Here is a 144,179-nt window from a genome sequence, read left to right on the forward strand (position 1 = left end):
TTTCTAGGTACCATTAGCTCTTTCTCAATAGGACATCCATTTTTAACTTCATTACTCCGCCCACATTCATCTACTGAATGTACTAATCTGTTCTCTTGCAAGAAGCTTTCTTCATTAAAGAATGGCTCAGTACTAGAAGTGTGCTTCAATTCCCCAGTAAAAACTTTGCATAAGTTACCTCTGTTTATACATCTTTTCTCTAGGCTTCTTCTCCTCATATTCAACACTATTTTATCTAGAGTTTTCATTCGGTCCAAAATTGAAATAAACAGCTTCCACTTCAGAGTAAAAGCCTTTTCCACTATACCCTCAAAACATTCCCTTTGTTTCAAAGCTTCTCTCCTTCTTTTGTAGGTCTTCTTATTTCTCATTGGATTCTGCACTACTCTACCTGTTATTTCCTTAAACTGGTGCTGTTTTCTAGATAAAGCCTCTGTTTTTTGTGGGATTTTTTTAGTTCTGATATCACATGGTTTTATTCGCTTCTTACTTGATGTAATACTTTTTCTCTCATTCACCTTACTCTTCTGTTTTTCAAATTGTCCACATAATATTTTAAGGAATGTTTTCGTTCTCTTACAAGTACCACCTTCTATATTCAACATTTTTCCAGCATTGTGCCCCTTTTGTTTTTCGGTTCTATGAACAGAGTGGTTCTGTTTTTCTTTCTTTTTTATTGAGTTTTAGATGGCATTGCAAGTCTGTGCAAATAAGTAGATTATCCCACCTGAAATTAATAATAAAAGATAAATTTAATATCAAATTATGAGATTCTATATTAAATATTTTATATAATTAGGTACAATATAATCTAAAGAATGAACAAGGTTCACACGATCTGTGTTACATATCATACAGATGAGTTTACAAACTTGTTTCGGGCATCTGAAAGTCCATAATTTGCTTGGCAAAACTAATAATTAGATTTCATAATCACTTAGGAACATGGCAGGATCCTTGATGGCATACCTACAACATGTCACAGCATTCATACCCTCAAAAATGAATACCAGTCCCTTAATGGCTGGTATAATCTATCCTGAAACTGAAAAGTGTATTCTTTAATCGCTTGAGCACATTGCAGCATAATTGATGGCATACCTACAGCATGTCAGAGAGATGACATATTTACACTAAACAGTGAGTTTGAAACTTCACAAAGCAGTTTTAAAGAGCAATTTTAATAGCCAGTAACAGAGTACACACAGTCTCTGCAGTACTTGGCCTCACCCTTAAAAAAAAGCAATATTTGTCTAGATACATAAAGAGTATCTCTCAGTACTTCCCTATATGCATGTGAGTGAATGTAACTGTGTAGCTCTAGTATGGCCATGAGATCTTATAGTACATCTGCCAGTAAGTGACTGCCTGTTTTAGAACATTTTTGGCCCTCTAAATCTGTACATAGGTGGTTGAACATATACCTCAGTGCCTTTGTTAGTGAATACAAGTATGTGTGAGAAAATCTGCAATTCCCTTTTTTATTGCTAGACATGCAAGTTGTTTCTCAATATATTAGTACATGTATAAGTGTCTCTGTTTGCCTATCACTGCCTGAGACACAGCATCTATAATAAGGACACATGAATATCAGTTCCTTCATAAGTGGTATGCAGTGGTTCGCTGAGGTGTTCCAAACTGTGTTAGTTTCTAAAGCTGAAAACTATGTTTTCTAATCACTTGAGCATATTGCACCATACTTGACGGCATACCTACAGCATGACAGAGAGGTGATACATTTGCACTAACGGTGAGTTTGAGATTTGACAAAGCACTTTTACAGAGCACTTTCAATGGCCAGAAACAGAACACACACAAACTCTGCACTACTAAGCCTCACCCTTAAAAAAACAGTATTTGTCTGGATACATGAAAACATTGGGTCAGTACTTCCCTCCCTATCTGAGTGAATTTACCTGTCTAGTTCTAGTAGCACCATAACATCTTATAGTACATCCACCAGTATGTCACTGCTTGATTTAGAACATGTATAACTTTCTAAAACTATATGTAAGTGGCTCAACAAATACCTCAGTGCCTCTGTGGGGGTATTACTAGGGTATGTGACTGACTCTGCAATTGCATTTTTATTTATAAACATAGAAGTGCTTTCTTACTATATTAGTGGATGTATAAGTGGGATACTCAACTTAGTGCTTGGCTTAGGTGTCTCAAACTGCAATACTAACTTCCCAAAACTGAAAAGCATGTTTCTTCGTTTGAGCACATTGCACTACACTTAAAGGCATACCTACAGCATGACAGAGAGGTGACATATTTCCACCAAATGGTGAGTTTGAGGTTTCATAAAGCACTTTTACAGGACTCTTTCAATCGCCAGAAAAGCAGTGTTTGAAGTCTTGAACAGATTGAGTCAGTACTTGGCTATATATCTGAGTGAGTGCTCATCTTTACAAAGTAAAGTAACTTTCAGAAGCTTAAAACTACATTTCCTAATTACTTTAGTTCATTGCACCATGATAATTACAATATCTACATCATGTCACACAGGTGAAACTTTACCAGTAGAATATCATGTTTAGACTTTATGAAGCACTTTTACAGGTAAAAATCACTGACTACTGAGATATCACATGCACAATTTCTACTACTTGGTGCATTGTTCAGTAAAACAATATTGGAATAGATACATGAAAAGATTCTGTCTGTACTTCTACAATATAGTACAATACTCTATTAAGGAACATAGGAGTATATGAGTATATCTTTATTTCTTATTACAGCATATATAACTGCTTTCTGACTATGTAACTGTATGCAGAATTGTTTCCATTACTCCATTACTAACAAACATACAGTACACATACTTTGTAAGCATGAATGTCAGTTCCTTCTTAAGTGGCATACTCTATACAGTTCTTGCATCAGTAATCTAAACGTGCCGTGGGAGCATGATTCATGGCATTCTTATAGCCTAGTACAATTAGGAAATATTTGAATTAAAATGTTAATTTCTTACTTCAAAAAGCAGTTACATAAACTCAATTTCACTAGTTACAGATTACACAAAGGATCTGAACTACTACACATATATATAAATAGTTAAGCTAAAACTTACACATTATTTCAATTAACTTCAATAGTGCACTACATAGTAAATATTATATTTTAATACTGTAACATAGAAATACATAATTAAATTTTTTGACACATCACTGTAAAATCTAATTAAATTACCTGGAAAAAATTGTTATAGAAGGTTTTCTTTTTCACTCTTTTCAGATAGATAGAATTATTTCATATATTGTCAGAACTATGCAGAAGAATGATTGAGCATTCTAACACAAAGCAACCAGAAATGGCAACCTTCTCAACTTTGCACTGTCTGATACTGCAGAAAGTAGCAAAAACAACCTAGACCTTTCCTTCTTTTCATTGAAAGCCCTCTTCTGAATGGTTAGTAAATGTTAACCGTTTCATGTACTCTTTTACTGATGCCCAGTGTGCATGGCATTTTTTATCAGTTGTTGCGAATTAATTGGGGTTAATTAAAAAAAGGGTATTAAAAAACATATTTAGCTTGGTAATTTTATAAAATGAATAATACACTACACTTCATTACAAATGCCTGTCTTGGAAACTCAAATATCTGTCCACACAAATCAGTACAAACACTTTCCAATTAAAAAAACTGAGTGTCCTTAGCAACCCCCTGCAGTCAATAGGTCACAAGTTCACTGTACATTCTAAAAGTGGCATAGTTGTTACACAATGAGCTACAGCAGATGTGGTAGGCTGTACAAAATGAAAACCCTACCAAACTCTACAGAAGATATTATGTTTTTACCAAACCAAATAAAAGATCTACTTACTTATTCTTTAAGATACCACCTAATTTCAGTCACTTACAAATCCACAGTATTCAATCAAAAGGCAGTTATTTTTCTAACCTGGAGTACCCCGCCATTTTAAATACCACCTATTTGCAAAACTCACTCTCCTACAACCTTCTCCTGATTGCTACTGCTGCTTCACTTAAAAATTATTAGACTATGGATTGTTGGGTACAGCTGCGTGTTTTGGGCTAGGAAGGCTTCTAGAAAGAGTGGCACTGACACAGACCTGAGTTTGGCTAATGTGGACGTGAATTGGTTTGGCCAGAGAGAGTTAAAGTGGAATCAATTGCTGCATTTTGGTTCAAAGCATTAGAGGTTGCCATCTCCCTGACCTCATGATTGTCCACTGTGGTGGCATTGACCTGGACACTTTGACTGGGAAAGGACTGGAAATCCGAATGAAGGATACCTTTGCTCAATTTTCCCTCACACTGTCTTAGCATATTCCAACATATGCCAAAGGCAGAAATGGAAGTGGTCAAATAAATTCTGTCCTCAGATTGACAAAGCCAGGAAACATGTTAAAAAAGCTATTTCTGCACTCCTCAGAGACCACACCATGGGCTTCATTTATAACAAAAACCTACGCTTTGAAATGAATGGAATATATAGAAGTGATGGTGTTCGTTTCATATCTGAAGGCAACAGAGTTTTTCTTTCAAACCTAAAATTCTGCATCCACACTTACATATAGCTATACAATACTTACAATGAACTCAAAGGCTTTTCTCAGGGCCGCCCTATTGCCCATATGTCTTGTTAATTCTCTTAATCTTTATTTTTTTAAAATATTTGCAGAGATATCGGGAGATTCATGAACATATCGCAAAAACGGAAAACAAAAACAAGCACCCAATGCACATTGGCCCATTGAAAAATCATAAAAGTAGATAATAGAAATTTTAAAACTCAGACATCAATTATAACTTTCCAAACAACTGAAAAACACATGCATAACTCCCTTTCTCACTAAATATAACTAAGTTGTAGATCACTGACTCACAGCATAAAAGAATGAGTGTGTCTGAGTGGGTCTCTGAGTGAGTGACTATGGGTGTGAGTGGGTCTCTGACAAGGGTGCATAGATGTCTGAGTGGATCTGTGAATCCATATATAGACATCTCAATGGGTCTGTGGGTGGATCCAAGAGAGTCTGAGTGGACTTTTGAGTGCATGCAGAAGTGTCAGACTGGGTCTGTGAGTGAGTATATAAGCATCTCCATGGGACTGTCAGTGACTCTATAAGAATCTCACTGGTTATTTGAGAGGATGAGTAAGTAGTGAGTGTCTACGTGGGTGAATGAGTGTGTGAGTAGTTCTGTGACATGGTGCATAAATGTCTGAGTGGGTCTGTGAATGAGTGCATAAACGTATGAATGAGTCTGTGAATGGGTCGAAGAGGGTCTAACTGGATTAGGGAATGGATGCGCTAGCGTCTAATTGGGTTTGAGTGACTGAATGAGTGTCTGAGTGGGTCTGTGATTGGGTGCTTAAGTGTCTGAGTGGGTCTATGAATGGGTGCATAAACATCGCAATGGGTCTGTGAGTGGGTCCAAGATGGTCTGAGTGTATTTGTGAGTGCATGCACGAGTGCCAGACTGGGTTTGTGAGTGGGTGTATAAGCATCTCATTAGGTCTGTCAGAATCTCGCTAGGTATTTGAGAGGGTGTGTAAGACTCTAAATGGGTCTCTGAGTGGGTGAATGAGTGTGTGAGCAGTTCTTTGACAGGGTGCATAAAAGTCTGATTATGTCTGTGAATGGGTGCATAAATGTCTGAATCGGTCTATGAATGGGTCCAAGAGGGTCTGAGTGGATATGTGAGTGTGTGCAGGAGTGCCTAACTGGGTCTGTGAGTAGGTGTATAAGCATCTCAATTGGTCTATCAGTGGCTCTATAAGAATCTCACTGGGTATTTGAGAGGGTGCATAAGACTCACAGGGGCATATTTATACTTTGTGCCGGATTTGCGTCATTTTTTTACGCAAATCCAGCACAAACTTAACTCCATATTTATATTTTGAAGCTAGACCCATCTAGCATCACAATATTGGAGTTAATGTCATTTTTTGCCTGCGCAAAACTACCTTGCGTCAATGAGATGCAATGTAGGCGTTCCCGGGTGAAAAATTACTCTAAGGCCTTTGTGATTTATTTATCCTCCCTTGCAAAAATCACGCACAAGTGGAGGAGGGCCTTAAATAATGGCACTAAGCCTGTTTAATGCCATTATTTAACGCCTGGGTCAGGGCAGGCGTTAGGGGACCTGATGGGCCATTTTCCATGGTCAGAGGCCATTGAAACAGCTCACAGATGCCCTTTCCTGCACCCAGGGACACCCCCACCTTCCCCCACACACACATGGAGGACACCTAACGATGGGGGGACCCATCCCAGGTAAGTCCAGGTAATTTGTTTTTCTTCTTTTAAGTGCCCCCCTACATGGCATTTTGTCCAATGGCCATGCCCGGGGGACATAAGTCCTGTGGGAATGGCCATTGGGCAGGGGGGGCATGACTCCTGTCTTTACTAAGTCCATAAGCGACTCAATGGGTCTGTGAGTTTGTCCAAGTGTCTCACTGCTACCATGGTCTAACGAATAACTAAGTGACGCTCAATGTTTTTTTGTTATAGCCAATATTCGTGGATATGCTGCAATGTTACATGGACGGGGCCACGCTGAGCGTCACAATGTATTCACAAATGTTGCGTGGCATTAAAAAAAAATCTAAATCCATTACTTTAGCTAGAAACAATTGTACAAAATTGCCTTAGAGTCAGAGTAACCTCACTCTAACCCTTTTTGCCTTTTTCAATATGAGCTATCCTCCCCGGGCATGTGTCCTGTTATACAAATGGCAGCCACAACTTTCTGCTCAGATTGTGGCCAGCCATCACAGAACCGCTTTTGTCGCATGCATTCATGAATACCTTGTGAACTCCGCAAAATAGTTGCAATGAATCTGCAGCCAGAGATACACAAATTTGTTTCTGCTTAAATATCTCAAAAACTACTGGATGGATTTACTCCGAATGCTAGCTTTCTGACAAATCTAGTGTAATTCTGTGAAGTGGTTTAGGCTGTAAGCATGTCTAATGGTTCTATGGGAATTAACATGGGAAACACAATTCCCCCCTCCCTTTTTCTTGGCTCACTTGACAGATCACTCTGAAACTTTCTGTGTGTAACAAGGATCACAACAACACTTTTTTGGTAAAATTAAGTGAAGATTTGTCAAATGGTGCCAAATATATTGGCAAGTCAAAAAACGCTTTTTCTATGAAATCATGGTCCTAACTACAAGTACATAGTGGCTTCAGCTGAGTTCAAAACATAAGTTAAAAAAAAGAAAAGGGGACAAGATATGTTTACCCCTACCCCCGTAGCCTTGCTCCAGGGGTACCACAGGGCCTTCCCAAGGCTAGAAAGCTTTTTTTTTTAAACAAGGAAAAATCCATGACTGACTCCATGAATGTCTCTGTGATTTTAAAAAGAAAAGTGGTCTCCCCGTTTGAAAAATCCTTTTGCCCTCGGATGGGCAAGGTCCTGGGGGGCATTGTGTGAAAAAACAGGAGGAGAGGGGCCCATGGGGTCCACCCCCTAGGGCTTATAGAAGCCCCAGGGACTACCACCTCCACTGCAACCTAAGGACCTCTACGTCCCTGGGGCTAAATTAATAATAATATAATGGGGAAATCCTGCAGACCCCTCGGGCCCCAAGGACCACTGCTTCCCTGGGGCGACATATAAATTTAAAGGTATAAACACAGGTCCCACCAAGCAAAAGCAAACATAACTCTGCTTTCAGCAAACAGGGGCTATTCGAGATTACTGAAAGCATAGTTTTCATCTCTTTCCCTGCATGCTAACATGCATGCCATGAAAGAGATGAAAACATTGCTCCTACACGCAAGGAGCTGCTATTTAAAGAAGCTCCCTGCTTGCAGGAGCAATGCTGGTTCTAGCAGGAGTCATTAGCCATGGGACCACGGGTGCCCTGAGGCTTCCTTGCGGGCCCCATAAGAAGGGACCAGCAAGCAGTATTGACACAGACCATGCGAATGAGAGCTTGGACAAAGTGGTGAGAAGGAGGGACAGGCAGGCAACAGGCATGTAGAAAACAGGCCTGAGAGGAAGGAGAAAGCAGTGAGAAGGAGGGACAGGCAGGCAGCAGGCACGCAGGCCATGGGGCCGAGAGGAAGCAGAAAGTGGTGAGAAGGAGAGACACATAGGCAGCAGGCATGTAGACCACGAGGCTGAGAGCCTTGAAAAAGACATGAGAAGACAGAACAGGCATGCAGCAAGCATGTAGACTACAGGGCCAAGAGTGAGGAGAAAGCAGTGAGAAGGAGAGCCAGGCAGCGAGCAGGCACACAGACTATAGGGCTGAGAGGGAGGATAAACCAGTGAGAAGGAGGGACAGGCTGGCAGCAGTCATGCAGACCATGGAGCTGAGAGTACGGTGAAAGAGTTGAGAAGGAGGGACAGGCAGGCAACAAGCACACAGACCACAGGGCTGTGAGGAAGGAAAATGTGGTGAGAAGGAGAGACAGGCAAGCATCGGGCATGCAGCCTTCATGGCTGAGACGGAGGAGAAAGAGGTGAGAAGGAGTGACAGGCAGACAGCAGGCAGGCAGACCACTGGGCTGAGATGGAGGAAGAAGCAGTGAAAAATGGGGACATGCAGACAGCAGACATGCACACCACAGTGCAGAGAGGAATGAGAGCATGATGAGAAGGAGGGACATGCAGCGACCAGGCAGGTAGACCATGTGGCAGAGAGGGAGGAGAAAGCAGTCTGAAGGAGAGACAGGCAGGTAGCAGGCATGCAGCCCACAGGGCTGAGTGCAGGGAGAAAGTAGTGGGGAGAGAGAGGCAGGCAGTAGGCAAGCAGGCCATGGGACTGAGAGCAAGGAGAAGGTCAGGAGAAAAAGGGACAGGCAGGCATGCAGACCATGGGACTGAGAGAAAGGGGAAAGTAGAGAGAAGGAGGGACAGGCAGGCAGCAGGCACACAGAAAACAGGGCTTGGAGGATGTAGAAAGCAATGCGAAGGAGAGACATGCAGTCAGTGGGCAGCAAACCAAGGGGCTGAGAGGAAGGAGGAAGTGGTGAGAAGGAGGGGCAAGCAGGTAGCAGTCATTCAGACCACTGTGCTGAGAGCAGGGAGAAAGCGGTGAGTAGGAGGGACATGCAGGCAGCAGACATGCAGAAAACAGGGCTGAGGGGATGAAGAAAGCAGTGAGAAGGAGGGACTGGCAGGCTTGCAAACCAAATGTCTGTAAGCCTGGAGAAAGTGATGAGAAGGGGGCCAGGCAGGGAGCAGGCCTGAAGACCTTAGGGCTGAGATGGAGGAGAAAGTAGTAAGAAGGATGGATAGGCAGGCAGTAGCCATGAAGACAACTGGGCTGAGAGCAGGGAGAAAGCAGTGAGAAGGAGAGACAGGTAGGCAGCAGGTGCACAAACCAAAGGGCTGAGAGCAAGGAAAAAGCGGTAAGAAGGAAGGACAGGCAGGCACCAGACATGCAGACCATGGTCGTTAGAGGGAGAAGACAGTGGTGAGAAGCAGGGGCAGGCAGGCAACAGGCCCACAGGCAACAGGACTGAGAACATGGAGAAAACAGTGAGGAGGAGGGAAAGGCAGGCAGGAGGAACGCAGATCACAGGGCTAAAAGCATGGAGAAAGCAGTGAGGAGGAGGGAAAGGCAGGCAGGAGGCACGCAGATCACAGGGCTAAGAGCATGGAGAAAGCAGTGAGAAGGAGGGAAAGGCAGGCAGCAGGCATGCAGACCATGGGCTGAGAGCAAGGAGAATGTGGTGACAAGGAAGGATAGGCAGGCAGTGGGCACACGGACCACAGGGCCAAGAAGAAGGGGAGAACAGTAACAAGGAGGGAAAGGTAGGCAGCAGGCGTGTAGACCACAGGACCAAAAGGAAGGAGAAAGCAGTGAGAAGGAGGAAAAAGCAGGCAGTAGGCATACAGAAACTATGGCCAGGAGGGAGGAGAAAGGCTGGTAACAGGTAGCACAGAATGAGGGGAGTAAGGAGAAAGCAGTGAGAACAAGAGAAAGGCAAGCAACAAGCAGCACAAAATAGGGCTGAGAGCACAAATAAATCAGTGAGAAGAAGAGAAAGTCAAAAAAACAGGCACCCTCGTTACTGGGCTCTTAGCAAGGAGAAAGCAGTCAGAACAAGGGAAAGACAAGCCACAGGCAGCTCAAAATGGGGAAGAGAGCAAGAAGAAAGCAGTGAGAACAGAGAAAGTCAAGGAGCAGGCACCCACAAAACTGGGCTCTGAGCAAGGAGAAAGCAAGGAGAACAAGGGAAATGCAAGCAACAGACAACACAAAACAGGGCTGAGAGCAAGTAGAAAGCAGTGAGAATGAGGAAAAAGCAAGTAGCAGGCACGCACCAAATCCAGTTTTTGTGTGCTTTTTCCCTCAAAGGCTGTGCACAGCCTGTGGTTGGATGCACACACAAGGGTGATATGTCACCTTTTAGATGAGTACAAATTACGCCTCATCCACATTCATACCCATCAATGTCACAGAACTGGCCTCCCATACAAACTTACATTCTATTCTCTGTAATGTTATTACTCTGTCACTTCCCCTCTGGGCTTTCTACCGTGATATCTTCTCCAGAATACCTAGCTTGTGTCCAGTCCTCATTGTGTTTTTCTTTGTAATGTTTGGCCATACTGTAACTCCGGCCGTTGTTGGGAATAGCTCTCCGGTGCACTAATATCCGTTCTTTACAGGAAATGTGGTAGATCCAATATACCACATATTGCAGAGACATGTTATTACATAAATGACAAAGTCTGTTTTACAAGCAATATGTTCAGAGATTCTTCATAGTTTCTTGATTCTTGGCATAGTTACCGCCCATACAGTCACACTGTGTTTGCGAGCCTTACATTGTCTGCACTGTCTGAAACCCTTCTCCGGTTTTAGCCAATTGGTGTGCTCAGCTGTTAAGTGGCTAAGCACTAGCAAGTCCCACAACAAGGTATTTCTCTGATATGCTATATAGATATCCTAACTTCTCTCTTAAAGTTGGTTCTTGTGTTAAAATGTCCCATCTCCTATGTAGGATGTTCCTCAAACCTTCAGCTTGCAGACAAAATTTAGTGATGAACCAAATGGGTACATCCATGATGGGAGTCTGATTAGAAGTTGTCCTATAAAACCAACTCTTATCTTTTAATTTTATCTGCCCTCTGGGCTGCAAGCTTCAAAGCCTTGCTGGGATAACCCCTCACTGTCATGCTTTCTGTCATCTCTCTCTGTGCCTTTTGATAGCCCTCCTCCAAACTACAATTGTGCTTAGTGTATAAAAAATTGCTGCAAAGGATACTCCTCCTAAAAGTCGACAGGTGACTGCTAGCTGCATGTAAAATGGAATTTCCTGCCGTAACTTTCCTGAAGAGCTCAGTGTTCAACAACCCATCTTTAACAGTTAGTCTGAGAATTTAACACACTGACAGCTGTAATTCATAGTCAACTTGAGAGTCAGAATATTTCCATTCAGAGCATCACTAAACAATTTCAATTCTTCCTCAGGGCCATTCCGAAGGAAAAACACATCATTGATAAACTTATATCAAATACTGATCTTATTTGTTTAATGTGTCATTTAACTGCCCCAAAGCACTTTCTCCTTCCACCAGCCCATGACCAAATTGGCATAGATGGGACGAAGCAGGTGCCCATAGCTGTCCCCTGTATCTGTCTACAGAAATCATTGTCAAACATGAAGATAATTTCCGTTAGACACAAGTCAATCAATTTCAATAACATATGTTTATATTGTAACAGGTTAATGCTATGGGCTTGTAAGAAATATATAAGCTCACAACATCAATATATACTATCATGAAAGTGTGTTCCCAGTGTAGATCTTATACTCTCCTAAGAAAATCCACTGTGTCTTGTATGTATGAGTTCAGATTCCTTACAAAAGAGTTAAGAAAATGATCAACATATATCAAAGTATTCCCAAATAGGCTGTTTTTAGAAGACACAATTGAGAGCCCTTGAGGGAGTCAATCATGCGTTTGTGTACTTTAGGCCATAGATATGACATAGGGACAGTGGGTGTACCATTTTTGAGAAATTGTAAATCATCCCATTTCAATAGTTGTTTTTTATTCCTTTCCTTCAAATAATCACTGTATTTCAATTCCAAGCTAACCCAGTACAATCTGTCCACTCTTTCTAAGAAACTCACATTATTCAACTGTCTGTGTGCCTCTCTCACACAGTTCACCTTGACATTACAGCCACATTTCCTCTTTTGTCAGAAGGCTTTATGACCAATCTCTTCTCTTGCTGTAATGTTATAATTGCATTCCATTGGCCTTTACTCAGATTACACGTATTAGTCCTCTCATTGCACAGTTTCAACAAATCTTTCATGACTAATTCACAAAAGGTATCAATATTATCACTTGGTACCTGTAGAAAGTTTCTACATGGTAGCTTAAACTTTGTTTCAAACTTAAATCAGTATGGATGCCAAATTCCTTGGGTAATGTTTCAATGAACAGAGATCATAAGGATTCTACGCTATGGTAAAGGGATAACCATAACTGATGCACACAAGTAATAAAATGTATGTAAAGGCTCAATATCATCAATCAACAGGTAAGATTTAGCAATCAGAACTCTCTCAGGTCCTGAAAACGTTTTATTCTTCAGCTTCAGTGCATGAACTTTCAATAATTTAAGGTTATGGGCAAACTTACATAGGTCTATTTGTGTCTGTGCATATCATGTCAGCACAAATTGACAAACCAAGTCCCAATACCTCTCTTACAGTGCCTATCAATTCTCTCTCTGAGAGGTTTATTACAGTAAGTAAGTTACTTTGGATCACCTGTATCCATCATTCTTTCCTTCTCCCCAGTCACGTGTTCCCATGCTGGTCTTGTTGTTGTTTCCTGTGTTTCCACCATTTCTGGCTCTGGATTATTTGTATCTGATCCCTTGTACACCCCTGAATGAACGTTGGTTGGTTTGTTTAAAAATTGGTATTCCTCAGAAAAAGAAACCTTTCCTCCCTGACGTGGGTCCAGATCCTCCCTGAGTCAAAGTCAGAGCTTACCTCTGTGCTTGAAGTTGCTGTGTTTCTATCCATTGTCCGGAGCCTACTGTCTCTAGCCAGATTATTCTGTGCCTTGTCAATTTTTTTTACTAAGATCAGAGTCTGACCTGACTCGTAGTCGCTTTCATTTCTTTGTAATTTACATTGATTTTTGCTCATCTCCTCCTTCTCATGAATCTGGATACATTCATCAATCCTTTTCAAAGCATTATTGACCAATTCCTGAGCCGCTTCAGCCTTAATTTCCAGAAATGCCTTGTTGATTTGTTCTTCATTTCTTTATTTTCAGCCCAGGCACATTTAATTAAAATCTGTAATATGACCCTGAAGCAGGCATTGGTATTATCAGACCATTGCTTTAGTAACACATGGTTGGGGTTAGACAGGGTATATATAATGAAAATCCATAGACCCCATGGGATGCGGCTAACTTTCAAATACTTTTGCAGCGAGGTCACCTCCCACCACCAGCTAACTTCCTTATGTCTCAATCTTTCAAGCAAATTGCTCTTTTGTTGCTTATCCAAGGTCACCTGCTGTGTGTTCAGTGAACAATCACTTATACCACCCCTGGTCTGAGGTTTGAATAGTATTAAAGATGAGGCTTCCTGCCCCTTTAAAAAATCTTCTGCCATCATTCAAACAAAGGTGCTGAACTGTTGAGAGGTCCTCTAGTGCTCCATGGCCTCCTCATTTTTCATCGCTGTCTTTTTTCCTGGGTAACTGCCCCCACCCTCCAGCACGGGTCTTACCCTCGTAGATGGCAGTGGTTTCACACTAGCAATCCACAAATCATCAGGATATTAAGGCAGTCAGTAGGTGTCCAAACTGTACAGCTCCCCATGTCTTTTTGGCAGCTCACGAGTCACCTAACCTTGTGGGTTGGGGCTTATTTGCGGATGCCGCTGCACAAAAATTACTGCTGCAAACAGTGATGAACAAGTCACTCCGGAACAGGAAAATCATGTTGAATTTTTATTGCAGGTACAAAACAAAAGGATGATGAGTTTTGACACCAACAGGTCTTGATCACGTAACCAAAGGTTTGGTTATTCACATTTTAAAGACGTCATCAGTTATATGCATAAAAATACATAAAATACCCTACTTTGGGTATGGTTTAAACAAAATTAAACAAACATTAAAAATACAGAAAGTCAGTGTGTTTAAAGAAAAAGGTTTATTTTTTAAAAAGTTTAAGACTTAGCAATGATCCCTGGGACCACTGCCTACGTCCCAACAATATTTTTTCACAAAGTGGATCCCAAGGTATCCCTTTACCTTTACGAATGGGTTACCACCTGAACTCAGGAGCCAATGACATTGTGAGGTTTTGAAACTGGATTACAGTTGCAAAATATTGATACATTGCATTGTGAATTACAATTTGAAAAGGCAGCCTAAATAACCCCCTTCAAAATGGTTATGCATTTCTAAATCCATTTTGCAATTCCGTTCTTTTACTGAATCTAAGTGGGTTTAGTATACAACAAAAACACATTTTGTAGTTGCAGATCCTCTGATTTAGCAAATTACAGATTTTGCGACACACAATGACTATGCACTTGTGGCCCTAGGTTCACTGACTATCATGCTAAATATTCCAGTTGCTACAGAAAAGCAATGGGTACATTGAAACAACATACATGCCTGTCATTCTTTGCTGTTTACAATGTGATTCTAAGATATTTTTTTTAGAGTAACAACACTTGCTCTCAAGTAGAGACCAATAGTTGTCTAAAATGCATTCTTTTTCAATTCACAAAACAATGAAGTACAGAATTAAACAAATCTTCCTACAACCAGAAAAGCAATAAAGGGAGAGATAGAGCAAAACAATAACTTTATTTGAGGCATTTTATAACATCAAGCCGCAATGCAGGAGAAAAAATATACTAGTGTGGAAACAGCTACATTTAATTTCCTTTAGGAGATTTAAGAAATATTTTCATGAATGAGTAAAACAAAAAGTTAGAATAAAAAAGTTGAAACTAATGTATGTACATAACAAGAATTGAAGTGGCTCTAAAGTCTACTGAATACAAATTTAGGTCTATGTTTAGTCTTTGGAATTACTATTTTGTATGGTGTTCACTGACATGAGTGTATTCTGAGCTTTTGAGTTTGTTATAGAACTATTACGAGCTATAAATTACCACTTGACTTAAAATTCTGCTTGCCACATAAAAAGGTGGCCCGATCTTCAAAAAATTAAAAATATATACTTTTACAGTTTTGTGCCAAAGTTAGGGGCAAATTTGCATTTATTTTAGAAATCACAGAAAAATTCTAGAGTAGTCTCCTGAAGATACAATAGTTACTTTATCCTATGAGTAGTTCTGGAAGGAATTTGTGAGTTTTAAGTTCCTCCCATGCAAAGGTATTTCTGCATGCATAAATGTATCAACCAGGTTTGTTAATTCTGCACATTTGTACCTGGGCACTTTACAACTTTTTTTTTCTTCGTGGGGTAAATGTCTTTGGAGAAGCTTGTTACTTTACGCCTCCTCAATTAATGCCATAATTCCCTCACTTTTACTACGGTGGCAAGAGATGTACTCTTTCTCATGAAAGGAATTAACATCGGCCTGTATCTAAGGTGGGAATGTGCCCCACAATGCTTTATACAAGTAAACTCAGGAATGCTCACTCTGTAATGCCCTCTACTCACACATGAGCTTTTTCTCACATGCAATATTACTGCTTGTGGTATGAACTACAATAGAAAATTATTGCTAAATGTAAAAATATGACTTAAGGAAAATATATTTTAATGCTACCTGCTTTATTGTCAGCCACTATATAAATGCCACCTGAAAATGAATTGGTAGTGCTAAAAATATCAGAGGCTTCAATGGATATGTAAATCAAAGCAATGATGACATGATCTCAGCAGTATGACCATTTTTGTGGTCCTATTTGACTGTTTGTTGACCAAATTTATAGGGCACCTGACTAAGTGTCAGCTGGTAATTGTTCACACTTTTTGTTCAGAGCTGATCTGAATTTGGTTGCTAATGCGCAAAATTGATCATCAATTTATTTTTCCACAATGAATATTGTTGGTGGTAATAAAATTACCACCCAAAGGTAACTTAACGATGAACATTGACCTGGTTGATTGGATTTTATTGCTAAGGCCCTAATTCTGAATTTGTCGTAATGCAGGTCCTTTTTATCGCACTTGATAAATAACGATACCCCAGGGTATGTTATTTGTCGGGTGCGATAAATAGCTCCTACAATGGGTTTTGGGAAATAACATGCAGATGTTGGTGCTTACTGCACCAAAATCCTCATGGTACGGTAAATACCAATCATCTTCCCCTTTTAAATTCCATCTGGTTTGGCCTGCTAAATTGTAATAAAAGGTGAGATATTTAACGCTCCTGGTAATTACCAGATACTAAGGCCCATATTTATACTTTTTGACGCAAAACTGCGCTAACGCAGTTTTGCGTCAAAAAAATTAGCACCGGCTAACGCCATTCTGAAGTGCCATGCGGGCGCCGTATTTATTGAATGACGTTAGCCGGCGTTAGCCGCCGGCGCCGTCTGGTGTGCGTTAAAAAAAACGACGTACACCAGGCAGCGCCGGCGTAGGGGGATATGGGGCTTGGGCGTCAAGAAATGGGGCAAGTCAGGTTGAGGCTATTTTTTCGCCTCAACCCGATTTGCGCCATTTTTTTTCACTCCCAACCCCCATAGAAATGACTCCTGTCTTAGCAAAGACAGGAGTCATACCCCCTTGCCCAATGGCCATGCCCAGGGGACTTCTGTCCCCTAGGCATGGTCATTGGGCATAGTGGCATGTAGGGGGGCACAAATCAGGCCCCCCTATGCCACCAAAAAAAAAAAAAAAAACACTTACCTGAACTTACCTTAATGTCCCTGGGATGGGTCCCTCCAGCCTTGGGTGTCCTCCTGGGGTGGGCAAGGGTGACAGGGGGTGTCCCTGGGGGCATGGGAGGGCACCTCTGGGCTCCTTCAGAGCCCACAGGTCCCTTAACGCCTGCCTTTTGCAGGCACTAAAAAACGGCGCAAAAGCGGCCGTAAGTCTTTTTTTTTTACCAGCCCGGGCGTGAATTTTGCCCGGGAGTATAAATCCGACGCACATGCCTCGGAGTCGATTTTTTAGACGGGAACGCCTACCTTGCATATAATTAACGCAAAGTAGGTGTCCACGCTAAAAAATGACGCTAACTCCATGGACTTTGGCGCTAGACGCGTCTAACGCCAAAGTATAAATATGGAGTTAGTTTTGCGTCAAAATTGCGTAAAAAAAAACGACGCAATTCCGTCGCAAACGGAGTATAAATATGCCCCTATGTATCACCCACCGCATAATTCTGACACCCTACATAAACAGAGATTTACATAGGGGTTGTAAAACTCCAACCAACTAGTAATCAGGGTCTAAATGTAATAGGTTATAGTTTAGCAGCGATTTGCAATTAAAAAATACAGTTGACAGTTTATATGCTGAGCTTTTTGTAACAAGCTTGTTTTATTTTCTAAGCCTCAGATTGAGGTAAACGCGGTGGCGTGTTTTTCACGTTTTAGGATCAAACTCAATAATTTACAAAACAATTTATTACACATTTAAAAAGTTAGAAACTCTTCAAAATAACCCCTTCGTTTCTTAATATTTTTTTACTTTGCTATACTTTTTCGTTCATTTTCTTTTAGACTTTGTCCTTAAATCGTTTTTATCAGCGTATGTTTGCTATTATAATAAAAACAGATCATAGTTCCCAAGGCTCAACTCAGCCTGCAGCTTGAAGTATCTGGATTTTGAGATGTTTCAAGCTGAATCACAGCAAAAAGTAGAGAGTGATACCAACCCTGGAGATAAAATCAATGCAGCTTCACTTTTATGGATTAAGGTCAGAAATGCATGTGACATGGGATCTCTTCGTTGGCCTTAATCAATAAATATCAAGTAATGAGAATAAGTTGACTGGATACTTTTGAACTATGTTTTTGTTGACAATGTAAAGGAATGTTAAGAATTAGTCTTTTGGCTAAAAGCCCACAGAAAACTTCCACCGATATCAGTCTTTTGTATTCCTACATCGATCCGAAAGCTGAGCCACATTGCAGCATTTTAATGAGTGTTGCAAAATATTTATATTCTGCATGTAATTCTTTGGAGATTGTTTTTATTTAGATACAAATTTATCATTACACTAAAGAACGCACAGATAAACATCCTCTAACTCAAAGACTCAAATTAATAATATTTTGCGAGCTTTGTACCATTCTGTACGTAAAAACCATAGAGCACATGATCACATCACCCCTTCACTATTTGCGCCCCCGTTGCAGTCAAGCAGGACAAGCTACACGTTGAAAACAGTGTTTGTCCCGTGCAAAGCAACAAAACCTAACACTCCCAAATACCTTACTCAAAAATTAATTGAATCTAAAAAATTAATTGAATCTATCAGATGCTCACACAGGCCCGTATTTATACTTTTTGACGCTAAACTGCGCTAACGCAGTTTAGCGTCAAAATTTTTTGCACTGGCTAACGCCATTCTGAAGCGCCATGCGGGCGCCGTATTTATTGAATGGCGTTAGCCGGCGCAAGCAGACCGGCGCTGCCTGGTGTGCGTGGAAAAAAAACACGTACACCAGGCAGCGCCGGCATTGGGAAAAATGGCGTTAGGGCGTCTTAAAATGGCGCAAGTCAGGTTGACGCTAAAAAATCGTCTTAACCCGATTTGCGCCATTTTAAACGACGCCCAGACGCCATTTACATGACTCCTGTCTTAGTAAAGACAGGAGTCATGCCCCTTTCCCAATGGCCATGCCCAGGGGACTTATGTCCCCTGGGCATGGTCATTGGGCATTGTGGCATGTAGGGGGGCACAAATCAGGCCCCCCTATGCCAAAAAAAATATAAAAAAAAAAAAAAAAATTATACTTACCTGAACTTACCTGAATGTCCCTGGGGTGGGTCCCTCCAGCCTTGGGTGTCCTCCTGGGGTGGGCAAGGGTGGCAGGGGGGGTCCCTGGGGGCATGGGAGGGCACCTGTGGGCTCATTTTGAGCCCACAGGCCCCTTAACGCCTACCCTGACCCAGGCGTTAAGAAGTGGCGCAAATGCGGGTTTTTTTGACCCGACCACTCCCGGGCGTGATTTTTGCCCGGGAGTATAAATACGACGCATTTGCGTCGCCGTCATTTTTTTAGACGGGAACGCCTTCCTTGCATCTCATTAACACAAGGAAGGCGTTCACGCAAAAAAATTACGCTATTTGCCCATACTTTGGCGCTAGACACGTCTAACGCCAAAGTATAAATATGGCGTTAGTTTTGCGCCGAATTTGCGTCGAAAAAAACGACGCTAATTCGGCGCAAACGGAGTATAAATATGCCCCACAGTCTTGAAGGTTTGCAGAGCCTCTTATATTCGCCGAAGCAAGAACAAATGTTCATTGGACAGCCCACTTTCCACAAAATTGAGCATGCTAGTTCTATCCTTCCCAGTTCCCATGCTCATTGAGAAATGCTGGAACCTGCCAGGCAGAAAGATAACGCACAATACGTTGCCGTCTGTAGGCCTCTATGGATCTCTCTCCATTCATATTCCCCAACAGAGACCCTGTGACTGCATTCCTTTCTAACAACTACTTAGGAAACAAGTCTAATTTAACAAATGCAAATCTTATATGCTGTTCAATTGATATCCGCATGAGCTACCATCATATGTTGTACTACTTTAATCTGTTACTACTAATCTTACACTTAAAATATTGTAATATATTTCTGCACCTGTTTAGTACCAGCCCACACATAATGAGACTGATTTACGTTTATCAATGTATTCTATTACACCTAAATGTTTACCTATGTTCTCTTAATGAATATTTTCAGATTTGACCGGGAACTATTACAGTAATGATTTCTTCTCAAGACACCATAATGTACATTTATTATTTAGTCTTGACTGCTACTCATACATTTTAAGAAATTTAATGTTCAACCTATGTAATACATTGCTTCAGATGTTAAGCTATTTAGTTTTTCTCTAATCTTTATAGCACTCAGAAGCCTGGTTTGTTTAGTTGCTTAATATCTGAATCATAATTTTCTGGAACTACATAAATAGAGAAAATGTAGCAGGAGCACCACTGCTCCTTTACAATGATTTACACATACAGTATCTGTGAAAATAAAAAGGCTTAGTTTGGTCACAAGTAAGGTAAGGTAAGTTATGAAAATTGTAACTTGGGTCAGGGTGATAAAACTCCATTGGTAGTAATTCATTTTATAGGAACAGCGTATTGTTCTCCTAACGCTTAATGCAAATCTTTAACAAATTTCCAGACATTCTTCTGAAGATTGGTCTGTATAGCCTATTGTTTTCATTGCAATTATTGTGACAAATCTAACTAGTGCCCTTGTCATACACTATACACTGAACCGGTGAATATCATCCAGAATATCTAAATGGATGGCACACTTTAGTTTTATTTGAACGAATGCAGCAATATTGTTCGGTTCCATAGATATTTCGGAAGGTTAGTTCTAAATTCTATTTTCATCTGACAAAATTTCATAATGAAAATTCCTTGTCACGGGACCATACATGACAATGATAACTACAGCAGGAATTTCCAATACTACTGATGAAAGTTTTGGGGTCTTACAGAAAGCAGCTTTTTTGGTGATGGTTAAGTAGATTTGCATGACAGGCCACAATTTGTTTCTTTGACGTGACCACAACATTCATTGCAATCCACAGCAGTGGCACATATAGAACAACGAAGCACACTCTTATGGATGTTTTTACTGCATGATAAAATGTACACTCCTTTTTTGTATTCGTCTATCAATTAGCCAACTTAAAATATTAGACAAGACTATTATCAACTCAATTCAAATAGCAAAGGCTTTATTCGATTATTTAAAAGCAACACAAAAGCATAACAGTCATTGGATACACCATTATTTAAATAAAATGATAAAATATATTACATGCGGTAAAAACAACAAATCAGATAGTCAAAGACTTTCGTTTAGAAACATCTAATTAAAAAAAAAGTCCATCATCAAAAAGGACACGAATATTAGGCAACATACCAAATACAGAGCAGGCTTCCATTGTCGAAATCCACACACATTAGGAATTGGTTTTAAAAACTTTCTGGTTAGTGGTGCATAATATTTACAAAAAAAACAAAGAACTCAAATGATTAAAAGGCACACTCATCACATGGGCAAACTTGAACAGAGCCGTTGACGTATTGGACCAAGGAAAAACAGAGCAAACATTTTATATTCCCTAAAAGAAATTCAGCCAAAAGTGATCTTTCCAAGGGCTTAAGACCCAACTCAAGTATTGCTCAAGATCGGTCGTAGTTTGTACAGTTAGAAAATCATGCAGGAAGGATTTTCTCGAATACTCCTGTACCCTGGAGGTCAGGCTAGAGCCCATATAAAGATGTTTAACCTTCGAGATATCAGCTTTGGTAAGGGAAGATGAAGGTGAAAACGTCCTCCCAACCAATAGCTTTAGCCGCAGAACTCACAACCATTCTCACATTTCAGGCTATCAACAATAATCTCCCTGTTAAGGGAGGTAAACTCATTTGCCCCGACAGAAACCAAGGGCATCAAAGGGGCCACCCTGATCAGATATGTCACATATCAGATGCCCAGCTGATTCTGGAGAAAGTAATGCGGGTTTGAGGGTGGTAGGCTGAGGATTCATTGGAATAAGCAGTTCTCCTTGGCCTGCATTGATGTGACATCCCTGTCGCCTCAAACCCCCAATCCATACATTAGAACAGGTAAACATTTGCACTGAGCAACCTCCAGGAGTGGCTGGACTGGTTTATTGCCCACTCTTTTAACAAAGGCAAACAGTGCTCCACAGAGTGACTATAAATGAGGCACCTGTTGGCTATACAGGGCAACCATGAGGATTTCTGATCAGACACAACCTCCAAGTACCGGAAGTCTGTAACCCGTTCAATGTGCCCACTTTAAAAAAAAAATGAACCGTCCTTCCTCGCTGTCAGACTAGAAACCTTATATTTGGTTTTAGTTGTATTAATATCAAGATATAATCCATCAATAAAAGTATCAAAACTACTTAATAGGGCCTCAAGCCATTTGGGGTACGATACATTACACAGCAACATCTGTGTAAAGTAGGGCAGGGAGATGTCCTTATCAGTAGCATGTCCTTCCCGGAAATGTTTAAGAAAACATTGAATCCATTAATATAATATATAAGAAAAAAACATGAGCATGAGGACACATCCATGAGGACACCTTGTTGTAACTCAAAAGTGTAAATACCTTCCCCTCTCAGCCTGAATCTAACAGATGCACATACCCCACAATGGAAGGCCTTAAGAAAGGTAACCAGGTCCTCATCAAGCCCTAGGTTTGAAAGGATATCCCAGAGCTGACTGCGATTGACTCTGTCAAATGCACTTTTTAAACACATAAAAGAGAGGAATAACAAAGCCCCTTTAGCAAGTGTATATTTACTGATACCTAGACGGAGGTTAAAGCATTGCTCAATGGTGCCCAGCTGTTCCCTAAACCCATGTGGTACTGGAGAGGTTACATGATTGGATGTGGACCACTCTTCCGTCCTTCAAAGGCCTATGCGCCCAATGACCGTAACCATCGAGTCCAGGAGTGAAATCGGTTTGCAGCATCGTGGGTAATTTCTCCAACCTTTTTTTACAGACTGAGATGATTGTGGCTTTATGCCTTCATTTAGGAAAACTACATAGGGTCACACTAGGAATCACATTTGTAATAACCAGAGCCCAGAACTCAACATTCTCCATTTATAGGTGCATCGGGACCCAATCCGGCCAAGGAGCCTTTCTCGTTGGACTTGCAGTGATCGCCTACCAGACCTCAATTAATTAAAACTTTATAGATAGTGGAAAAAATGAAGGTCAATATACAGATTGCTGTTCCTAGGACTCATATAAGAGTAAATAGCTTTAATATAGGTAATCTATTTGTAGGTGCTAATATTACACCTCAGGCCTGCTGTCGAGACTTCAGTGAGCTTGGGTCAATTAATGATTTTTCAGAAACCTCCTGAGACAAAACTATTATTATTTTTGTCATGTGGTTGTGAGGGGTTAGTCTTTACATTAGTAGATTTTCTGTCAAGCTTCAGTTATATAGTAACTAGTACTATCAACATATAAAGATGTTTATGACTCCGCACATCATGGTGTTCTTATTCTTCCTTATTGTAGTCATCACTCTGACACTGTACACATTGCTTCACAACACAGATCTCTGGCTTTCCAAAGTACTCTCTTATTCTTGTATTGTACACTTAATATCTATTTTGGTTCAGTATCTCCTCTCATATACTGCTCTCCTAGACACCTTAAGCACATGCTCTACCTTTGATATTGAAGTATATAAATACTTTGGGTCACTTAACAGGAAACGAAGCAAATGGAAAGGGACACACTCAACATGCATGTACCTATCCATGTCAGTAGGAGGAGCACACCATGTGAAAACCCTTATTTCACTGTCTCTCTAAGGCTATTCACAAATTGGCATGGATAAAGTGCAAGGAGGGGACTGAAATTAGAGACTGAAATTAGAGATCTGAGCCTCAAGCACAGTCATACCATTTTACTGATAAAACTATCCAGCGTACAAATGATACTTAGTGAAATTCTGCATCATCTAGTGTATTCATTTGTTATGATTCTATTACAATATTTGTTTCCACCACACTTCAGAATTACAAACAATATGCGTCCTGTGTTCTTTCCTGAATTTAATATTTTCTGAAATATGTGTACAGTTCATTTACGGGCATTTACATTTTGTTTTGTGCTAGAAAAACCATAACATCCAACAGCCTTTTCCACAATCAGTACCCAGAAAGATTGTCACATAAATCTGCTCTCTTTGCAGTTGGAGAAAGAAAAGTAAACACCAGCCCCCCTTAGAAGAAAGAGTTTAATATTTGACCTATGTCTCTGAGTAAATGTGGCAAGATAAACAAAACGTTTAAAGGCCTGTTTATTGCTCATCCGCTTCTGAACTTCAACACGGTTATTTTGGGGGGACTTCAGCACCCCCCAGTCTCCATACTTCCAGTGCCTATAGCATGGGCATTGATTTGATGGGGGGTTGCTTACGTTATGTCAGAAAAAAAGAGTACTGACCCAAAAATAAACAAGCTCAGTAGTGTCAATGACAAGTAGAATCAAGCAAGCTGAAACTTAGGAGGCAGGGAACCTCTTCCAAGAAATACAGCATGTTTACTGCTCCTAAATTAACTTTCAAGGGCTACAAATGAAATCAAATGTACTCTCATAGAGTGCCTCATGAAAAAGGAAAAAAGAGTTCCCAGAAAGCACGCACTCTCGTAGGAATGTAAAGAAAGGTTGTAAATATGCAATGCTTTACCGAAAGGACAAAGAAGTGTTGGACAGCCCAATAAAATAAATAAAGTCAGCAAATACAAAGCAAGCAAAAGTGAGTTACAAAACACAATGTGAATGGTACGCAGTGCGCAGAATGGATTCCTAGGGAAGCCTTCAGCAGCATGTTCCCAATATGTCTTTGCAAACAGACAGCTGCACTGTCTGGTTAGCTCCGACCTTAAAGGGTAGTTCACAGAATGTAAGGAGTGGCAAGGATGCAAGTCACTCAGACAAAAAGTTAGTAATACAGTTATACTCCAGAGGAGGGAGAAAGAAAAAAATCTGAATCAACTTAGTCAAATAATATGCAAGCAAAAGAGATCGACAAGAAAGCCAACCAATTATAAGCAAAGAGCTGACCCAAAGCCCACTGTCAGTTTTGATCTTTTGCCACAGACAGCTAAAGGCTGTCTGGGGCGAGACCTAATCAAATGCTGCCAACCTTCACTTCTTCACTGCTCTAACCAACTGAACCTCCAAATTAACTCTAGTACAAGATGCAAAACACGAAGAGGCTGACACTTCTCAGGCACTGGCTCATATGGTTGGAATAATTTGATCTGCGGTACTCCTAAATGTATGTATATTATTGTGCAATAAATAGTTCATTTATCCAGTCTGCAACCGGCATGAGCCCTGAGCCCAGAATATGATCTAGGACATGGCACATGCTATAAAAACTCCGCAGTGATGTACTGCAATATGATGTTATATGATGTGATGTAGCACAACAATGATCACAACTCAAGGTCATGCAGCACAGAACACTTACAAAGAAATATATATTCACCTTACAACAAAGAAACCCTATTCATAGAAGAAATTGAATGCTCCTGTGTGCAATTTATATGTACAAAATAAACTAAAACATAAAGCTAGATGAATTTTATCTATCAACAGTGTTTAGCCTGGACAGAATGCACTGCTCTAATTTAGGTAGAGATATTTTCTTCCTTGACTAAAAGGACAGTCTCAAAATGTCTGGAAGAGGACGGCAGCCTTAATGTACTTAAGAATCTTCTGCTAAGTAGGAGTGAGAAACTTTCATTAAATGAGAAAAGTCTTGCAGAGATCCCAATTACTAGTGATCTCGTAGCTTGCAGAGGTTCCTGCTTTTCCTTGTTTACATCTGAAGTATTGATACTGGGAAAACTGGCAATATTTTCTCATTAAAATGGATGGACCTTTCTTTTTGTACCATTAAAACCATTTCTGGAGCATTTTCATCTTTCACAGAAACCAATCCTCATTGAGGTCAACGGATCTCTGGACCCTGCATAGGATGTGGTAGAACCATACAACAGAATTTCAATACAAACCAATTAAGTTACCAATGTGGTCATACAAGGAAAACCCCAGTGAGGAATAAAGTTTAGGGCTTTATTACAAACTCAAGCTCAGGGTCATGTAGACAATTTGCAATAAAAAGCTATAAAGATACAGAATAACCAAGAGTTGCCCAAGTTGACAAAATAAGTTAATCAAACTAGCATTAGAAGAACTAGACATTTGACAAGGACAATGCAAAACATCAACAGGATAATTTGAGATATAGAAAATAAACGCTGCTCAGGTTTAATAAGCATCAAGTCAGTTTCAGATCATCAAAGTTCAATTTAGCTGGATACCTGGAAAACTCTACAGTTAGCCAAATCAGGGAAATACATGTGTGTGTCGGAACACATTGGGGGAAAGACAAAAAGAACAAAAACGGCAAAAAGTTTTTGAAAAAGGTAATCTCGGGCAACAAGTTACTATCTAAGGTGGCCAAATGTAGGTAAAAAGGGAATGTGTCAGCATGTCAGAAGCTCAGTCAAGAGTCTTCTGTAAGGATTAAGAAGGGGAATCTTTAAGTCTCGGCAAGGCATTTCAAAGGGGTAAAGGCATAGAAGAAGATATTTCTCAAAGGGGCTCAACATTCATGACGCAGGGAAAGGAGCTCAACTTCTCATCTTCGGGAATCTTGAATTCTGATTGGCATCTGAAAAGAATCTTACCAAAGTCCAACTGGTAATCAATATGTCAAAGTTCATACGCAATCTGATTTATTCAGGGCCACAGTTCATATGACGTTAAAGGGGCATCAACTAATAGAAATCGATCGCACAACTCCAAGTTGAAAAAACCTCATCATTTCCCAGGTCTGTCATTAGAACAGCATCTATCCATGTCTCTCCACACGAATTTGAAACAAATGTTTAAATTGCTAGTCCACAGTCCAGGATGTTCCTCATTCAAGGACATTATTTCACTTTCTTTCTATGTGTAAAACAATAGACGTCTATTACCCAACTATTCTTCTCATGGGAACAAAGTCTGAAAGAAAAGTTCATGTTAGCAGACTGACTTGACATTTTCTACATAGTCACAAAATACAGTGCCTAGCAGGCCTCACTTAGGCCAATGCAAGTGAGTTAATAGAACACATGAATGCATCAAATAAAAAGCATTTTAATAAGTAAACTCTAAATTATGCATTAATAATTTTTCATTAGCATTCAGGATACAATAACTAATATGACAGTTAAGGCATTTCAGTCAGGATAAGGTAGAATTACATGTATATATTTTTGCACACATATTTAAATCACAAATTATTACAAATTCAATATTGTTTCAATGAAGAATATTAATTTAGAGCCTTAATTATAGCATGATATTAGTTTAACCCTTCAAATATTTAATCAAACTTCAGTACCACCAGGGTCCCTAACTTTAGTCTAAACTAATGCATGTTTAAAATTGCTTCTCAGTGCATCATTCTACAATAAAACTATTAGTATTTTGGTTCACATGACGCATCAACTTTAATGTGTAGATGATTTTAGTGATATGAGCGACAACACAAAAGATTATGCTACATCAGGCTGAATACAATTATTACATGAAAGCAAAAAATTGAGAGACCCGGTCTGGACAGCAGGCATCAGCTGTCTTGCAGTTCCACAGAGCAACCATGTCTTGAGTACATTACAATGCTAAGGTGACACCCCCAGAGTTAACAGGATGCCTGATATCAGTAATCCAAGGCACGTGGAATTAACACTCCTTCATCAGGACACCTAGCACTGGGGCTCTTAATGGGATGCAGTTTGCAGACTTCTTAAGAACAAGGGGGAATTTGAACTTGTGAAGCATAGTTTGCTGCACGTCTCTGTCATGGATGGCTTCTTCACAATGGCGAAGGAGCGTCGCCCCAGTGGCTGACTTTTTGCATTTGTCGTCCCAAGTGGGAAGGGTATGCCCAGACATGGGTCCCGTGCTTACTATGCCACCAGATTCAAGGTAGCCTGGGTGATGATGGGTGAGACCCTGAAAAAGGTCCCAGGATGCTTGTTTCTGGTCCAGGGAGGACCTGGCCTGGCAGCTTGGGCTGGACTGTTCCCATAGGGAACAGGGTCAAGACTGATTTGCATATGGTTGGGTCCAGACTGGAATGGCATGACAGGCAAAAACACACTGAAGGATTTAACCCAAATCTGTGACTGGGGTGAATGTTTGATTTGCTCTGCATTCCGTCCATCATCTGTTGTTTTTGCATTTGTCGCTCCAAGTGTGAAGGGTATGCCCAGACGTGGGTCCGGTGCTTGCTGTGCGAACAGAATCGAGCTGGATTGGCTGATGAAAAGTGATACCCTGAAACTGGTCCCAGTATGCTTGTTTCTGGTTCAGGGAGGTTCTAGCATAGCAGTTTGGGCTGATTTCCCTTAGGAACAGGGTCAAGACTGGTTTGCAGATGGTTGGGTCCAAACTGTAATGACACGGCAGGCAAAACAACTGCTGAATTAAACCCAGATGTGTGACTGGGGGTGAAAGTTTGATTTGTTCTGCATTCCGTTAATCATCTGTTGTTTTGGCACTTGTTGCCTCAAGTGGGAAGAATATGCTCAGACTTGGGTATCATGCTTGCTATGCCACCAGATTGAAGCTTGCCTGGTTGATGAAGGGTGATACCCTGAAACCGGTCCCAGGATGCTTGTTTCTGGTCCAGGGAGGACCTGGCTTGGAAGTTCGGGCTGGACTGTACTGTACCCATGGGGACAGGGTCAAGACTCATTTGCATATGATTGGGTAAACTGGAATGGCATGGCAGTCAAAAACACATATGGATTAAACCCAGATCTGTGACTCGGGGTGAATGTTTGATCTTTTCTGCATTCCGTCAACCATCTGTTGTTTTTGCATTTGGTGCCCCAAGTGGAAAGGGTATGCCCAGACGTTGGTCCTTTGCCTACTATTCTACCAAATTCAAGCTCGCCTGGCTGATGAAGGCTAATATCCTGAAATCGGTCCCAGGTTGCTTGTTTCTGGTCCAAGGATGGCCTGGCCTGGCTTGGCATTTTGGGCTGGACTGTTCCTATGGGGAACAGGGTCAAGACTGATTTGCATATGGTTGGGTCCAAACTGGAATGGCATGGCAGGCAAAAAATCTGATGGATTAAACCCAGATCTGTGCTTGCTTCCAGATTCAATTTAGCCTGGCTGATGAAGGGTGATACTCTGAAACCGGTCCCAGGATGCTTGTTTCTGGTCCAGGGATGACTTAGTCTGGCAATTTGAGCTGGACTTTTCCCATGCGGGACAGGGTCAAGAGTGATTTGCATACAGTTGGGTCCAAACTGGAATGGCATTGGCAGACAAAGAAAATGATGGATTAAACTCAGATCTGTGACTGGGGTGAATGTTTGATTTGCTCTGCATTCCGTCCATCATCTATTGTTTTTGCATTTGTTGTCCCCAAGTGGGAAGGGTATAACCAGATGTGTGTCCGTGCTTGCTCTGCCACCGGATTCAAGCTGGCTTGGCTGATGAAGGGTGATACCCTGAAACCAGTCCCAGAATGCTTATTTCTGGTCCAAGGAGGACATGGCCTGGCAGTTCAGGCTGGACTGTTCCCATGGGGAAGAGGGTCAAGACTGATTTGCATATGGTTGGATCGAAACTGAAATGGCATGGCAGGCAAAACAAATGATGGATTAAACTCAGATCTGACTGGGAGTAAATGTTTGATTTGTTCTGCATTGCGCCTATCATCTGTTGTTTTTGCGTTTGTTGCCCCAAATGGGAAGGGTATGCCCAGACACAGGTCATGTGCTTGCTAAGCCAACAGATTCAAACTAGCCTGGCTGAGAAACGGTGATACCCTGAAACCAGTCCTAGAATGCTTGTTTCTGGTCCTGGTAGGACCTCGCCTGGCAGTTCGGGCTCGAGTGTTGCCATGGAGCATAGGGCCAAGACTGATTTGTATATGGTTGGGTCCAAACTGGAAAGGCATGGCAGGCCAAAAAAATGATGGATTAAATGCAGATCTGTGACTGGGGTGAATGTTTGATTTGCTCTGCATTCTGTCCATCATCTGTTGTTTTTGCATTTGTTGCCCCAAGTGGGAAGGGTATGCCCAGACGTGGGCCCTGTGCTTGCTTCGCCACCAGATTCAAGCTAGCCTGGCTGATGAAGGGTGATACCATGAAACCGGACCCAGGATGCTTGTGTCTGATCTAGGGAAGACCTGGTCTGGCAGTTCAGGTTGGAATTTTACCACGGGGAACAGGGTCAAGACTGATTTTCATATGGTTGGGTCCAAACTGGAATGGACTGGCATGGCAGGCAAAAAAACTGCTGGAGTAAACCCAGATGTGTGACTGGGGGTGAATGTTTGATGTGCTCTGCATTCCGTCCATCATCTATTTTTTTGCAGTCGCTAAGAGCCAGCAGCTGAAAAATGAAACAATATTTTACTATTGGTTTATTTTTCAACTTCAGGCTCAGCCAGCATGTTCAGGGAAGGGTGGGACTGGGCCACGTGAGGGGGGCGGAGGAGGAGAAGTGAAGTGAGTGCACTAAGGGCTAGATGTACAACCCAGAGTTTAGCGACTCACAATTTGCAACTAATTTGCGAGTTGCAAATTGCTAGTCACAAACCCATATGCACAACAGTGTACCTAACACTGTTTGTGATTCCTAATCAGGTTGCAAATTACCCACCTCATTAATATTCATGAGGTAGGTCGCAATTTGTGACTCCATTGGAATGGCTGCACTCAAAAGGACGGTGGCCTGCTGGGGATATCAGGCCACCATGTCTGTGACTGCTTTTAAATAACGCAGTTTTTTTTTTTAAATGCAGGCTCTTTTCCTTAAAGGAAAATGGGATGCATTTCAAAAATGAAAAGGTTTCTTTTCACTTTTTCAGAGCAGGCAGTGATGCATGGGATCACTGCCTGCTCTGAAAAAATATTTTCGCTACCATTCACAAAGGGGAAGGGGTCCCAAGAGGACTCCTTCCCTTTTGTGAATGGGTTAGGACCAATTCGAAATTGGTGCTAACTGCGATTCTTTTTTGACCGCATTCACGGTTTCAAAACAATCATAAATCGCACTGCGACTCGCAATTCGAAAATTAGGAGTCCTAATTGCGACTCGGAACCCTATTTGCTACTCGGTAAAGAGATTGCCAAATCGCAAAATTGGGTTTGCGATTAGAAAAAAGCTTTGTAATTGTGGCCCTAAGTGCGCATGTCAGTTTGGTCGGCCTTCTTAGGAAGGCCAAACTGACATACACAGTTGGGTCTCTCCAACCTAGCTGTGTTGCACATCAAGGTTGCAGAAACTGCACAGACTCCAGTGTACTGCCTGGGTGGCAGAACAAGCCACTCGGACCAATTCTGACGCTGCTCTCATGCTAAGTATAGCATTAGAGCAGTCACAGGATTGTGTGGGGAGCCTGTGCTGGTGTTCCAGGGACTGCTGGGACACCAACATCATTGGGAGAGGAGTGATGCAGCCGGCTGCCGCGGCAGGAACAGGTACTTTTTTGTTTTACTTCCCTTGTCACCCTTGCCCCGCCCCTCCCCTTGAGATTTCCAGCAGCTGCCGCTAGTCTCTGTACGAGTATTTAGCTTGCTAAGACTTATGCTAAAATACAATTTAACACTGTACCACGTGTACCACTTAAGGGGATTCATAGTCTGAGATGTTTTAAACGCATGGACAATGTGGGCAAATCCTTAGGGCTCCCATCTTCTAAGGGCCCCCCATGTCATTTGATATTTCTCAATTTCTCTCGCTCTAGCTTTTTTGATTTCCCTAGTGTTAGAAATGGGGTCTTTGGTTGACAGTCAGGTTACCCCCTGTTCAAGCAAGGACCCTCACTCTAGTTAGGATAAAAGAGAATCACCCTCAGCTAACCCCTGCTTACCCCCTTGGTAGCTTGGCAGAGCAGTAGGCTTAACCTCAGAGTGCTGGGCGTAAAGTATTTGTACCAACACACACAGTAACTTAATGAAACACTACAAAATGACACAACACCAGTTTAGAAAAATAGGAAATATTTATCTAGACAAAACAAGACCAAAACGACAAAAATCCAACATACACAAGTCAAGTTATGATTTTTTTAAGGTTTAAAATAAAAAGAGTCTTTAGGTAGTTGTAACACCACACTAGCGCTGCTAGCGTGAAAAATGTACCTGGTTTGCGTCAAAAATAACCCCGCACGGGCGGTGTGCGTCGAAAGTAACCCTGCACGGCTGTGTGCGTCGAAAACAACTCGGCACGGCGGTGCGCGTTGAAAAAGCCAGCCACACGACGATCCGAAAGTCCCGCGGCGCAGGGTGCGATCTCTCAGCCTCCGTCAGCGATGCTGCGCGTCGTTTCTCCTGCTCCGGGCGTCGGTTTCTCGGTCGCGTTTCCTGCGGCGTCGTTTCTCAGCTGCGGAACCGGCGTCGCGTCGTTTTCTCAGCCGCGATCGGATTCGCGTCGATCTTTTCTCCGCACGGCGCTCGGTGCGTGTATTTTTGTCCTTAGGCTGCCAGCCTCTCCTTTCAGGGTCCCAGGAACTGGAAGGGCACCACAGAGCAGAGTAGGGGTCTCTCCAGAGACTCCAGGTGCTGGCAGGAAGAAGTCTTTGCTATCCCTGAGACTTCAACAACAGGAGGCAAGCTCTACATCAAGCCCTTGGAGATTTCTTCTTCAAGATGGAAGGCACACAAAGTCCAGTCTTTGCCCTCTTACTCTGGAAGAAGCAGCACTGCAGGAAAGCTCCACAAAGCACAGTCACAGGCAGGGCAGCACTTGTTCCTCAGCGATCAGCTCTTCTCCAGGCAGAGGTTCCTCTTGATTCCAGAAGTGTTTCTAAAGTTTGTAAGTTTGGGTGCCCTTCTTATACCCATTTTAGTCTTTGAAGTCACCTTTCTTCAAAGGGGACTCACACCTTCTTGTGAAATCCTGCCTTGCCCAGGCAAGGCCTCAGACACACACCAGGGGGTTGGAGACAGCATTGTCAGAGGCAGGCACAGTCCTTTCAGATGAGAGTGACCACTCCACCCCTCCCTCCTAGCAGAGATGGCTAATCAGGAAATGCAGATTACACCCCAGCTCCCTTTCTGTCACTGTCTGGTGGGAGGGGAAAAACAACCCAACTGTCAAACTGACCCAGACAGGGAATCCACAAACCAGGCAGAGTCACAGAATGGTTTAAGCAAGAAAATGCTCACTTTCTAAAAGTGGCATTTCCAAACTCACAATCTCAAAATCAACTTTACTAAAAGATGTATTTTTAAATTGTGAGTTCAGGGATCCCAAACTCCACATGTCCATCTACTCTCTAGGGGAATCTACACTTTAATCATATTTAAAGGTAGCCCCCATATTATCCTATGAGAGAGAGACAGACCTTGCAACAGTGAAAACGAAATTGGCAGTATTTCACTGTCAGGACATATAAACCACATTACTATATGTCCTACCTTATCCATACACTGCACCCTGCCCTTGGGGCTACCTAGGGCCTACCTTAGGGGTGCCTTACATGTAAGGAAAGGGAAGGTTTAGGCCTGGCAAGTGGGTACACTTGCCAAGTCGAATTTACAGTGTAAAAATACACATACAGACACTGCAGGGGCAGGTCTGAGACATGATTACAGAGCTACTTATGTGGGTGGCACAACCAGTGCTGCAGGCCCACTAGTAGCATTTGATTTACAGGCCCTGGCACCTCTAGTGCACATTACTAGGGACTTACTAGTAATTCAAATATGCCAATCATGGATGAACCACTTACATACAATTTAAACAGGAGAGCATAGGCACTTTAGCACTGGTTAGCAGTGGTAAAGTGCTCAGAGTTGAAAAGCCAACAGCAACATGTCAGAAAAAAATAGGAGGCAGGAGGCAAAAAAGACTGGGGATGACCCTGCATAAGCAAAAGTCCAACACCTAGCATAACCTCTCTCACTCTTTCTAAACCTCTCTGGTTCTTTATCACTTTCTACCCAGTGTCTTTTCAAAACTTTTTTTGCTCTGGAAATACACATCCTGCTATTGTTTTTACGTTTAGATGTATTTCAATATTGTCCGTCATCACGGAAGCTTGAATTACTCGGAAATACGTGATATAATTTGAAATTGTTCCAAACAGGGGGCCCTAAAATATGCCTTGCCTAGGCCCCCTTACTCCTGAAAAGCACTCTGTTCCTAGTGGACAGCCCCGTGAACACTGATGTAAAAGGAAGATATGTTTAACCTTTCAGGGTTCCTCCACTCTGAATTAAAGGGATTTATTTTAGCTGCAACCTAACAATATTGAAAGTCTGTAATTTAAATTAATTTCACGAGTTCTCTCACAAGGTGACATACAATTTGAAATGAGGATCCTCGGAGGGGTCTAGCCCCATATATATTCCTCTTGTTTAAGGAAGCGCAGTCTATCCTTTATATTCGTTTTATTGAACAGTGCATCAAGCGGTCATAACAATCATTATTGTAATCGCCTTTGCAGTCACATTCATCTTAACCCTCCTGCTTAATATGGAACATCCTCTTTTCCATATGTTACATTTCATTTATGCTAATTCCGAGTGGACGTAGATACCACTTTACTCTGTATGATTTATAGACAGTAACTAATGTTCAGATATAATTCCTCATTTCAGACATGAAAAATTGCCTCTAATGCTCAACACGGGGACCTCTTAACAGTGATATATAATTTGGAAATTAACATGAGGCGGTAGCCGCACATGGAGATTTGAACTGGTGTCGATTGCTTCCAAAGGTTAATGCTCTGCAAGGTTAGTCAGTGGAATACAGTTTGCAATTAAATATATTTTACATTCACCTTTCCTCTACATTGATCGTTACAATACTCAAAGGTTATAGGCAAAGATCAGGTGAGACTGACCAGGTTTCTGATAAGGGTGGCTTGACACAACACCCGTATTATGTATTTCAGGACAGAAGTGGGTTGTGCAGGGAGTCAGTTCCACCCACCGCAAACACACACACACAAAGAACACACCCAGGCTATCATCCGTTAAAGGAATAGACAGCAGACAACACATGGAAGTATATTTATTTCTCGAAGCAATTGCACTTGCTTCCTTAGCACCGCGAGGTCAGTTTGGTTTGAGAAATGCTGTGGGGAGGCTGATGGCGGCTTTTGTCTGGCAAAGGCCTGCAGCAGAGGCATGCGGAACGCGACGTGCTGTAGCAATAACTAACGTATTTACCAATGAAAAACCCACAATTTAATAACTTAATGTCGAAAGAATAAGGCGTGTAAACCAAAGTAAAAAGACAATAAAGCACTGGAAATGCAACTCGTTTATTTGTGTGTGTACAGCTTCAGTATTACACTAAAGAGATGACACACGGGTTGCTCGTCGAGGTTCTTTTCCCACATACAGGGGAATCTTGCATCACTGCTGCACTCCCATCTAGTTTATGAGCGAGGAAGCATGTCTTGCTGTCAGTGGCTCAGCTTGTTTTTTTGTGTTAGGGAAGCTTGCCGCTCCTGCATATTCTGAGTGTGAGAAAGCATACACTGTCGCTGCTGCACTTTTATCCCTCTGTGACTGAGGAAGCATTCATTGCTGTCAGCCTTTCAATACTTTTTACTTTGTGTTAGGGAAGGTTGCTCTGCATAGGCACACACTGTTAATGTTCTGTATGTTGTTAAGCATACACTGCGGCCACTGCACCTACATCTCTTCCATGTGTGAGTAAGCATACATTGCTGTCACATGTCCTGCAGCAGGTGTTTGTGTTAGGGAAGCTTGCACTGCTGCTGCACATGCTGTAAATGTTCTCTGTGTGAGGAAGCCTTCGCTGCTAGTGGTGCACCTACATCTCCTCCATGTGTGAGTAAGCATACATTGCTATCACATGTCCTGTAGCAGTTGTTTGTGTTAGGGAAGCTTGCACGGCTGCTGCACATGCTGTAAATGTGCACTGTGTGAGGAAGCCTTTGCTGCTAGTGGTGCACCTACATCTCTTCCATGTGTGAGTAAGCATACATTGCTGTAACATGTCCTGTAGCAGTTGTTTGTGTTAGGGAAGCTTGCACTGCTGCTGCACATGCTGTAAATGTGCACTGTGTGAGGAAGCCTTCGCTGCTAGTGGTGCACCTACATCTCTTCCATGTGTGAGTAAGCATACATTGCTGTCACATGTCCTGCAGCAGTTGTTTGTGTTAGGGAAGCTTGCACTGCTGCCGCACATGCTGTAAATGTTCTCTGTGTGGGGAAGCCTTCGCTGCTAGTGGTGCACCTACATCTCTTCCATGTGTGAGTAAGCATACATTGCTGTCACATGTCCTGTAGCAGTTGTTTGTGTTAGGGAAGCTTGCACTGCTGCTGCACATGCAGTAGTGCAGAGTGCAATGGTTCTTCAGTGCATGGTGCCAGGATAGGCAGCAGAGCAGACGGCAGGATTAACACATTTTGCTGTCAGTACGAGAAGGGGAGCTCACAATGTGTGAGCAGTGCACACCGATGGGGAGCAGCGTACAATGCTCAGGGGTTAGTTCCTAACTGGACCAATGCAAATTGCTGGCGGATTGGCACATTGTGCCACAGAAGCACCAAAGGGAGCCTGACGTAAAATGCAGGAAGTCATGGGGAAGCAGTGCAGGGTGCCAGCTGGAACAGCATAGGCTGCAAGACGTAATGGCAAACGGTGCCAATGAAGCAGGACAGGACGTTTGATGCTTAAAGCACAAGGAACCTAAAGCAGAGAAAAGTTGAGTTCTGATGGCAGCAGCATGTTATGCTTTGATACCAACAGAAAGTGCCGAGAGGGAATAGTGAACAGAACCAGGAACATCAAAGGGTTCACGATTCTCTTGAACAAGCAAAATATCTACAGCATAGGAAGAGACAATGCATGGTTTCCACAGACACAAAACAAGCAATTTCCTATTGGGAATTATAAGTGAAAGTTTTCCTCACATGGATGAAACAGCATCAGTACATGCCTTCTGAGCACACCGAGAACAAGTACCACATGGGTCTCTGCAGTGCAAGCTTCTCTCACACATACTGAACAGGGCGAGCAGTTATTCTAGAGCATTGGTACTCACAAACATTGTTTCACGGGCCGCAAAGTTTAGTCTGTGCTGCGACGAAGGCCGCATTGATGCCAGCAAAGTGGCAGTCTTGGAGGGGGGGAGGGGAGGCGGTAAGGTGGGTGTTGTTCATGTGTAATAGTAACCCAGACCATCCTATGAGTGCAAATAACAACTGACCTGCCTCTTAGTTCACTATTGGCAATGTTGTCAGTGTGTGGAGAAGACTTCAATCAACCTTTAAAGAAATACTTGCCTGTTTAGTTTTTTTTTTATGTAAGTGCCGAATCGAGTGAACAGCTGCCGGGTACTGATGTTGATCAGGGGGTCTCATATAATGGTCAAGAGGGCCGCATGCGGCCCCCTGGCCGTACTTTGAGTATCACTGTTCTAGAGCATCAGGCACATTAAGGTATCCTGTACATCATTTGGCTTTAGTGGAGATGCTCATCTGACCTGATCAGTAATTTGATGAACCTGACTTCCGTATTGGAGAGCCATGTTCTCTAAAAGAGACAGTGTTGTCTCCTGAGAGTAATCTCGGCCACTCTGCTGCCACTGGCATGTTCGCCACATAAGCTCTTGCCTATTTTGAGACAAAGGGGTGTCTGGCTGATTGTTTTGCGGGGTGTTTCCCCTCACCTGTGTTGCAGGGTTCTCCAACAAGGGACATGGTGATTGGGTTGTGGTGTTGGTGCTCAGATGCATCTGATTGTCATTGTGATTAGAGGCAGTTACTTTGTACGGGGTCTCTTCCAGAAGCGAAATATCAAGAATTTCTCTAGCCAATCCCAATCCAGGGCAATCATTTCTCTAATCAATCAAAAGTAACTGCATTTATTCAGCATCAATAAAACCGTTTCAACATACCTGATTTGTCGTGAGCATAAACCTGGTCCAGTTCACCAGACATGGTTAGTTCCTCGCTTGTAGTAGTCCAGTAAGACAAAAATGGCCTTGCTTACTTCAGGCATTTCATCATCATTTTTTGTCCTTTTTAATAATTGTCCCCAGGCTTATCTGCCCTTGCAAAAAAACTATCGCTGGGAGAGTGGATGAGAATGCAGGCGGAGGCACAACCAGGTCCATCCCACCATCTACAGCACTAAGGCTGGAGCAGGCAATGGTCTCCCCAGAGAGGCTGCAGTCTCCACACTCTTAAGAGACCCTCAACACTACCTGTCTAACGCACCCGACCTGCAGAGGTTTCCCCACACATATTTACCAGGAGTCAGTAAATATATCTGTTAAACTCCTGCAGATTTAGTGAAAATCTGTCTTAAACTACCTGGTAGTTCTGGGGCCAGCAAGGTATTCCCAATTCCAGGGAGTTTAACTTGTGATGCCTTTTAACTCACTGGGATTACTCATTATTCACAGCTGGTATGCCTTCACGGAGTTAATGTGGAACTTAGAATGAGGTCCTACTGCCAGTAGTACATGCAACAACTATTAAGGCTAATAACTAAAGTGGTTATCTTGGTGTTTGGCAGGCGTCCAGTCTATCGCGTTTAGAATGCTTTTGATGCACTCTGGACAGGACATTCGCCACTTTTGGCAGATGTTCTGCAACAAACTTTGAATAAGAATCTAAAACAAAAGCATTTCTTACAGCATTCATTAAATATGGCACAATTTAAATTATTGTATGCAATGCCCTGCATCTATATTTAGAGACAGTAAGTTAAGAGAGAAGAAGAGAAGTGAACAAGGAAGATGATCACACATGGTTACTATGAATAATGAGGGCACAAGTGACAACATATGACAAATATTTTCTAACACTGTACACCTTAGAGTATGATAAATATCTACTTTATCTACATATCGTTTTCTGATATGCCATTTTTAACATCCAATGTTGAAATTTATGTCTCAGTATATATTCCTATTTGAGTAACATTCATTGCTTAGCGGCATATACATGGAGACTAATGACAATATTGGGGGGCGTATTTAAAAGCCCCTAGCTCCTCCTTGCACCACATTAGTGTCATTTTTTTACGCTAATGTGGCCCAACGAGGCCAAGATAGCTGCACTATATTTACAAAGTGGGGCAATGCATGCATTGCCCCACTTGGTAACCCTTTGCACTACATTATGCATGCACCAAGCATAATGTATGCAAAGCGGGCATTCCCCCATTAAGGGGACCATAAAAATGAGGCAAAGAAATTTTTGAGATTTATTTGCATAATTTGTTGGGCACTTTTAACGCCTGCTCAGAGAAGGTGTTAAAAAGAGGCACACCATTGATTACAATGGGCCTCAATGGGCTTTGCAGGATTAGCATCAGCATTATTATGCTAACCCTCCAAAGATCTGGACTAGATAAAAAAAATCTGAAGCTAGTCCCCTAACTACCACCATGGTGCACCGTATTTAAAATACCGCGCACACATGTGGTGAATAAGGGGGCGCTAAGGGGAGCAAAAATTGTGGCACTGCACTGTGTGCAGCACCACTTTTCTTAAATATGCCCCTTTGAGTTTAGCGGACAGTACCATGTCTGCCAAACACTCGGTCCACGTGCCCTATTTATAGTGGGGAGATTGTCAGTTTCCTTCGCTGGTGCTTGCCTTGGCTACATCGATGGAAAGCTTACTCTGAGAGCCTAACAAAGTGCTGGCGTTGGAGAAAGCCATAACACCGCCAGCCCTGTTTAGGGCTCATGTTCTGTTCATTTTTACTGTTCTTCACCACCAGGGAAAACCTTACAGTGAGGTACAGCAAAATACAAATAATTACTTCCACCACCCAGGGAAAACCTTTTGAGAAAGAAAAAGTGTGGTTGATCACTGTCAAAACCTATGGCTGTCTAAATTGTAGTACCTTCAAGAAATGCCATGACCGTGGGTCCTCTGAAGGAACAGGGATCATCTCTAAATAGGGTGGTCCTCTATTAGGGTGCCATGAAATACCACTAAACCCTACATCGGATCCTTAGTTTCTTCCGAGGTGTTTATTTATATCTGAAATTCTGAAAAAATCATCTGATATTGCTATATTATTCTTTCTTGGCATATGACGTTGCATTCCGTCTTTATGGACCACATTTGTTCTCTGTTGAGCACTAACATTAAATACGATCATTAAATATGAAAGATATTGCACGAGGATTCAATATATTTTAAACTGCAAGTGGTTCGGTCTGGCTTCTCCTATGCCCTCGTTGTGACTCTCCAAAGTTCCAGAACGTTGTTACCAGGTGAAAGAGAATATTATCAACTTCTTTCATTTACTTTGCATGTCCAGTGAAAACAGGTGCACCAAGCACAACTTGCATTGATAGGAAGTACAAAGAGGAAACTATCTTTTTAAAACTTCCACACAGGAAAAGATGTTGCTCTATAGGTAAAGAGGTACATATATTCTCCATTGCCTTCGAGTATATTAGTGAATGATGGGGCTTGGTATATTTCCACTGCTCATTGTTCTAACAGACCCAAGTGGAAACTACAGTTGAGTTCTACAAATCAGACTATGGGGATTATTTAAAGTTTGGCCAGTGGCCTGGCATCCTACCTTGGTGGTGGAGGTTATAACCTTCAGCACCTTCGAAGATGACCTCTCACCATATTTAGAGATGTATACCTGCCTGGTGTGGATCTCTGCCTTCAAAGGAGCACTATCCCAGTGGTTCCTCTGAAAGCACTGTAAGGGGCATATGTATAATGCCCTAACGCCACCTTATGCCACATTAATGTCATTGTTTTTTACTTTAATGTGGCCCAATGAGGCCACATTAGGGGAGCCGGAAATATGGCGTAAGGAAATCTACGAGATTTCCTTATGCCATTTTTTACTGCACTTTTAACGCCTGCTCAAGAGCAGACAGTAAAAGGGTCCGTCCATTCTTTAGAATGGGGCCCTATGTACTCTGCAGGAGTAGTGCCAATATTTTGGTGCTACTCCTGCAGAGTACATCAATAGTGTCATGAAAAATTACACTATTGCCCCCTACCCTGCGCTGTGGTGCAACATATTTTAAATACGGCACACACTTGATGGCTGTAGGGGGGGTGCTAAGAGGCGCAGGGAAAGTGGCGCAGCCCTCGGTGCAGTGCTACTTTCCATAAATTTGCCGCTAAGTTTGCTGAATGGCTACCATATTTCATGTTGCAAATTGGCAAGCTTTTTCACTTTTCAAAAACAAATAACAAAAGCAGAATTCTGTTATTGAAAAACAAAAAGATACGGCCCTAACACTCTGAATGTTTCTTACTAGGGTGTCAAGTTATTTCTTTCTTTTTTCTTTTTGGGATGGCAGGGCTTCCCCTAGCAGTCCCCCGTAGGAAACAAAGTACATCTGAGCATCCCCCCTAAATAGAGCAAAGGTTCAAAAGTACTTACATCTCCTGCCTGATGTCCGTGGGGCCATCCATCTAAAGGGCCGGGGAGGCGTAGGGGGAACCGGGGCTTGTGCGCCAAATTATGGCATTACACTGTTTAGAGGCAAACAAATTGCCTCTAAGCAGTGTAGCACCATTTTCTGGTGCACAAGCCCCATGGACATGGCTCCTGTCTTAGTAAAGACATGTGCCATGCCCACCACCCCAATGGCCATGCCCAGGGGACAAATGTCCCCTGGGCATAGCCATTTGGGCCAGCGCTGTGCAGGGGGTCCCCGAGCAGCATTGGACAAAAATAAATACTCTTCTGGACTTACATTCGGATGGGTCCCCCATCCGTAGGTGACCTCCTGGTGTGGGTAGGGTTGGGTGGGGGTGTCGCTGGGGCAGGGAAGGGCACCTGTGGCAATTTCCATGGTCTGCGACCATGGAAATCTGCCTACATGTCCCCTTACACCTGCCCAGACCCAGGCATTAAATAATGGTGCTAAGCAGGCTTTGCACCATTATTTAAGGCCCTCCCCCTCCCGTGCGTGAGTTTTGCACGGGAGGATAAATAAGGCGCTAGGGCCATTGAGGCATTTTTTGCCTGGGAACGCCTACCTTGCATCTCATTGACACAAGGTAGTTTTCCGCAAGCAAAAAATGTTGCTTACTCCAAACTTTTGGTGCTAGAAATGTCTAGTGCCAAAATATAAATATGGAGTTAAGTTGTGCCGGATTTGTGTAAAAAAAATGGCGTAAATCCGGCGCAAACAGAGTAAGAATATGGGCCCACGTTTCTTGTGGAGTATCATGTTTGCCAAATGCTAGATAACATCCACCTCTTTCTTTATACCTTTTAAAACAGATATTTTTCCTGCAAGACAAATTCTACTATTATGCGTATTAAAACATCTAAATGTGTGTATGGATTCACCTTGTAAAAATTATTTACCTTAGTCCTCAATTTAATGTTGCTATCAAGTTCCTGTTCCTGCAATGTGTGTCAAAAATGCCAGATATAGATTTTCGTTCTAAAGCACTGTCCTTCTTCAGTGGTATTTTCTAGACAAACCACATGCCTGTGTTGTGTCTCTGGAAAAAAGGGAGAAAACTGTGAAATTTGCTATGAGAATGGATGCGATTCTAGATTCAGGAATTAGAATCTTGCATTAGCGGATTGGGTGCATAACTTTAGTATCTTGAGCCATGGAGTTTCACCATGCTGTATAAAGTAATTTATAATTTTCTTAACATGCCGCATACATTCTCAGTCCATCTCTTGGGGAACCATAGAGAAGATAGGTTAAACAACCTGGGCTCTGTGTAAAAGAGATGATTGCATTTTTTTCCTGGTGCCTTTTTCAGGTTTCAAATGTAAATGCAAGTATGAACAAATTAATTTCAGTCACTTTAAATATTCTTTAAAAACAGAACGCAAATATGGCATTGGGGGACTAAGCAGAATGGTTCTACTATGAAACAGGAGGTCAAAGTATATGGCTGGTAGAAGTAAAATATATATGCACCCATTCCATTTGCAACCCTTAATAAAAGTATACATACACTAAAAAGGATATAAAAGGGAGGCAAGCATGGTGTATGTACAATTCAATACAAAGAATTAAGGCATACCAGAACAGTATAAAGGGATAGAGAGAAAATGTTTCATATTTCAAAGATATGGAGCATTTGCACTTTCTCCTTGTGCTGGCACGCAGGCACACGTGAACCATAGTGCAAGGATGACTGCGTTACAGGCAAGATTGTTTTTATGCAGTAAGGTAGACCTTCCTGTACAAAAACAATCTTTAGAGGAATTTTCCTCTTTCTATGAAAGCTGCAGAATGTGGCACAGGAGGAAAGAGGAAATAATGAGGAGCGATAAAGATATTGCCCATTGTTGCACCTCCCTGGGGACGGGGAAGAAATTTGATTCATTACTAGGTTTCAATGCTTGAGTAAATCTCCGAATGTGCCAAAGTCCACGGATGGATGCATGCAAATGCCCATGCTCCACCCATGGAACACCTCCCTGATGCAAATTAATGCGGCAGCACTATTTACCACCTTGTCTTAATTTTTTGGGAAACGTCAGAAGCAAAAAGCAATGCAAATCTGATTTGTGTGGCTTTGTAAATCACAGCTAACATTTTGCAGAGTCGATGTCTCAAAGAAGGGGTGCGACCATGATGCTAAATGTTAGTAAACTTGGGATAACATTTTATGCATTAAAGCTCTTGCCCTAGATAGTTTTTTGTAATCTGTTGATCCCATTCGCATCTCCGAGGTAGGGAACAATGCCAAGAAACCAGGATGTTTCCTAAGTCAGATGATCCCTGAAAAACTGCCAGGGAAAGTCTACAAATATTGTGTAACAATACAAAGTAATTTTCTGCACAAATGCCAAGAGCACTTTGATGATCTGTTCATCCAGCACTAGATGGATGAGCCACAAAGGAGCCTATTCTTCTAGGCAGACATTGGGCAGTTGGCAAATAAAAGCTCAGCTGGAAATATTTTTACTCATCAGCTAAGACATTGCCTTAGATAAGCAGTGAGATTCCGGGATTGGTTTCCCTGGTGGATGTATAAAAATAATTTCTTATTGCAGTTCCCTTTCCAAGGAACATTTTGCCACTGTACCATGTGTGAAAGTAAAAAGCCCATAGGTGGCACAAAGTTTGAGGAACTTTGCATTGTGTGAAAGAGTAAAACGTTAAGCTTGAAATAAAAAACAAGGGCCCTTATTTAAGAGCGCCTACCGCCACTTTAGAGACACTTCAGCATAATTTATTTTTACACCAATGCAGTGCTACAGCAGCCTTTTCCCCGTGCCATACTTACAAAGTGGTGCAATGCATGCATTGCGTCTCTTTGTAACTCTTTGTGCTATTTTATGCCTGCACCAGGCATAATGATTGCAAAGGGGATGTTCCCCTGTTAGAGGGGCCGAAAAAATAGCACAAAGAAATCTAGAAGATTTCTTTGCATAATTTGTTTCGGCACTTTTAACGCCTGCTCAGAACAGGCATCAAGAGGAGGCATACCATTGTTTACAATGGGCCTAATGTGTTTTGCAGGATTAGCATCACCATTTTTTACGCTAACCCTGCAAAGCTTAGATACTGTGCATACATGTTGGCGTTAAGGGGGCGCTAAAGGGTCAAGAAAAGTGCCGCTGCACTGAGTGCAGCGCCACTTTTCTTAAATCTGGGCCTAAATATTGACACTGTTTTGAATTTTTTTTTTTCTGAAATCTTTTTATTGTTATTTCAGCTATTTCATAACATTTTGGCTTTTCATCAACATTGATACAACAGACATTCGCAAATGTTAGGCTTACTGCTTAGTTATAAGAGTGAACAGCAGGTAACAAGACATACTTAATGATAACAATCAGAGCAGCGGATGGAGCGTTCAAACATGCTTTGTTACATCGTTCAGTCATTAGGGTATGCCTAAGTTTAATACGGATAATCCATGCGAGGAAAAATTGGGTCGAAATACAAAACAATAGATTTCGTAACTCTCCCCTAGCCCTTACGTGAAAGTTTATGCGCTTTTACAGAGATGAACATATAAGTGCTGAACCTGAAATTAACAACAAATAACTACAGCAACATTCTTAAACAATGGAGTACTATATCGTCAAGTAGTTGATAATTGCTTAATCGTACCTTCGTGTGTGTGGAGACCCTTCAATGCCTTAAGGATGCGCTAACATGTGTTGGGACCATGTTTAAGCACTAGATGCCTGGTGTCTACTTTGCCTACACATTTGCGATGAAAGCGTAACAACTGATAAGCGCTCCGGCGAACACCATCATGCGCGCCTATTTTTGGTTGGGCGCAAGTCTGTCCCAAATACTAGTCTGACTCCTCCGAGTCTAAGTCTGTGCCTGGATTTTGTAAGTGTGCCAACATCACCTCCCAGCTGTCTGATAGTGGGTATTTGCACAGCCCAAGTGCATCTTCCCGCCTCAATGCCACCCCCTCCGCACACACCCAGATCACAAATGATTGCTTCCAAGCCAGCTCAGTAGGCGCCTCCGCAGACTTCCATCTGTGGGTTATCAGCCTTGTGGCCGTCACCAAGCCCAAATCTAAAAATCTTGTGGTAGCCCTGTGACGTGTGATTCTAGGGAATAGACCCAACACGCAGACCTCCCAAATAAGCGATACTGTGCGTGTCGTGCATGCTGATAAACAGTCCACTACGGCTCTCCAGTAACAGTGTAAGGAGCGGCAGGACCATAACATGTGGATTATGTCTGCATTGAGGTGTTTGCAACAGGAGAAATATCTGTTAATGCAAGCTGGCGTAAGGTATGCCCTATGGATGATAAAAAATTGTATAAATCGAAATCTGGAGTTGCGAGATATATTAGTATAGCTAGAGAGAACAGAATTCCACTGCTAGTCCGTGAAGGAGGTAGCCAATTCGTTTTCCTAGGCAGCACGTAGTGTGGTGTGCTCTTGGGCCATGTGCATTCGCAGTGCATCCGTGGACCACCTGATCAGGTGTCGTCCCTGCCCCATCACTTGAATGTGTTGTATTAGTTGGTGGGTCAGATGGGCAGTCTTCAAGTCTCCCCATTCAGTTGATAAAGATCGCAACAGCGAGTTATACAGCAGGAACTGTCCTGCAGGAAGGCCCGCTTCTGCGACCAAACCGGGGAAGGAGATCAGCCTACCATCACTATACAGATCGCCCAGCGTGCGCAGTTCCGCAGCGTGCCACTAATGTAGTTCAGCTCCCGACGTGACATTAGAGCCACGAGATGTACCCAGTCAGGCCAAAGCTGGAGCAAACGGGACAGTTTCCCTCGTGAGGCGCAGGGACCTTCAGTAGCAGCTGTGAGCCGCCTTAAGGAAAATCTGCTCCGGCGGTGCTGAGCGCGTGAGAGGGTGAAACAGATGCACCACCTGCGCAAGGGACCAGGGGCCCGCAGTGGTTGACGTATCTGGAAGATGAAGGCCCGCTAGCCATTTGGACACCCACTGGAGCTGGGAAGCCAAGTAATAATGTTCCAGATTAGGGGCCGATAGACCTCCCTGCTCCAGTGGCATGTAGAGTTTCCTAAGCGCAACTCTGCAGCGCCCCTTGTTTCAGATAAATTCTCTCAGCTTGGGTTCCAGGTCCCTGAAAAAACTGACCGATATGTTACGTGGGAGGTTGGAAAAGTCGTATGATAAGCGTGGTAGTACAATCATTTTCAATAGTGCAATCCTACCCGCAACAGACAATGGCAGTGTTTGCCAGAAGGCCATTTGGGATCTAATGGAGGACACCGCCCTTTTAAGGTTCCCGTCAAATAAGTCCTCTTTCCGGTGGTAGATATGGATGCCTAAATATCTGAACGTATGAGGTTGCCAAGGAACAGCAACTCCAGAAAGGCGCAGGTCTGGGTTTGGGAGTGTATGATCAAAGGGGAAGAGGCACGACTTAGCCCAATTAACGCTTAGTCCAGAGAGTGAGGCAAACTGCTGCAGTAATGTTCCGACCTCTGAAGGAACCCGGGTGACATCTCTAAAATACAGTAAGAGTTTGTAGGCATATAGCGACACAGTATGCAGGCCATCTCCTAGGGCAATTCCCCAGCAGGGGCCCGATCACGTAGCACTGCAGCCAAGGGCTCCATGGCAAGGGAGAACAGCAACGGAGAAAGGGGACAGCCCTGTCTCGTGCCCCTACACACGTCAATCGGCTCCGAAATATTCCCCCCAGCTTGACCCGGACTTGAGGATTAGTATATAATAGCGCAACAATGCGAAGAAAGCAGGGTCCGATGCCAAAACGCTGCAGGACCTCAAAAAGGAATGACCACTCTAAGGAATCAAAGGCTTTCTCAAGGTCGAGAACCAGGCAACCCGCCAATGGCCAGTCCCGCTTCGAAAAGTGCATCCATGGGCGCCAGACGCGACGCTAGGGTCTTGGCCAATATTTTATAGTCTGTGTTGAGCATTGCCAATGGACGGTATGAGCCAAGCTCTGTCGGGTCTTTGCCTGGTTTGGGAAGGGATACCAACATGCCTCATTCTGGGATGCTGACAAAAATCCTCTCTGCACAGACTCTTCATATATGCAGAGGAGTTGGGGTGCAAGGATTGAGGAGAATGCTCTATAAAAATCAGCTGGTAGACCATCTGGGCCTGTTGTCCTACCCGCGGATAGCTCGTGAATACTAGCTTGGATCTCAGCGAGTTCAAGAGGCTCCTCCAACGCATTCCTCTGGGCAGCCGTCAGGCGGGGGAGCGCAGCCGGCGAGAGGAGTTCTGCACAAGCCCGTTGATGAGGAGACGCAGCCGAGACGTATAGAGTCTTATAGTGCTGCATGAACGCTGAGTGTATTTCTGAGGGTATATGAAACATGATTCCATGATTGGGCCATGGTCTCGTTCGCTCCTGGTCAGCCAAGCCAGAAGCTTGCCCGACTTATCCGCGGAGGCATGTGTACGTGCCGAGTCAGCGGCATAATTTAAGCGACGTAACTGCTCAAGAAGAGATAAGCGCTCAGCCCGAGCCGTTGATAACAGAGCTATCTCAGTGGGACTTCGGGCAATCTCCCGTTCAGGGCACAGCAGGCTCCGCTCTATGTGAGCGAGTTCGCGCTCCACCGAGCGACGCAGATTCCACTGCGTCCCCATACAATGACCCCTAATAAAAACCTTAAAGGCGTCCCACTCCATCAGGCCTGAAGATGCTTTACCTTCATTATGCACGAAGTATTCAGGAATTGCCTCAGCTAACGATGCTTTGAACGCTGCATCTTCCAGGAGCTCAGGCCTAAGTTTCCAAGTGGGGACAGTCGGAGGGGAAACATCCCAGCCCAGGCGCACAAGTTGCGGGTTGTGGTCGGAATGCATGCGACCCAGATAGTACGTGTCTAGTACTGTAGAGTATAAATTCTGTGTACAAAGTATTCTATCAAGGCGCACATGTAGGGAGTGTGGGGCAGAGTAATACAAGTAAATTCTGTTTGTGGCGTTGCGGTGTCACCATACGTCTAGCAGGTGCCAGTTTTAGTCCAGGTGGTCAACGCACGTGCAGCTGACACAGTGGGCAATGTAGGCAGTGGGGGGAAGGAGCGGTCCAAGTCCGTATCCAGCACGCTGTTAAAGTCCCCTCCCAGTAACCAAGGATAATCGCTCCACCCCAATAACTGGTTAGACAAAGTAAGGAGGAAGGAAGCCTGGTCCACATTCGGGGCGTATGTGAAGCCCAGCACTATGGCCCGGCCAGCAAGTCGCCCCCGCACCAATGCATACCTCCCCTGATCATCTATGATTTGGTCTTCTGCTACAAAGGGAACGCCCGGCCAGATCCAGACCAGATCACCCCTGGCATAGGTAGAGTGACCTGTTGCGTATAATTGACCTCTCCAGCGCCGCAGCAAGCGGGGGACCTCTGGGAGCGCCAAGTGAGTTTCTTGCAGAAAGGCAATGTGCGCCGAGTGTCTTTTAAGGTAGGAGTATATGGAATACCTACATTTAGGTGTTTGTATACCGCACACATTCCACATAAGAGTGATGTAGGAATTCATGGCAGTGTTTGGTTGTTGAGGCAGTAAGCTATCTGCTCGGCCCATAAGTGCAAAGTTGTATATACAATGGCGGGGCTGCAACACTCAGTCAGGCAACTTGTGTATAGACTCTGAATCAACAATAACAAACCAAATACCATCAGAGCAGAGGAACAGCCGGTTTCCGCCCAAACCAAATAACCCATGAGGTCAACAAAATAGTTATACATGTTAGTTCTCCACTAGTAGGAGAGTGGGATAGGCCGTGTGACGTAAAGATGAGCGTGTAGTGATTTGTGCACCCCGGCTTATATGGATAATGGAGTGAGGGGCCAGTGGCGAGCAATGCCCATAAACAGCTGGAGTACCAGCGCAAGCCGCGCAGCCCGCTAACCAATTGCCCCATGAGCCTGCAGGTGTGTCCACAGGTGATATGTACTATATTTCTTGGCACATCCATAAACAAGGCACGCAGCATGTACTGAGGAAAAGTTCGCCAGGCCGCTAGCCCGCCCAGACAGACGCCAAAGGGTTCTAGAACAAGTCATCTGCTGTACCGGGAGTCACCCCCAAGCATGCCAGGGAACTCGACTCAGAGATTTGGTCCTGTGTAGTAGGACGGTTGCTGGGAGGTTGAGAAATTTTGTTTTCTGCTTCCGATGCCGTTGGAGAGGCATTAATGGCCGCTGCTGACTGCAACGCCTCACGCCGCTCTTGGATCATTTGATCCAGATCGGGAGCATGTTTTGCATTTCCTGGGGTCGCATCACCTGCTCTGCGGCCGCGTCTCACATGGGTGTGTTTACCCCTCGACACTGTTGGGTTTCCCACTATGTCCCGGCCCTTGATAAGGCCTGTTGACTCCAGCCATTCCCATGCTGCTTCAGGCGTGGCAAAGAAGCGGGATTTGTTCTCAGTTATTATGCGGAGTTTGGCTGGGAATAAAAGAGAGTACTCAAGGTGCAGTGTCCGGTGCTTGCATTTTAAAGGTAAGTAGGAGGCACGATCTCGCTGCACAGCCAATGTGTAATCCGGGAACCGCATTACCTGCGCGTCGTCGACTCGAGGGGGTGAGGATGATCTCATAGACCTAAGGATAATATCCCTGTCTGCATAATGAGGCAAACAGATTATTAAGGGGCGCAGGCCACTTCCCGGGGGTCTTGGTTGTGTAGGAATCCTATGTGCACACTCCACTGAGAAGAATGGAGTCAGAGTTCCCTCCGGTACTAATCCCCGGAGCCAGGCTTCAGAGTAGGCCACAGCATCACGACCCTCCACGCCTTCTGGCAGGCCAATCACCCGGATATTGTTTCTTCGTGTGGCCTTGACACAATGCTCCAACTCTCCTATATGGGTCAATTCGTCTCCCATTTTGGTCTCTAGGCAAGATGTCACCGGCGCCAGTTCGTCTATCCGTGCCTCAATTATGCCTGTCTTTTCCACCAAATTACGGTGATCTGCATGCAGCAAAACGAGGTCACTGGCCACCTTGTCTATTTTGGCTTCCAGGGATGTGCAAGCCCATTCCAGCGAATCACCGATGCGTTCAACCGCAGCCAATACAGCATTGAACTTTTGGCTATCTTGGATTGCAGCGTCCTGCGGCTGCTTAGCACCGGTTCCAGAGCGGAGGCAACTGGTCCCCTCCATGCCCAAGATCTTTAAAAATGCCTTCGTCGCCAACAAGATAGCAGACAGGGGGTTCCGTCTCGTGGGGATTCACCAGTACACCCAGCCAGATCAGGAGGACCAAACAGAAAAGGCCAATTTAGGTAGTGTTTCAGTCGTACAGTAAGGCGAGCCTGCTTAGTCAAGCGCCTGCATCCTCCCGTCTGGCTAAGCCGAACGGCCCAGTCTCTCTCCACACAGTCCAGCAAGAGCCAGCTCCCCACCCCTGGCACAGGGATCAGCGGCGAGTCCACCCCGGTAAGTATTCTTTCCCCTGGGCATCCCGGACCAGCCCGCGGCCAGGCGCACCCAGAACCGCGCCCCCTCCAAGCAGCACGGGAGCAGGCACAAGGCTCCCCAGCAGCGCCGGCAGCACCGTGCCAGGGAGCCCGGTCCCCTGCCGCGTCCCAGGGCGCACCGAGCTCCGCTGCAATTCACCTGATGCAGACAGGCGCCGGCTGCTACAACTGCACGGGCCCGGTCAGCCCAGGCGCAGCAACCGCACACTCTACCGGCGAAGCCTCCTTCACGTGCCTCGCCCTCGCAGATCGCGGCCCACAGCCACACGCGGCCTGCTTCTGTCCGGCGTGGCTCCGGAGACCGCAGCCAGGAGCCACGGCAGCCCAGGGCCAAGCACTGCGGTGCGCCAGGTATATTGGGGCCACTGGCCCCGCGCGTGCTAGATGTTGCTGGATAATCCGGGGTTTGGACGTGGAGCTCTATCGGCTCGCGTCTGCCATCTTGGCCAGCTTGGCCACACCCCCTTGACACTGTTTTGCATGTTTTACATTTGCTCGACTTGTAGCTTGTGTCTGAGTTACAGGATGAGAAACGCTGTTCCTCCTCCCTTCGGTTCAATATGTTCCCCCCTCTCAATTGGGCCACTCCAAGTCCAATTGCCTGTGGTAAAAATATCTGGACTTAAAAATCGATCTCCCAGGAAATTAATGTCTCATTTAAAAGGCATTGCGTCGTGCACACAATCGTTTATACCAGGCAAGACCAGTATTTTTTAATTTATCTTTTCTTTTAGTTTGTGAATACCAGGCAAACAAAAAATGCAGGGCAAACTTGACATGCTTTTCTCTCTGTATAATCATCCTGAGAGTTTTTCATGGCTGTTTTGAAATCAAATGGAGGAGAAAAATTCATATGAATTAGAGAACACTTGCCATTCAACAGCATGATTGTGTCACTGTGTCACTAAATTCAAGCTAGCCTGGCTGATCAGAGGTGATACCCCGAAACCGGCCCCAGGATGCTTGTTTCCGGTCTGGTAGTTGGGCTGGACTGTTCCCATGGGAAGCAGGATCAAGCGTGATTTGCATATGGCTGGGTCCAAACTGGGGTGGCATGGTGAGCAAAAAAACAATGGATTAAACCCAGATCTGTGATCTGGGGGGTGAATGTTTGCATCGTTCAGCATTCCATCTATCATTTGTTCTTTTCGCTTTTGTCGACCTAATTGGGAACAGTATGCCCAGACATGGGTCCTGTGCTCACATGAAGTTAGGAGCTGACACTTACACCTGAATTGACTGTGTCTGTCTCCACACAAAGGGTTGCATAACCCCCTGTAGTGATGCTGGAGTCAGGGCACAGCGGGCAGAGACTCTGTGCACTTTAAAGACCTATTTTTGAAGTCTCCCCCTACTTAAAGACACCACTGGGTATAAGAAATGGAGTTCTGACCCCACCAACTCAGTACACTTCTGGACCTGTGAACCCTCTGCCAGGAAGAAGGACTGCTGTGTTCCTGAAAGGACTGTCACTCTACTGGACTCTGCTGGAGTCCTGCTCTGCTGTGCTGACCTGCTGTCCTCCTTTCCTGGTAGTCAGAAGGATTGGTCCTCTATATCTCCAACCTAGAACCAAAATGACTCCAAGGGCTTGCTGGCTTGCCTTCTATGTTTTTTGAAGTCTCAGGGACATCAAAGATTTTTCTTCATCCTTCAACAGCATTTGAACTTTGCTTGCTGCAAGTCTTGCCCTGCCAAGTGGTGAGAAATAAAGGCCTGAGCCCTTGAAAGTGGGTATAAGGTGTGGCAACTGCCAAAACTGCTGAAACTCCATTGATGCTGATGCATCACCACTGCCTCAGAGATCGTGGACAATGCAATGCTGTTGACGCCGGTGCAATGCTGCTGCTGCGAGGATCGGGAGCACCTAATTTCCGACTGTGTGATGAATCATCTCCATTCCCAATGCAGCTCTGACTTTACATGGTTCGGAGCTGACACATCACCCACATCTGCAGGATCTACGCCAACGCATCACCAACTTTGCCCTGCACATCTTATTCTTGACTTAAACGAAACTCCAGACCAAGATGCTCTTTTCAGAGGGCCAGGGTCAGAATCGCACACCATTACAGTCAGCCTGACTTTTCAGATTTGGCCGTGTCTAACCCAGCCAGATAGCAACGGTTGGCTCTTAATGCTTTTAAGAACTAGAACTACATTTAAAAAAAAAAAATGTATCTCAACTTCTACTTATTACATTTTTGCTGTTTTTGTCTTATTTTGTTCATTTCATTATGATCTGTTTTTCTAACCCATGTTTTACTGTTTGAAGTGTTGCACAAATACTTTACACATTGCCTCTTAGCTTTAACCTGTCTGCTCTCTGCCAAGCTACAAGAGGATGATCATAGGTTAGTTTATGGTGTTTATCTGACTTCCCTGACTAGGATTGTGGTTCCTGATTGGACTGTATGCATACCTCTGCCAACCAGAATCCCAATTTGTAACAGTCCTGAGGGTGGGTGATCAGCAGCATATTTTTAAACAAATGGTGCAAGGCTCTTTGGAACACCCCTGATACCGAGGACAGACCAAAAGGCCTTTGTTTGAACCTCAATGCTTCCTCTGGCATGAAAAAGATGTTAATGGTCGAGAATCTAGATCTGGTGATATGCGGACGACAGATTCAATGTGGAATACCAATACCTTTGCCCCTTTTGAGTTAACATATTCCCTATGTTAGTCAGGGGAAGCCTGTCAACCCATATTACAGCATTCAATTTCTGCGAATGCATACAAAGGTGCAATTCATCTGTGCCCTTTCTTGCTATTACTACTGACGCTAACCACTCTGACACTTCTATTTCTATAATCACAACCTCATCACACAGTTTTTGCAATTTCATATGCACCTGTTTTCTCATAACAAGAGGAACTGCACGTGGTCTGTGAGCTTTAGGAATTTCTCCCTTCTTCAATGCAATCTTATGCTTCAATGCCTTTAAAATTCCCAACTCCTTCTTGAATACTAAAGGATACTCTTCCTCCAGAGATGTTCGCATCACAGCGCATACCCCTGACGGCACACCCAGCAATTGATTAGGATGATTCGGATCTAGTTGTGAGCATAAATCTCTCTTTTGCAGCCATCCCAAGAGACATGTTCCCTCCCTAACAAAATACACCTTAGACAGAACTACCACCCCTTGGGATTCCAATTGAGCGTCACTATCCCCCAGTAAATCAATGGGTTTGTTCCAAAACCCATTAACCACACATCAGGCAGTTTGAGAGTATGGCCAGGAAACTTGCAGAAATATTTTTCCCCAATAAATGTATAGCAGACTCCTGTACCAGCCATCACTCTCACACTATCACCATCAAATTTAATGGTGCAAAATGTGCCATCTTCAGTTACACTTTCCACATGCAGGTTTGCGTCAAAAAGTATAAATCAGGGCCTGGATGTCCTAAACGCCCTCTAGAGCTGTCTCCTGAGCACCTGTTTCTCTCAATCCTGCATCTTCTACTGGTGTTTCTTTATTCATAGAACTGAGGCTCAAAGATCCCACTTCCAGAGCCAGCAGTGGCAGCTTTGTTACTTTATAATTCCACTGTGCATGAACAACTCAACCAGAGTAGCTTTCCTTAAGGTGGCTTCACTCAAAAGACTATAAAAAGTCGTTGATAGCAACTTCCCCCCCCTTCAACTCTTTCCTCCCCATCACTCAGCAGTTGAAATTAAAGTACAGAAAGTATTCGCCAAAAACCTAAGGAACAAAGGAAATTAAATCCTAACAAAATAAATGTAAATAAAAAAACACTCAGTAAAAGCATGAACACACACATACCACAAAATGTAATGTAAATTAAATGAACAAACTGTACAACTGTATCAGCATATCTAGGAGATGAACAACCCTTCTTCCTCACTCCTCTTTATGAAGATATTTTTATATCTCCCACCTCTGGGTCTGGACCTTCCTTTCTCTCTCAGTCAGCCTCACAAAACCCAAAATAAGCAGGAGGTGTGCACTAATAAAGGGTTCCTCTTCCACAACACTCAAAATCACTGTAGTCTATCTGAGATTCATAGCCTACGATTGGTTGCCACAACCTTGAAGAGCACATTGAGAACTCCCAATATGCCTTACATCTCACTGTGTGACATATGGGATGCACTAATAAAGGGTTCCTCTTCCACAACACTCAAAATCACTGTAGTCTATCTGAGATTCATAACCTACGATTGGTTGCCACAACCTTGAAGAGCAAATTGAGAACTCCCAATATGCCTTACATCTCATTGTGTGACATATGGGATGCACTAATAAAGGGTTCCTCTTCCACAACACTCAAAATCACTGTAGTCTATCTGAGATTCATAACCTACGATTGGTTGCCACAACCTTGTAGAGCAAATTGAGAACTCCCAATATGCCTTACATCTAATTGTGTGACGTATGGGGCTACTGAATCCTTTAAACCTTGTCCAGAGATTAGAGATGTCATATAGTTCAAACAAAGCTTGTACCTAATCCAAGCCACAAACTTTGCCTAGTTTTCAAGGAACATGCCCTTTCTGAGAATCTACTACATCAATGTAATATTAGATAGACATCACCTACATTGAAAATACAACTACTGATATTAACACTTTTAAAAATACCAGTACCTCAAATAAGATAATGTTCAATGAAAAGGTACGATTGAAGGTCACAGTGAGTTGTATATGTTTGTTTAATATTAGGTTTATGACAAGTGGTAGTTATGGTAATGGATAGTGCTAATTTTAGTGTTAATTGTGAGATTAGAGTTTGGATTATATTTAGGATTTGGGATATTTTTAGCCTTAGGCTCAAGGTTAATCTTACCATCAGGGTGAGATTTAGAGCTAGGCTTAGTGTTAGGGTTGGGATTTAATAAAGTTAGTTCTAGAATTAGGTTTACGGTTATATGTAGGCTGCTCTTAGCCATGGACTGCACACATGTGCAACTTGTACCTCCTGCTGCCCGGAACATGTATACTTCAACAGGAAACACACCCACTCGATGAATGTGCAGGCTATCGTGGACCATCGTGGGTTGTTGATCAATGTGCTGGCCAAATACCTGGCAGCGTCCATGATGCTTACATCTTCAGCCAGTCCATCATCAAGGGAGATTCAAGGAAAGACAATATGTAAATGACCTGCTTGTAGGTAAGCAAACAGCAAGTAACTAACACACACACTAACAAATAGATATGGGGGACACAATACACAGACAACTGTCTGCCTGCACAGATAGGGATGGCATGATGAGGCCTTCTACACATACATGCACCATGCTTCTGTGCACATATCAAATACAATCATCCTGACATACAGGTGAACACATCTTAAGCCACTATTGAACATGTTGTATGTTGTAAAGGCACACAGCTAAGGATGGCAGACAGGAAATCTGCTTCGCATTTCTGCGCAAGGAAGATGTAATGTCTATACTAGGGGGTGGTCATATGCAACACACATGGAACATCAGTTGTGTCATAGCCCATACATCACGGACTATGGGCCTCAGTTACCAGGCCCTTGCGCCATTCTGCGCCACCAAAGCAACATATTATGGATGCTCCACTGTGTGGCATTTCATGACCTTGTAAATATGGACAACTTATTACAGACATTACACTTGAAAGGGGTGCTCCAGCAGTGTGGGTTGGGGTATGTCCATGCAACACCCAAGGAAATTGAGGGCGTCTGATGTATCAACAGATTTACAAGACTGGAAATGTAGCGGAATTATACCCCATCTCGGGGAGGAGTAAGAGTGTTTCATTGGGGAGAAATAGTTTTATGACTCCCCGTATATTTCCATTCTCATGTGTGCTGCATTCTGCAGCAAACTTAGTAATATGGGAACACCTCTTGTGTTGTTTTTTTGTGCAGGAATGTGTTCCTAGCTGCACAAAAAACAATCATCCTCACAATGCATTGGCTCTAGGCAGCAATTAGTGCGTCCATGGGAGAAGACAGAAAGGTCTTTTATCTTGTGGACATGGAGCTTTCCTGCCCTTATCTGGTGGTGCATGGCAGCACAGCAAGGCACTTCCCTGTGCCATGTGCCTCATAAATGAGGTCCTAGGTGCTAGCTGACAAACCATGGCCCTTGGGCAGGCATGTAACTGTACAAATGTACAATGCTATGCCACCGAACTCACATATCACATGTGTGAAGTGTAATGCTACACACAGATATCACTCAGTATGCCTTGGAGGCAGTGGCCTTGGCTGGAAGGTGCTCCCAAACACACAAATTCCATCCTGAAAGCTAAGTGGAACTACTACAACCCCTGATGCAAGGGTGAATGCATTCGCACTATGCAACTTGTGTGTAGGTCTAGTTGCATGGACCCCAAATTTGCAGAAAGCCCGAAGTAATGTGTTCTGGTTCACCTTCTTAGAGATGAGGTACACTGCAGGAAGTTGTGTTGCGGACTGCAGAAGACCAGACACACATCTACATGATACATGTGTTGAGTGCACAAATTGGGCACAACTCCGTCATACCTGTATATAATGTTATACCACCCTGACATCCAACCATGGATTTGGAATGCCAGTTGTCACATCATGCCACTCAATTGGGATGTCTGAGGACATACTTTGTGGATAGCATCATGTCAACTGTCATGGACAATGTAGGACAATCCAAGGAATGACCAAATGTAAGGTAGGGCAGCACCAACATCTGGGGAGGAACATGAACCCACACATGTGCCTGTGTCAGTCATGTCTGATATGTCACCAACAACCTAGCCTGAACCTAGGAAAAAAACACAGCCCCATTCTTTCTCATCAGTTAGTGACAACACAATACATTGAGTGGAATAGAGTGATGGGAATCAGCCTCCAGCCAAACCTACTGCACAAATAGGCCAGTCAGGAAGTTGAGCTGAATGATGTATTTTACATCACATACAGGGAGTGAACAGGCCCCTGGAAATGGCACTACACTGACATGATTGACAGATCATGTGTTTATAATTGGGGGAAGTGCATGACAATACCAACACACATGACACACATAGCCAGGATGTATGCAAAGGCAGTAATCCAAAGCATTCAGCCATGGGTTATGACACCTCTTGCAAACCCACAAAGAGTGCTGACAGGGCCTACATCCAGGCACATGTCTTGATGTATCAGGTGGGCGACTGCTGTATTGCACACCCATGGTTTGCAAGATGATCCTGGCATGTTCCATATTGCACAATGTCCCCTTGGCTGAGAAGCAGGATGCCCACCGGGAAGAGGATGATATCCTAAATCACCCAGACATACAGAACCCTGCTGGCTGGCAGTGCACAGCGACGTGACCACATTTTGGTGAGCATTTTTCCTGAAAACGTGGAGTAAGGCTTGACTGCAAAACATGTTAATGGAATAAGCAAAACAATATATGTCTTTGGGTGTTTGCCACAGTCACATTTCTTAAATAAACAACATCCATGAAACCAGGAGTAGGCCCCAAGAGTTATCAATATAGTGTGAACACTGTCATCATCCCCTAAGTTCCAGACACAATACACAGAGGTCTGAAAAGTGTGGTGTGTAATGTTTGCATTGCCTGCCAAACAAACATATTTATCTGAAAACACTCATATCTGCAAATGAATTGTTGTCCCAAAGGGAAAACAGATAGATAGGAATCATAATGTGATGCATCAGGTCAGCACTGTATGCCAAGCTCTGTAAATAGTTGTGAGTAACTACAACAGTTGATCAGTGTGAGATATCTGTCAAGTCGATGGGTGACAGATTCATAGTACTGCTGAGAAATCACAACATTCACATCTTTTGCACTCACATGTATGACAAATAGTAAGTGTGTCACAGAGGACAGTACATCTCTATGTGCAGCACAATGTCCCACAAATCAGGTATCATCTTGCATGTATGCCAGTCAATGTCATTGCATGTCTCATGCTGTTGGAACTATGTTTGAGTACATTACGACACAGAATGGCTCATATTTGTATGTGGGACCAGTAGCTGCAAAGACCATTCACCCAAACCAACCCTACTCACTGTGCATCTGAGAAAGGATACAGGGCCATATTTATACTTTTTGACGCAAACCTGTGCCAATGCAGTTTTGTGTCAAAAAGTTTAACGCCGGCTAACGGCATTTCTTTGCCCCGCTCGGGCATCAAATTTATACTTTGATGCACTGCGGCACAAACTACTGGTATGAGTCATTTGTTTTTACTCAAAACAATGCGTCACATCGTAAAGAAAAACGACGATAATGCGGCGAAAATGACTTTGATCCGGTTTGTGACGTCACAAACCGGATACGCGCCTTTTTTTGCCACTATATCGTCAAAAAGTGGTGCAAACACTGCAAAATGTGCAAAGGAGAGCCAAAATGGATCCCGAAGCTTTGAGGGACCCCAGGAAGATGACAACCGACCAAGAACCATCCAGGAGGACCCACACAAGACCCAGGAGAAGGAGAAGAAGAAAAGGAAGTGTCGGTTCAGGGCAGAGGAGTAGGAAATACTGGTGAAAGAGGTGACGGAACACCAGCACCAACTTTTTGTCACGTCTAAATTGCCAATTGGTAGGAGTGAGGCAATTTGGCAACAAATTGTGGACAAGATAAACAGTGTGGCTGAAGTACGGAGAGCAGTCATCGAGTGCAAGAAACGCTGGCATGACTGCAAGCTCAGGACCAAATAAAAGACGGCCAGGAACAGGAAGGCAGCACTGCAGACTGGAGGTGGGAGTCCAGCACCGCAGGAGGCCCTGGACCACATGGAGGAGATGGTGGCAGCCGTTATCCCTGAGGAGATCGTTACAGGGATTTAAGGACAGGACAGCGCAGAGTACCAGGAGACAACACAGATACAGGGTAAGTCGCACATCGAAAAAAAATGGCTATTTGCAACCTGTAAGCCGGGGTGGGGATCTACCTACTCCACAAATGCATCAAATGGAGGAGAGAAATTCATATGAATTAGAGAGCACTTGCCATTCAACAGCATGATTGTGTCACTGTGTCACTAAATTCAAGCTAGCCTGGCTGATCAGAGGTGATACCCCGAAACCGGCCCCAGGATGCTTGTTTCCGGTCTGGTAGTTGGGCTGGACTGTTCCCATGGGAAGCAGGCTCAAGCGTGATTTACATATGGCTGGGTCCAAACTGGGGTGGCATGGTGAGCAAAAAAACAATGTATTAAACCCAGATCTGTGACCTGGGAGGTGAATGTTTACATTGTTCAGCATTCCATCTATCATTTGTTCTTTTCGCTTTTGTCGACCTAATTGGGAACAGTATGCTCAGACATGGGTCCTGTGCTCACATGAAGTTACTATTGCACATAGTCACTGCATTGGTCTTTCTTGTACACTAGGAAGTAAAACATTTTATGACCAGTTTAGTGAGCACTCATGTCCTGCAATTCACTTAGTACAACCATTGGTGTTATTGCTTTTTTATACAGATTTTCACTGTATCATTTATGTACCTACATTTTATTGTTTGTCTTTTTACATGTGAGTGAAGTTTCATTTACTGTTCTATTGTACATGAGTACACTAGCACTCTGAGGGAGTCATATTTTGCAAGCAGCACAGATATTGGTTTATTTGGGCATCAATCAATGAAAATCAATTTTGTTAAAAGCTTTTTGCATATTCAGATAGATCTGTATGTTACACGCGGCACTGACAAGAATCGTCAAGCATTTATCTCAGTTAGTCCCTTATGGCTTGTTCTGATAAGCCTTGTGATTTTCTGTATTACAGTTATCCCTAATCAAGGGTTTTTTCCTGAAATGCATTGGGTCTACAATACAACTGTTACTTATGATGAACCTTGAACAGCCAGATGCTACTGACACGTTTGGAGTAACACCCTGTATAAATGTTCGATACTGGCATTACTGTTTCTTCAATAAAGTTATTGAAGCATTGTTTAACACTTTTTTGTTTCGATCAGTTGTTTCAACAGTACTGATTTTGTTAAAATTGTGGAAGCTAGAGGCTTGATGGTTGTGTGCCATGCTTCTGGGGTTGGGTGACAGCTGGGCTTGTGCATTCCCTTCAGTCAGCCACATACAAAGGGAACTTAGGTGTGACTGATGGGCCATTAAAATCCTGATGGGCAACCCTGGAAAGGATGAGAGGGAGGAGCTGACACTTACACCTGAATGGACTGTGTCTGTCTCCACACAAAGGGTTGCATAACCCCCTGTAGTGATGCTGGAGTCAGGGCACAGTGGGCAGAGACTCTGTGCACTTCAAAGACCTATTTTTGAAGTCTCCCCCTACTTAAAGACACCACTGGGTATAAGAAATGGAGTTCTGACCCCACCAACTCAGTACACTTCTGGACCTGTGAACCCTCTGCCAGGAAGAAGGACTGCTGTGTTCCTGAAAGGACTGTCACTCTACTGGACTCTGCTGGAGTCCTGCTCTGCTGTGCTGACCTGCTGTCCTCCTTTCCTGGTAGTCAGAAGGATTGGTCGTCTATATCTCCAACCTAGAACCAAAGTGACTCCAAGGGCTTGCTGGCTTGCCTTCTATGTTTTTTGAAGTCTCAGGGACATCGAAGATTTTTCTTCATCCTTCAACAGCATTTGAACTTTGCTTGCTGCAAGTCTTGCCCTGCCAAGTGGTGAGAAATAAAGGCTTGAGCCCTTGAAAGTGGGTATAAGGTGTGGCAACTGCCAAAACTGCTGAAACTCCATTGATGCTGATGCATCACCACTGCCTCAGAGATCGAGGACAATGCAATGCTGATGACGCCGGTGCAATGCTGCTGCTGCGAGGATCGTGAGCACCTAATTTCCGACTGTGTGATGAATCATCTCCATTCTCAATGCAGCTCTGACTTTACATGGTTCTGAGCTGACACATCACCCACATCTGCAGGATCGACGCCAACGCATCACCATCTTTGCCCTGCACATCTTATTCTTGACTTAAACGAAACTCCAGACCAAGAAGCTCTTTTCAGAGGGCCAGGGTTGGCCACTGTATCAGAATCGCGCACCATTACAGTCAGCCTGACTTTTCAGATTTGGCCGTGTCTAACCCAGCCAGATAGCAACGGTTGGCTCTTTATGCTTTTAAGAACTAGAACTACATTTTTTTTTTTTTACATTGTATCTCAACTTCTACTTATTACATTTTTGCTGTTTTTGTCTTATTTTGTTCATTTCATTATGATCTGTTTTCTAACCCATGTTTTACTGTTTGAAGTGTTGCACAAATACTTTACACATTGCCTCTTAGCTTTAACCTGTCTGCTCTCTGCCAAGCTACAAGAGGATGATCATAGGTTAGTTTATGGTGTTTATCTGACTTCCCTGACTAGGATTGTGGTTCCTGCTTGGACTGTATGCATACCTCTGCCAACCAGAATCCCAATTTGTAACAGTCCTGAGGGTGGGTGATCAGCAACATATCTTTAAACAAATGGTGCAAGGCTCTTTGGAACACCCCTGATACCGAGGACAGACCAAAAGGCATTTGTTTGAACCTCAATGCTTCCTCTGGCATGAAAAATATGTTAATGGTCGAGAATCTAGATCTGGTGATATGCGGACTACAGATTCAATGTGGAATACCAATACCTTTGCCCCTTTTGAGTTAACATATTCCCTATGTTAGTCAGGGGAAGCCTGTCAACCCATATTACAGCATTCAATTTCTGCGAATGCATACAAAGGTGCAATTCATCTGTGCCCTTTCTTGCTATTACTACTGACGCTAACCATCTGACACTTCTATTTCTATAATCACAACCTCATCACACAGTTTTTGCAATTTCATATGCACCTGTTTTCTCATAACAAGAGGAACTGCACGTGGTCTGTGAGCTTTAGGAATTTCTCCCTTCTTCAATGCAATCTTATGCTTCAATGCCTTTAAAATTCCCAACTCCTTCTTGAATACTAAAGGATACTCTTCCTCCAGAGATGCTCGCATCACAGCGCATACCCCTGACTGCACACCCAGCACTTGATTAGGATGATTCGGATCTAGTTGTGAGCATAAATCTCTCTTTTGCAGCCATCCCAAGAGACATGTTCCCTCCCTAACAAAATACACCTTAGACAGAACTACCACCCCTTGGGATTCCAATTGAGCGTCACTATCCCCCAGAAAATCAATGGGTTTGTTCCAAAACCCATTAACCACACATCAGGCAGTTTGAGAGTATGGCCAGGAAACTTGCAGAAATATTTTTCCCCAATAAATGTATAGCAGACTCCTGTACCAGCCATCACTCTCACACTATCACCATCAAATTTAATGGTGCAAAATGGGCCATCTTCAGTTACACTTTCCACATGCAGGTTTGCGTCAAAAAGTATAAATCAGGGCCTGGATGTCCTAAACGCCCTCTAGAGCTGTCTCCTGAGCACCTGTTTCTCTCAATCCTGCATCTTCTACTGGTGTTTCTTTATTCATAGAACTGAGGCTCAAAGATCCCACTTCCAGAGCCAGCAGTGGCAGCTTTGTTACTTTATAATTCCACTGTGCATGAACAACTCAACCAGAGTAGCTTTCCTTAAGGTGGCTTCACTCAAAAGACTATAAAAAGTCGTTGATAGCAACTTCCCCCCCCTTCAACTCTTTCCTCCCCATCACTCAGCAGTTGAAATTAAAGTACAGAAAGTATTCACCAAAAACCTAAGGAAAAAAGGAAATTAAATCCTAACAAAATAAATGTAAATAAAAAAACACTCAGTAAAAGCATGAACACACACATACCACAAAATGTAATGTAAATTAAATGAACAAAGAAACTGTATCAGCATATCTAGGAGATGAACAACCCTTCTTCCTCACTCCTCTTTATGAAGATATTTCTTTATCTCCCACCTCTGGGTCTGGACCTTCCTTTTTCTCTCAGTCAGCCTCTCAAAACCCAAAATAAGCAGGAGGTGTGCACTAATAAAGGGTTCCTCTTCCACAACACTCAAAATCACTGTAGTCTATCTGAGATTCATAGCTTACGATTGGTTGCACAACCTTGAAGAGCAAATTGAGAACTCCCAATATGTCTTATATCTCACTGTGTGACGTATGGGATGCACTAATAAAGGGTTCCTCTTCCACAACACTCAAAATCACTGTAGTCTATCTGAGATTCATAACCTACGATTGGTTGCCACAACCTTGAAGACCAAATTGAGAACTCCCAATATGCATTACATCTCATTGTGTGACGTATGGGATGCACTAATAAAGGGTTCCTCTTCCACAACACTCAAAATCACTGTAGTCTATCTGAGATTCATAACCTACGATTGGTTACCACAACCTTGTAGAGCAAATTGAGAACTCCCAATATGCCTTACATCTAATTGTGTGACGTATGCGACTACTGAATCCTTTAAACCTTGTCCAGAGATTAGAGAGGTCATATAGTTCAAACAAAGCTTGTACCTAATCCAAGCCACAAACTTTGCCTAGTTTTCAAGGAACATGCCCTTTCTGAGAATCTACTACATCAATGTAATATTAGATAAACATCACCTACATTGAAAATACAACTACTGATATTAACACTTTTAAAAATACCAGTACCTCAAATAGGATAATGTTCAATGAAAAGGTACGATTGAAGGTCACAGTGAGTTGTATATGTTTGTTTAATATTAGGTTTATGACAAGTGGTAGTTATGGTAATGGATAGTGCTAATTTTAGTGTTAATTGTGAGATTAGAGTTTGGATTATATTTAGGATTTGGGATATTTTTAGCCTTAGGCTCAAGGTTAATCTTACCATCAGGGTGAGATTTAGAGCTAGGCTTAGTGTTAGGGTTGGGATTTAATAAAGTTTAGGTCTAGAATTAGGTTTACGGTTATATGTAGGCTGCTCTTAGCCATGGACTGCACACATGTGCAACTTATACCTCCTGCTGCCCGGAACATGTATACTTCAACAGGAAACACACCCACTCGATGAATGTGCAGGCTATCGTGGACCATCGTGGGTTGTTGATCAATGTGCTGGCCAAATACCTGGCAGCGTCCATGATGCTTATATCTTCAGCCAGTCCATCATCAAGGGAGATTCAAGGAAAGACAATATGTAAATGAACTGCTTGTAGGTAAGCAAACAGCAAGTAACTAACACACACACTAACAAATAGATATGGGGGACACAATACACAGACAACTGTCTGCCTGCACAGATAGGGATGGCATGATGAGGCCTTCTACACATACATGCACCATGCTTCTGTGCACATATCAAATACAATCATCCTGACATACAGGTGAACACATCTTAAGCCACTATTGAACATGTTGTATGTTGTAAAGGCACACAGCTAAGGATGGCAGACAGGAAATCTGCTTCGCATCTCTGCGCAAGGAAGATGTAATGTCTATACTAGGGGGTGGTCATATGCAACACACATGGAACATCAGTTGTGTCATAGCCCATACATCACGGACTATGGGCCTCAGTTACCAGGCCCTTGCGCCATTCTGCGCCACCAAAGCAACATATTATGGATGCTCCACTGTGTGGCATTTCATGACCTTGTAAATATGGACAACTTATTACAGACATTACACTTGAAAGGGGTGCTCCAGCAGTGTGGGTTGGGGTATGTCCATGCAACACCCAAGGAAATTGAGGGCGTCTGATGTATCAACAGATTTACAAGACTGGAAATGTAGCGGAATTATACCCCATCTCGGGGAGGAGTAAGAGTGTTTCATTGGGGAGAAATAGTTTTATGGCTCCCCGTATATTTCCCTTCTCATATGTGCTGCATTCTGCAGTAAACTTAGTAATTTGGGAACACCTCTTGTGTTTTTTTTTTTTGCAGGAATGTGTTCCTAGCTGCACAAAAACAATCATCCTCACAATGCATTGGCTCTAGGCAGCAATTAGTGCGTCCATGGGAGAAGACAGAAAGGTCTTTTATCTTGTGGACATGGAGCTTTCCTGCCCTTATCTGGTGGTGCATGGCAGCACAGCAAGGCACTTCCCTGTGCCATGTGCCTCATAAATGAGGTCCTAGGTGCAAGCTGACAAACCATGGCCCTTGGGCAGGCATGTAACTGTACAAATGTACAATGCTATGTCACCGAACTCACATATCACATGTGTGAGGTGTAATGCTACACACAGATATCACTCAGCATGCCTTGGAGGCAGTGGCCTTGGCTGGAAGGTGCTCCCAAACACAAAAATTCCATCCTGAAAGCTAAGTGGAACTACTACAACCCCTGATGCAAGGGTGAATGCATTCTCACTAGGCAACTTGTGTGTAGGTCTAGTTGCATGGACCCCAAATTTGCAGAAAGCCCGAAGTAATGTGTTCTGGTTCACCTTCTTAGACATGAGGTACACTGCAGGAAGTTGTGTTGCGGACTGCAGAAGACCAGACACACATCTGCATGATACATGTGTTGAGTGCACAAATTGGGCACAACTCCATCATACCTGTACATAATGTTATACCACCCTGACGTCCAACCATGGATTTGGAATGCCAGTTGTCACATCATGCCACTCAATTGGGATGTCTGAGGACATACTTTGTGGATAGCATCATGTCAACTGTCATGGACAATCTAGGACAATCCAAGGAATGACCAAATGTAAGGTAGGGCAGCACCAACATCTGGGGAGGAACATGAACCCACATATGTGCCTGTGTCAGTCATGTCTGATATGTCACCAACAACCTAGCCTGAACCTAGGAAAAAAACACAGCCCCATTCTGTCTCATCAGTTAATGACAACACAAAACATTGAGTGGAATAGAGTGATGGGAATCAGCCTCCAGCCAAACCTACTGCACAAATAGGCCAGTCAGGAAGTTGAGCTGGATGATGTATTTTACATCACATACAGGGAGTGAACAGGCCCCTGGAAATGGCACTACACTGACATGATTGACAGATCATGGGGGTCATTTAGACCCCGGCGGGCGGCGGGAGCCGCCCGCCTGGAGGGAACCGCCATCTGGCCGCTCCGCGGTCGAAAGACCGCGGAGGCCATTCTGGCTTTCCCATTGGGCTGGCGGGCGACCGCCAGAAGGCCGCCCACCAGCCCAGCGGGAAACCCCTTCCCACGAGGAAGCCGGCTCCGAATGGAGCCGGCGGAGTGGGAAGGTGCGACGGGTGCAGTTGCACCTGTCGCGAATTCCAGTGTCTGCTGAGCAGACACTGGAATTCAAAGTGGGGCCCTCTTACGGGGGCCCCTGCAGTGCCCATGCCATTGGCATGGGCACTGCAGGGGCCCCCAGGGGCCCCACGACACCCCTCACCGCCATACTGTTCCTGGCGGTCGGAACCGCCAGGAACAGGATGGCGGTGAGGGGGTCGGAATCCCCCATGGCGGCGCAGCAAGCTGCGCCGCCATGGGGGATTCCCAGGGCAGCGGAAAACCGGCGGGAGACCGCCGGTTTTCCTGGTCTGACCGCGGCCAAACCGCTGCGGTCAGAATGCCCTGCGGGGCACCGCCAGCCTGTTGGCGGTGCTCCCGCATCCCCGGCCCCGGCGGTCCATGACCGCCGAGGTCGGAATGACCCCCCATGTGTTTATAATTGGGGGAAGTGCATGACAATACCAACACACATGACACACATAGCCAGGATGTATGCAAAGGCAGTAATCCAAAGCATTCAGCCATGGGTTATGACACCTCTTGCAAACCCACAAAGAGTGCTGACAGGGCCTACATCCAGGCACATGTCTTGATGTATCAGGTGGGCGACTGCTGTATTGCACACCCATGGTTTGCAAGATGATCCTGGCATGTTCCATATTGCACAATGTCCCCTTGGCTAAGAAGCAGGATGCCCACCGGGAAGAGGATGATATCCTAAATTACCCAGACATACAGAACCCTGCTGGCTGGCAGTGCACAGTGACGTGACCACATTGTACAGCATTTTTCCTGAAAACGTGGAGTAAGGCTTGACTGCAAAACATGTTAATGGAATAAGCAAAACAATATATGTCTTGGGGTGTTTGCCACAGTCATATTTCTTAAATAAACAACATCCATGAAACCAGGAGTAGGCCCCAAGAGTCATCAATATAGTGTGAACACTGTCATCATCCCCTAAGTTCCAGACACAATACACAGAGGTCTGAAAAGTGTGGTGTGTAATGTTTGCATTGCCTGCCAAACAAACATATTTATCTGAAAACACTCATATCTGCAAATGAATTGTTGTTCCAAAAGGAAAACAGATAGGAATCACAATGTGATGCATCAGGTCAGCACTGTATGCCAAGCTCTGTAAATAGTTGTGAGTAACTACAACAGTTGATCAGTGTGAGATATCTTTCAAGTCGATGGGTGACAGATTCATAGTACTGCTGAGAAATCACAACATTCACATCTTTTGCACTCACATGTATGACAAATAGTAAGTGTGTCACAGAGGACAGTACATCTCTATGTGCAGGACAATGTCCCACAAATCAGGTATCATCTTGCATGTATGCCAGTCAATGTCACTGCATGTCTCATGCTGTTGGAACTATGTTTGAGTACATTATGACACAGAATGGCTCATATTTGTATGTGGGACCAGTAGCTGCAAAGACCATTCACCCAAACCAACCCTACTCACTGTGCATCTGAGAAAGGATACAGGGACATATTTATACTTTTTGACCAAAACTGTGCCAACGCAGTTTTGTGTCAAAAAGTTTAACGCTGGCTAACGGCATTTCTTTGCCCCGTTCGGGCATCAAATTTATACTTTGATGCACTGCGGCACAAACTACTGGTATGAGTCATTTGTTTTTACTCAAACCAATGCGTCACATCGTAAAGAAAAATGACGATAATGCGGCGAAAATGACTTTGATCCGGTTTATGACGTCACAAACCGGATACGCGCCTTTTTTTGCCACTATATCGTCAAAAAGTGGTGCAAACACTGCAAAATGTGCAAAGGAGAGCCAAAATGGATCCCTGAAGCTTTGAGAGACCCCAGGAAGATGACAACCGACCAAGAACCATCCAGGAGGACCCACACAAGACCCAGGAGAAGGAGAAGAAGAAAAGGAAGTGTCGGTTCAGTGCAGAGGAGTAGGAAATACTGGTGAAAGAGGTGACGGAACACCAGCACCAACTTTTTGTCACGTCTAAATTGCCAATTGGTAGGAGTGAGGCAATTTGGCAACAAATTGTGGACAAGATAAACAGTGTGGCTGAAGTACGGAGAGCAGTCATCGAGTGCAAGAAACGCTGGCATGACTGCAAGCGCAGGACCAAATAAAAGACGGCCAGGAACAGGAAGGCAGCACTGCAGACTGGAGGTGGGAGTCCAGCACCGCAGGAGGCCCTGGACCACATGGAGGAGATGGTGGCAGCCGTTATCCCTGAGGAGATCGTTACAGGGATTCAAGGACAGGACAGCGCAGAGTACCAGGAGACAACACAGATGCAGGGTAAGTCGCACATCGAAAACAAATGGCTATTTGCAAACTGTAAGCCGGGGTGGGGATCTACCTACTCCACAAATGCATGAAAATCATGCTATTCAGGGAGTGGAATGGGCAAAGGGGCACGGCATGGGGGCATGGGCTGTTCAGAGAAACCCTGGGGCACAGTACTACACCACACCAACAACATTTGCATTGGGGTATGCTGCTATGCCAAGGTTGATGGAAAGGTAAAGCCAGTCCAGGAGGGTAGGGTACAATGTAAAACTGGCCTGCTGCCACATTACAGCTGGTATTGTCGCTACATGAACTAGGGCTCAATTAACAGTCTCAGGCCATATCCGCAAGTGGAATTTAACATTGACAACAGTTGCCCCTACCACCTTTGCTGTGTGCGCAAGTCAAGTAGCTAATGGCAGTTACGTACCCATGGATCAAACACACACAAATTAGAGGGTTCAGGATGACAACGTTATCAATCCCCTGAAATCAATCAAAATGTGCCAAACCAGTCAAATGTGAATGTCCATAGCCGCTACAAACATCAGCCATTCTCATAAACATTATGAGGTACACAGCAGTAATGTCATACCCATGCTGCATATGTCAGGGTCCACCCTGTGCCTGGGTCACAATAGCTGCAAGGACACCATGCAACATCCGAACTGTTCTACTGCTCAGACAACAGCATTGAGGGGGAGGACATATGTAACGGCTAGTGAAATACACCCGCACAGTCAGAAGAGGAAATGGAACACTGCTAGGACCATCAGTGCAATCCAATGTAGCACACATTCCCCAACATCAGCCTTACACACTACCAATGCTGTAGTGTGCCATGCCAATGCTATACATAGTATATGCTAGGTCTCAGAAACATATAGCTGGATGTGAAATATCTGAGACTGGGGCAGTTCCACATTGTTAAGTGTTGTGGAAGAGACATCAAAACACCCACAGCCAGTGCAAGGCCACAACATGAGAATGGAAGTAGACAGAGGGTTGAGTAGGACAAGAAGGTGGCAACATACAATTTGGGGAGAACCTGCACCTAGAGGATAGGACGCTGACATTGCCCCAAACTGCCCACACTACATGTGACATGCAGGTGGGGCATACACCTGGGAAAATGCTTATATTAATGACAGGAACAATGAACAGGAACCAATATCACAATGTGCAACTAATAGGAAGTCAGGCACGTCACATTACAAATGCCACAACACAGACACACTAATTGTACCATATCTCATTGAAGAGGACGATGGCTCTCCTGGAGATATGCCTGTCGTGAACGTCCCTGATGACATGGATGACAAGCTGACAAACATCAGCCAGCAGACCTTCCAAGATGTCCTCTGAACCCTCCAGAATCCACCTTCAGTCAAAAGGAGGAGCACAGATACAGCAGCCATCACAGAGGACACACCCACCACCCCAATAGCACGACCTGCCAACTCCAACCCAGCTGAGGACTCTGATGACACTGGCACCAGCTTTGAGAGGACTGTAGTTTGAGTACAGCAGGAACTGGCCAAGGAGGTCGGGGTGGGGATGAAAAATATGGCAGCCAGCCTAGAGAGGGTGCGTTTGTGCATGATGTCAACTGCAGAACAGGCAGCAGCCACGCAAGGGTGAACATCAATCTTGCAAGAACTTCAACAAAGTGTGAAGGAAATCAGCACAGCAGTAAGGGAGTTGACACAACACCACCAACAACAAACCTTTCAACGCGTGCATGAATGCAATATTGACCCCCTCAGGGCCTTCCTGGCTGCCTACCAGAGTGATGTAGCTGCTATCCTTAAGAACCAGCAGCTCCTCCTTGCAGCAGTACTGCCCTTAATAGCCCCACAGTTGGCAGCTACAGGGATTTCTGACTCCACGTCTTCAAACACTGAAGTGTGTGTTGCCCCTTCAAACCCACCACCACCAAGGGCAGAGGAGACGACACACACATCAGAAGATGAAGACATGGAACAGATCACCTTCACCCATAAGAGTACCCAGTAGCACAAGTCCCTGCCACATGGCCACTTATAACCAAGGTCCTGTGCTTTGTAACATGCCAGTTTTGCAACAGCTGCTCACAAGCACTGTTCTCCAGCCCACTGTTTATCTTGTCACTATGCCCTGTGATTGTCTCTCAATACCTCATTGGCAATTCATGTCCCTCTGCACTGTATGACACTTCAACCCAGCATGTCCAATGACATGTCCTTTTGCACTTGTGTAGGATCACAATGGAAGGTGTCACACTAATGGACTTCCAATCCTGGACTATGCAAAATAGCACTACAGCACTTTAAAATAAATAGCACTTACTCAACCTCTTTGTCTCTGTATAATGTGACACATCAAACGTGAGGGAGATTAGTGATGTTTGCCTCATGTCAATGCCTACAGAATGTCAATACAACTGGCCTGAAAGAATGTGGGCTGATAACTATGCACTGTGGTCTGGATTGTACCATCATATGCCCTTCGTGAGGGTTAATTCTCAAGTAACTAGAAACTGTACAGTATAATACTGTGTTGGACAGAATAAGTCTTCTTCAAGGGATGTCTGAGCAGAAAAATATTGTCTTCTAATTTTTCTTCCAGACAATCTATATGTATGTGACATTTGACTCAAATTTTTCCTCACACACCATACAGCAGGAATGGATGTGTATGAGTGTACGTACAAATAAGTAACCTGGGTGTACAATGTAACAAATGATAGGTGTGAGTTATGTATACTATTCTACATGATATTATACCACCACTCACCTTATCAGGGTTAACATGAACATCAGGCTGCAGGCAGACATAACACAGTGTCTTCAATACCAAATCTGGTCTCAAAGTATGCCAGATTGAAAACATACATCCAAATTTAACAACACATTGGGATCCATAGTAACCTTGAGTGGTGGGTGCAATGGATGGCAGATGCATAGAGAAGTAGCTCTGGTGTAGCTGCCAATGTGACAGCTCAATTGGGATTTGGATGCAGGATGGAACACAAATGCAAATACTAAATTGACACTGTTCACCCATGTCAAGGCCCCGATCCCCAAGCATATGACACATACTGTAAAGGGGTACCTAAATATTTATTTAACAGTAGAAAAGGATACTAAAACAAGGGGAAACACCTTAACTAACCTAACCTATCCTAACTACACATTACCCACAACTGGCCCTAACTACCCTAAGCTAAACTTACTTATCACATTTAACTAAACACTCTAAACATCAACCTCCCACCCCTTTATATGACGGGACACATGGAGGACAACATGTACTAACCTAAACACATACTATCTTATACTAAACATATATATATATATATATATATATTTTTTTATTTAATACACAAAAACTCCCAACTTCATCCACCACCCACCCACGCACATAAAAAAACATGTAAAAATATCATACCCCCAACCCACTACTACTAACTAAACTAACAGCCTATTCTAACCTAACAATAATCCCCCTAAACTCACTAATTAAAAGAACCAGGAAAGAGGAGGGAGGGAGGGAATCATGGGTGAGGGTATCAGATTCACAAGTTCGCCCTCCGCAGGGTCTTCTTAATGGCACGCACCCTCTTATTTATTTGTGACACCTCCTGCTGCAGCCTGTCCAGTCTGCGCAACATCCGTTGCATGTCACGTTGCGTAGCATGAAAATCACCAGTGTCAATGACTGCAGCAGGGGTGGTCTGAGTGTGAGTTGTTGAGGGTTGTCCAGTTGGTGGTGCCATGCTTAGAGGGGGAGGTGCTGGTGCTGCTGTCAGTAATCCTGGAGTTGAGGAAGTTGATGGTCCTGCAGTGGTGGCTGGCATCTTTGGTGCCACCTTGGTCGTAGTGGTGGTGCTCGTGGTGGCGGCTGTTGTGGACACAGAAGGGCCCCCTTGGGCAAATGCCCTCCACACCCCCGAGGCTCTTTCATGGCGATAACGCCGTGCCATGTGGCAGAACCCAGACTCCACAACGAGAATGTGGCGGTAACGCATCGCCTGCTGCTGAAATTCACGGATCTCGCTGGCATCCATATTGGCTGCTGTTAAAAGAGATAAAGCCAAACATTAGGTACATCATTGTGTGATACAGCTACTGATGAGAATCAGACAATACATCTAATGTAGCTGAAACAGGCAATATCACCATACAGATCACAGATTCTCCCTGAGGAAGTACTTGCCAACGCAGCCTACACATGTCCTATCTAACAGCACGGCAATGCTCTAAAAGATGTGTACCATCTTATATGATCTAAGCATCATTGTTCAGCCATTAGTCACGTAACAAATGATGCAAGTCCTCCACATGTGACAGGCCAACTAATGACTATCTTCTGGATGACAATCAAGGACCACAAGATCTGTGATTTGCAGTTGTCAATCAAGAGTGGGAATCCTAGGTTTGGACAAATGATTTACAGATTTACATGTCTGTGTACTAAACTTGGATCATCACACCTAGGTACACATTTCATAAACCTAAACCTGTGCCTCAGGGGGGATGGACAACCAACACATACTTTTAAACATCAAGGTCACCCAGGAAGCTTTGGACAGCTGTACATGGGTTTAGGCAGTCCACCACAGGTAAGGAAGGTGTCCAACTAGGATAGACATAAACCTTGGACAATCCCATCCACATTTATGTTTGTAATTGCAGACAATTATCAACATCATTTGATACCACTAATACTTGTCCTACAACAAGCAGATAGATGCAAGCACACATCTGGGCATGAGCTGCATGCACACCTATGACATTGTACTCAAGTGCCACATACACATAGCACAACTTGTGGAGCTACATGCTGCTAGTAAGTCAAACATACAGTCGAACATGTTCATTAGTGAACAGAGAGGCTCAAGTCTGTGGGTAAGACTTTGGCATCCCTATTCTGTGAGATTCAGGGTCTGACTTGCTGATTAAAGCATGAATATGGCCCTCTGCCAAATTTTCTTTTACATTTTTTTAAAACAAATGTCACCTTATTCATATGGCCATGCCTACAGGGCTGCACTACAATCCCAAAGTATGACTATATGCTACTGATTGTCCAACTCAGATATGGAAAAAGAAGTGAAACTCCAGTCAAGTACATATCAGATCATGTGCCAGCACATCATACTTTGCTATGTGTCTAACACACAGGAGTCAATCATGCAACAGCTGCAAACACAACACAGAACAGAAATATCAACACTTACTGGATATGTCTGGGTAGGCAAATCGAGCCATTTCGCCAATTGTGTAAGGGGCAAGTCCACCTGTAAAGCATGGAAGGGTGACATATGCTCAATGTCTGGGCACTGTAGAACACTTTCAAATAAAATTACTGTGTGTGACATCATATCTGAAAGTCTAGCCTCTCAGGCATGATGATACTCCAACGTACATAGCACTGCAAACTTGCATAGACCCTGTCACTCCAGTGAGTGATACACACACATCTGCACACATGCAGTGGCCCTAACTATCATGTGGTGACAAACATGATCCATCAATTGGTTGCAGACTCATTTATGGAGTGTACTCCTTTCATCATTTGTAGTAATGAGATTCATGCAAAGCCACATTCCTGGAGCACTGCAATACCAGTCACTCAGGTATTGTGGCTTGTGCATCAAGGGACAATCAATTACTGTGTGATGCTCATGTGGGTTGATTGAAGGTCATGATTTATTATGCTTTCTATGGTCCCTTACCTGTAGGGCCTGTGTTGTGTGTAGGTTACATATGCTACATTAACAGTGTACCCTGAGCCACATATGCCCCCTATGACACCATAATGGCAGGGATCCTGTGCATTACTTGGTGACAATTTGAGGCAAGACGTGGATTGGCCATTTTTAATATTTTAATACAACAAGAAAATATATGCTGACAGTGAATATTGTGGTCATCCATGAAAGAATGCATGGGCACAGGTGTAGTAATTGCACGTGAAATGTGTCATTCATTGCCCTGTGTACCCATAATGGGTTTTGGAAATCACAGTTAGCCACATTCATCATCGTACATTTGCCAAGTTGGGAGATCAGCGGGTATACAGCAAACTGACACTGTCACATCATTGAAACATGGTTTTGCAAATGTACCACTGTGTCAATCATGATGATGTAGGTTTCATTTTGTATGTACCTTCGGAATGGCATCAGTCATAAGAATGCTGGTCTTCTGATCTTAGCATACACCCATGTCTGTGATAGCCTCCATACTGGGAAGTTAGTTATTGTACATATGCTGCACTAGATCAGCAAGGGAATACCAAACGTAAACTAGCAAAGTATTAGGGAACTTTATATGTATGATGGAATCGGTCAGGGGTCCCTTGCACGACATCATGCACGTAATACATTGTGACCATGCATCCCCCAACATCAGGTATCCCATGATGACCCCATAACTTATGAGAAGTGCATGGCTATAGAGTAAAACAGATGGGAAATGCATTAGCTCTGTTCTTGCTATTGTGCCCAAGACCAATTTAAAAAACACAGGTACAATGAACAGAGGGCCAGGGATAGTTGTTATACCTCAATTAGTATAATTTGCTTCATGTTATATGCTACAGCTATGGAAAGTAGCACCAAACATTTAGATATGAACCTGTGTGCATTACTTTCTCATCCATTCCTAATTTAATTGCGGGACAACCAAGTCAAACTATCAGCCTAAGATATTACCGGAGGTTAGAAAGAAATTGGTACGTATGGACTAGAATGCAGTTCAGACATGTCTTCTAAATAATTGGGGAACACATTAATTCTTTGAATTAGCTTGGGAAAAACATCTCTTTCCTGGTACACTCACAGACCATGGATAAAACATATGTTTGAGCCGCATTAGCATCATCTATTGACGTGAAGGCAGCACTAATTTACAAGATCAGTTGTGTTTTGTAAGTTAGTGCAGCTTTTGTGTCAACAAATAACGGTAATGTGTAGCAATTATTGTATAACTCAGGGTCACTGTATGTTTAACTTGCATTCCACATGTCCAAAAACATTGCCTGCAGCATATCAACAAATCTGCTACTATCACTACAGAGCATTTAAATGTGCTCATTACTCTGAATTGTACTCACTAACAGGGCCACCAATCACAATACCCAGGTGGTCCAGCAGGTCTTGCTCTCTGGCAACAAGGTCAGCCCAGTGGTGCTTTAGTTGGTGGTCCTTGCGCGGTGTGTTGAAGATGTGACGCAGATGGTACAACACCTTTGACCACCGGAGCCTCCTCGCCTCTGTATGATACCCCTGTATCACCCTGCCACCTGCTTTAATCATCAAGGGGAGGAAGTGGCACACCAACCAAATGAATGTACCCAGCTCCTCCTCACCCATTCTCCCCAGACGTTGCCTACCCAACATGACAGGAATAATAGGAAAAATAGAGGGTACAGAGGATGATAAAGGGAAAGGAGGGAGGAAAATGAAATAAAAGTAACCCTAAAACAGCCCAGCTATCCCCAGACTAACAATACCCACAACAGACTCCCAACAGTACAAAGACAAAATTAGACACCAAATATGACAAATAAACACTTACAATGAACAACTGAGACAATTACAAATTACACAGATGACAAATAGGATGGCACACAGGAGACAAAAGCACAATTGGGACAGACAAATCTCTAAGCACAGTCACACAGTCTAGAAAAATCACAGACTGCAAAGTGAAAGTGAAAGTACACCCACTGTACCAATTCTGTAAACAGGATATCCTATTACATCACTTCCTGGCTCAAATGCGGTGCGTTTTTGCGTTTTTATTATGATGTGTCAAAATATTATGACGCTTACAGTCTGTGAGTCTATTTTTTTTCACACAAATGCTTAAAAATTACCCTGCATCCATAGTTCAAAATATTTAGCATTGGTAACCAATTTCATGGGCAAGAGTGTAGGAAGTACTGCTCGGGGCCAAGGGATGTATCATGGCTGTGAGCATCATTTTTCTATGCATATGCGGCGATTTTTGATGCATATGCGTCTTTTTTTACACGTATGCATCAAAATTTAGGTCTTTTACTGGGTTTGGGTCATTTCTCACATTTTTATAGTACATGACAGCTGTAACTATACAGAGATGGGCTGTGTGCACCTGCATTGTGCATTACAGTATTTGGGCACATGTGGCAGATCACACTACTGCGGACCATGATCCTCTAGTTGTTGTACCGGATTAGCACTCTTCGCTGATGCAATAGATACCCAAACTTTTGGAATACAAATTAGAATTACCCAGTTTGAGCAGGTTGTGGATCAATAGAGGATAGCAAGTCTACGCAACATAATACATTAACTCATTGCCTGTGTGTCAATGTCTGTGAATTGGCTATTTCAATTTTAGTTGGGCCTCTGTGTGAACATCACAAGACGTGTTTTCATAAATGTGCTTGTATGCATGTGTTGTAAATGTGGATAACCATCAGATGCTATTCAGTGTGGACATGAGTCAGGAAATGTGTTTGTCAGACACGTAGCAACTAATGCTGTGTGAACTTCCCTGACTTTTGGGACAAAAGCATCTCCCATGACAAACTATGCACAGGATAGATAGAGGACGGTTGATAATGGCAATGTTGCAAGACTAGGCCATCACATGTACTGGAATGTTGGATACCACTTCCTGGTCACTTGTTTGTATACTACCCATGAGTCAGGCATTTGAAAATGCTGTGTATGTACAGTGTTTGTGACACTGAGTCCCAAAACCAATCCAAATATGTAATGTCACTCCACAGTTTGAGTCATATAAATGACCTATCTTTCTCTTGTGGCAGTGGAGCACCAGAAGACCAAGCAGCATGTGTTCACATATTTCCAGTGGTAAATTGCACAAAGCTGTCCAGTTCAAGTGTGTGGCCATGTGTACCCTGTGTCATTATTGGGCTCCATGTTGTCACAGTTACGTGCAGGTCTAGTCATGAGTCTGTGGAGCCATTCCCTGCATTAACAGAGTATCCTTCAAAGCAGAATTAAATGAAAGCCAAAGAGGAATCGACAACACACATGGGGATAGTCCAGCTATGGCAATGCAGACGTTTTCTGAGACTGACAACAGGGCAACCTTGGTGTGCTCACAAAGTTAATGGATCAGTAATTTGAAACCAGCAGGTTTCATCACAACATTTGTAGACAGGGTGGCCTCTGAAATTCACACTGCAACCGGGAACATCAGTGCCTCTGTGCTGAATAATCTCACAGTTAGTCACTACGCAAGCACCAACATTGGGTTGCAGCCAATGTGACTCTGTGTGTGGACCGTCAGGACACAAACATGTTTTGTCCTTTCACGCACATTAGCAAACATTGTTTGTTGTGCTGGAGGCACCATACCCAATCCATGCATACAGCCATGGTACACTGTCACTGTTTGTCACTCATGCATATATGAAACCCAGACAAGGGATAGGGCCAGGATTAGGCTATTTCAAGACATGTCCCAGACCATGATACGGTAAGTAAACTGATTATGCTATACAATCTATTTGATTCATCGTAGACCTACCAGACACAATACCCCATGAGGAAAGTGAGGGCATGGAAAGCAACTACGAGACAAATGTTGCCACAGGGAACCTTTATGGTAACACAAAGACAGGAACCAATCAGGCTAACAGGATGGAGGCTCTGTCAGGAACTAACATGAACAATTCAAATACACAGTGAGCAGACTCTGACTGGGAAAAGCTGGAACAACACTGTGGAAAATGAAAACTGTATTTGTGCTGAGGGCTGCAACATTACACAATCACCCAAAGCCTGTGTTACCCAGGTGATTTATACGGCAATGCACAACAAAGATATATAGAAAATGGCAGCTTCTAAGCTGTTCCAGGCAGCAGCAAGGGCAGTGCACATTCAAACGGCTGGTCTGCATGGAAGTGCTCACAGGTGTGTGCAGCTTCAGTCTCTCACAAGCCCTGTAGGTAAGAATCAAGATCAAAGGGCCAACAGTACCTTTCACATGGGAAGCAATGGACAGGTGATTACAGGTCCTACAGATTACCAGGCAGTGCATTATTGGACCTGAAGTCCATGCAAACAGATGAACTATGACTATAGCATGCCATACTAGAGAGGGAAGCACACTGGAGTCAGAATGTGAGTCTGGGTGTGTGTAGATGAAGGATTATCAGGGTACAAATAGTCCATTTCCAGGGCCCCCTAGACAAGGGTGGGGAGAGACTGAAAACATGGCAGGACTTATAACCTGGGATGGCATGCGCAGGGCATGTCTTGTGAGCAATGCTTATCATACCTGGGGCACTCGTGCTATCCATTTGCAGCTTACATGGACTTCGTGTCACACATACTCCTTGCAAAGATGACTGATGTCACACTTACTGCTGTCAAGGGTCTGGTCATACATTCATGTTACCGATGCAATAGCACATCCACTGCCTCATGTGTGAAGCAGTTTTTTACCTTGTGATTGATGGTGTCTTAGTTGTGTGCCATGTGCTGCAATGAACCATGTTGCCAACATCGATGTGTGCCATAGCTTTGGTCCTCTGATATTTCCCCTCAAATGTGAAATGGACAGGATATATGTCATTTACACTGTGTGTGAAGTTGGGTGTACATTCATACCCTTCAAATGTGATGTGCCTTTTTCAGTATCCCAATCTGTATATCTGCAATGCTCCATAAGGATAAACTCTAATTATGAATCCTAGGGATCATGTGATGCATAAATAATTACCCAGACCATGATTTAGTAATTCGATTAGGTGTTTAATGACATATGGTAAGACAGTGGTGATGGTGAGTAGAGTTAAAAGAAGTTTTGTACAGTTTCTTGTCTCCGACGTAATCCTGAAGCAGTGTTTGGATGGTCCCCCCTCATGTTGATGGACAACATCCTCCTCTTTCTCCTCTTCAGGCATTTGTCTGGTTCATAGAGGGGAATGTTCCTCCTTACAAAAATGTTGTGCAGGATGGCACAGGTCAAAATGATCTTGCACACCATTTCAGGTGAGTATAGGAGGCTGCCTCCGGTGATGTCGAGGCACCTGAATCTTGACTTTAGGATGCCAAAGGTCCTCTCTACTATGGTGCGTGTCCTCCGATGTGCCTCATTATAGGCACACTCTGATTCTGTGCTTGGGTTTGCAAATGGGGTCATGATCCATGGCTGGATCCCAGACCCCTGATCAACTGAAAGAGAAAATGAGTGAAACATTTTGATGGAGCTCGCACCATGATTATCACTTTGGATGGCAGTTGTTCTCTTGTGTTGTCTGTGACTCATCTGTGTTTGTGTTATTGTGTGGAATCCTAGGCTTCTAGGATGTACCATCAGCATTGGGATGTATCATTATCCGAACTGGTGTTTGGCTGATTGACCGGATGTCAGCGGTATTTTTGTAAACTTGCAGTACATTGTGTACTCCCATGCATTATGTAATGTGAAAGAGGTGTCCATGTGTCGTTACTGGGGGTGACATGATACTTCCATACACAGAATCAATTCCACAGTGGTGGTAACACGGTGGCATCTATATGGCCTGGACATCCCATCCAATTTAATATATGCAATAGAATTTGTTAAACATCAGTGAGGCCGTTTGATTTGGCTAGGTGATAATGTACAACACATCTCCATAAGTTGGCAACACTGACGTGTTAACAATTGACAATGCACAAATATCCCATGTGTGACAAGTTCCATGCAGACCTATTTATCTGCCCTCACCGAGTTGACTCATGTTCAAATGTGTACCTACACTACTGAACCTGGTCCAGTTAAGCTGGCTAAGTTGATTGTGGGGTTGAAGGTTTAAGTGTCAGAAGGTCCATATGCCTGCACATCTGTTGTGTATATGTGTAATTGTCTCAAACCGTATGTGTAGGAATGTGCACTTTGCAATATTGTCACATCAATATGTGTTTTTAGCACAGTCCACTTGCTTATTGGTAGTGGGCAATGTCAGCCCAGGAGTGATGTGAGATGTTGGTACAGCCTCAATGATTCCATGTCCTATTCGTTGGAGTCATCATAATCATGCTATGTGTGTCATGGTGTTAGACCTGCAGCTAAACACATTGCATACCCCTTACACAGTACATATTGTATGGAAGGGTTAGAGTGTTATTGATGTGATATTGTAATATTCATCTTCAAAGTTGTACTGGCAGTTAAGGGCATATCATTGTCACTGTGTGGTTTTAAATTGTTTCCTTGTGTCTGTGGACTGGTATCTGTTGTTATTTGCATCTGTCATTTGCCCATAGATGTGTATCCCATTGGGCCAGGATATCAAACATGACTACCAGTGTCACAACCTCAGTGTCTTCCTGGCCACGTGTCAATGTAGTGGTGTATGTTTTGTGTGTCCGACAGGGTTGCTGTGCGGTGTGTACATAACTGGGTTTCTGTACTTACCAACAAGTAGGCCATTTCCATATCGTCCATCCTGGAAGTGTTGATTGATGGTGCTGTGGCAGAAGATGAATGAATCATGTACACTCCCAGGATACTTTCCCACAATGCTGGTGACCAAAGCCCAGTGATCGACAATGGCCTGCACATTGATGGAGTGTGTGTGCTTCCTGTTGCGGTATAGGTGCTCAGTTGCAGCAGGTGGCCCAATCTGTACATGTGTGCAGTCAATGGCACCAACACGTGTGGGAATCCGTTGATTTGGTAGAAGCCCTGTGTGGTCTCCTGCTGCTTCTGCTGTGTGTTGGGGAAGCTGATGTGGCGGATGTGAGGGAGATGATGGCATCCAATACCTTGGGTAGGAAAGCAGAGAATGAGGGCTGTGAGATCCCGGCAACCAGGACACAAGTGGTTTGAAACGAGCCACTTGTCAACATGTGGAGGACAGCTAGCAGCTTGGTCTCTGGTGGAATGATGTGGGGTATCTGCAAGCTGGGTGCCAACTGTGGCTCAATGTGGCGCAGCAGCTACTGAATGGCTTGCCAGTTGAGTCTGTACCTCTGGATGATGTCATATTCCCTGAGGCCCAGAAGAGTTGTCCTGGTCTGGAATATCCTCTCCTGCCTTCTGCGTTGCCTTTGGGGTCCCTGCTGGTGTGGTGGAAGCTGCTGGTGTTGGTCCTGTGCTCTGCGTCTTCGTGCATGCTGGATGAATAGCACCTCCATGTCTTCCTTTTGGAGCTCTGATGTTGCTTCTGTGTGTTTTACTTAAGTACTGGTGTGTTTGCCCCATTTTAACGCCTGCCCTGACCCAGGCATTATTTTTGGACGCAAATCGGGCTGTGCAACATTTTCCAACTCCGCCTCCCAGCCGTGAGGGATTTTTGCACGGTAGGATAAATATGGTGCATGGGTGTTGAAGTTATTTTTTGGACGGGAACACCTACCTTGCATGTCATTAACACAAGGCAGTTTCACGCATACAGAAAATGGCGCACATGGTGGAATTTTGGCATTCGGGGGCTCGGGCGTCAAAGTATAAATATGGTGTAAGGTTTGCGCCAAATTTGCGTCAAACTTTTTGACGCAAATTCGCCGCAGGCAGAATATAAATATGCCCCATAGTCTGTAGCTGTGGGTCACTCTTCCTCACAAACACACCCACATGGAAGCCCAGCAGAGTCCAGATCATGGCCTAAGCATGACATTGTGGAGGGGACTCCTAGTGCTACTGGAATCAGGATAGGGTTTTGATAAGATTTAACCTATCCCCACCAATAGCAACTATACCGATACTACTGTGCTGTACATAGCAGAACACGTGCAGGCCATAATTTCCAATGGTCCAATGACAATAATGAGCAGGAAAAATGGAAGATGAGTATGTAGAAGATGGGAAGCAAGCACAAAAAGTTACATCAGTGGCATCAACATTGTTGAGGTTCCAAAAATTAGTCATGTGTATGGTACATGTGTGAGTGACTCACACAATGTTAGAAAAGCATGAAAACAAGAAACACATGGGGCATCTATCAAAAGCTGTGTGGTTGAACAAACAGAGTGTTGGAAATGGCCTTTCTGCAGGGTCACCTCCAAACTTTTTGCATTGTACCTTCTCTTTTTCTGACGTCATCTTTGCTGGCTTTAGGACTCTGCGCACTTTACCACTGCTAATCACTGCTAAAGTGCATATGCTCTCTCTTTAAAACATGCTGACATTGGCTCATACCAGTTGCCTTATTTAATTTACTTGTAAGTCCCTAGTCAAGTGTACTACATGTGCCCAGGGCCTGTAAATTAAATGCTTCTAGTGGGCTGCAGCAGTGGTTGTGCCACCCACATAAGTAGCCCTCTATCCATGTTTCAGACCTGCCATTGCAGAACCTGTGTGTGCAGTTTCACTGCCACTTCGACTTGGCATTTAAAAGTAATTGCCAAGCCTTAAACTCCCCTTTTTCTACATATAAGTCACCCCTAAGGTAGGCGCTAGGTATCCCATAGGGCAGACTGCTATGTAGGTAAAAGGCAGGACACAAACATGTGTGTTCTATATGACCTGGTAGTGTAAAACTCCTAAATTCGTTTTATACTGCTGTAAGGCCTGCTCCTTTCATATGATAGCATTAGGGCTACCCTTATATACTGTTTGAGTGGTAGATCCTAATCTGAAAGGAGTAGCCAGGTCATATTTAGTATGGCCAGAATGGTAATACAAAATCCTGATGACTGGTGAAGTTGGATTTAATATTACTATTTTAGAAAGGCTACTTTTAGAAAGTGAGCATTTTGTCTGCACTCAAATCCTTCTTTGCCTTCCAATCCACATCTGGCTAGGTTTGGTTGACAGCTCCCTTGTGTATACACTCAGACAAACCCCAAACACAGGATGCTCAGTCACACTTGCACACATCTGCATATTGAATGGGTCTTCCTGGGCTGGGAGGGTGGAGGGCCTGACACTTATATGTCAAAGGACAGTAGCCTGCCCTTACACACAGGACTGCCACACCCCCTACTGGGACCCTGGAAGACAGGATGGAACTAAAAGGGGACCTTGTGCACTTCTAAGCCACTCTTTGAAGTCTCCCTACTTCAAAGGCACATTTGGGCATTCAAGCCGGGTCTCTGACCCTACCAACTGTGACACTTGTAATTCACAAACACTTTTGGACAAGATACCACTGGTGAAGAATCCCTGAACCAGAACCTGCAACCTGCCAAGAAGAACTGCCTGGCTGCTCAAAGGACTCACCTAACTGCTTTTCTGCAAAAGGAATGCTGCCCTGTTGTCCTCTGCCTCTGCTGAGAAGTGCTCTCCAAGGGCTTGGATAAAGCGTGCCTCCTGTTCCCTGAAGTCTCAGGACCAAAAAGACTTCATTTCTGCTAAACAACTTCTTGTGCGGTGAAAATCAACGCACAGCCTGCAAGAAACGATGCACAGCCTACATCGCAGTGAGAAAATCACCACACACTGAACCGGATCGTTGCAGGCCGACTTCCCAAAGAGGAGACCGACGCAGCCCCAGCATTACGACCGGAAATTTGATGCACAGGCCACTGGATCGACGCAAAGCTGAGCCGGAACAATGCAGCCCTACTTCCTGAGAGGAATCGACGCAGCGGCTGCCGTGCGGCAGAAATTTCCAGGCAATGCCCACCGGATCGACACAGCCCCTGTGACTTCATCCTGCACGCCCAGGGTTTCAATACATCATGCCTGGGGCGTCCGAAAACCCCGCAACCCGAAGTGGAAATCGATGCAAAGCCTGCCCTGCATGAAAACTCGACGCACCATCTGTGTGCGCCAGAAAAATCGACGCACACCTCCCCGTTTTCCACGTAACTCCTCCTCTGCGGTCCCTTGCAGAGAATTTGAAATGAAAACCAGGTACTTTGTGCTTCCAAGAGACATTTGTTGCTTTTTAAAGCCTAAAGACACTTTATATCATTTTTACAGCGATATCCTAACGTATACTTATTGAATCTTGATTGTTTTGACCAGCATCTAACTAGATAAATATTATATATTTTTCTAAACACTGTGTTGTGTATTCTTGTAGTGTTCTACTGTGTTATTGCATGATTTATTGCACAAATACTTTACACATTGTCTTCTAAGTTAAGCCTGACTTCTCAGTGCCAAGCTGCCAGATGGTGGGCACAGGATAATTTGGATTGTGTGAGACTTACCCTGACTAGAGTCAGGGTCCTTGTTGGACAGGGGTAACCTGACTGCCAACCAAAGACCCCATTTCTAACACAGAGCAAATGTGCTATCTGCGTAGTATGATCCCACAAATACATTTACCCTCACATATGTATACTCACAGAACACACATAGTACACATAGGAAGACAGGAAGGTGGTAAACATAACTGTTCACATGCACAATTGCAATCCATATGAGTCCTTCCATGCATCCTACATAACAACATATAGTAAGACACACATTTCACTCCTTGCTTAAAAAAATTGATGCATTGGGACATTTTCAGCCATTGTTTAAGTAAACAAATGATGCATCGCAGCCAGGTGTCAAAATTGAATCTGTGTGCCTTGTCAGCCTTCCATTAAAGAAACATGCTTGGGCATCATGCGTCAAAAAATGGTGCATTGATGCATATGCCCAGGAAGCGATTGTACAACCTTGCTGCAAACCAGCAACTGTGAAGTTACTTTCACTTTCTCCTGAATTCACAGTCTTTTAGTCTGTGCTTGGGAGAGGTTGTGTGGTGCTCGTGCTTTTGTGAGGGGTGGTGTCTGTGAGTTTTTATGTGCTGTCTGTTGTCTGCATTGTGTTCCTGCTGTCTTTTTTGTCCTGCTTATTGTCGCACTGTGTTGTAGATAAGTGTGTATTGTTGGGTGTCTCTGGGGTAGTTAAGTTTGTTGGGGTTGTTTTTTTTTGTTTGTTAGGGGTACCATGGGTTTAGGTTGGTACATGTTGGGTAAGGAAAGGGCCAGTCATCTTAGTGTGGATGAGTTGGGGGCATTGATTTGGCTAGTGACACACTACCTCCCTAATATTATGGCCATGGGGGGTGGAATCATCCTGTGATACTAGATGGAAGCATGTAAGCTGCAGTGGGGGAAGGTCCTATGCCACATGACGCATACATTTGAGGTTGGGCACACTGACCAACAATTGAAACACTGCTGGGAAGACCTCATCGCCCGGAACAGGACTTTCTGGACCACATGGGCATTGAGGTCAGTGAAACTGTGGGTAAGTACACCATCTATGTGGCTGACTCCTGTTTTGCATTGGCAATTACATGTCTGTTGGCCATAGGGCCTATTTACCAAGTTATGACAAAGGGCAGGGCTGTGAGTAGTGTGTCTAAACGAGCCAACATCTATGAGAAGGGCAGCAATGTACCCTCAATAAGACAAATAGCATATTCCTGTCCTTTTTCCCCATGCTTATCCACAAAATTCTGATTTGCACCAGTGCCGACACACTTGTGTCATGGTGCAAGGGTACATGGTTATCAGGGACAAGTGTCCATGTCCATTAAGGGGCTGACTACTGTTGTATGTTTCATAGTCATGTACATGTGATGATAAAAGTTATGCAGGAGTAAAAGGAGTCATGGGTGAGTGTGGTCTGTGAGTCATGTAGGTGCTGAGTGCCATTACAGTTAGCTATGCTTGAAAAATGTTTCAGTAGAAAGTCATCTGCAAAACGTGAACAATGTACCTGAGCCCTGTATGTATGGCTCCAGTACATAAGTGTGCATGTCATTCTGGCCTACCAATGTATGTCACTGAGACATGTCCAATGGCCTATTGAAGTATTCACCACTTATGTCTTCTATGTCCATTATCAAATCATGTGTAATGTGCGAAAGTTGACCATCGCGTTCATTGTTGAACGTTCACAGTGATATGTCTCAAGTTATTTCTTGCATCAGAGCTATATAACATTTGAGAGGTGGCAAGCTTTGCAGACCCCAATGTATCCAGTTAGTGTCATCCTGTATGTGTAATGTGTAGTGCAAGTATTGTGTGTGATATTGGATGCTGTGTGTAATGCCATGTACCAAGTGCATGTATGCTGATTCAGATACCATGTGCTATACATGGATTTGGACAGTATGGTTGATGTATCTGCATGGGCATCCCTAAACAATGATGCACTGGTGACAACATGTGCCGCATGGGCTATGTACATGTTTTACATGGTGTATGTGTCCAAACACAGTGATAATGGTAAGGACATCTGCCAAAAGTATAGAGTCCTACATATTAATACAGGGTGGCCATATGTTGTTCACAAAACGTGTTACTGCTCTGTGTGCCACAAGTAGCACACAGTAACTCAGGTCATGTTAGGATTAATGAGTGTGTGAATAGGTCCCTAAAATTTGCAGGACAGTAGTCCATACTGCATTGTCATATGACATGTCATTACTCAAAACATCTTCAGATAGTGATGGTCCTGATATTGTCTATGATGTCATGCAAACAGCTTCACACAATGAACAGCATTAGCCAGTCCTGTTCCATGATCCCTGTGCAGATAAGATGTAGGATATACATGCACCCACATCTGAGATGGCAGTGCTGAGTGCTGTTGAACAACACGCTGACCAGACGTTTGGAGACATATACAGGCAATGTGCTTCATAGTGGGACACATCAAGTTACTATGGGACTATGCAAGAAGCATCTCTATGTGGCATGAGTGAGTGATCCAACCTCCATTCTCACATATGATATTTGTCACGTGTATATTCCTTGTAGCAATGGGTCCAGACATCTGTCCTTGCCATATCAGGCACAAACTATTGTGAGACTATATTGAACTTGCAGTCCTTGCTCAAATTAGTTTGGTGTATGCCAACAGATCTAAAGGCAATGAAGTATGCAGAAGGAACGTTGATAAGTAATCCAACATGATAAGTATGACCTACCATGGTTACATAACTGATGTTTATGATGAGAATAGTCAGTGGTGACATGGTCCTTTGAAGATGTTCATTGATGGTTCAATGGTGTTGTGCAATATTAGCTAGCCTACACATTGGACTTGAGCAATATGGAGATGATGGTTGTGCAGATGTGTGTTAATCTTGCCCTTCAAAATGTCTTTGCGATTTGTGCTGACCAATGTGTGATGTCCCCAGATGGTGTTTACATTGCATACTTGTGGTTCATTTGCCTAATATACATTTGGATGACATGCCTGATTCATGTTTCAGCAGCCAACATGATCCCATCCCAGAAGTAAGACTTTGAGAAGTGGGTGGAACACTACCGCCACATCCATCAGGTACAGAAAGGCTTCTGGATGATGGGGAGGCTGCAGGAAAAGGAGCGAGTACCAGGGTCCTGAAGGGCCTTTCCACATAGGGGATTCCCCAAGGGATCATCCACCTCCAGCACCCACACATCAGGTAAGTCTTGGCTGCAGACAGGGCTGGGTTTGCAGGTGCTGGACCATCGACATCAGCTGCCACAACAAGTGTCCCATGAACATCCCAGGCTGTACCTCCAGTCGTTGGGCCTGACTTTGGGCAGGAAATGAGAACAAAGATAGTGAGCCTGAAATTTTGAACTGCAAAACTTAAAAATAAGACAGACCAGATGCTGGTTTTGCTTAGAGGCATTAGGTCAGCAGTGACCAGGTGCTGAGGATGACAATGGGCCTGATGGACAGTACTTCCCTTCCCCTCTTATACAGATTTATTCATAGTTGAGGTATTTAGATAGTGGAGTTAGATTATTTAGCGTAGTGTAGATTATTTTTAGTGTATAGAAGCTTTTGGGTTTCTCTTTTTCTTTGGTGATGACTTTCTCACACTGTGACCGGGCAGTTAATTTGGCTAAACACTGGTTGTGATGCAATGTGCAATCTTACATAGGCACACTCTTTCTTGTTCTCATGCTCTTCTAACATTGTGTGAGTAACTCACACACATGACACACACATGACTACTTTTTGTAACCTCTGCAATGTTCAGGCCATTGATGTTACATTTTGTGCTTGCTTTCCATCTTCAACCAACTCATCATCCAGCTCTTCCTGCTCATCTTTGTCATTGGGTCATGGGATATTATGGACTGCACATGTGTTCTGCAATGTGCAGCAAAGTAGTATCGGTTTAGTTGCTCTTGGTGGGGAGTAGGTTAAATCCTCCCAAAACCTATCCTGACTCCATGAGGGATACCAGTGCACTCTAGAAGTTCCCTGCACAATGTAGCTGGACGTGTTTAGGCCATTATTTTGACTCTGCTGGGCTTCCATGTGGGTGTGTTTGTGAGGAGTAGTGACCCACAGCTACAGATTATGGGGCATATTTACAAGAAATTGGCACGTCATAGATGATGCACCACTTTTCTTGTGCTCCCTGCCGGCACCTAGTGACACATGGTGGTCGTTAGCACAATAGTGTCAAAACCTTTGACATTTTTGTGGCGCTTTGCTACACTAGTGTCAAAATAGTTTATGCTAGTGCAGCAAAGCACAGGGAGGCCCATTGAAAGTAATGGGTGCGTCATTTTAACACCTGCTCTGAGCAGGCATTAAAAATGATGCAAAAAATAGCACAGTGAAATCTTGTAAATTTTACTGCACCATTTTTGTGGGCCTTCCAGTGCCAGAACACCCCCTTGCATACCTTATTCCTGGTGCAGGCATACTGTGGCGCAAGGGAATACAAAGTGGCACAATGCAAGCATTGAGCCACTTTGTAAATATGGCACATCAGAAATGCCTACAAAATGCTACATTCATATAAAAACAAATTATGCTAATGTGGTGCAAGGAGGCACAAGGGGCTTGTAAATATGTCCCTATATTCTTCGTCGGAGGCACAGTGAGTAGGGGTGATTTGGAGGAATTGTCTTTGCAGCTAATGACTCACATACAAATGTGAGTCATTGTGTGTCCTAATATACTCAAACATATTTCCAACAGCATGAGGCATGCAATGACACTGATTGGCATACATGCAAGATGATAACTGATTTGGGGGACATTGTGCTGCACATACAGATGTACTGTCCTCTGTGATACCCTTACTATTTGTCATACATGTGAGTGTAAAAGATGTGGATGCTGTGATTTCTCAGAAGTCTTATGAATCTTTCACCCATTGACTTCACATATAGCTCACACTGATCAACTGTTCCAGTTCCTGACAACTATTTACAGAGCTTGGAATACAGTGTTGGCCAGATGCATCACATTGTGATTCATATCTATCTGTTTTCCTTTTGGGAGAACAGTTCAATGGCAGGTATGACTGTTTTCAGATGAAGATGTTTGTTTGGCAGGGAATGCAAACATTACACACCACACTTTTCAGACCTCACTGTGTCTGGTACTTAAAGGTTGCCAACAGTGTTCACACTATATTGTTGACTCTTGGGGTCAACTCATGGTTTAATGGATGTTGTTTACTTAGGAAATGCGATTGTGACAAACACTCCAAGACATATAGGGGGTCATTCAGACCCCGGCGGGCGGCGGGAGCCGCCCGCCTGGAGGGAACCGCCATATGGCCGCTCCGCGGTCGAAAGACCGCGGAGGCCATTCTGGCTTTCCCGCTGGGCTGGCGGGCGACCGCCAGCAGGCCGCCCGCCAGCCCAGCGGGAAACCCCTTCCCACGAGGAAGCCGGCTCCGAATGGAGCCGGCGGAGTGGGAAGGTGCGACGGGTGCAGTTGCACCCGTCGCGAATTCCAGTGTCTGCTGAGCAGACACTGGAATTCAAAGTGGGGCCCTCTTACGGGGGCCCCAAGACACCCCTCACCGCCATCCTGTTCCTGGCGGTCGGAACCGCCAGGAACAGGATGGCGGTGAGGGGGTCGGAATCCCCCATGGCGGCACAGCAAGCTGCGCCGCCATGGGGGATTCCCAGGGCAGCGGAAAACCGGCGGGAGACCGCCGGTTTTCCTGGTCTGACCGCGGCCAAACCGCCGCGGTCAGAATGCCCTGCGGGGCACCGCCAGCCTGTTGCTGGTGCTCCCGCATCCCCGGCCCCGGCGGTCTTTGACCGCCGGGATCGGAATGAGCCCCATATTGTTTAGCTTAGTCCATTAGCATGTTTTGCAGTCATGCCTTACTCCATATGCTTTCAGGAAAAGAAATGCTGCACAATGTGGTCACGTTGCTGTGCACCAGCAGCAATGTTCTTTATGTCTGGATGGTTTAGGATCTCATCCTCTTACCGGTGAGCCTCCTGCTCCTCATCCCAGGGGACATTGTTTTTTATGCAGATATTGTGTAATATGGAACATGACAGAATCATCTTGCAGACCATGGGTGGGGAATACAGAAGTCACCCACCTGATACAAGAGAGCTTTTAGCAAGTCAAATGTCCTCTACACAATGTACCTGGTCAGAATATGTGCCTGGTTTTACACCCTCTCAGTGCCTGTTTGTGGGTTTGCAAAAAGTGTCATTACCCATGGCTAAATGCCATAGCCTTGGTCAGATGAAATATTAAAGGATAGAAAAGTGTCATTGCTTTGGATTACTGCCTTTGCATACATCCTGGCCATATGTGTTATGTGTATTGGTATTGTCATGCACTTCTCCCAATTATAAACACATGATCTGTCAATCATGCCAGTGTCGTGCCATTTCCAGGGGCCTATTTACTCCCTGTATGTGAAGTGAAATGCAAGGCTTTGAATATACATCATACAATTCAACTTCCTGCCTATTTGTGCAGCAGGTTTGGCTGGTGGCTGATTCCCATCATTCTGGTCCACTCAATGTTTTGTGTTGCCACTACACATGTGGTGAGACAGAATGGAGCTGTGTATCTTCTTTGTAGGTCCAGGGTAGGTTGTTGGTGAGATGTCAGACACATGTATGGGTCCATATTTGGCCATGCCTTGGATTGTCCTACATTGTCCATGACAGTTAACATGATGCTTTCCACATAGTATGCCCTCAAACATCCTAGTTGAGTGACATGATGTGACAGCTGTCTATTCCAAATCCATGGTTGGATGTCACGGTGGTGTAACATTGTGTACATGTGTGACAGAGTTGTGCCCAATTTGTGCACACAACACATGTATCATGCAGACGTGTGTGTGGTCTTCTGCAGTCCAGCAACACAACTACCTGCACTGTACTACCTCTCTAAGAAGGGGAACTAGAACACATTACTTGGGGCATTCTGGAAATATGGGGTCTATGCCACTAGACTTATACAAAAGTTGCCTGGTGAGAACAAATTTTGTCGATCACTTTCGCCAAAGTATATTACCATAATGGCATCTAGCAGCCTGTCTCATCTACCTGCCTTTTTATCTCAAAAAGGTAAACCAGTTTTACCATGGAAATGCTGGGAAAACCGTTCTGACTCGTATTTCGTGACCACTGGAGAAGAACAATTTTCAGCTGTTAGGAAACAAGGTGTTCTCCTACATAATTTAGGAGTTGAAGGAAGGAATATCTATGACAGTTTGGAAACATTGCCTATTGGAGAAGTGGATGGAGAACTAAAAGATATTTATAATATATCTGTTGCAATGTTGGCTCAATATTTTGAGTCCAGAATAAATGTAGTTTAGGAAAGACACCAATTTTTTGCAAAACCCAAGGTAAAACAGAGAATGTAGGGAATTTTGTAGCAGCCCGATGTAGATTAGAACGCCCTTCTGATTTTGGGGAATCACTGATTCCATAATTAGAGGCGGCTTAGTATGATGTACCAACAGCAAGCGTGTACAAGAAATGTTACTAACAAAAAATCCTGATTTAAGAGAAGCAATTGTAATAGTCAAAGGAATGAAGCGTACAAATAGTTGGTCAAAATAAATTAATGATACTGATCCACAGAATGCTTCACATTCTGATGTTAATAAGAGTACGCAATGTTATAATGTAGCATCCAAAGTGAACACTGACAACAAAACATCTTCTACCTCTAAATACAAAGAAAACAAAGACATCAGACCAAAGTGGTACCGTTGTGGTAATCCAGGACATGCAGCTAACAGTCCAAGCTGTTATGTTAGAAATTCTGTTTTTTGGAGATGTGGGAAGAAGGGTCATTATGAGTGTAAGAGTAATAAACTGGTCAATGTAGATTTGGTATCAGTTAATATGAACAAAATGGTATTTAGTATAAAACCTGACATTAATCAGGTTGGAGAGAGTGTTGGAGGCATAGATGAAGGACCAATTACTATATCTGAATGTTCCATCAAACTAGGCATTAAGGACATTAAGGACATCAAAGCCTCAGGGTCTCCCTACACCATGATAGGTGACAAAAATTGGAAAGCAATATTTGGTAAAGATAATGATCCCTTGGTAGCACCTGATATTAACCAAGCAAGTTATGGAGATACTATGGCCCATATTTATACTTTTGAAGCAAATCAGCGCTAGGGCAGATTTGCGTCAAAACGTTTACAGCCAGCTAACGCCATTCCAACGCGCAAGCCGGGTGCCTTATTTATGGAATGACGTTAGCTGGCGCTGCGCTTTCGGTAACCGGGCAGTGGAGGCAAAGGGAAGACTGGGGGTTGTGCGCCAAAGAATGGTGCAAGTCAAGTTTGAGTCAGAAATATTGTCTCTAACCTGACTCACACCATTTTTTGACGCACAACTCCCATGGAAATGACTCCTGTTTTAGCAAAGACAAGAGTCATGCCTCCCTGCCCAGTGGCATGCCCAGGGCACTTCTGTCACCTGGGCATGGCCATTGGGCACAGTGGCATGTAAGGGGGCCCAAGTTAGGCCCCCCCATGTCACTTTAAAAAAATATACATTATACTTACCTGCTCTTACCTGTACTCACCATGGATGGGCGCCCCATCCAAGGGTGTCCTCCAGGTCTGGGCAAAGGTGGCAGGGGGTGTCCCTGGGTGCAGGGAAGGGCACCGGTGGACTGCTTCCATGGTCTCCCACCATGGAAGTGGGCCCACAGGTCCCTTAATGCCTGCCCTGACCCAGGCGTTAAAAAACAGCGCAAATCCGGTTGGGCGCCATGTTTTAAGGCCCGCCTCCTCCTGTGCGTAATTTTGACGCCGGAGGATAAATAAGGCGCTTATGCCTTAGAGTAATTTTTTGCATGGGAATGCCTACCTTGCATGTCATTAGCGCAAGGTAGGTTTACACGTACAAAAAATGAATCAAACTCCATAACTTTGGCGCCAGAATGGTCTAGCACCAATGTATAAATATGGAGTTAAGTTTGCGCCGAATTTGCGTAAAAAAATGACGCATATCCGACGCAAACAGAGTACAAGTATGGGCCTAAGACTGCTGTGTTAGGATACAGAAAGAGCAGTGGTATGTAAGACGAGATCAATTATTTATACAATAACAAAGAAACGTGATTAATTCTTTCTTTGTGGTTTAATTCCTTTCCCAATTTTATTTCAAGAAGTATTTTTACAAGGCAGAGAATGGCTCAAAAAGCTTCTGTTGCATGGCATTCGGTATTTAAACACATAACATATATAACATGCATATACAAAGTAAACCACACATGGTATAGTCTATTTCGAGGGCAACTATATATGTTGCAACCTCAGAGATAAACAGACTGTCACTAGGGGGTTGTCCCCTAATGTAAAGTTTTTAGAAAATGGTAGTGGTTACATATATTCTTTGTTGTTGTAATCCACTAGGATGCGATGGTAGGGGGTCCGTGTAAGAGCCTCTCTGAAATACCTGTGTATTTTTTTAAATGTATCTAGCAATATGAAGCATATTTGTTTTAAGGACTGAATACAGCTCAAGACCTCTATCTCGCCAGAAAGTGTGTTGACGTGTTTCGGTCTTCAAGTCTGGCCTCATCAGGACAATCAAGGGACAACTTTAATAATTTAAGTGAGCCGAGCCCATTTAGTATTAGAGGAGGATGGCATCAATGATGATATTTCCTTTATCTTCGTAGAGAGTTAAATGCCGGAGTGAGGCGTCAGCTGGCGGGGAAGCGCGTCTAGAAATGACGGCGTGATTCCTTAAGTACTTTGTTGCAGAAACGGGAGCGGCAGAAGTCCGCAGTAATTTGTCTCCGGAACGGAGATCATGCCCTGTTCTGAGAATTGGCGTGTTGTGTGTATGGGTTATTGGGTTTCCCTCTTTTGTATACAAGTGTTAGGATACAGAGTCATGAAAATTCAATTTCAAAACAAGGAAACCATTGGAAAGGTATATGTAGCTAAATGGGGGGATAATCTGTTAGGCTGGCGCCATCAACGTGACATGGGCATCAGACTATACCCTAATTCCCCTTGTCAAGTGACGGTGGTAAGCAAAGAGGCTACCAACCAAGATATTTTTAAAGAATTTCCCACAGTCTTTAGTGATACTTCAGGCTGTTCCTCGTGTACACAAAGTGAGGAGGGTTCCCTAATTAATGCTAGACTCTCTAAGGAAAGAATTATGCAAAATTATTGGATTTGGGAGTTATTGAAAAATTAAGGGGCATATTTATACTCTGTTTGCACCAAATTAGCGTAATTTTTTTTTACTCTAATTCGGTGCAAAACTAACTCCATATTTATACTTTGGTGCTAGACCCATCTAGCGCCATATCTACGGAGTTCAAGTCATTTTTTGAAATAGAAACCTACCTTGCCTTAATGAGATGCAAGGTAGGCGTTCCCATGCAAAAAATTACACTATGGCCTTAATGCCATATTTATACTCCGATGCAAAATGGTGCACGGGAGGGAGGAGGGGTCAAAAAATGGAACACCATGGAATAAGCCCACAGGTGCCCTCCCCAGGCCCCAGGGACTTCCCCCCCACACCGGAGGGACTGCAGAGGATGGGATACCCTTCCCAGGTAAGTACAGGTAAGTATTGCATTTTATTTTTGAAAGTGCCACAGGGGGCCCTGAAATGGGTCCCCCTACATGTCACTGGGTGCAATGGCCTTTTTCAAAAGGGACCTCAAGGGTTGTATCACACTTGAAAAGTTAGCAATGAATTTGGTGTAATACTCAGCCAACCCCAAGGACCTGACTCCATCTTTATCCTTAGGTTCAGGAGATTGACAATAGAGTCCCTCATCTCCAACTTGGGTTTAATGCCTCCCCCTGAAATGGTATGTCCCAAGTAGGTAAAAACAGTGACTCTGAACTTTCACTTCTCTCTCTTTACTCTTAGTACAGATGAGGCTAATGTGTTCAATATCTTTCTTAAGGCAATATCTTCCCATGAACCAAAGTGTCATCTACAAAGAACAATACAGCCGGAATTTCTCCTAAGACCTTTTTCATAATCTGTTGGAAACTAGCTAACTCTTCTGAAATGTTGGAAAAGGGTTGCCGATCCACCCATACTTGCTTATTAAGATCTCTTATGTCTACACACATGCAAATTGGTTTCCCACCCTCTTTGGGTGCTAATACTATTGGTGCCAACCACTCTGAAGATTCAGGCCCTGATTCATACTTTTTAGTGCAAAACTAACACAGTTTTGAACCAAAACGTTTAGCCCCAGCTTGCACCATTCCTGAGCACCATCTGGGTGCCATGTTTATGGAATCGCGCAAGCCGGTGCAAAGGGTGGGCTAGCGTGAAAAAAAATGGCATTAGCCGGGTGGGGCTGGCGCTCTGGAAGAAAGGGGTTTTGCACCAAAAAATGACGTTAGGCTGGTTAAAGGCAAAAAAAATGCCTCTAACCAGCCTAGCGTCATTTTCTGACACAAAACCATTCATATCACATGACTCCTGTCTTAGAAAAAACAGGATTCAAGCTCACCACCCCAATGGCCAGCAACCGGGTCCAGTGTCCCCTAGGCAAGTCCATTGCACCCTGTGCCATGCAGGTGCCCCAAGTTGGGCCACCAATGGCACTTTAATTAAAAAAAAAAATACTTACCTATACCTACCCTTCTTACCTGGGAGGGGGTCCCCAATCCCCCGGTGTCCCTCTGGTGTGGGTGGGGGTGTCCCTGGGGCTTGAGGAGGGCAACTGTGGACCCATTCCATGGTGTTTAACCATGGAATGGGTCCACAGGTCCCCTACCCCTGGTCTGACCCAGGTGTTAAATACCGAAAAGCGAGCTTTGCACCATTATTTAGCTTCTCCTCCCACCCGTGTGTCATTTTAACACAGGGTGATAAATATGGGGCTGGGGGTAAGCACCGGTCTAACGTCAAAATATAAATATGGAGTTAGTTTTGCACCTAAATTAGAAAAAAAAAATGACACAAATTTTGTGCAAATAGAATATAAATATGCCCCTTGGGGCCATATTTATACTCCGTTTGTGCCGAATGTTCATCAAACATTTTGACACACATTTGGCGCAAACCGTGCACCATATTTAAACTTTGACGCCCGAGCCCGCGGACGTCAAAATCCCTCTGTGTGCGTCATTTTCTGGATGCGGGAAACCGCCTTGCGTTAATGACATGCAAAGTAGGCGTTCCCGTCCAAAAAATGACTTAGCGCTTTGTGGAGAAGGAGGAGGGGCCAGCCGCCACACGCCAGGGCAAGGAGCCCTGTAAAAACATTGACGCGCTCCCGCTGCCGCGGGTAGCGCTTTGTGGAGAAGGAGGAGGGGCCAGCCGCCACACGCCAGGGCAAGGAGCCCTTTAAAAACATTGACGCGCTCCCGCTGCCGCGGGTAGCGCTTTGTGGAGAAGGAGGAGGGGCCAGCCACCACACGCCAGGGCAAGGAGCCCTTTAAAAACATTGACGCGATCCCGCTGCGCGGGACGCGCGCGGGCGGCACCCGGGCCAAGGGCGGGCCAAGGGCGGGCCCGTCCTTGCCCGTCATTGCCAGGAAGAGCCAGGGCAGGGCCACCCCCCTAATGTTTTGAACTAGGTAGGCTCAAATGTGATGCCCCTTAAAAGTAGTGCGCCTGGGTTTATTTAAGTATAAACAACCTTACCTATATCGCGCTACCTTTCAATTAGGGCCTATCGGTTTCTGGAATATATTACTCAAGGTATTAATAACTTCCCCTTCGCGCTTTAGCTATAACGTCCTTGAGGTTAATAGCTTATCAAGATGGGGAAAAGAAAAGCTACCAGCAATCCTACTGAGCAGGGAAGGGCAAAAAGAGCACCCCGACACGCGGCCGAAAATTGTACGCTCACCCAAATCGATGACCTTATAGAGGAAGTTGAGAGTTTGCTAGCCACCAAACCTTAAAAATCTTGTAGAAAAGATGCTCCCTCCTCCTCCAATGTCATAAAATCTTTCTTCGCCCCTGTGCACAGAGACTCGCAGAGATCTATACTTCAAGGCACCAGCACAGAACTTAGGAAGCTAGAAATTCTAAAGAATCCAACAGAGAGCCCTAAATTAAATCTGTCTAACCAGCAAGATGACGCACCCCCCCTGCCAAACTGCAATAATCGCTTCTTACCCCTTGTTTTACCATCACCAGCTGAATTAGAGAGAACTATCTCAAGGGAAATTGAGGAGCCAGTTCCAGCCATACCCACTCAGGAAGACCATTTAGCTGACTCTCAGTTAGCGCAGCTAAGAGATGAAATTTTAGGTCTTAGAGAACATCTTACATCTTTTACCCATATGATATATGAGAAGCTGGATAGCATATCTGCAGTAATTGGGGATATAAGGAAGACACCACAAAAATCAGATCCTAATATTCTGCCAAAGTTAGTTGAAACATCGGAAACATCTATCCCACAAAGGTGTAGGGGCCAAAGGGTCGAAATGGTAACACAGACTACCCAGGGGGGCAATAACGCACCTCCTGTAGCGCGTGTTCGTAATAACTATAACCCACCCTTGGATACAGGGAACAATTGGAAGATGTACATAGAAGGACATCTAGATAAAAGCCCCAAACACCCCTTGGGAAATAACTTCCAAAGTCAGCCTAGACATAATATTTATGATATTTATATAACAAACGTCCCCAAGTTAAGTAAAGATCAAATTGAGCAAGGGGATTCTCTTAAAAACAAAGTTATACATTGGATAAGAAAGACAAAGAAATGTAGATCCATTATAAGGGACAATATAGTCATCGCACAGAGACTCACAAAAATAGGCTCAACATCAGATCTCATAGGGATAAAATTGATGAGTCAGAATCTAGCTAAGGGTCTTTTGGCACTTGAGGAAAGAATGAGACCGGATACCTTCTCCCAAATGACATTTGTCCACAAACTTCCCCAACTAAACCGGTTCCCACAAGAGAGAAACAACACTATAATAGCCCAGTATCCTTGCCCGCAGAGTAGGGATCGAAAGCAAAGCCATATCTCTGACATAGATTGACGTGAAGCCTTTGCCGCTGAAGCTTCAGCCGCTGAAGTTGGGAGTGATGGCATAACCCAGCCTGACTCCTATAACACAAAAAATGACCTATCTAATATTCTGGGAGCAGAGCCCAAAATATATTCCAGTGGCTCGCCAAAGGAGAAGCCCCAGCAAGAAATAATTTGTATATATGAGAATAGGGAAAATCTATCAGAAAATGGGCAAGACCATGACTTACCGATCAAGATCCTATCCTGGAATGTGGCAGGCCTGACTCAGAAAATAGATAATCCTGACTGGTGCAGATTTATAGATCAACATCACATTATTTTACTGCAGGAGACATGGGCGTCATCTGTAGTAAATAGAGAAGGCTTTCAGAAGGCGGCATTACCATCGCCATCAGGTAGGGCTTCAGGCGGCCTGATAATTTGGTTAAAACACGACCTGTTCCCAAAAGTCAAAGAGATAGTATCCCCTACGAGGGATCTACTAGCTGTTGCGATTGAAATCAGTACCGTTAAAGGTCCAGTTAATATAATAATTGTAAATTTATATATCAGACCTGGCACTCAAAGGACCCAGACCATTCAGATGAGTTCAATAGTAGATTTCTTTAACTGCCTACCTAATGGGCGGGGTATAATGGCCGCGGGTGACTTCAATATGCAATTGAATTGCAGCGATGGTAATCAGCAAGAGGGAACCCAGCTCACAGATTCATGGGATAGATCAGGGCCGGTGCAAATTACATCTAAGAAAGGAGGAGTATCAGAACTATTGGAAGACCTAATAAAAATAAAGGGATTAAGAATAGTCAATGGGAATACCAGATCAGATAACCCGGCGTCACCTACATATAGGAGAGGCGTATACACTAGTCATCTGGACTATGTTTTAGTAAATGACGCCCTCTGGAAATCCCTAACTGACATGATAGTTCTCCCACGTATGGACAGTGACCATCTAGCCTTAAGCACCTCCTTTTCCACTATTTTATTTAGTTCCAAGACACTGTCAACGTGGACTTCAAATAGTGTCCTCACTAGGACCAACGATCGTAAAAATGTGAAATGGGATCGGGTTGAAAGTGATGCGAATTTTCAGCTAGCGATCTATAGATCGCTCGCAACAACACTCTCTCCCTTGAAACATACAAACATCAAATTGGTAGACTTGGTCTATCTTCATAACACCTTGGTCACCCGACTAAAACCACACTTCCAGACGGTAAGGAGGCGGACAGAGACTGTGATTAAAACCTCTAGGTGGTTCTCCAATCCCTGCCGCCAAGCTAAGACGCAGTTATTGGTAGCACTTAAGGAAGGGAACCCAAGAGAGATAAGGAAGAATAGGTCTGTATACAAAGACACACTTAAAAATGCAAAAAAAGAATGGACGAATAGGAATTGGAATAAGATGGTTGTGGCGCTCCAGGAGAAGGATCTTAACCTATTCTGGAAGCTAGTGTCAGATAAGAGTAGCCCCCAAGAAATGGGAAGCTACCCTGTTATCCAGCCAGAAATTTGGATGACGCACTTTTCAAATATATATAGGAAACCACATATCAACAGTACAATTACACCCCTACTAAAACCTAATGATTCTGTTGGCAATATCTTAACGTGGGGGAGTATAACACCACCCAAATTTGATCTGGACCTATTTTCCTTAAAAGAAACAACAGAGGCTCTCAAATCTACACGCAAGGGAAAGGCCCCTGGTCTTGATGGCATCCCAGGAGATCTATATCTTTCTCGTCTGACAACGTGGTCATTGTATCTAAATGCACTTAGTAATGAGATATTGAGGGGGGGAGGACTCCCTATCACATGGCAAGGAGCAGTCATAGTCCCTATCTATAAGAAAGGGCCAAGGGATCAACCTGACAATTATAGGCCTATCAGCCTTATTGATGTTAGTCAAAAAATCTTCGCTAAGCAAGTGCTTAACAGACTACAGACATGGATAGAGGATTCCCAAATTCTCTCCGAATTCCAGGGAGGCTTCAGAAGAGGAGTGAGTACAATAGACCAGGCATTTAGGTTCAACCTCCTTTGCTGGAAATACCTGTCACTCAATAAAAGCCAATTGTATGTAGCTTTTATCGATTTAAAAGCTGCTTTTGACACAGTCCCTCGGGATACACTATGGGAAGTTATGGAGAGTTATCACCCCAATAGCGAACTACTAAGACTGATTAGATACCTCCATGAAGGGACTTATGCCCATGTTCGTTGGTCAGATAGTGGTGACCTAACGGAAGCCATACCCGTCAATAGAGGGGTTAGGCAGGGTTGCATCTTGGCACCAACACTATTTAATCTTTATATAAATGGTGCTGTGGACCAATTGCTACACTGTAATCATGATGCCCCTAGACTAGCTGGAACTCCGGTCCCTATTTTAATGTTTGCCGATGACACCTTATTAATTTCAAGAACACCTATGGGTTTGCAAAACGAACTGGATACCTTTTATAATTTTTGCTCCAACAGAGGACTTGAAATTAATCTAACAAAATCTAAGTTTATGGCCTTTAACCCACACAAATTATTTAGGGGAAAAATGACGATAGCAGGCCAATTAGTGGAGAGAGTCAGACAATTTGACTACTTGGGGATCAGGCTAAGCGACGACCAACGTTGGTCGGCACAGATCAAGAAAAATATAGCTAATACCTATGAGGGGGAGATAACACCTGCCATCACCGTTTATACAGCAGTGGCAGTAGCAGCCTCAACTTATGGTGCCGAGCTTTGGGGCCATACTAATTCTAGATGTCTGACCACTGTAGAAAACCGGTTTATTCGAAACTTTCTAAAGTTGCCGATGAGCACCCCTCTCACTCCGCTCAGATTTGATTTAGCCCTAAATGAAATACACAATGAAATTGCACTAAGACCCCTAATGTATTGGATTAATCTTTGGACCTCAGAGGACCGGCATACTCTCCATGCAGCACTAGATGAATTTCTCGCAAATAACAGTGTACTAAAGATCCCTTGGTTTAGATACATCAGAGACACGTGTAAATTTCTCAAAATGGAGGAGGTGTGGAGTGCTCCCCACAAGTTGGTAAAGGAAATAAAGGACCGTGTAAAAAAGTGCTACTGGGAGAACATTTTGACCCAAACTTGGTTAAAAAACCATGGCAGTCTGACTTTGCACTTCTTAGACCACAAATGCAGTCCCAAGTTTGAGGCTTACATGGATAATGTAAATCCTCCATATACCAAAACACTATTTATTAAGTTTAGACTAGGGACTCTTCCGCTTAAGTCATTTACAGCGCAATGGAGATCGGAGGACTGCAATTCAATATACTGCCATCACTGTCAAAAGACAAAAGAGTCACTTGCGCACTTTATGTTTTTCTGCCCTAGATATCTGGTACCCAGGAAAAAGTGGATTGCTCCCTTATGTAGGGAAATTGGAATAAGGGAATGGAATACGGCATTACGACTCCTAACAACTGATACAAGTGATAAAATAGTTTTCCCTGTGGTGGGATACCTACGAAGTGCATGGTCAATAAGAACAAAAGAACTATTATAAATGTGTAATCCCAACACATTGGTTTTAGACCATATTCATTTAATATATCAGTTTTCAATTGGATGAAGCTATAGCCTTAATGGTCTGGACTTTTAGTTAAAGAATAATGATGATTTGCATGTTTTATAAATTTGTGACCATAACTTTATTTAGGGGTTTAAAAAAAAAAAAAAAAAGAGATAAATGAAAAATTGGTCCTCCAGCGGCGAGGGTTTTTGAACTAAAACTTTGATAATTACGTGCTTTTAATAATTTGGTTTTAGATTATAATTAATTAGTCTGATAAATTTTAATTGATTGAACCCAAATTCTAATGATCTAATATTTTTATATGTCTTGAGATTTTGTAAAAACAAAAATGTTTAAAAACAATATTATCTACACATTTTTAAAAATCTTAAAGTGCTATGTTTCTTAATCATGTTATGTTTTGTTTTGTCTACTTTTATGGCTTACAGCCGAAATAAAGAAAGATTGATGATTGACTGATGATGATTGACTCAAACACCCGTGCACCTTATTTATGCTACCGCTCAAAAATGACGGATGGCCGGGAGGCGGAAAATGACGCACAGCCCGATTTGCGTAAAAAATTAACGCCTGGGTTAGGGCAGGCGTTAAAATGGGGCAAACACACCTGTATATAATGAAAACACACAGAAGCACAGCAGAGCTCCAAAAGGAAGACATGGAAGTGCTTCTCATTCAGCGTGCACACAGACACAGAGCACCGGACCAGCAACAGCAGCTTCCACAACACCAGCAGGGACCCCAAAGGCAGCACAGAAGGCAGGAGAGGATATTCCGCACCAGGACAACCCTTCATGGCCTCAGGGAACACAATATCATCCAGAGGTACATGTTGAACTGGCAAGCTATTCAGCAGCTGCTGCGCAACATTGATCCACAGTTGGCACCCAGCTTGCAGACACCCCGCACCATCCCACCAGAAACCAAGCTGCTAGCTGTACTACACATGTTGGCAAGTGGCTTCTTTCAAACCACTGGCACCCTGGTTGCTGGGATCTCAAAACCATCACTCTCTGCCTTCCTGCCCAAGGTACTGGATGCCATCATCACACTCATGCCCGCCACATCTGCTCCCCCAACACACAGCAGAAGCAGCAGGAGACAAAACAGGGGTTTTACCTCATTAATAGATTCCCACACTTCCTTGGTGCCATTGACTGAACACACTTATGCCTTGTGCCACCTGCTGCAACTGAACATCTATACCGCAACAGGAAGCACACACACTCCATCAATGTGCAGGCAATTGTCGATCACCAGGGATTGATCACCAACATTGTGGCAAAGTATCCTGGGAGTGTACATGATTCATTCATCTTCCGTCACTGCACCATCAATCAACACTTCCAGGATGGACGATATGGAATGGACTACTTGTTCGTAAGTACAGAAACCTACTTATATACACATTGCACAGCAACCCTCTAGGACAAACAACACATACACCACAACATCGACATGTGGACAGGAACACACTGAGGTTGTGACACCGCTAGGCATGTTTGATATTCTCACCCAATGGGAGACACACCTAGGGACAAATTACAGTTCCAAATAAAAACTAATTCCACTACACAGACACAAGGGGAAAATGTAAAACAACACAATGACAAACACATGGCCCCAACTGGCAGTACATCTGCGAAGATTAAACTTTAATAACACATCAATAACACCCAATCAAGCACCATTCAAATCAATTCGTACAGTGTAAGGGGTGTGGAATGTTATTTGCTGCAGGTCAAACACCATGACACACATAGCATTATTATGACTACAATAAAGGTCATATGCAATCATTGAGGACCGTTCCAATATCTCACATCACTCCTGATCTCACATTGCCCACTACCAAGAGGCAACTGGACTGTGCGAAGAACACATCTTGATGGGACAATATGGAAAGTGCACATTCCTACACATACGCATTGTGACATATAAACACACACAACAGATGTACTGCCATACGGACCTTCCGAAACTCAAAACGACAACCTCACAACCAAGTTAACCAGCTGAACTAGACCATGTGCAGTAGTCTAGGTAGACGTTACAACCTGAGTCAACTTGCCAAGGGCAGAGAAATAGTTCTGCAGTGAACCTGTCACACATGTGAAATTAGTGTACAGTCAAATGTTAACACGTCAGTGATCACAACGTACGGAGAAGTTTGGCTAATTGTCACCTTGCAAAATGTAAGTGTCTCACTGATGGTTAAATTAAACTATTGCATATGTCAAAATGTATGGGATGTCCAGGGTACATAGATGCAAACGTGTTACCACCACTGTTGATTTTATTCTGTGTATAGAACTATCATCTCACCCCAGGTGAAGACACAGGGACACCTGCATCACAAGTCAGAATGCAATGGAGTACACACTGTACTGCAACTCTCAAAATATACTGCTGACATCCGGTCAGCAGCCAAACACTAGTTCAGCTAAGGAAACAACCCAATGCTGATGGTACATCCTAGAAGCCTAGGAATCGACACAATAACACAAACACAAGTGAGTCACAGACAACATAAGAGAAATACTGCCATGCAAGGTGATATTAATGGGGCAAGCTACATCAACATGATCTCAATCACTTTCTCTTTCAGCTGCATATAAGGAGGCACATAGGAAAACACGCACCATAGTCGAGAGGACCTTTGGCATCCTGACGTCAAGATTCAGGTACCTCGACATCACTGGAGGCAGCCTCCTATACTCACCAGAAATGGTCTGCAAGATCATTTTAACCTGTGCCATCCTGCACAACATTTGTTTTTGAAGGAACATTCCCCTATTAGAACCAGAGCCACAAATGCCTGAAGAGGAGGAAGAGGAGGATGCTGGCCATCAACATGAGGGGGACCAACCAAATACAGCTGCAGGATTGCGTAGGCACCAACATATTGTCAACAATTTCTTTTGACTCAACTCACCATCACTACTGTTTTAACATATGTAAATAAACACTTATAATAATCACCATATCATGGTCTGGGTAATCATTTTTGCTTACATTTATCTCTAACTATCAGAATAAGAGTGTAGCCTCATGGAGCATTGCTGATATACCGATCAGGACACAGAAATTTCCAAAGCAATTGTGATGCGTATGAATCATCAGTCATATTCACACACACTGTAAAATACATATATCCTGTACATTTCACCTTTGAAGGGCAATAGCAGAGGACCACACCTATTTCACACATACATGTTGGCAACATGGTTCATTGCAGCATATGGCCCACAACTAAGACACCATCAGTCAACAATGGAACAAAAAGCATCATCCATGAGGCAGTGGATGTGCAATTGCATTACTAACAGGAATGTATGACCAGACCCTTGACAGCAGTAACTATTACATCACCTATCTTTCCAAGGACTATGTGTGACTAGAATTCCATATAAGCAGAATATAGATAGCACAAGTGCCACAGCTATGACAAGCATTGCGCACATGACATTCCATGTACATGTCAGCCCATGTCCTAAGTCCTGACACACCCATGTTCCTGGTCTCACTCCACCAGTCTTAAGAGGTCCCTGGAATGGTAATATGTGTACCCAGATAATCTCTCCTCTACACACACCTAGACTCGCAATGTTAATCCAGTGTGCTTCACCCTTTAGTACGGTATGCCATAGTCATTGTACTTCTGTCTGCATGGACGTCAGGTTAAATAATGAACTGGCTTGTAGTCTCTAAGCCCTGTTATGACCTGTAGATTGCTTCCCATGTGAAAGGTACTGTTGGCCATTTGAACTCAAATCTCACCTACAGGACTTGTGAGAGACTGATGCAGCACACACCTGTGAGCACCTCCATGCAGACCAGCCATTTGAACATGCACTGCCCTTGCAGATGCTTGGAACAGCATAGAAGCTGCCATTTTATCAGTAACACTGTTATGCATTGCCATAAAAATCAGCTGTGTAACACAGCCCTTGGGTTAAGGTGTCACCTTATAAAAAAGAGGACTAACACAGTTTTCCATTTCAACTGTCTTGTTCCTCCTCTGACCAGTCTCAGTCAGACCACTGAGTATTTACCTTGTGAAATGTCTGGATCCTGATTGGCCCTGCATCCTGTTCGCCTGACTGGCTCCTGTCTGTGCATTACCCTAAAGGTTCCTTGTGGCTACATTTGTATCATAGTTGCTTTCCCAACCCTCACATTCCTCCTGGGGTATTTCGTCAGGTGGGTCTACAATGCATACTCAAATACATTGTATAGCATAATCTGTTAATTTATCGTGCCAGTTTTGGGAACTTGTCTCCAAATACCCAAATCATGGCCTATCCCTTGTCTGGGTCTCATGTATGTATGAGTGACAAATTGTGACAGTGTACCATGGCCGTATGCAGGGATTGGGTATGGTGCCTCCAGCAGAACCAGCAACGTCAGATAATGTCCATGAAAAGTCCACACATGTTAGGACCCTGACAGTCCACACGCTGATTCACATTGATCATAACATATTGATGGGCTGTGCGTGTTGAATAGCTGCAAGAATAATCAGCACAGAGGCTATGATGTTCCCAGATGCAGTGGGAATTTTAGAGGCCAACCTGTGTACAAATGTTGTGATGACACCTGCCGGTACAAAAATCCTGAGATATTATCTCACTCAGCACACCAAGGTTGCCCTGTTGACAGTCTCATAACACGTCTGCAGTGACAGGGTAGGACCATCCCCATGTGGGTTCCCAAATCCTCATTGGCTTTACTTTCATTAATCTCCGAAGGATACTTAGTAGATACAGAAATAGCCACCACAGACTCATGACTAGACCTGGATGTGACTGTGACAACATAGACCCCTAAATATATACAAGCTAAACATTGGCCCACACACATGAACCAGACACCTCTGTGCATTTGATCACTGGAAATATGTGGCCACGTGCTGCTTGGTCTGCTGGTCCTCCACTGCCACAGGGGAGTTGTGGCTCAGTTATATGACCTCAACTGTGGCGTGGCATTACAAATGTGGTTTATCTTTGGCTCTCCGTGTCACTAACACGGTACCCACTTAGTATGTACATGTGCTTGACTCATGGTGGGTTCACCAACAAGGGCCTAGGAAGCTGAATTCAAAATTCCAGGACATGTGATGGCCAAGTTTTGGACCATTGACATGAACAATCGTCTGCTATCTATCCAGTGCGTGCTTTGTAAAATGTGGTGTATATGTTACCCAAAAAATAGAAAGTGCACACAGCAGTTGTTGCTACATGTATGACTAATACATGTCCTCTCTCATTTCCACACTGACTTGCATCTGAGGGTTGGACACATTGACTCCAAATGCATACAAGCATATTTGCTATAATGCATCTTGTGATGGTCACACAGTGGGTCAACAACAATATTAGTAGCCAAAGCACACACATTGACCCATAGGAATTGAGGTATTGTACTTGTGTGCGTCACCTTGCTATCCTCTCCTGATGCCAAACATGCCCAATTTGTGTAATACATATATGAAGGCCGCACGTTTGGCCATCTATTGCGTCAGTCAAGAGTGAAAATCCTGTACATGAAGTAGCGGATCATGGTCCGCAGTAGTATGATGTGTCACATGTGCCCATACACCGTCATGCCCAAAGTGGGTGCAATCGGCCTATCTCAGTATTGTCACAACTGTAATGTACCATTAAAATGGTAAAATGACCCAAACCCAGTTAATGGCTGAAATTTTGCTGCATACGCGTCAAACAATGACGCACAAGCGTTTAAAAATGACGCTTATGCCCGAAAAATGACACATAATGCCCTGAAAGAACCATTGGCCCTGAGCGGTATCTTCCACACTGTACCTCCTAAAATTGGTTAAGTTAGAAACAATTTTGAACCATATGCATGCGGGGTGAAATCTACTCCTGTGCGTCAATAAAAAATGATGCGCAGACTGTATGCGTCATAATATTTTGACTCATGACAATAAAAACGCACCGCATTTTAGGCAGGAAGTGATGTAATAGGATATCCTGTTTACAGAATATGTACAGTTGGTGTACTTTCACTTTCACTTTGCAGTCTGTGATATTTCATGACTGTGTGGCTGTGTCTCGATTTGTCTCTGTGCATTTAGTGAATTTGTCTCCAGTGTGGTCTTTTATTTGTCTTTTTGTGATTAAAAACTGTCTGTGGTATCCTCTCTGAGTGTTTTTGTGGTCATTTGTGTTGTAAACAATTGTCTTTGTTTTGTTGGGATTCTGTTGTGGGTAGTGTTAGTTTGGGTGTAGTTGGGCTGTGTTAGTAGTTTTTTTATTTTAAATCCTGTCCTACTTTCCCCCTATTCTCCTTTGTTCCCCTTTATCCCCTATTTTCATTTTTTGTACCATTATGTTGGGTAGGCCTCGTCTTGGCAGGATGGGAGAGGAGGAGCTGGGTGGGTTAATTTGGCTGGTGTGCCATTTCCTTCCCCTGATGATTGAGGCAGGTGGGCATGTGATCCAGGGGTATCACACTGAGGCATGGAGGCTCCGGTGGGCAAAGGTGTTGCATCATCTGCAGAGGATATACACACACCAAGAAACGACCACCAGCTGAAGCACCTCTGGGCTGACCTTGTCTCCAGGGAGCAAGATCTGCTCGACCACCTGGGAAAGTGATTGTTGGCCCTGTTGGCGAGTACAAATCATGTAAATGTGCACGTTTAAATGCTCTGTAGTGACATTAGCTGATTTTTACAATATCTGCCAGCAATGTTGTTGAGCGTGTGAAATGCTAGTGAAACATACAGGGCCATATTTCTACTTTGTTAAGGACCACAATTGCGAGCTGTTTGGAAGCAAGAGCTCCGCAAACTTACTGAATACATTTGTATTATGTAAGTTAGTGCTGCCTTTGTGTAAAACAGCAACACAAATCAGGTGCCAAATATGCATAGATATAGGCCACAGTTGCCTGTGAGGTATGGAAGTTCCCGACACGTTACCGTCATTTGTTGATGCAACATCTAGACTGACTTTATATACACAACAGGAACCTGAAAATTAGTGCAGGCTTCACGTCAATTGATGATAGCAATGTGGCGCAAACATAGGTCTCATGTGTGTTCAGTGAGTGTGTGAGTGTGTAACATATCATGGAAATCCCGAAAATATTAGGATTTATTGTGCCCCTGCTTCATTTCGGATACATGTCTGATCTGGATTTAGACACATAGGTAACAGGTTCTAGCGGCGCTCAGCTAACATCTTAGACTGGTATTTGGAGTTTGTAGTGCCACATTTAAATTAGGGAAGGCTGGCAAAAGGTATGCACATGGGTTCATATCTCTTTGGTTGGTGCAACTCATCATAGCTGTGCCACATCAAATGAAGAAACTGTAACAAATTGAGGGCTAACAACTGTCCCTGGCCCTCTGTACATTGTACCTGTGTGTCATAAATTGGTCATAGTCACAATGGCTGGATGACTGGTGATGCAGTCCTCATGGAAAGTGGCTTTGGCTGTCTCTCATGGATACACATGGTGAGACGAATACACTCCATGATTTTGTCTGCTCACTAATGAAGGAGCATGTTTGCCACCACATGATAGTTAGGGCCACTGCATGTGTGCAGATGTGTGTGTATCACTCACTGGAGTCCCTGGGTCTGTACATGTTTGTCGTGGTCTGTAGGATGCAGTATCATCATGTCTGAGAGGCTTTACTTTCCGATGTAATCTTACACATAGTATTTGTCTTTTGAATTGTTGTACAGTGCACAGACATTGAGCACATTTCTCCCTTCCATGCCTTACAGGTGGACCGGCACCCTACACTGTTGGCGAGGTGGCTTGATTTGGGGACCCAGACAACTCCAGTAAGTGTTGATATTTCTGTTATGTGTTGTGTTTGCTGGTGATGTGTGATGGACTCCTGTGTGTTGGACACATAGCAAGGTGTGATGCGCTGGCCAATCATTTGTTTTGTTCCATGAGTGGAATATAATTTTATCACCATCTTTGAGTTGGCCAATCCTTATCGTATTGTCATATTTTGGTATTCTAGGTCAGTCCTGTAGGCACGGCAATGTGAATAGGGATGAGTCATGTGGATAAAACGTGATTCAGAAAAAGTTGCAGTGGACCATATTAGTGAATCAGTCAGCCAGTCAGACCAGAATTCTCCCAGAATAGGGATGCCAAAGTCAAACCCACAGACTACTGATTCCCTATTCACTAATGAACATGTTGAACTGTATGTTAAACTTCCTAGCAGCATGTAGCTCCACATGTAGTGCTACGAGTATGTGGCACTTGAGTACAATGGCCTAGGTGTGCATGCAACTCATGGCCAGAGGTGTTCTTGCATCTCTCAGTTTGTTGTAAGTCATGGCTTACTGGTAGTAAATGATGTGGAGAAAGGCCTGCATTTCCAAACATGAGTGTTGATGGGATTGTCCAAGGGTTAGCTGTCTCCTATTTGGAGATCCTCCTTACCTGTGGTGTTGGTGCTGTGCCAAACCCATGTCCAGCTTTCCTAAGCTTCCTGGGTGTCCTTGTTGTTAGAAATTATTAGATGATTGTCCACCCCCCCTCAGACACAGGCGTGGGGTTGTGAATAGTGTACCTAGGACTGATGATACAAGTTTGGTACACAGACATGTAAATCAGTGAAGCACTTGTCTGAACCTAGTATAACCACTCATGATTAGCACATGCTTTCTATACTGGCAAGTCCATTTACAACTCGCAGATCATGTGGCCCTAGATTGCCATCCCGTACAATGACATTTGTTACCCTGGCAGTGGTGGAGGATGTGCAGCATGATTTTTAGCTGACAACTGGCAGAACTATGATGCCAAAATCATGCCAGTTGGTATCCATCTGGTAGGGTTTGGATGTGCTATATGTGACAGGACCTTTGTAGGCTGGCTTGCCGTGTACTTCCTCAGGGACAATCAATGATCTCTTTGATGATATGCCCTGTTACAAGTACATTAGATATATTGTCTGATTTACTTCTTGTGCCATTTCACACAATGCAGTACCTAATGTTTGATTTTCTATTTGTCTTAACAGCTGCAAATATGACTCCCATCCAGGTCAGGGAGTTTCAACGGCGGGCAATGAGATACCGCCACATACTTGATGTCGAGTCTGGGTACTGCAGCATGGCCCGAAGATATCGCCATGAACGAGCCTCTGGAGCTTGGAGGGCATTCACACACGGCGGCCCTTCTGTGCCTACCACAGCCACCACCAGCAGCACCACCACTACCACCCAGGTGGCACCAACAGCAGCTTGGACCTTTGCAGGACCATCACCGGCAACTGCTCCAGAACCAAGCACAGCACCACCTGCAGGGCAGCCTACAGCCATTGCCACAACACGGGCCCATACTTCCTCGGCTCGCACCCAGACCACCGCTGCTGCAGCCATTGACCCTGCTGCTTTTTCTCATATGCAAAATAAATTGGACCGTGTCCTAAGAAAGATGGACAGACTGCAGCAGGAGGTGGCACAGGTCAACCGGCGTGTGCGTTCCATCCAGTAGACCCTGAGGAGGGCCAACCTGTAGACATGTAGACAGACATGATTCCCTCCCCTCCCTCCTCTTTCCTGGTTTTTATACTTTGTGGGTTTAGGGGGCTTAGGGCCAGATGTAGCAAAGTTGGAAATTGCGACTTGCAATTTGCGAGTCGGAGCGACTCGCAAATTGCAAGTCGCAATTTCCAATGCAGAACGGTGTCTCAGACACCGTCTGCGAGTTGCTATGGGGTCGCAAAGACCCACCTCATTAATATTAATGAGGTGGGTCGCAAATTGCGGCCCCATAGCGACTATAGGCACTCGCTAACATGGAGGCCTGCTGTAGTCAGCAGACCTCCATGTTCGTGACTGCTTTTCAATAAAGCCATTTTTTTTTTTTAAGTGTAGCCCGTTTTCCTTAAAGGAAAACGAGCTGCACTTAAAAAAAAAAAAAAAACTTTAGTTTCGGTATTTTTTCAGGGCAGGTAGTACCTACCCTGAAAAAATAATTTGTGGTCCATTCACAAAGGGGAAGCCAATTTGTGAGTGGGTTACCATCCACTTGAAGTGGATGGTAACTGCGACACCATTTGCAACCGCATATGCGGTCGCAAATGGTATTGCATACCACTCTGAATCGCAAATAGGAAAGGAACACCCCTTCCTATTCGCGATTCTGAAATGCATATTGCGAGTCGGTCTCGACTCGCAATTTGCATTTCTGCATGGCAAAGAGGCATTTGCGCCTCGCAAACGGCGATTTTCGCAGTTTGCGACGTGCAAATCCTTTGCTACATCTGGCCCTTAGTGTTAGGTTAGTATAGGCTGTTAGTTTAGTTAGTGTTAGTGGGTGGGGGTTTCTGAATATTTCTACACTTTATTTTTTTATGTGTGTGTGGGTGAGGGGCAATGTTGGGGTTCTTGTGTTTAAAAAAAAATATATATATATATATATATATATATATTTGTTTAGTATAGGATAGCATGTGTTTAGGTTAGTATCTGTTGTCCTCCATGTGTCCCGTCTCATCAGGGGGGTGGAAGGCTGATGTTCAGATCGTTTCGTTAAATGTGATAAGTAAGTTTAGCTTAGGTTAGTTAGGGACAGTTGTGGGTAATGAGTAGTTAGAGTAGATTAGGTTAAGTAAGGTCTTTACCCAAATTTTCACTTCTGTTTTTACTGTATAATAAATATCTAGGTAACCATTTACAGTATGTGTCAAATGTTTGTAGATCAGGGCCTTGGCATGACTGAACAGCGTCTCTTTTGTATTAGATTTTGTGTCCTATGCTACAAACAAATTCCAACTGAGCTCTAACATTGGCATCTACCCCAAAGCTACTTAGCTAAGATTCGGCCATTCATTGCAACCACCAATCACAGGTACTATGGATCCCAAAGTGTGGTTATTTCATGATGTATGTTTTCAATTTCACATACTGTGCTTCCAGATTTAGTATTGGGGACACTGTATTAAGTCTGACTGCAGTCTCATGTCCAAGGAAATTCTTATAAGGTGAGTGGTAGTAAGCTCTCTTGTAGTATAGTGTACATAACTCACATAGATCATTTGTTACACTGTTTATTATGGTTACTTATTTGGATGTAAACTCATACACCTCTATTCATGCAGTTTGGTGTGTGTCAGCTTAAATTTGTAGGAAATGTCACATACGTACGTTTTGCATTGAAGCAACAATTTGAAGGCACAATTTTCTGGATTTGACATAACTTGAGGAAGCATTATTCTGTCCAACACAGCATTATGGTGTATAGTTTCTATTTTCCTCAGAAATAACCCTCAGGAAGGGCAGAGTATGGTACACCACTGTGCATAGTTATCAGCCAACATTATTTCAGGACAGTTGTATTGACAATCTATAATAATTGACAGGAGGCAAACTTCACTGATCTACTGCACGGTTGATGTGTCACATTGCACAGAGACAAAGTGGTTGTGTAAGTGCTATTTATTGAAAAGTGCTGTAGTGCTATATGTACATTGTCCAGGATTGTGAGTCCATTTTAGTGACATCTTCCATTGTGATCTACACAAGTGCAAAAGGACATGTCGGGGTGAAGTGTCAGACAGTAGAGAGGGACAGGACATGCCAATGAGTTAGTGAGAGACAATCACAGGGCAGGCTGACAAGATAAACAGTGGGTTGCAGAACAGTGCTTGAGTACAGTTGTTGCAAGACTGGCATGTTATAAAGTGCAGGACCTTGGTAATAGGTGGTCATGTGGTAGGGACTAGTGACACCGGGAACTCTTACGTGCGAAGGTGATCTGTTCCTGGTCTTCATCTTCTGATGTGTGTGCCTGTTCTTCAGTTGACATCATGCACAAACTAACCACCCCTAGGCTGGCTGCCATAGGTTGCATCCCCACCTGCACCTCCTTGGCCAGCTCCCGCTGTACTCCGACTACAGTTCTCTCAAAGCTGGTGCCAGTGTCATCAGAGTCCTCAGCTGTATTGGAGCTGGCAGGTCGTACAATTGGGGTGGTGGGTGGTTCCTTTGTGATGGCTGCTGTATCTGTGCTCCTCCTTGTGATTGAAGGTGGGGTCTGGAGGGTTTCAAGGACCTCTTGGAGGGTCTGCTGGCTGACGTTTGTCAGCTCGTCATCCATGTCATCAGGGTAGTCCTGCACAGGCATATCCGCAGGAGATCCATCGTCCTCTGCAATGAAATATGGTACAATTAGTGTGTCAGTGTTGTGGACTTTGTAATGTAACATGCCTGCCTTGTGATTATTTTCACATTGTGATCTTGGTTCCTGTTCATTGCTCCTGTCTTTCAGATGGGCATTCTCCCAGGCCTATGCCCCACCTGCATGTCACATGTATTGTGGTCAGTTTGTGGACTTGTCAGCATCATCTCCTCTAGGTGTTGGTTCTGGCCAAATAGTGATTTGCCACCTTCTTGTCCTACTCAACCCTCCGTCTACTTCCATTCTCACGGTGAGGCCTTTCACTGGCTGTGGGTGCTCTGATGGCACTAGCACCACACTTAACAATCTGGACCTGCCCCAGTCTCTGATCTTTCACATCCACCTATATGTAGTTGAAATGTAGCATATACTATGTATAGCATTGTTATGGCACAATATGGATGTCAGCATTGGTAATGTGTACTGCTGATGTTGGGGAATGTGTGGTACATTGGATTGCCCTGATAGTCGTAGCAGTGTCCTATTTCCTCCTCTGACTGTGCAGGTGTATTGCTGTGACTAGTTAGTGTCCTCCCCCTGAATGCTGTTGTCTGAGCAGTATGACATTTGGGATGTTGCATTGTGACCCAGGCACAGGATGGACCCTGACATATGCAGCATGGGTATGACATTAGTGCTGTGTACCTCCTAATGTGGATGACATTGGCTGATGTTTGCGGCAACTATGGACATTTACATTTGACAGGACTGGAACATTTGTCTTGTTTCAGGGGATTGTTAAAGTTGTAATCCTAAACCCTCTAATTTGGGTGTTTTTGATCCATGGGGACGTTACTGCCATTAGCTACTTGACCAGCACACACAGCGGAGGTGGTAGTGGCAACTGTTGTCAATGTTACATTCCAGTTGTCGGTATGGCTAGAGGTTGTTAATTGGGCCCTAGTTAATGTAGGGAGTATAGTGGCTGACGTGTTATGGGATGCCAGTTTGGCATTGTGCCCTTCCCTCCTGGCCTGGCTTTACCTTTGCAACATCCTTGGCATGGCAGCATACACCCATGGAAAGGTAGTTGGTGTTGTGTATTGGTGTGCCCCAGGTTTCCTCTGAACGGGCCATGCCCCGGTGCCATGCCCCTTTACCCATGCTACTCCCTGAATATAATGACTTACATGCATTGTGTAGTAGGTATCCCCCCCGCTGGCAGTTAACATTTGTGCATTTTAATTCCCCATGCGACTTACCCTGCAAGTGCTTTGTATCCTGGTAGTCTGCGCTGTCCTGTCCTTGAATCCCTGTGACAGTCTCCTCAGGGATGACGGCTGCGACCATCTCCTCCATGTGGTCCACGGCCTCCTGGTGTGCTGGACTCCCACCTCCAGTCTGCAGTGCTGCCTTCTTGTTCCTGGCCATCTTTTCATGGTCCTGCACTTGCAGTCATGCCAGCGTTTCTTGCACTCGATGACTGTTCTGCGTACTTCTGCCACACTGTTAATCTTGTCAACAATTTGTTGCCATATTGCCTCTCTCCTACTGATTGGCAACTTTGAGGTGACAAACAGTTGGTGCTGCTGTTCCGTCACCTCTTTAACCAGAATTTCCTGCTCTTCTGCACTGAAGCAACACTTTCTTTTATTCTTCTCCCTGTCCTGGGTCTTGTGTTGGTCCTCCTGCATGGTTCCTGGTCTGTTGTCATCCTTCTGGAGTCTGTGCATGCATCAGGGATCCATTTTGGCTCTCCTCTGCACGAATTGCTGTGTTTGCGGCGAGTTTTGACGCAATTGTGTCAAAAAACTGCGCATATCCGGTTTGCGGTGTCGTAAATCGGCTCACAGTCATTTCTGCAGCGTTAACGTCATTTTCCTTTACGATGTGTCGCTGTGGTGTGCGTCAGAGAAAATGACTCACACCTGTGGTTTGCACCGCCATGCGTCAAAGTATAACTTTGACGCCCGCACAGTGCAAAGAAATGGCGTTAGCCGGCGGTAAATCTTTTGACGCAAAACTGCGTCGGCGCAGTTTTGCATCAAAAAGTATAAATATGGGCATTGGTTTCTCAACACGGAGAAACTATTGTAGTATACATCACTGAATTCTGGGCATGCTCTCTTCCTTTTCCCTCTCTGTATAGGAATTAAGCCAGTTCTTTGCAGGAGCAAATTTCTGACCATTCCCTAATTGAGAAAATATTGGAATGTACTTTGTGACTACCCCTCAACTGAAGCAATTATGAGCATTTTCAAACTTCTAAGGAGTACCATGCCTTGAACTAAAACGTCACATCCCTTGGATGTGATTACTCCTGTTTAATGTTACACTATTGTGGTGAGAACTCCATGGAAGAAAATGGATTCAGGAGTGCAAGGTTTAATTTTGGAAATACCTTGCATTTGTAAATTCAGCCATTTGTAGTCATAACGTATATTTATGAGCACAAGCGGCTTTAAGATTTGTATCCTGATTTGATTTCATAGGTTTTTCTATTCCTAGCTGCTTTCCATTCTGAGGACCTGATTACAAGCTTTATGGTCTGAGGACTGCCAAACTCGCAGTGGCTGCCAGACTGCTACATTCCTGGCGGTCCGAAAGCCATTTTATGATCCTGGCAGTCCAACCTCCAGAAGAGCACCTCTTCCACCTGGATCAGGGATTCCAACAGGTTGGCGCGGTCAGAGGCGTGTTCAGCCACAGTGGTTCCAAGTTCGGTACCCTTGTGTTGATCACAAATCCACTTTCTGCCAGCCTGTCCAAAGTCGTTGCACTGCCATGGAAAGGCTGGTGGAAAGCCAATCCAAGGGACCACAGGGGGACACTTGCACTGCCCATGACCATGGTGTGGCAGCGCAGAAGCCCTTCTGCCAGCACCCTTAGATTGTGCACTGTCTTCTATGCAGAAATTTGGTGCAAAACTAACTTCATATTTATACTTTGGCGCTAGACCTGTCTAGCGCCAAAGTTATGGAGTTAAAGTCATTTTTTGGACGTGGAAACCTATGTTGCGTCAATGAGATGCAAAGTAGGTGTTCCTATGCAAAAAAGTACTCTATGGCCTTAGCACCATATTTATCCCCCATGCTAAAATCATGCACGGGGAGAAGGGGTCAAATAATGGTGCAAAGCATGCTTTGCATCATTATTTAACGCCTGGTTCAGGGCAGGCATAAGGGGATCTGTGGGCCTATTTCCATGTTGGAACACCATAGAATAAGCCCACATGTGCCCTCCCCAGGCCCAGGGACACCCCCATTCAAACCAGAGGGACAGCGGAGGATGGGGGACCCCATCCCAGGTAAGTATAGGTAAGTACAGGTGAGTATTTTGTTTTGTAAGTGCCATTGGGGGCCTTGAAATGGGACCCCCTACATGGCACTGGATGCAATGGACATGCCAAGGTGACCCTGTTTCCCTGTGCTGGCCATTGGGGTGGTGGGCATGACTCCTGTCTTTTCTAAGACAGGAGTCATGTGGTATGGATGGCTTTGCATCATTATTAATCCAGTGCTATTTTATTGAACATTATTTTAACAATTACAAACACTAAAAGACTCAATACTGCATTTACATTATTAATTCAATGCTATTTTATTGAATATTATTTTAACAATTACAAACACAAAAAACCTCAATACTTCAATAATATATCCCACAACCTTTTTGCAGTCAGGTTAAATTTTACCATGATAATGTGGTTCCACCCATATTAGCACTCAATCATACTACCAACAAGTGCAAAGGCATGCTATAAAAAGTCAGAGATCATACGGACAATAAGTTAAGTAAATAAAACAAAAATAGGAAATTTTAAACTTGACTTCCCACTATGCATTGACACTAGTGCCTCTGTCGCCAGCCCGGGGTGACGCATCAGATCCTCTCCCCAATTAAATCCACTCAATGATGCGCCACCTTGCAAAGGAAGTGTGAAGCACCTGTTATTTGGTGCAAGCCCTGTCTCACACCTTCATTGGCCCTCCACTCTGGGAGGGTGTAGCCGTCCCCAGGTCTGTCACCTTCCTCTAGCTTTCAGGGTTGACACATCAAAAATATTATTGCCGCTATTCACTCCATAGACAGAAGCCTGTGCAGCCTCAGGAAAAGGTGTCTGGTCGGTTACTGTCCTTTCTCTGCATCTACTGTTATAGTGCTGCTGCTACCAAAAAACAGTAGACAATAAAATAGCAAAGAATGCATCCCAAAACACAATAAGCCTAGAACAATCAAACATGCAAGCAAAATAAGTCTATAAAAGCTATGTTAAAAAATGCAATAAAAATGAAAAGGTATGAAGGGTTGGATAAAAAAATATACAAAATTATAGGATCCTTCTCAGATAAAAAAAAAGCCATAATAAGCTCTGGGAACCCATTGCTCGGGCCAGAATTAACTTTAAAGGGAGGGTGGTACAAGACCTCCCTCCCTGAGCCTTAAAAATATCTATGGTGCCTGTTAGGCCTGTCAGCCTGAGGGTGGTCTTCCCCCAAACATTTTGGGGGTTATGGACCGCCGGGGCCAGGGTTGGCGGGAGCACCGCCAACAGGCTGGCGGTGCCCCGCAGGGCATTCTGACCGCGGCGGTTTGGCCGCGGTCAGAAGTGGAAAACCGGCGGTCTCCCGCCGGTTTTCCGCTGCCCAAAAGAATCCTCCATGGCGGCGCAGCTCGCTGCGCCGCCATGGGGATTCTGACACCCCATACCGCCATCCTGTTCCTGGCGGCTCTGCCGCCAGGAACAGGATGGCGGTATGGGGTGTCGTGGGGCCCCTGGTGGCCCCTGCAGTGCCCATGCCAATGGCAGGGCACTGCAGGGGCCCCCGTAAGAGGGCCCCACTTTGAATTTCACTGTCTGCATTGCAGACAGTGAAATTCGCGAAGGGTGCAACTGCACCCGTCGCACCTTCCCACTCCGCCGGCTCCATTCAGAGCCGGCGTCCTCGTGGGAAGGTTGTTTTCCACTGGGCTGGCGGGCGGCCTTTTGGCGGTCGCCCGCCAGCCCAGTGGAAAACCCAGAATCACCGCAGCGGTCTGACGACCGCGGTGCGGTGTTCTGGCGGGGGTACTTCACCCCCTTTGTCTGTTTGCCTCACATTTGTGCTCTATCTTTTAGTTGGCCTTAGGACTCTGAGCACTTTACCACTGCTGACCAGTGCTAAACTGCATGCTTTTCGCCTCTAAACATGGTAACATTGGTCTGTCCATAAGTGGAATATTAAATTTACTTGTAAGTCCCTTGTAAAGTGCTACACCCTATACCAAGGGCCTGTGAATTAAATACTACTAGTGGGCCTGCAAAAAGAACAAGTGAGGGACAGAATGCTAAACAATGTCAAACATTCACCCCCAGTACAGAGATTTGGGCCTAAATCCATTGTTTTTTACTACCCATGCTATTCCAGTTTGGACCCAGACATATGCAAATCAGTCTTGACCCTGCTCCCCATGGGAAGTGTCCAGCCTAAACTGCCAAGCCAGGTCCTCACTGGACTGGAAACAAGCATCTTGGGACTTGTTTCATGGTATCACCCTTCATCAGCCAGTGGTATGGGGGGATGTGCAGCAGGGGACCCACATCTGGGCATACCCTTACCACTTAGGGCGAGCAATGCAAAAAGAACAAGTGATGTATGGAATGCTGACGAATGTGAAACATTCACTCCAATATAGAGATCTAGGCCTAAATCCATTGTTTTTTTGCTGCCATATACAAATGAGTCTTGATCCTGCTCCCCATGGGAACAGTCCAGCCTGGCGTGCCAAGCAGGTCCTCCCAGGACAGGAAACATCATCAGCTAGGCTATAATGACTCCAGTGGCATGGGGAGCAAAGGACCACGTCTAGTGGGCCTGCAGAACTAATTGTGCCCCCACTTAAGTAGCCCATTAAACATGTCTCAGGCTTGTCACTGCAGAGCCTCTGCGTACAGCTTCACTGCCACTTTGGCTAGGGATTTAAAACCTATTGCCAAGCAGATAACTCCACTTTTATTACATTTAACTCACCCCCAAGGTAGGCACTAGGTAGCCCCTAGGGCAGGGTGTTATGTAAGTAAAAGGCAGGAGATGTACTTTTAAGTTTTACATGTCCTGGTAGTGAAAAACTCCCACAGTAATTTTTCACAACTGTGAGACCTACTCCTCTCATAGACCAGCATTAGGAAGTCCTTAATTCACGATTCCCCCACTTCAAAGGCACATTTGGTTATAAGAACTGGGTAATCTGACCCTACCAAATCATTACATTACTGGACCTGAAAAGAACTCTGCTGGAGTAAAGACTGCTGTGCTGTAAGAATTTCCAGTTTGCTTTGACTCATCATTCTCAGAAACAGCTTCTTTGCTTTGCTGAGCTGCCTTGCTGCCTGCTGATCGCTCCCCTGCTGATGATAAGGACTGGCTTCTTCACACTTGAACCCAAAGTGACTCCAAGAGTTTGCTGGCTTTCCTCCTGTTTTCTATTGTCTCAGGGACACAAAAGACTTCCTACAATTCTACTGGTCTTCTGGACTCTGCCAACGTTGAGTTGTGCCCTTGCCTGAGGTGCTCCCTCCCGTCCTGGGCATCAGGAGTGGGTTCTGCAGCTGTTTTGCTATCAAGCACCTTTGCACCAATTGGAACCGAAGCATCATCCTTTGAAGCTGACGTGGAGTATTTTGGATGACAGCGCTCCTACAGCCTGCGCAGGCCGAAGATAATGCCCTGGGCAGCTCAATGATTAGTCATTATAATGCTGGCACGGGACCCAACTTTCAAGGCTTGACGTTGAGGCGTTGACTCAAGTACATGGATTGGAACTGATACATCGCCTTTGCATTGCTCCTCAATGTCGACGCTTTGCTCCATCCAAAGTACTCTTTCAGTTTGCTCTGCGTATGATTTGTAGCCAGTCTCCATTGTGGTCGGCCTGAACTTTGGATTTACCCTGGTCTAGGGCGATCTTCAGTATTCTTTTAGCACTATTTTTGGTTTATTCTTTAACAATTCATATCTCAACTTCTAATTATCAGATTTTTGTTGTTATCGTCTGGTGTTACTCAGATAAATATTCTCTATTTTCCTAAACGTATGTGGAGTCTTTTTGTTGTGTTTTCATTGTTTTAATGTGTGTGTTTTGCACAAATACTTTACACATTGCCTCTGTAGATAAGCTGTCTGCTCCGTGATAAGCTACCAGAGCACATGTTATCTCTAAGTTTGTATCTAGCTTACCCTGACTAGAACTGGTGGTTCCAGCTTGTACGGAGTGCATACGGTTACAACCAGAAACCCTAGTTCTAACATTGGTGATCAGAGGTGAGGATAGGACTTTTGTTCTGCAATGCCATATAGTAATTCACTGTTCACTACAACATGGTACCTAAAACCAATTTGAGCCTTTTTCAATTCTTCCTGATAGGCTTTTTGATTTTTCTGCAAAATTATGTCTCACTCTGGAGAAGCAGCATCTGCACCAGCAGGAACGGAGTTTGAGCTGGCCATATTGGAATCCTATACTGTGCTCCAGCTGAAAGATTTCTGCAAGAAGTTTCAAGTTTCTCCCCCGTGGCCCTCAACAATTAGTATGTTGGTACCCCTGGTGGGCATGGGAGAACCCATCTGTAGCACTAGATGATGGGGTTCCAAGGACCCATGAAGGCTCAGAAAGGGGGGCTATGTGCCCCTCCTCCAATTTTAAATAAAATACAGCCCAGGAGGTGGGGTCCACAAGGACTCCTAAGGTTTAGGGAGAAGGCCCCATAGCCCGCCCCCCTTTTAATTGAATTTTGCCCTGGGGATGGGTTCCCTGGGGCCTAATGAGACTCCGGAAGGAGGGCAAAGTGCCCCTCCCCTTAATATAGGTGGTGCTTGATGAGTGCCCCAGGTAATAACCAGGGTATCCACATTTCATTTAGAAAGGCCCTTGGGGATGGGGTCCCTGAGGCCACAATTGGCTTAGAGAAGGTGGCTGCATGGCACCACTCCCTTTAAAGTTATGTGTAGCCCCCTTCACCTTTATATCAGAACTTGGCCCCAGTAGCTAGAGTTTCCAGGGCCCAAGCAAGTACTGAGAGGAAAGTCCATATGGCCCCCTTCCCAGTTTAATTCCTTTTGGGATGGGGCCTTTGGGACCTAATAAAGACAGGGAAGGGGGCTGAGCCACCTCTCTCCCCTCCTTGGTTCGAATAGGCCTGAGGAGTGGGGTCCTTGGGGCCTTCTAAGGCTCAGGAAGGGGAACTGTGTACCCCTCCCCCTAATATATATGTTTTGGTCCAAAGGATAGGGTCCCTGGGGCCACTATTTGCATTAGGAGGTGCCATGCCATGCACCCCCTATTACAGATACGGTTTGGCCTAGAGGGATGGGATCCCCAGGTCACTATGGGCTAGGGGAGCTGGGTCATGCACAGGCCAGGCTCACGGTCAACCACCTTCCACAAACCACTGAAGCTGTGCTCACTGTAGGTTGGCAGCCTGCAAGGATGGCTGGCTAGAGGGCCTGGCAACAGGTCAGGCACTGTGGCTAACCTGTGGCAGTGCACAACCAAAGGCCATACGCAGCCTGGGGTTGGCTGTTTTTGAGGTACTTAGCCACATGGCCTGGCCACAGGCCAGGCCTTGCAGCCAGTCCCCCTACCGCATACCAGCAAGGCTGTGTGCGTCAGAGGATTAGATTTATGTATAGTTAAACTATTACTGTTTGTTAAATAAACCCTTTCACAGAACAAAACCAAATGTTAAAGTGACATTATAGTTAGGAATTCGTATTATACTTTACTTTACATTAAAAAAAAACTTAGAAATTCACTTAAAAATACAAAGGTTAAAGTGACACTATAGTTAGGTGATTATGTCAGAGCCAAAATAATGTTGTGAACTCAAAATATACACAGAAATTCTTTAGTTATAGTAGCAGAGCTTACTATAACTTGTGCCTCTGTCATGCAGTGCTTTTGACATCACATATTCCATCATTCAGGACATGCTGTATGCCATCATTTATAACATCACTGATGAGATCTTGAATGACATAACAGATGACATCACTGATTAAATCATCTAAGCTTCTTATCTACATATTACTCTATAACCGAGTGTGGCATTAGAGGTCTGAAAGCAAGTTCAAAGTAGCTCAGTAAAAGAAGCATCATTATTGCCATCACATGTACAATCCCTTCAGTGAAGCATGTTTCTATTATGAGGAGCATTGAACCTATACCATAAACTTCATGTGGAGCTGAACTGATGTTGACAATCAACCACGCACAGATGGATAACCTCTACCGCATACATGTTCAATCTATTCACTACTGTTCGGAGCAAACCAACTTCCTTCAAACACTTAAGTAGGCCTGGCCACAGAACTCTGCTCCACCGGCAGAGCTTGTGGGTTCCGGGCACTTTGCGCTACTTGGAGTAGTACGGAGTTCCCAAATTCTGCCCTCCAGCACTGAGTTGAGTTTGTTTGTGCTCGCAAGATTGTGTTTTAGCGCTCTCTTGCAAGAACAACAATACTTACTAGCACGCAAGACTTTGCATTCTCTTGCATTGCTTCTAGCCGTACCCTCAGCCATAACAGGACGGCTCACGAGCACAAATTCACTTCTGAAGTAGATTTTCTACTCAAGAGCCAGTAAATCTAGTCAAAAAGAGAATTTGAAGAGATTTTCTTCTTCAATGGACCTTACAATTTGTTTATCAGCTTGAGAAGCATTTTTCTTCAAGCAGGAAAGAAATATGTCAGAAACTCCAACTTCCTGTTCCTGTCCAGCAGGCTCCTCCCAGTGCTTTGTCCATCTCCTGGTCACTTTTCACTTGGATTTCAAGGCAGAAGGAGCAGTCTCTTTGTATCCTGTACATATCTTTGAATAAGGTCTGTGTTTTTGTTGAATCACAAGTTCGAAAACTATTGTATAAGGGTGTTGTGTTTGTTTGCTTGGCATACACCAGTATTTCTTTTTACTTTAATTTGATATTTGATTTTAACATTATATAGTGTTGTGTGCCTGGAGTATAAGCATGGACCTACTAATTATTTATTTTGCATTTCATTGATTTTTCTCCTTCTGTAAAGGAAACTTGTTCCACAGCTCAGTACCTTTTCCACATGTTTGTAACATTTGCAATATTATTTTAGTATGTGGCTAAGATTTCTAAAGCGCCATTTAGACAGTTGGCCCAGAATTAGTAGTCATCAGTGCATGAAATAAATGTTTCAGTAGTATATGTTTTAAAACTTCATTTAGGGTAGGGGTGGCATTGGATTACATTTAAAATGTTGGCTATTGTTTGCATTTCATTTTTTTGCAAAAAGTGTATATATTGTGGGGTAATAATATTTAATGGCATAGTAGGATGTTGTTTGACCTTTTGCCTGGCAGCCATTTTGTGCATGTGGCCAGTGTCCCTTTGCCATAGGCTTGCATGCATTCTTCTTTGTTCTCCTTGCTCATTGATGTTGTTTGACCATGTGACTGGAAGGCATTTTGTGCATGCAGCCAGTGTTTCTCCATTTGCCATAGGCATGAATGTGTTTTTTGTTTGCTATGCCACCTTGCTCCTTGTTATTGTTGTTTGACCATGTGGCTGGCAGCCATTTTGTGCATCAAGCCAGTGTCCCTTTCCCATAGACTTGCATGAGTTCTTTGTTTGTCATGCCTCCTTGCCTCTTGTTGTTGTTGTTTGACCATGTAGCTGGCTGGGAGCTATTTTGTCCATCTTGCCATGTCTGTTGCCATAGGCCTCCATGTGTTCTTTCTTGCCATGCCTCCTTCCTCCTTGTTGTTGTTTAATCGTGTGGCTGGCAGCCATTTTGTGCATGCAGCCATTGTTCCTCCATTTGCCATAGGCATGAATGTGTTGTTTGTTTGCCACACCTCCTTGCTCCTTGTTGCTGTTGTTTCACCATGTGGCTGGCTGGCAGCCATTTTGTCCTTCCCGCCAGTGTCTCTTGCCATAGGCTTGCATGTGCTCTTTGTCCTCCATGCCTCCTACTTGCTTCTTATTGTTTTAACGTGTGGTTTGACCACGTGGCTGGCTGGAAGCCATTTTGTGCATGCAGCCAGTGTGTCTTTGGCATAGACTTACATACAAACATCGTTATTATTGATCATTTGCTTTTTAAGTTTTCTTAAAAATAAATCAGTTATAATTTTTACTTTTTTTGTTTTATTTTTTTATGCTATTTTTTATTTCATCTTATTACATTTTGTTTTTATATTTATTGTAATTTTTTATTTTAATTTTTTTTTATCATTTTGTATTTTTTTACTTTTGTTATTTTTTATTTTTCATTTTAATTTTTTAATTTCTTCTTTATTTATTTTAATTTTTATATTTTATTTTTAAATTACTTTTTATAATTTCTAACTTTTATTTAAATTTATATTTAATTCTGCATTTTGCCTTGCTCCATCCATCCACATCCATCCGATCAATTACAATCCTCCATCCATCCACCAAAGACACACAGCTGCACTACAGCATTCAGGCCCATATTTATAACGCCATTCCAACGCGCCATGCGGGCGCCTTATTAATGGAATGACTGGTGTGCGTAAAAAAAAATGACTCACACCAGGCAGCGCCGGCGTATGGGAAATGGGGGTTGTGCGTCAAAAAATGGTGCACGTCAGGTCTGAGGCAAAATTCAGGCCTCAAACCGGATTTGCGCCATTTTTTTTGATGCCCAACCTCCATTGACATGACTCCTGTCTTAGCAAAGACAGGAGTCATGCCCCCTTGCCCAATGGCCATGCCCAGGGGACTTATGTCCCCTGGGCATGGTCATTGGGCATAGTGGCATGTAGGGGGGCCCAAATCAGGCCCCCCTATGCCACAAAAAAAATAGGAAAAAAATACTTACCCGAACTTACCTTTACTTCCCTGGGATGGGTCCCTCCATCCTTAGGTGTCCTCCTGGGGTGGGCAAGGGTGGCAGGGGGTGTCCCTGGGGGCAGGAGAGGGCACCTCTGGGCTCCTTCCGAGCCCACAGGTCTCTTAACGCCTGCCCTGACCCAGGCATTAAAAAACGGCTGTGCGCCGTTTTTTAAGGCCCACCCCCTCCTGTGCGTCAAAATGACGCCAGAGTATAAATAAGGGGCACAGGCCTTAAAGTCATTTTTTGGAAGGGAACGCCTACCTTGCATATAATTAACGCAAGGCTGGTTCCCCCTTCCAAAAAATGACGCACATGGTGGAATTTTGACGCCCGCGGGGTCGGACGTCAAAGTATAAATATGGGGCAGGGTTTGCGCCGATTGTGCGTCAAAATTTTTGACGCACATTCAGCGCAAACAGAGTATAAATATGCCTCTCAGTTTCTTAGGTGCAATTCCATTTCATCCAGAACACCATGGCTTCAGATCATGGCCGACAAATCCACAGCATAATTCATTTTGTTAATGATTATTTCATTTCCACAGGGCCACCTGGCTGTTATATGTTGTTTAAAGGATTATTACATTTATCCATGCACCTCTCTCTGACTACCCCTGGTGTCTCCTTTAAAACAGAAAGAGGTAAAGCAAAGAGCTAGATCTGCCTGTTGTGCTGTATGATTTGAAATGTAATTTGTTTATGGTGTGGTTTGTCTTTACAATGTTTGACTAAATAGGTGTATTATGTAAGCAGGAAAACGAAGAAGGGGGGACCGGGAGATTACTGGTCCAGTGTACAGCCTCCCAATATAGATATATAACAAACAAAAGTACACTGTTCCAAAACCAAAGAATGAGCCTTATTAAACAGGAGCGAGAACCCTCATGCATCACATTGGATGAGTAGCTTCATCATTGGGAAAGCTCCTCGTCAAGCCGGTGCTGCAATGCCTGACGGGCTCCCCAACGGGGGGCTCTTAACCGTATTTTGCTCAAATAGTAGCAATTGAGATAAGGATAATCGAGAAAAGGTACCTCAATGCAAGTACCCAAGCAAAAGGTGGAGAGAAACAATAGTGCTAAAATTGGTTATCCATCGGATCAAAAAAAATCATGCGTTTAATCAGTGTGGGGCCGATGGAGACCAAGGTTAAAAACGGAAATTGGAGTCGGGGTGATTAATTATAGATCACCTACTCTCAAAAAAGTACTAGAGAATAACCCCTTTCTGGTCTCTCTAGAGCGTGGGTCTACATGTTTCGCGTCTGAGTGGTCCAGCCGGATCCAATGACGCCTCATCAGGACCAAAGGAAAAAGACTTCTCCAAACTCTAAGCTAGTGTAAACCTTATTAGGCGTAAGTACAAAAAAACAGTCACTTACTTCTATTTAGTCAATCTACGTCAAAAGGTCGCCCTGAATAAATAAGGAAATTAACCAATAGTTAACAGATATATTAATGCAATCCCCAACATAGTGCAAATGTGACCAAAAAGTGCTTAAAGTGCGACACTCATGTGGAAACGAAAACACACATTTTGCTTACCATCCCCAATGTTAGGATAGCGCTCAGAGGGATCGCATGTCAGGCAAAGGAACTGACATTCTAAGAAATAGTAATTGTAGAATATTAAAAAAAAAAAAAAAAAAAAAACAATGTAGTAAGTACTCAGTGATAACCATATTAGATAGCACACTGGTCTTTGTCAACATCAACTCATTCCGGCTGGAAATAAAGATAGTTATGGTAAATAGTGACATGGTACAGTCAGAAAACAGAACAATAGGCAAAGTACAAATCGTCTCAATTAGAAACAGCGGTATAGTCCATAACGGGGGACACACCCTACCCTCCACACAACTCAAGAAGGTAAGGCAAAATGTCAAAATGTAGTAAGCAAAGTTTAAGGGATACGGAATGGGTCCCGTCAGTAAATGGACCTAAACAATAGAGTGTGTCACTCTCAAATAACTCGGTCCACCCATGACCGAGGTGGAAAGACTTACTTCAGCAGTCCCGGTGTAGGCGAGTGAACCTACCCTACCGGCGTGCGTCCCCATTAAGCGGCAACTCGGCGTTCAACCGGGTATAAAAGCAGTGGCAAAACCCGGAAGAACTGCCGATACGCGCGTTAGTAAACAGAGAAGACAGACTCGGCCCTAGTGAAAGGCTCGTAGTCTATTTTGAAAGCCGGTAACATCAAGCTGGAGGCGTGACGAATTGTAATCCATAATTATAAAACAAAAAGTCTCAAAACTCCGTATATTGTCAAAGTGTGGAAAATAAAAATACTTAGTAAAGCTGGAAATTCAGGTTTCTTTAGTTGAGTGCAACACTATATGTACTGGAAAAATAAAAATACTGAGTGAAGCTGAAAATTCAGGTTTCTTTATTTAAGTGCAACACTATGGGGGTCATTCTGACCATGGCGGTAATTACCGCCATGGCGGAGGTCGGCGGTAGCACCGCCAACAGGCTGGCGGTGCACCGCTGGGCATTCTGACCGCGGCGGTTCAGCCGCGGCCAGAAACGGAAAGTCGGCGGTGTACCGCCGACTTTCCGCTGCCCGTCTGAATCCTCCATGGCGGCGGAGCGCGCTCCGCCGCCATGGGGATTCTGACACCCCCTACCGCCATCCTGTTCATGGCGGCTCTCCAGCCATGAACAGGATGGCGGTAGGGGGTGCCGCGGGGCCCCTGGGGACCCCTGCCGTGCCCATGCCAATGGTATGGGCACGGCAAGGGCCCCCGTAAGAGGGCCCCAAAAAGTATTTCAGTGTCTGCCCAGCAGACACTGAAATACGCGACGGGTGCAACTGCACCCGTCGCACCTTCCCACTCCGCCGGCTCAATTCTGAGCCGGCATCCTAGTGGGAAGGTTGATTTGCCCTGAGCTGGCGGGCGGTCTTTTGGCGGCCGCCCGCCAGCACAGGGCAAATGTCAGAATCACCGCCGCGGTCTTTCGACCGCGGTGCGGTGTTCTGACGGCGGTACCTTGGCGGACGGCCTCCGCCGTCCGCCAAGGTCAGAATGACCCCCTATATGTACTAGAAGAACCTAAATAAAAGTTCTATGAGAAATGAAAATTATGTCAAGCTTCTAATTCCTGGAAATCGAGGAAAATGGGTAGTACTGATGGATGTGAAGTGACAGATATCTTTAAATATGTATGACACTATATACACAGAAAAAAACACTTCTCAACGGAAAGAGTTTTTCAAGCCAGCTCAAGAGGACAGTAATTAAGATGAAAGGGAAGACCACGGAATGTCATCATTTAGGCCCCTTATTGAAGTCCCTAACTTAAAAATCCAACGCTGTTCTATTCTAAACAAGGAGTTAGAGCCATTAGGAAGGGTCCTTGGAACTTCCAAAACCACCCATCTAAGGTCCTCAGGAGTATGTGGAGCATCCAAAAAGTGAGCGCACAGTTTGGTGGTCACACGTTTACACCTAATGTTACTCCTGTTTTCATTTATTCGTATCTTGACAGGACGAGTTGTCATCCCAACGTAACGTAAACCACAGGGACATGTAATCATATAGATGCAGTTCTTAGAATTACAATTCGTGTGTCTTCTTAAATGCCAACTACCAATAGGGTCTAAGTCTAATGTCAAAGTACGTCTTGTTCGGGGACAGACATTACAATTACCACAAGGGTGGTGTCCTACAACCGGGGGAAGATCCCATAAAGTCTGTTGTCTTAGTGTGTTATTGTCAGGAGTCCGTGGCCGTGTGTGGACCACGATATCTTTAATGTTCGACATACGTTTGAAGGCGTAGAGTGGTTTTTGAATTTCAATACCTCCACTCTCCAGAATAGACCAACGTTTATTAACCAATTTCTTAATATTGTTGGACAATGGAGTGAATGTAGTGACACAAGTCATACGTGTCTGAGTTTTTTTTTCTTTTTTTGCCAATAAGCAGTCCCTATGATTATTTTTAGCTCTTTTTCGGGCCAAGTTTACTATTTTAGTTGGATAGTGTCGTTCATAAAGTTTTGTTTGCAGGGTATCTGCTTGCCTTTCAAAATCATGTATGGAACTACAGTTCCGTCTTAACCTTAGGAACTGTCCTACAGGTAAGTTGTCTCTCAAGGCCTTAGGATGGTAACTCTCATACAGGAGCAGGCTATTCCGATCAGTAGGTTTGTGGTATGTACTGGTCATTAAAAGGCCCTTATCAATGGTAATCATTACATCCAAGAAGGGCAACTGGGTAGAAGATATTGAGGCTGTGAATCTCAAATAGGGATCAAGGGAGTTTATCCAAGTGGTGAAATCTTCTGCTCTCGATAGCGGGCCTTGCCATATAACCAGAATATCGTCTATGTAGCGTTTCCATAGATGGATATTGTTATCAAACTGGTTAGATGGAGAAAGAATATATTTTCTTTCAAAGTCATACATGTATAAACATGCCAAGCTTGGGGCAAAGGTACTCCCCATCGATGTCCCTCTAATCTGGTGAAACAATTGTTCTTCAAATTCAAAATAATTCTCTGTTAGAGCCAGAGTAGCACATTGCATGATAAAGGATATGGGTGTGGACAGGGGCATAGAGTCATTCCGTAATGACGCTTCCACAACCGCCAAGCTTGCTCCCTGAGGGATATTCATGTAAAGTGCCTCCACATCTAAGGTGATGATCATATTTACCTCTCCAGTGTGATTAATCAATTCAATCAGATTAAGGACGTCTTTAGTGTCTTGCAAATACGTGGAGGAATTCCTCACAAGAGGCTGCAAAAAATGGTCACAGAAAGTAGACAATGGCTCTAGAACAGAACCGATGCCTGAAACAATAGGACGTCCTGGAGGAGGTATTACACCCTTGTGAATTTTTGGTAGACAGTAAAAATATGGGGTTTTAGGGTGTGCTGTGTCAAGGAAATCAGCCTCTTTTGAGGAGATCCATGAGTTACTTTTTGCTTCCTCCAAGAGACTCCTAATCTGAGTCTGTAGTCTCCGAGTAGGGTCACTAGTAATCTTTGCGTAATATGTGGTATCACTCAGAAGTCGTAGACATTCCTGTCTATAATCCACTGTATCCATGACTACAATTGCTCCACCCTTATCGGCTTGTTTAATGACAATACTTGAATCAGTAGCTAATTGTTGTAAAGCCTGTTTCTCACGCTTAGGAATATTAATGTAAGGATGTCTCGGACATAAACGGGAAACATCAGCTAATACTGCCTTTTCAAATGCCAAAACTTCACACGGCATCATCGTTGTCGGGGTACAAAAGTAGATGTTTTTTTAAGGCCAGAATCACATGTTGGTTCTACCGGTTTGTCCTTGAAGAACACATGGAGTCTGACCTTACGAAAAAAATGTGCTAGCTCAATGTGTAACCGGAAGAAATCCTCATTGGGAGTTGGAACAAAACCAAGGCCTCTATTAAGGATGTTAGTCTCATCCTCTGAAAGTTCCCTCTGAGACAAATTAACCACTAAGTTCTTGGTGTGGAGGTCTTTGTGTGGCTCCTGGTAACCATTTGTGGTTCCTCCTTTGACCATTGGACATGCCTGCCTTTTCCTCTTCTTCTGCCTCTGCCTCTGCCCCGGCCGCGGCCTAAAAAAGGCATAAAGGGCATCATGGGGCGAGGTTGATAGAAAGGAAATGGAGGTTGCCAGGGCATGGGTTGATTGACCGGATAAGGAGGATAATTATAGTAGGGTTGTGATTAATTCTCATCTGAACTCCATCCATCTGATGACGACCCACTGCTAAATTGGCGTGGTTTCTTATGCGAGGAAGTTGATTCATCTGAGGAACCTGATTTGATGTCTATATCATAATCATCCTTAATATAAGGATAGACCTTCTCCCTGTTGAACTTGGCTATATCCTTTTGGAGTTTAGTAATCTTTTGTTGAGTGAGAAACTCCTTTGTTTCATTTAACTCAGCGTTGATTTCTGTCAGACGGCTTTTAAAAGCTGTCAATGTAATTGTAGTCTTAATGGTAGTCTCTATAGCACTAATTTGGATGGCAATGGAGTCTGCAATGCGTTTGGAAGCATTAATGATCAGCACTAACCAATCCCTGGTACACTTCCATGCAATTTGTGCCCAATCTTTTCTAAAAGCTAAGTCTTGTAAAAAGATTCTTGGAATATTGGACACTAATAACCCATTAGGTGCTATATTTGCCCGTAGGTATTCAGTCATGATGGTCCCATGCATGACTGTCTTGATCAATTCTCGTTTCAGAGTTGATAGTTTGTTCCAATCATCCCTGAGGCTACCCGATGGAGCTGATCCCTCATTGCCAAGAATAGAGGGTGTCTGTAAAATCGCTGATACCATGTCATCGTCATAACTCAAACCCTGGAAGTCTTCCATAATAGAAAGTACAACCGGATGTAATGAATAAGAACAATTAGTTCCAAGTATACAACTAAGTTGAGGTCCCACAGTAAAACTACTGTACATGAAACAGGAAAACGAAGAAGGGGGGACCGGGAGATTACTGGCCCAGTGTACAGCCTCCCAATATAGATATATAACAAATAAAAGTACACTGTTCCAAAACTAAAGAATGAGCCTTATTAAACAGGAGCGAGAACCCTCATGCATCACATTGGATGACTAGCTTCATCATTGGGAAAGCTCCTCGTCAAGCCGGTGCTGCAATGCCTGACGGGCTCCCCAACGGGGGGCTCTTAACCGTATTTTGCTCAAATAGTAGCAATTGAGATAAGGATAATCGAGAAAAGGTACCTCAATGCAAGTACCCAAGCAAAAGGTGGAGAGAAACAATAGTGCTAAAATTGGTTATCCATCGGATCAAAAAAAATCATGCGTTTAATCAGTGTGGGGCCGATGGAGACCAAGGTTAAAAACGGAAATTGGAGTCGGGGTGATTAATTATAGATCACCTACTCTCAAAAAAGTACTAGAGAATAACCCCTTTCTGGTCTCTCTAGAGCGTGGGTCTACATGTTTCGCGTCTGAGTGGTCCAGCCGGATCCAATGACGCTTCATCAGGACCAAAGGAAAAAGCTAAGCTAAGCTCCAAACTCTAAGCTAGTGTAAACCTTATTAGGCGTAAGTACAAAAAAACAGTCACTTACTTCTATTTAGTCAATCTACGTCAAAAGGTCGCCCTGAATAAATAAGGAAATTAACCAATAGTTAACAGATATAATAATGCAATCCCCAACATAGTGCAAATGTGACCAAAAAGTGCTTAAAGTGCGACACTCATGTGGAAACGAAAACACACATTTTGCTTACCATCCCCAATGTTAGGATAGCGCTCAGAGGGATCGCATGTCAGGCAAAGGAACTGACATTCTAAGAAATAGTAATTGTAGAATATTAAAAAAAAATTTTTTTAAAACAATGTAGTAAGTATTCAGTGATAACCATATTAGATAGGACACTGGTCTTTGTCAACATCAACTCATTCCGGCTGGAAATAAAAATAGTTATGGTAAATAGTGACATGGTACAGTCAGAAAACAGAACAATAGGCAAAGTACAAATCGTCTCAATTAGAAACAGCGGTATAGTCCATAACGGGGGACACACCCTACCCTCCACACAACTCAAGAAGGTAAGGCAAAATGTCAAAATGTGGTAAGCAAAGTTTAAGGGATACGGAATGGGTCCCGTCAGTAAATGGACCTAAACAATAGAGTGTGTCACTCTCAAATAACTCGGTCCACCCATGACCGAGGTGGAAAGACTTACTTCAGCAGTCCCGGTGTAGGCGAGTGAACCTACCCTACCGGCGTGCGTCCCCATTAAGCGGTAACTCGGCGTACAACCGGGTATAAAAGCAGTGGCAAAACCCGGAAGAACTGCCGATACACGCGTTAGTAAACAGTGAAGACAGACTCGGCCCTAGTGAAAGGCTCGTAGTCTATTTCGAAAGCCGGTAACATCAAGCTGGAGGCGTGACGAATTGTAATCCATAATTATAAAACAAAAAGTCTCAAAACTCCGTATATTGTCAAAGTGTGGAAAATAAAAATACTTAGTGAAGCTGAAAATTCAGGTTTCTTTAGTTGAGTGCAACACTATATGTACTGGAAAAATAAAAATACTGAGTGAAGCTGAAAATTCAGGTTTCTTTATTTAAGTGCAACACTATATGTACTAGAAAAACCTAAATAAAAGTTCTATGAGAAATGAAAATTATGTCAAGCTTCTAATTCCTGGAAATCGAGGAAAATGGGTAGTACTGATGGATGTGAAATGACAGATATCTTTAAATATGTATGACACTATATACACAGAAAAAACCACTTCTTAACGGAAAGAGTTTTTCAAGCCAGCTCAAGAGGACAGTAATTAAGATGAAAGGGAAGTCCACGGAATGTCATCATTTAGGCCCCTTATTGAAGTCCCTAACTTAAAAATCCAATGTTGTTCTATTCTAACCCCTTATTGAAGTCCCTAACTTAAAAATCCAACGTTGTTCTATTCTAAATAAGGAGTTAGAGCCATTAGGAAGGGTCCTTGGAACTTCCAAAACCACCCATCTGAGGTCCTCGGGAGTATGTGGAGCATCCAAAAAGTGAGCGCACAGTTTGGTGGTCACACGTTTACACCTAATGTTACTCCTGTGTTCATTTATTCGTATCTTGACAGGACGAGTTGTCATCCCAACGTAACGTAAACCACAGGGACATGTAATCATATAGATGCAGTTCTTAGAATTACAATTCGTGTGTCTTCTTAAATGCCAACTACCAATAGGGTCTAAGTCTAATGTCAAAGTACGTCTTGTTAGGGGACAGACATTACAATTACCACAAGGGTGGTGTCCTACAACCGGGGGAAGATCCCATAAAGTCTGTTGTCTTAGTGTGTTATTGTCTGGAGTCCGTGGCCGTGTGTGGACCACGATATCTTTAAGGTTCGACGTACGTTTGAAGGCGTAGAGTGGTTTTTGAATTTTGCATTGAGGTACCTTTTCTCGATTATCCTTATCTCAATTGCTACTATTTGAGCAAAATACGGTTAAGAGCCCCCCGTTGGGGAGCCCGTCAGGCATTGCAGCACCGGCTTGACGAGGAGCTTTCCCAATGATGAAGCTAGTCATCCAATGTGACGCTCCTGTTTAATAAGGCTCATTCTTTAGTTTTGGAACAGTGTACTTTTGTTTGTTATGTATTATGTAAGCAACCAACTGCATTAAGATTGCATATCCCTGTATCATTTTCAACCTGCAACAATGCCACGTTTCACTAATTACATGTTTTTCTTGCTTGGTTGTTTTTAGGTACACAAGAGAAGAGACCCCACATCACTCACAGGATTACAAAAGAGAAGTCCTTAAAGTTACTTCGGTCCACAGGCACCAAACTCTTTTGCTTGTGTATCTTAGTGCCACTGCCAACCTAGAGCTTAAGATGGCCTGAAAGAAAGTTGCTCCCAAGAAAGTGGTCAGTAAGAAGAAGCAGCTTTTCCCCAGTGTTGTGCCAACTGCAACCTTTTTTGGGAGTCATGTGCCTGCCACACGGGCCTCATGGGAGGAACTTGGGAGCAGTACTCCCACATCAACAGCACCCACTAACCCAAGCCCAAGGCCATGTCTGCCAGTGAGACAGCCACTGCTATCATGATGATGCCTACAAGCAGTGATGTTGAACTGCATTTGTCCCTTTAGCAATGTAGTACACAATCATTTCAGGAAACAGAGCAAAATGGACAGCAGCTGCAGCAAGCTCTTCCCGAAGTTGGAGCAGAACAGAAGGTCGAGCTTCCTGCTGCGTAAGAACCTCTTCTTTTAGAATCAATAGCTCCTGGATCTCAGGCAAGAAAAAGGAAGGGTACTACTCCACTATCTTTTACAAGCACCACTTCTAATGATGATGGATTGGACCCGGCAGAGTCTGGGAGACGTCAGGAGGGGCAAGGGAAAAGAAAAGTTCCAGAAAATCTTAGACTCATGGAAGGGGATGATGATGAGGAGGATGATGACAACGGGCCTGTCACAGTGGAAGCTGGCACAGAGGAGTCTGACATTACTTTCCAAACTGCTCTGAGGGATGTGGCACAGGCAGCACTGCCAGCTTCCATTTTTGTAAGGCCCCAGCAGAAACCTGCACCAACACATACAGCAGAAGAAGTATGCACTGCAGAGAGGCAATCGGCACAACCACAACCACCTACATCCAGTTCTTCTTCAGACATTGGCTGTGGCCCAATAAGAAAATACTCCTCCCCACTTTGGAACTTTTTATCATTTGCAAATAGGAGGCGAACATTGCCATATGATCCATATGCCACATGAGTGTTTGTCGAGGTAAGCCTGGTTCACATTATGGTACAGGAGGCAAGACAACCCATATAAAAAACATCAAGTAATTCGGTGGGAGGAGCCCCTTAAAAAACAGCTCAACGTGGTCGCAGTGGTGAGGGTCAGGAGAACCAGGAAACATCAGCCACAAATCATCAAATCAAGGTGGAAGGTGGGGAAGAAGAGAGAGACATCCTCATGCAAAGCAACTATGTCCACAGCAGTGCACCAGAATCACTTGCCTCAGCGAACTCACAATGGCACAGGAAGACTCAGAGTCAGATGGAGACACCACAGCATATGGTGACTGCACTACCACAATGCACATTGAGTCTACCACCACCTACATCTCAAAAGTTTCCTGTTTCAGTGGTCCCACAAAAGAAGAAAATCCAGGCTACAATTACAGGAATGTTTAACCAGGAGGGGCCCTACGACTTCAACCACCCAATGGCACGTTTGTACAATGTGAATCTGGCAAACATTTTAACGCTGTGCATGCTCCTTATTTCTTTTGTAGAAGGAGTGAGATTCTTAGAGTTCTGCCCAAAATGGAAGGTTGCAAGCCAGACCTATTATGCCAGAGCTGCTGTTTGGATGCTGCATCACGATGTGCTGCAACTGGTTGGACTAGCTTTGCATCAAAGTTTTGTGCACACTATCCACCTGACAACAGAAATATGGACTGGTTGTCAGGCAATCGATTACATGTGCATCACTGCACAAAGGATCTCTTTTCTGGGGGTAAAACAAAAGCTATTTACAGGTCTTGGCCCTGAAGACATTTTTAGGAGTGTTGAGCGTCATGCAACAGTAGCCATGGTTGCCATAGAGAAATCATACACAGCTGCAATCATATTGGGGGAATTTAATAGCAAGGTGTCTGAATGGCTGCAACCCAGAAGTATTCAAGTTGGATTGGTTCCCACGGCCAATGGCAGTAATATAGACAAGGCCATGGCTATTTCAAGGTCAAGTGTTTGGTGCACTACATCAATCTGGCTGTGCAAGACTTTCTTAAAAAGAAGACATAGGGCCTCATTCCTACTCTGGGGGGCGGCGGTCGCCGCCCGCCAGGCGGGAACCGCCATATGGCCGCTCCGCGGTCGAAAGACCGTTGGGGCCATTCCGACCTTCTCGCCGGCCCAGCGGGAAGGTGGCCTGCAACACTGAAGCCGGCTCCGAATGGAGTCGGCTGTGTTGCAGGTGTGCGACGGGTGCAGTTGCACCCGTCGCGCTTTTCACTGTCTGCTAAGCAGACAGTGAAAAGCATGCTGGGGCCCTGTTAGGGGGCCCCAGGACACCCGTTCCCGCCATCCTGTTCCTGGCGGTGAAAACCGCCAGGAACAGGCTGGCAGGAAGGGGGTCGGAATCCATGGAGGATTAGCCCAGCCAGGGGAAATCCGGCGGGAAACCGCCGGACCCGGTTTTCCGACCGCGGCTTTACCGCCGCGGTCGGAATGGGCTTTGAAGCACCGCCAGCCTGTTGGCGGTGCTTCAGTCATCCGCGACCCTGGCCGTCATAGACCGCCAGGGTCAGAATGACCCCCATTGTCAGCAATATACTGACTACCTGCAGATGTATCTGCACTCATTTCAGCCATTCTTTTAAAGCGCAGAAACAGTCCTGGATCGTTCAATGTCATAAAAGAGTACCAGTTAAAGCCGTGATACAGCAGGTGCCAATACATTGGAACTCAACCTATGCTATGTTGCAACATCTGTTTGAGCAGTACGAACAGATTAACAACTATGCCATTCAAAGAGGAACTGATGCAATTGGGAAAGCTATGACCATGGATGCAGACAAATGGGGCCTAGTCAAATGCCTCACACAGATGCTGCTCCCTTTTGAGGTTTTCAAATGGGAATTTAGCAAGGAGGGCAGTACACTGGGCTAAGCTATGCCATTATTGCACCTGCTACAGAAGCAGCTATAGAAGGTGTCTGAAAGGTTCACATTTGGGGGTGTGAACAAAAATCCAGAAGCACACACCTTGGTTAATAGCCTAAGCCATTGCTTGACTTGTAATGCAAAGCTGCAAAATGACCTAATCTCGTCTAAAGAGTACATCTGTGCAAACTTATTTGATCCACACTACAAAAAAAATATTTCCGCTAGCAGTCTTTTTTCTGAAGGGGATGTTTCAAAATACAAGAAGTGGATTGTTGAGCAAGCAGAAGAACTGGAAGAAGAACAGCTAGAACTTAGAGTTCCACTCCACAATTCTGGGGTGCCACCTTCAACTTCCAGAGATGGCAGTCTTGTCTCACACCTGCCAACCCCAAAAACAAGAAAACCGGCAACAACAACAACAGAAGAATCAGACAGAACCTCTGCATTGGCTTGGTTTCAAGTGGCAAGACTTAAGTCCGGTGCAGAGTGAGAAAAAAGTGGTCAAGCAGGTGTCAGCACAAATTACCATTCAGAGGATGTTCAAGGACTATCTGGATGACTCGAAAGAGGTGCATATGGAACAAAACCCATTGTGTATTGTCATGGGAAGATACGCCAACGGCCTTAGCTCAGCATGCTGGCAATAAAGTTTCTATCTTGTCCTGTAGCCAGTGTGTCTGTTGAACATGTGTTCAGTGCAGCTGGGAGGTGAGAGGCGTTAGCGGCTGGCTGGAGGAGCTAGGGCTGGCAGCTATGAGTGCTGCTTTAGCCCCCTCCTCTTCCTACAGCAGAAAAGAAAAAGGAAAATGACAAATTATAAATCATGCTCTGTTCAAAAAATTTTGAAAAAGTACAGTGCACAGTAGCAGTAAATTGCTGGTCCCCTAGGGCCATTGGAGTTTGAAAACTAAGCTCAGCAACAAAGCAGAAGAAAGCTAGTACAGAAAGGAGGAAGTCAGGTACAGAAGAAACATGTAAAATAGACACAGAATAAAAATAAGTACAAAAGAAGGTAGACCGGCACAGTAAAACTAAAAGAAACATGATTTGAAATGAGGAGAGGTGAAAAATAAAAGTAGGGAAATAAAAAAAATATATAACAGGAAGAGTTACTGGGGCCAGTAGATCCACCTGAATCCATACTGGGGTGGCGGCACTAGTACTGGCACCTGCTCCTCCTGAACCCGCCAACGAAGTTGCCCTCTTCTTCCCCTTGGGTGCTAAGATAAGAAATAAAGAATAAGATTAAAAAACAGATTAGTGATACAGTTAATCTCTCAAAAGCTATTTTTGACAAGCAGGGTCAAAAACAGTAATGTTGTACTTTTCTAAATCAGATTGCCTAGTATGATGGACTCAACTTGAGTTGACCTATCACTTTTACTTTCCTAATTACTGGACCTAAACCCTACTCCAAATTTCCTAAACTATAGGCCATATTTACAAACTTTTGATGCAGGGAAGCGCTGCAAGCCTTCTTGCAGCAGTGCCCTGCGCCAAAAGGAGAGGGCTGGAATGTGCTGTTTGTCGCACTATAGGCTGCCATGAGTCAATGCAGGAACCCCTGCACCATGCTGCAAGGGTGCCTGCGTTGAAGGTGTGATTATTTTTGTGCAGTAAGGGCACTTTACTGCAACAAAACGATCACAAGAGGAGTTTTTCTTTTTTCCTGTGTGCTGCAAATTGCAGAACACACAGAAAAAGGAAAAAACAAGGAGAAATAAAGATATTTCTTCTTGTTGCATCTCCCTTACGCCTCCTCTGCAGAGGCGGAGGCGACGTATTCCCAGGTTTACAAAATCTTGTTAGTCTGGGAATGTGTCAAATGCCATGGGTGTTGTGTGGGAACACCCACCATAACACCCATGGCACTCCTCCCTTTCACAGGGTGAGTCAACACAGTGACTTGCATTGTGGAACAACACACACAACAATAAATAAATAAATAACTATTACCAAGCCCTGACACCTCAACACCCAGCAGGTCGAGCATGCCCTGTTTCCTAGTGCTGCTACATTCTTATTGCTGAAGATGGAGTGGTGCGGCACCCTTTAGCAGCACCACCACCCACAAGGTAGACAGCTGCTCTTACCATTCCCTGATCTGACATGGTGCTGGGTGGGTTGGGTTGAAGAGGAGAAGAAAAAGAGAATGAAGGGAGGAAGAAATAAGAGAAAAATAAACAAAAGACAAAAAGTTGCAAAAAACAGGAAAACAATTTTAAAAAACTAAAACTAAAGATCCTGCAATATAGATGCAAAAAAAATAAATAAAAATGAGATCAATTAGGAGGGTGGAGGATTACAGGGCAAACAAAAAGTTGGAAAAAACAGGCACAGCACCATAAACAGAGTGAAAAACAAGATGGCTGCACCCTTGTGAACCTCATGGTGCCGTTCACCTGCAATTTTCAATGCAAGTACATGCTTCGCCTTGCTTTTCATGTCAAATGCAATGGGGATGGGTGCCACAGAAAACTATGTGTAGCACAGTAGATTTTGTTTATAACTTTAGGAAGTTCTGCAAAAAGCGACCCCGCGCACTCCGCCCAACCCTACACATAAGTCCTGTAATATATGTAATGCCTTACTAAGGCAGTCCTTTAGTGTGTATGAAACCCTTCATTGTTAGCAAATCTCTTGTCAGTGTTTATACAATGCAGAGTGTTTACTCCATACCATTTTGTTTACAGACAATGAAATTCTCATTAGAAATACAACCCAGAGTATTATAAAGTATCTGCTAAGAACCACTTCCACTGTATGCAAAACTTCCCCAAAGGACACTAGTCAATCAATCAATCAGTAATTTGTTAAGCGTGCTCCTCATCCGGTAGGGTGTCAAGGCGCTGGGGGTGTGCTACTGCTCGAAGAGCCAGGTCTTGAGGCGCTTCCTGAAGGTCAGGAGGTCCTGGGTCAGACGTAGGTTGACGGGGAGTGAGTTCCAGGTCTTGGCGGCTAGGTGGGAGAAGGATCTGCGGGGGACGGTTGCGAGGGCGAGGTTGGCGGAGCGGAGCTGGCATGTCAGGATGTGGAAGTTGAGACGCTCGTTGAGGTAGGCAGGTCAGGCGTCATGGACAGCTTTGTGAGCGTGGATCAGGAGTTTGAAGAGGATCCTTTTGTTGCCGGGGGAGCCAGTGGAGGTCTCTGAGGTGGGCTGAGATTTGTTCGTGGGGTGCGAGGTTGCGGATGAGTCGTGCTGAGGTGTTCTGAATGCGCCGGAGTTTCCCCAGGAGGTTGGCCGTTGTTCCTGCGTAGAGGGTGTTGTCGTAGTACAGTTTGCTGCTAACGAGGGCGTAGGTGACCGCTCTTCTGGTTTCAACGGGGATCCATCTGAAGGTCTTGCAAAGCATGTGAAGGGTGTTAAAACATGAGGATGAGATGACGTTGACTTGGTGGGTCTTAGAGTGCGATGAGTCCAGTATGAAGCCGAGGTTGCGTGCGTGGGTGGTGGGCGTTGGGGCAGACCCCAGAGCGGTAGGCCACCAGGAGTCGCCCCATGCTGATCTGTTGGAGCCGAAGATGATGATCTCGGTCTTCTCCAAGTTCAGTTTGAGGTGGCTTGCTTCCATCCAGTTGGCGATGGCGTGAAGTCCGGTGTGGAGGTTGGTCTTAGCGGTTGCGGGGTCCTTTGTGAGAGAGAGGATGAGCTGATTGTCGTCAGCCTAGGAGACGATGTTGAGGCTGTGGGATCCGACGATGTTGGTGAGCAGTGGCATTTAGACTTAGAAGAGGGTGGGGCTGAGTGAGGATCCCTGGGGGACTCCGCAGATGCTCTTGGTGGCTTTTGACTGGAACGAGGGTAGGCGGACTCTTTGGGTTCTGCCAGACAGGAAAGATGTGAGCCAATCCAGGGCTCTGTGGCGGATACGGCATCATGGAGGCGTGTGCGAAGGGTGTGGTGACAGATGGTGATGAAGGCAGAGGAAAGGTCAAGGAGTATGAGGGCAACGGTTTCACCTTTGTCAAGCCTGCTCCTGATGTCGTTGGTGCAAGCGATAAGGGCAGTCTCGGTGCTGTGGTTCTTGCGGAAGCCAGACTGGGAGATATGAGTAGGCTGTTGTCCTCCTTCACTTAAAATACGCTAGGTCTGAAGGTGCTAAATGTCATACAACCTGAAGCCTTCATACTGTGGTGAATGCTTTACAGATAGTCCATCTTCTGTAGCTAATCAACCACATGTACATAGGTTAGTACCTGGCGCACCCAGGCTTCTATCTTACATAGAAATGGTCATGCTGGGACAAATCTGTCAATACTCAAGGCTGCTTACAATGCTTAGAATCTACTAGGTAGAATCTTTGCCCTGTTGGAAACTTTTTCTGCAGAACCAAATAACTGGTGTGGAACATACTGGACACATCTGGTAACTGCCACCTACACACAGAGCTATTCCTGAAAGCAAAGCTTTGTAACGTATGTCAAACCTCTACACACCTATGATTTATAAGGAACACATGTGTTTTGTAAACCTTGCACCCACTAGCTGGACATAGGCTGTCGAAAATTAGGTAGAGAAGTAATATAGTAGTTACCCACCACTATGTAAACTTTAAAACAAATTAAACCATTCATTGGATTATGTCTTAATTGATATCATCAATAATGTGATTTGAGATGTCATCAGTAATGTAATAAATTATGTCATTGAAAATGTCATAAGAGATGTAATATGTGAGGTCATAAGTAGTGTATGGTGGGGCACAAGTAGTAGATAGCTCTGATAACTATAACTGGTGAATTTCTATAGTTTATGAGTTCAAAATGTTATGTTGGCACTGACATAGGGCCTGATTTAGATCTTGGAGGTAACAGTCCCACCGTTGATCTTCTGTTGGATTTTCGTTCAACCGCCTTGGTGGTCAGCCGACTCTGTTTAGATCTTAGTAGGTCCATACGTGAAAGATTGCCGTGGAACCACTGTCACCGCCAATAATCTCTACCTGCGTAGACAGCACCATCGGCAAAAGTGGCTGCTGGCGGGACTCCAGCCATTTTTACCACTGAGTCAATAATGAGGTGCCTTCCCAGTGGTGGCTAATCCTCCCACCTGAGATGGCTGATTGGGAGGGTTAAAAGGATGAAACTCACCTTTTTTCTGAGTGTTCTCATTTTCTGCCACAATGAACCCAGTCATACAAGCCCTGCTGTTGCTGCTGCACCTGGACTAAGATGAAACTCAATCCTGTTGTTGCTGGCACAGAAGGCAAGTCACTGTATTACATGTTATCATCTGGATTGTTGGTGCACATTAGCACAGGACTCATGCATGTTTAACAAATACTTGCATGCAATAGTACAATGATGTGCAATGCATATATCTGTATTTTTGTAGTTAGAAAAATATTTTAAAACAGACCTTGATAAATATTTCAGAATCACTCACCAATCTGGTACTAGCAGCCTTA

Source organism: Pleurodeles waltl, chromosome 7 (genome assembly GCF_031143425.1).
Source record: "Pleurodeles waltl isolate 20211129_DDA chromosome 7, aPleWal1.hap1.20221129, whole genome shotgun sequence".
NCBI classification, from domain to species: Eukaryota; Metazoa; Chordata; class Amphibia; order Caudata; family Salamandridae; genus Pleurodeles; species Pleurodeles waltl.